Here is a 144,179-nt window from a genome sequence, read left to right as displayed (position 1 = left end):
GAAGAGGTGGGCTCCTTATCACTAGAGACGTACAAACCAGAACTGGATGACCACCTACCAAAGATGCCAGGGATCAGCCCAGATGCCTTTCAAAACTCCTTCCAATCCTGAGACCTCATCATTCTACAAGACCACAAGGAATCTCAAAATTCCTCAGTTTACAGATGAAGAAAAGGGGGTGGGAAATTGGCATGCACTGAGTACCTACTTTGTCCCAGGCACTTCAACGCACATGGCCTCATTTAAAAGGATGAGGACCAGAGAGGTTGAGTGATTCACCTAAGGCTGCACAACAATCAAGAACTGGAACCCAGATCCCTAGACTCCAAATCTAGAGCTCTCTCCATGGAGCCACCTGCCCCTATTGAATAATTAAACACATGGTTAGTGCATACCTATTGTATACCTACTCTGAATGGATGTTAGTGTTGACAATGAGAGCACGTTATATACAGGCTATTAGTAAAGTCACAGGGTCTTTGCTCTGTGGAAGGTCACTGCCTAGTGAGTAACTACCATCTCTGCATTGTTTGACTCAATGTGAATGGTGCCACCGGAGCTGTGCAGTGTGGTAGCCCTGGCTAGACCAGTAATGAAATAGAAAGCAATTTGGTAAGTACTATAATAAAATCATGCACAAGGTGTCATGGGAACACAGAAGACATGATTAATTCTACCAGGGAAGGAAATCCAGGAAAGCTGCACAGGGGAGGTGACATCTGAGCAGGGCCTTGAAAGATATGGAAAAGAACAAAGGGCAGAGGAGACTGATGTATATATTCATCCCACAAACATTTATTGAGCAGCCCCAGCTTGCCAAGGATTGATGAGTAATTCTCGGTCCAGCAGAGAAGACAAATCGCCAATAAATTGCCATGAGTGTAAGTGCAACCGTGGAAACACGCTCACAGAACAAAAGTGGTGATAACTTTCCCCTGGAATAAAGTGAGGGGTCTGGGAAAGCCCCTAGAGAAGTGATACCTGAGATTTTTGGAAGAAAAACAGAAATTTTCCAGGCTGATAATGAGGCAGTTGGGAGAGAGGGAAAAGCATTCCAAGCAAAGGGAATGGCATGTGCAAAGTTTCTGAGTCTTGAGAGATCATCCATTCTATCTTCAGGTACCCAAAGCAGTTCTGAAAGGCTTATGTGTAAAATGTTGGAGTGGTGGGCAGGCAGGCAGGAGGTGGAATTGACATTCAGGCTTTGGGGCGGGACCTACCAGGTTTCCAGATGAATGGGAAAACCTCGTTGGTGTGCATCAGGGTTTAGCAGGCTTAGCAACCTTCCCTTCAAAGCCATGCCCCAGATTGAAAGCTGGAAGAGAGAAAAGTGTGAGCCACAAATCCCCATCTCCTCCCCACCGGCTCTCCAGTCCCACCGCTGCGACCCTGGCTAATCCAGCCTCCTGGCCCATCTGACACACACTTCCACTTAACATTTTGTTAGCGACTCTATAAACGAGCTCTCCCTGACCTTCAATCCCTGGCTAATTGCTGGTTTCATGTACAAGACTAGCTTAATTTTACGTGATAATTACCTGAGAGTGGCAATACATATGGCATTGCATGTTTGAAATGTCAGGCCTGGAAAACTACCAAGTGGCCGTAGTCAGGGGCAAAGGGAGGAGGCATCTGGAGGCGGCAAGGAGAGACAGAAAGCACTCAGTGCAGACAGACCTCCAGACAACTGGGGCCCTGGCCTGCAGTAGGGCCCAGAATCCTTGATGGGCATGGTATACCCAGGGACACAGGCCAGACAAGCAGCACATGAATTTCACAGTCACGTGCACATGCACACTGCTCAGAGAAACACGGACCAGTTCAGGGGCACGGCTCATATATGTTCTTTGTTACCCTTTCAACAAATGCTCACTGAGCTCCTACTACGTGCCAGGCAGTGTGTAGGAACTTGCATGGTTTCAAACCCCCATCCTACCCAGAGAGGGCAGAAACATGTGGAGGGTAGTGTTGGGTTGTCATGGTTATTTGGGGGATGCTGTAGGCACTAAATAAGCAAGGCCCAGGAAACCTAAATGGCCTGCCAATTCCCAGCAATAAAGAATTGGCTGCCCTAATTTTTTTTTTTTTTTTTTGAGACAGAGTCTTGCTCTGTTGCCCCAGCTAGAGTACAGTGGTGTCACTATAGCTCACAACAACCTCAAACTCCTGACCTCAAGTGATCCTCCCACCTCGGCCCCCCAGAGTGCTAGGATTACAGGTGTGAGCCACCACACCCAGCCCGGCCCCCCTAAATTCCTATGGTGGCTCTGCTGTGAAACCCTCACACTAAGCCAGGGCCATGGCCTTGAAGAAGCTGAGCGGCCTCTACAGTCTTGGAGCTTACAGTGGGGGAAGGAGGGGCAATAATGGTGAGGGATTGTAATGTGTGAGAGGACAGTAATGAAAGGGGACCCGGGACATGTAGCAGGTGAACTGACAGAGTCCAGGGTTGAGAAAAGACCTCCCTTCAAAAGTGCCATTTCATTGATTTGGTATATGTGGGCAAAAAAGAAAAAGAAAAAAAAAAGTGCCATTACAGAAATAAGCAAGACACACAAAAAAACTAACACGGTATGGCTGCATCATGTGCCTAGAGCAGTCACGTTCACAGAGACAGAAGTAGCATGCTGGTTGCCAGGCCTGGGGGTAAGGCAGAGAAGAATGGGGAGTTATTGCTTAATGGGTACAGGGTTTCAGTTCGGGATGATGAGAAAGTTCTGGAAATGGACGGCAGTGATAGTTGCACAACAATACAAATGTACCTAATGCCACCTAACTGTATGCTTAAAAATGGTGAAAATGATAAATTTTATGTTACGTATATTTTACCCCAATTTTTAAAAAGTGTCATTTCTGCTGCAATCTGAGGGCTGGTCAGGACACAACCCATTCGTTCGTTCCCTACCCAATACTTGAGCAGCCCCAGTCATGCACAGGGCCGGAAGAATTTCCATCCCCGTCATCTCAGGTTGGATGCATAAGGCGAGGTCTCCGCCTCACAGTGCTGCAGCCCAGCAGGCACGAGAAGCACATCTCTCTGGCGCACAGTAGAATGAGTCCGAAGAGCGGGACCAATAACACTCAGCAGAAACATGCCAGGGAGGACTCGGGGAATGAAAACTTTGTGGAGAAGTGGCCGTGACACAATCTTGAGAGGCTGGCAGCACTTGCACAGGCAGTCTGGAAACTGCCTCTGTCCCCAAGGCAATTTGGGGGGAAAAAGAGCTGTTTACTATAGGGATGGAAGACCCATGTCTCCCCACCCCCAGCATCTCCAGGGTCTGCAACGGTGCTTGGCATGAAGATGAATGAATACAAACCAGTATCTGTGTGTGTCTACGCCACGTGCCATACACCTGGGTGCACACCTGCCCTGCAGACGGACGGCTCAGGCTCATGTTTTCCTCCTCACTCCAGGGAACAGGACAAGGCAGGCAGAGTCCAGGGCCCTCTGGAGCATAGGCAGAAAAGGAAAGGGTGTCCCTGGCCACCTGGGAGGACCTTCCATGGGAGGTGCATGTGAGCACACTCAAATGCACACAGGCCACAGGATAGGGTAAGAGGCCCAGTTAAAGGTGAGTTCTAGAAGCCCCATTAGCCCCCTCACCCATGGAATTGTGGACTCCTGAGCTGTGTTGGAGTAAATTACTTGCTTAATGAGATTTCAATTAACAAAAACAAATTAAAAATCACTTGGTAATTAAGCTGCTCTGAACCTCACCAGCAGCTCTCCCTCAGACCTCGAATTTCCATGGGGAAGGAGCTGGGAATGGGGGTCCACTTGGACTCAGGCAGCAACGTTGCTGGGGCCTCCCCTGCCCTCCCACAGCATCCTGGAGCCAAAGGTGGATGGGAGGGAGGGGCCTTTCATAGCAGGCAAAGTGGGCTCTAAACTGGAATTCAAATTGTATTTCACCCTGCCACTAGGTGCTGTGTGACCAAGGGCACGTTAATTAACCTGTCTGAGCCTCAGTTTCCTCATATGTGAAATGGGGATAATAGGAGCTACATCACTGGGTTGTGGAAAGATTGAACGAATGAATGAGAGGATTTAGAAGAGGGCCTGTCCTACAGCAAGGGCTCTTAAGTCCTTTTACCCTGTGTGGTGCTACAGGGGGACTTTTCCAGCCTTGCGATTTGCACTGTCCTGATTTCCTAAACCCTCCAGGGCAGCCCTGTTTCTCAGAGGTAGGGGAGTGAGGATCTACCGCAGAGGTTCTCTTAGTGAGGTTTTTCCAAGTTCTGTCCCACGCGGGCCCCATCTCTTTCCATCGGAGCCAGCAGGTCCAATCTGGAAGCTATAAAGCTTTCTCTTCTCCCATCTCCTGGAGAACAAACAAATACTCCTGTCCCTGGGTTGCACAATCATCCACATTTTCCCACATGACAGTCCTAGAACGTTAAGTGGCGCCAGCATCAGTGGCCCCATTCCACAGATGAGCAAATGGACTAAAGGCTCACCCGGTGGTTGAAGGAGAACAATGCCCAGTGCTGGCAGGAATCCCGAGAAGCCACGCTCTCACCCCTTGCCAGTGAAACTGTAAAAGCACAACCTTTCTGGAAGGCTCGAAACTGCGTAAGTGCGTAATACATTTAAATGATTTTTTTTTTTTAGTTTGTAAAGCCTACAGCACATACACTTTTTTTTTTTTATTTCGGCATATTATGGGGAGCACATACACTTTTGAAGTTACTAAAGCAAAAACTACACTGAGACTTCTGTGACAGTTATATACGTGTGCTTTATATATAACATATATTTTATTTATAGGTGTAGATATAGTTATATATGCACACATGCACACACACATATGTATACACACCAAATATTTTCTCTGTGGTGGTAGAAATGACAGATAGTCTTTGTGTTATATGTATTCATTCACTCATGCAACAAGTATTTTTCGTGTCCATGAAGTGCCACTGTGAACAAGACAGACTTGAACCCTGCCTTCAGGAAACTCACAGGCGGTTGATGAGGATGGACAGGGGACAGGGAGAATGAGGTGGATGTTATGGAAAGGAAGGGCCCTGGGCCTTGGAAGCTACTGCAGCAGGAGGCAATAGCAGGGGGCGGGAAGGGTCTGCAATAAACATTTATTTCTTTCGTAATTGGACGAAAGTAAAACAATTTATATATTTTTAAATGAATCCCAAGGGTCCCATTGCTAGTTAGTAACAGAACTGAACATAGACCTAAAGCCTTCTAGCTCCCAGGCAAACGATTTCTTTTTTTAAATCTGACACCAACACTCTGGGAAGTTTGAGCAGCATCCCAATCTTAAGTAAAACACAATCTCAAAATGGGCAAAGGAGGTGTCTGACGGAGGTGGTCCTACCATCTATGCGCCTCAAGTCAGATGGAGGAGGTATCCTCATTTACACACCCATGTGAGATGGAGGAGGTTTTGCTCATGCACAGGCATATGGGCACACACACACACACACACACACACACACACACACACACACACCCCATGCCAGATGGAACGGGGTCATTGGCCCATCATCTCTGGAGGAGGAGTCCCAAACACTTCTTGGTCTCAGCAGCCCCACTGTCCCCACCTGCTGACCTCTAGTTAGTGCTGTTTCCACCCACCCTGGCTCTGTCTGCCACTGGGAGCCCAGGCCAGGGGAGAACAGCTAAACACCCAGAACCTCCCACATGCTGCTCCCTCCCACCTCCTGAGAAGCCCTAATCCTGCAGGGCCCTTTGCCCAGGGAAAGGCCAAGGCAGGTGCCATCCTCTAAGCACCCAGCTTGGGTGAGGGCTTCGGCCCATGAGATGTGTTGTCTTCTCCTCCACCAGACCTCAGGTGACGTATTTTGTGCTGACTTCAGACAATCAAAAGAGGAGGACACAGAGTTGTACTTTCCAAGTAGCTGGCAACCCTTAATCAATGTTAATTGGCTCTAATTAGCATATGTTAATTAATGATATTTACTACAAATTAAAGGTATGAGTGCTCCCAGAGGGTTTCCTGTTCATCCAATTAGTGCCAATTAGTTGCAATTAACACGTGTAAATGAGATTCCATTGAACCCAAAACAAACAGCACAGAATCTCTCAGATTCCCCCTTGCACCTTTTCAGTCTGCCAGGGGAGGGCAGGGGGTGGAGCGGGAAAGGTGAGGGAGGAAGAGGAGAGAGAGAGAAAGACTCCTGGGCTGACCTTCTGGAGCAAGATGCTGACTCTCTGTGCACCAGGAATGAGAAAAGGCAAAATCAAGTCTGGCCAAGCAAGCCCCTGGGCATGTGTGGCTGCCCCTGGCTGCCCTTAGGGAGGGCTCCTTAGATAGGGCCCCTACCTTGAGGTGCCCTTGAGGGCTGGGGGCCATCTCTTGGGCATCTCAGAACCTGCCAGGGCTTAACCCAGTGCATGGCACATACTAGGTGCTCAGTAAAAATTGGCTGAATTAAAAGTTGGTTGTTTTACATAGAGGTCCAATATCTTTAAATATACAAAATTAAAGGATGCATTGATTGTTTTAAATATGGAATATTCTGTTCTCCATAAGGTCTTCCCTTCCCAAGGAGTCTACCAAGAAGCAAAACAGTATTTGCCTCTCCAGTTGAATCCAAACAGACACAAAAAAAGAAAAAGAAAACAGTATTTGCCGCTATGTCATAATTTTAATATAATCAATATATGTCTACAGAGATTTTACTTGACTTGTAGTGTCACCATTTCCTAACTCTATTTCTTTTTCTCTCAACTACTATCTGAGGCCCAAACCTCTGTCATAGGTAGAGAGTCAGCCAGAGGGGGCCATGAACCATAAATGCCACCCCAAAGCCACCACCACACAGAACCTTCTGGAAAACTGTGATGGAAGATATAGCTCCCATAATTAACGCACTTTCACTACACCAAACTTTTCCATTAAAGTTGGCTTTTGTTATTTTAAAATATTGATGGTTTGCTGTGGGCCAGGTGCTGCCCCAGGGCCTGGGGATAGGACAGTGACAAATCATCTGTGAATCTCAGCCCTCACTGGTTCCCATTCCACTGTGTACTATTACCCTCCCATTGGCATTCCGGTGTATCTAGAGTCAGAGAGACTTGGGCTCGTATCCCAGTTCTGCCTCTCAGCAGCTACATGTGAGGGTTATTTCATCTCCCTGGGCCTCAGTTTACCTGTCTGTAACATGGGTATAATAATAACTATCGTACGGTCATATTACCAGGAGGATTGAGCTCCCTCTTCCTTGGTGGGGCAGAATTTGGGGTCAAGCCACAAGGAAGGTAGGAAAGAGGGAGGGAAAAGCCAGAAGCCCACACAGGAAAGTCCGAGGAAGTCATCCTCTCCATATCTGGAGACTACCCAGGCTACCCAGGCTGGCCACAGCAGTCCCTCCCGCCTGTGCAGCACTCCACAGTCTATAAAGCTATTGCACAACCAGCGCCCCCAGCAGGTCCTCATCACCCCCCTGCACCCCTACTGTGTTTTGAGAGTGAGGCAGGGAGGAAATGGGCTTAGGAGGGGAAGTGCTTCCTGGGTCACACAGGCTTCGGACTCCTCCTGGCATGTCCTCCTTCACCCAGGTGATGAGAGATGTGACTAGGATGCAGAAAGGGTCACTCCAAGTGGCCAGAAGCAGGGACTGGCCCACTTGGGCCAAGGCTCAAGGTGGACCTCGGCCCATCAGGGTTCCAGGGAGCCTTCAGCTTGGCAAGGCTGCCTCCAGGTGACATACCTCAGCACCTGTGGCTCTTGCATCCCCTCCCTCAGCATTTCAACACAGCTCCACCCGTAGGCCCTCCTGCAGGGTGTTTGATCATTTCAAATCGCCTCAGTGTCCCCTTCTATAAAACCAAGGAGTCTGCTGAGATGGCTACTAACACCCTGTCGGACCTGATGTTCCAGGATCTTGGACGCCCGCTGCAGAGCATGGTCCCCGCGTCTACAGTACGTGCCCGAAAGCCTTGGTTTTCCACTTCCGCAGATGGATCCCTCCTGATGGGTCCCATCCACCCTCAGTCCTTTCTCTTGATCTTATGTCATCCTCCAACCGCGCGCTAACATTTTCTTGGATAGTAATGAGCCACCAGGCATGGTCCCCAAGAGACCAGGCCTTGGAAAAGTTCTCCCTCACTCTGATCAGACCAAAGTTTGATCTGGAGGCCAGCGGGAAGAATGGTGCTGATGGCGTTTCATAAGAAGAGCTTGGCTGGGTTACTTTCAGGGAGGTGATATGTGGCTGCAGGATGGATGTCTGTGCTGGGGCCTCTTGGGGGCCAGTATTTCTTCCCTACCCCTGCACCCCACCCCATGGCCAGAGAGGCATGCTAGAGGAGATCTGGAAGCAAATGGGAAAAACCCTCTTCTGACTGCCCTTCCTTCTAGCAAAAATGAAACCACTCGTGTTGGGTGCCTGCCGTGTGCCGGGCCAGCGCTAGGCCATCTACTTGCATTATTTCCATCTAGAGGCGGTGGCGTCCGCTCCACTTCGTCTCCAGGTGCTGTGGGCATCTTGAGCTGGGCCTGGCCAGCTTTGGGACTGATGATCAGCCAGTTTGGGCCGCGGAAGGTGCAGGGGGAAAGTTGCAGAAACAATGAGAAGAATGCTGCCTGCTCTGTCCCCCCACCTTCTAGCAGAAACACATGCGCGTGCACACACACATGTCCCCTCTCCTCTCTCTTGACCAGACATCTACTGGCTCCACTGGCTTGGGCAGAGGGTAGATCCAGGGAGAAGAGGCTGCCACTAAGAAAGCTAAGTGTAAAAAGCTAAAGAAGCCGGGGGACACTAAGTAGGGTGAATTCTCAGCTTTCAAGGACAGGAACATTGCCTCCAAATCAGCAATTCTGGGTGCCCGGGAAACCCTAGGATGGAGAAAAGTGACACTGGCAATGTGTCTGCTTCTTATCCCACTAATGCCTCTTGAGAAGTGATATCCCTCTAAAGCCAAAGTTCCCGAGATGAGGCTTAACATGGCCACTTTGGGGGGAAAAAAAAACACACCTCAGCTCCAGGAATGTAACAACAGAAAATAATTAAGGTCTAATAAGGTCAGCGTTCCACCTTAACACCTTTTCAGTTCCAGTTAAAACCTCTACTAATTTGCCAAGAAAAACCAGCCTCACTTGGGTCTTATTATTTGAATCACGTCCTGTCTCTTAATTTAAACGGGAGACTCACATAAGGATTTTTTTTTTTTATTTTAAATTACAATGCCGACTTTCTTCCAGTTGATTACGGTATATGACTCTCTGTTGGAAGGCCATTATTTTTTGCTATGATTTACAAAGCATTTAAAGCGAAATCAATGTAATAAATATCGAAGTATTGTAATAGATAATTCCATATATTTAACTGGAGACACAGCGCAGGCCTGGTTTGGGCAGTCAGGAGACCAGTGGGTCGAGGATGGGGCAGGGGAGCCACCTGGTATCTGCTCATTTCTTTTCTCCTCTTGTCTTTTCTTCTGCATTCATTTTTTTTTTCATTCATTTAACCAGGATTCACTGAGACCTCCCTAAGATTCTGCACCCTGAACCTGGGGCCGTGGCAGTTGTGGGGTGCTCAAGATGTGTCCTCCAGGGGACATGGACTGTTTGGAGATAGTCCCCTGCAACAGCCTGTTAGTAAGTATTGGAGGTCACCACGGGCAGGCGGCCAGCACCAGCACCTTGGAAGGCGCCATGATGGGGGAGGAAGAGTTGGGGGGGTGGGGCTGGTGCAGGTCATCAAGGTCTTCCCTAGCCTCTCCTTGCTTCTTCATCCCTTCCCTCCCTTGCTTAACTCTTTCCTTCCCTCCCTTTCCCCTCCTCTGCCCTTTCATTCCTATCTCTTCACTCCCTGGGCTGAGCTCTCCAGGCCTCTGGCTGCAGCTGGCCGAGCTCCGCTCAGGACAAACAGCCCAGCATTGGCAGCCCTGAGAGCCCACCATGAGAGGAGAGGTGTGAAGGGGGAGATGGTGTCCAGCCTCCAATCACCCTCTCGGTGGGAGCTCACCCCCAGGGGCAGACCCTGTAGCAGCATCTGCAGCACAGGTCAAACCTGACTCCCTGGGGGCAGGGGTCAGATTTCAAGCTGCCCTCCCACCTGCTCCTTGAAAAGGACTCAGGAGCAGGTTCCTTTCCAGCTACTCTATCACCTGCCGCTCCATGGGGACCCCTCCTCCCCTTCTTCCTGGCCTTAGAGTCTGTGTGTAGGGGTCACACGCATCGGCTCCCAGGCGGGTTATGCTCCCAGGTTCTTGGCTTGATTGAGAAACTCGCTCCCACCAGTGAGGGAGGCACACGTGGGCCACCGGCTGCTAACACACCTCCAGCGCAGGCAACGTGCCACTTGAGCACCGTGGAGATCTTCACAAGGGCTTCGTGGACTAGACACTGCAGGCCTGTGATGGAGCACGCACACATGTAGCAGATCCCAGAGAAGGAAGATGTATTGCCCCTTGCCTTCCCACCCCAAGCCTGAACCCGAGCCCCAAGTCCCTAGCTCTGAACAGATTTCACCATAAATTTCAGGAGGGGATGCACAGAGGGAAAGAGAGCAGAGGAAGGAGATTTACAGCGAACTTGCTTCCTGACATCTCTTTGGCCCATCCCATAAAATAACAATATCACCAGATAAATCACACAGAGCCTCAGGGGACCTTACCCTTGTCCTTGTGGGGTCTTTGGAGGGAGTCAGGGGGACATGGTCGGGGGATCCACCCAGCTGGGTTCTCCCTGACAGCATCAGTTCCAGCTGGCACGAGGGGATCTCAAATCTAATCCTCAGGATGTGTGTGGAGGGGGAGTAGGAACTGGGTAGGGCAGAAGACCATTAGCTGTCATCACCCAAGAGAGAGCATCGCATAAGTCTGCGGGCCCCAACCCCCGGGCCACGACCTGCTCCCGGTCCTAGTCCATGGCCTGTTAGGAAAGAAGCCGTGCATCACCGCCTGAGCTCTTCACCCCACCTGCCACGACACCTTCACCCCTACCCCTGGTCTATGAAAAGATTGTCTTCCATGAAACCGGTCCCTGGTGCAGAAAAGGTTGGAGACCATTGGCATAAGGGATTCAGCAGGGTCTTTGAGCAAACCCCAGCGCAAATTCCTAGCTGTGTGTCCTTGGGCAAGTTACTTCACCTCTCTGGGCCTTATTTTACTTCTCTGTAAATGCAGAGCATAGAATATCCCCAACAGGATAGATGTGAAGATTTATTGAGAGTAATGTATGCCAAAGCTGGAATATAGTAGGTATTCAGAATATGGGACCATCGTGGCCACAGCTGCCTTCCCTCCTCCAGGATACAACACACTGTGGCGGTGTTCCCGGCAGAGGGGATCGAATGCTGGGCTCACCGCAGAGACACCACACTGCCCCTCTTCCTCCTTCCTCTGTGGCTGTTGTCTCACCCTCAGCCTTCAAGGTTAGAAAGGCAGGTCTCCATCAACTCACGACGTGACTATCAGCAAGTTTATTCCCCTCTCCAGGTCTCAGTTTCCCATCTATAAATGATGGGATGGAACGTACTTGGCCTTTCAGGCCCAGTGCCCCATAACATCAAATCCAACAAGCAGGACCAATTCCCAACAGCAACCAAAGAGAGTGGGCGGGACAGAGATGTTGCCAGAGGCGAGGCCAATTGAGGCTGGTGTGGTATGTAGACCAGGGTGGGAGCTGTCACCTTCCCAAGAAGGGATGGAAGGGCTCCATCTGACCGGTCCTACAATCCCAACCACCCCAAGTGTTGATTACAGCCTGGATGGCCATCGCCATGGTCTATAGCATCATATCGATGAACCTTCACTGAGGTGGGAGCTGGGGGAGGAGGCTCCATCTAGCCTCATCCCTCACACCTGGAGCAAGCTCGGGCTTCCTTTCAGCCTGTGCGGGGAAGGCTCGGCTCCCGCTCCCGCCCCGAGGAGTGCTCCCCAGCCTCTGCCCACTCCCGCCCTTTCTCCATCCAGCCTTCCTTCCTTCCTTTCTCCTGCCATGTTTCCATCTCCTTGTACTCGATGTCTACCTCTCTCTCTTCTTCCTTCTCCATTTCCTCCTTCCCTGCCTGCTTCTCTGTTCTATTTTCTCTTCCTCTTCTCCCCTCTTCACCGTTTCTTTCTTTTCATCCTTCTCCTGGTCCTTCTGCCTGCTCTTCCACCTCCCTTGTTTTCTTCTCTCTTCATCTGATTCAGGGGAACGAGGGTGGCCCTGTTTCGGCGAGCCAGTGGTGAGTGTGAGGGCAGGGGCGGAGGGGCACGCTCTGGCCTGAGCCCCTCCGTGCTGCTCCAGCCGCAGGAGGATCAGGAGTTCACCCGCAGGGCAGCTGTCAGCGGCCGCGTGGATGGATGAGTGAAAGTGTAGGGGGTGGGGGAGGCAAAGGTGCCTGGGAGGGAGCCAGTCTTTAAATAAAAATGAAAGAAGCGGGTGGATGAAGTGATGGGGCTGCCTAATAATACACCCGCCCAAGGCACCTCTGCCAGGGGACAAGGCCTTCCCACCCACCTCCGTCCAGTCCTGGGCTGTTGTCCCCATCCCTGAAGTGTCCCCCGGCACAGAGGCCTGCTTGTTTCTCTGATCCTTTGAGCAGGCCAGACTGCAGGCGATGCCCCAGCTCCCCGGACCCCCACCCCAGCCTCCCTGTGTCCCGCTGAGGGGCGGCTGGGATTGGGACCTCAGGCAGCCTGCTCACAGAGTGATGTCTGGGCAGATTAGCGCCCCAAAGCTGGCAGGCCTATTAGGAGGCCTTTGTGGGGGAGGGGGCCAGTGGAGGAGAAGGGGATTTTCCATTCTCTGAGCAACTGGATTACACAGCCAAGGGATCAGGGAAGAACCGCTCCTTAAGCTGCCTCTGCCCTGGCTCTGCGCCTCCTGCGTGCTCAGCAGGGATCTTAGCCAGCCTTGCCTCGCCTGCTTTTGAGGTGTCTTTCTGTGATCTGAGTCCGGTCTGGGGGCCAAGCCAAGTCTCATCTCCTCCTACCCACTTGAACCGTTATACCCAAGAGGGGATCAACTTGCCACCCCCCCCCACCACCCCTCACCTTCCTGAAGACCCCAGGTCTGCAGGTGGACCTGGAAGGTGTGACTCAGAAAGATGAAGGGACTTGCTCTGAGTCACACAGCAAGTGAAAGCTGAGACTGTTACCTGGCTACAGACTGGATCTATGGGAGTATGTTCTCTGCAGAGCAGGCCAGAGCCCTCCTCCTATTTTGTCTCTCTGGCTGCAGGGAACCAGACCACAGTGCATAGTGGAGAAGAGGGAGATGGGGAGGAGGTTAGATTTAAAGAACCCAACGTCTTAAAGCCTAATCCCAGCCTGACCACTAATTTGCTGTGTGGCCTTGGACAAACCACCTCCCCTCTCTGAGCTTCAATTTTCTTATCTGCAAAATGGAGATAAAAACATCTCTTTCAGAACTGTTCTGAAGGTTAAAGAAGACAAGGTACTGGAGAGCAAGGTACTGGTGCACACCGGCTGCTCTGTGAGTGACAGTGAAGCAGACTCTCCCCCAGGACCTGTGCCCGGACCTGTGCCTGGAACAAGAGTCTCTTCTATGGGGTCAAGCAACTGGCTCTTCCCACCAGCAGGGCAAATCCATCATATTCAGCAACTATTGGCCTCCCCCGCCTGGTGTAAGGTTATTGGGGGGTCATGACCCCATACCTTATATCCACTTTCTAGAAATAGTCCCCCTAAGAGAGGCCCAAAGCCCCCCACCCTAGCCCTGTGTGGCCTCTAAAGGCCTTTTGCTGACGAAGTGGACATCTCTGACCTTCCTGATGGCCTGTGCTCCTTCCAGCCAGAAAGTGTCTATGATCCTGTGACCCCTAAAAGCCCTGCTTTGCTAATGGTTTTATGATCTTCCCCACAGAATTCTCCCTTTGCCCTCCCCACCCACCCCCAGTCCCCTTTCAGTAGGTCCTAGTCAAAATAAACAACATTTATGACCAGAGCAGGATTCAAGGTCTGCCTTGCAAACAAATGCAGAGCCCTTTGAAGGTGCCTGGGGAATCCATCACATCCTGGGGTGTGACACTCCCCAGGCTCAAGGGGGGCTGGGCTGGGAAGGGGCTCAGGCCTGGGAAGCTGAGCTCTGGGCCCTGGATCTGGGTTTGGAGTCTGAGGATCCCGTGCTGCCCCCAGGGCTCCCTCCTTGTGCTGCCCCCAGGGCTCCCTCCTCGGCACCAAGCCCAACCTCCATGCAAGAGAAGGAGGGAGGAGGGAGAAGGGGCACTGGACATGGCCCGAGGTGTCCACTGTGACCAGCAACCTCTCCTGCCTGGTGTGCAGGCCCCTTGGGGGCCAAGGCTTACCTTGGTATGGCATCAGGGAAGAAGGAGATCAAACAAAAGGGAGGTGGGGGGAATAAAGAGGTAAGCAGAGAAACAGGCAGCAAACAGGAGCTGATGAGAGGGTCTCAGGCCCCTGAGCATGAGATGCCTCTGCCTGGCTCAACCTTTTCTGGCAGGCACGGCCACGGAGCAGGTTTGTTTTCAAGGGGGACTGGCCCTGCCTGGGGGACTGTTGTTGGAGAATATTAATGTGGGATTCCCAAAGGCCCAGGTCTGAGAGCAGCTTTCTAGGACCCGCAGCACAAGGCTTTCTTCAGCCACCACACCAGCCTCCAGAACTGGGGCACGGGCCTGGGGGCTGGATTCTGACTCAGGGCTGCGGGAGGGAGAGAACGTTCCTCCTGAGGGCTGTGCCTTCTCATTTACCCTGCTAAAAATATTACGCCATCCAACAGGTGGGGGGAGGCGCTAGACAGGAAATCTGTCTCTGTAGCAGAGGCATCTATTACATTTATCAGGTACCCACTTATAGTGTTTGCATATATGGCATATAATTAATGTTTGACGAGTGAGTCAGAGAGAGAGGGATTGGAAAGGAAACAAAGAAACAGCTGGAAATGCAGGTATGAGTTTTTCCAGGATAAATGTAGTTTGTTCAAAATTATTCTTTTCCTAAATGAAGAATCATTTTAGTAACTTTTTATGACCTTTGCATGACAAGCAAATTTATAACTTTTAGCAAAGTGCCCTGGTGCTTCAGATATAAAAGGTCCTTCATAGCATATAGAGTTTTAGGGCTAGAACACTCTTGGAGATCCAATGGGTCTCAACCTTGGTTGAACTTAGAATCACCTGATGGGGGCTGGTTTAAAAAAAATGAGATGGTGGGACTCACCTCCCAGAGATCTGGTCTAATCATTCTGGGGTGGAGTCCAAGAATTATATTTCTTAAAAGCTCCCCAGAAGATTCCACTGTGCATTGAGGGTTGAGAACCATCCATCTAGGTTGAGACTTTACAGATATGAAAACTGAGGCCCAGAGAGCAGGTTGCCTAGATTCACACAACTAACTGGTAGCAGAACCAGGACCAGAGAAGCTGATCAGGTATCCTGACTCTTATCTACCTCTCTGACATGTTTGTTAAATGAGCAAATAAAAGATTGATACTCTTTTGGAGGCACTTCTGTCTGCATAGACCAGCTACCCAACCCCCTCTCCCACCCCCACATTTTCATGTTATTTTCATCAGAGGCTAGAGAGGCTGGCATCTTGACCCTGCTCTTCCAGGCTCCCCATCCTGAAGGCCTCAGGGTTCATATAGGGCAAATGCACAGAGGTCCCAGTACAAAAACTGTCCACCATGGCTATTGCTCCATGGCCATATGGAACATGCCAGTGAATGTCTATGTACTCCCCAGAGCAGGGGTGGAGGAATGTGTAAGTGTGTGTGTGCAAAAGTGCACATGTACATAGATGCACATTTAGATACACAGCAGTCTCCTGCAAGTGGGCACACATCCTTCTGGGCACATCAGCACTTGGCGGTTAGAGCACTTCCATGTGTACATGTAAATATCCACGTGCAGGATGACATGCATGTTGAATGTTAGCATCCATCTCTGCAGCAGTATACGTAATTGTGTGAGAAAATATGTGTAAATGCACCAAAGACTCTGAAATGCTGCCCAATGTATGTGCTGGTTCATGTGTCCAGAATTGTGTACATATACACAAAGCTAAATCTACATTTACAAAAGCTACGTTTATATTTACCAGCAAAGGCACGTATATGAAAATATGTACATGGCTGGCTGCCCATGAGACTAAGTGTGACTGGCAGTCTGCGTGTGTAGGGTGCAGGTTTACGTGTGAGAGAAAGGTTTCTGCTGTTTCTATCACATTTCTCCTAAGTAATCATTGGGAAATATATGTGTCGGAAAACTGTATCTTTCATGCTTAAATATATCTCGGCATATATAAATGAAACATGATATTGTGCCGACTGAGATGCTACACATTAACATTGTTTATCATTGATAGAATTAAATAACCCATGCAAGGCCCTGGCAGCATTTCTTACAATTTTATTTAACACTGTTTTGGCCAAGCAGCATTTGGCAAGCACACACATACATTGTAGACTACTACAACAAATGCACAATTTGTAGGATATAATACACAACATATGAGTAGTATAACAGAAAAGTGTCATTTAAAAACCTCAAACTGTCCCCATATTTCTTTGGGCTCACCTTCTTCTCCTTCCTTCCCCAAACCTGATTAAAACCTACCCCTTCACACTCCTCCAGGAGGTCTCTGCATGTGTAGTAAAGACAGATAAAGTGGAAGGTGAGGGTTTGGGGTAGGCGAAGAGATAACACTCCAAGACCTGGTCTCTGGAATGTGTCTGCCCCTCCCCAGTCTGTCACAGGAAGGCCCATGCCCCAGCATGTGTTAAAACAGGGAGACCAAAGGAAGCATTTTTTCATAGGTTCTGCAGACCCTCAGCGTTAACTGACAAAGTTATTCATTCAGAAAGAGGAAATGGAGCATTGCACTTATCAAATGGTAAATTCTTCATCGAAAGATTTCACAGGAATGCTCCCCTGCTTTTCTTTCTCGTAAGTGTTGAAACTATATCCTTCCTGGGGCCCAAACAACAACAACCTTGCACACATAGTGATGGGCCTGCCAGCTCACCTTCCGAAATTGTGTGCCGACCAGCGGACTAGAATGTTGGCTGACTTATGGATAGCCAGAGGGAAAAGAAAAACTAAAGAGCTGGGAAGGCTTGGTCTTCTTCTACAAGACCAAACTGGAACATGAGCGAGAAGATGGCAGAACCACAAATGAGCAACAAACAAGCTAAGAAGGCTTCCTTAGCAGCCACTGGGCAGCGATGAGACATTGCATTTATCCCCCAAAGATTATGAACAAATGGCGCTTGCAGGTCTTTCCAAACTTGCCCAAAACTTCTTCATCTCCCAAGAGTCAGGCCGCGATCCCACATGGAACCTCAAAGCTCTGCTCTCTAGGAATCTGTTTTTAACCATCTCTGGGCTTCATTTTGGCATGACAGTACCCGGATTAAGACAAGGAACCCCTCCCTATGCCTGCTTTCCTGGCTTCTAAGTTTCTCTCACTACCTTTCCTCCTACTGAGACACCTTAGACTAGGCGGTAAAGGGGGCCAAGTCCAATTTAAACAGCAATTCGACTCACCCTTCCCACCCTTGCTCCCCAAATCCTCTGCCACCAGCAATGAAGTCATCAGAACTGTCTTTTCAGGCCCCTCTCCAGGGATCAGCATGGATATCAGCCAACCTGCTTGGGGGACAGCTGAATGCCAGCACCAGAATATGTCGTAGCATCTTCACACTGCTGAAGTCAGGAAGTTGGCTCACCGGAGCCCAGTGCCGTGGGATGTCTCCTGAGTGAATACAGAAGAAAAGAGTTTCCTATGTTTGGATTTGAAGTGAGATGGGTGGAAAGCACTCATCAGTGTAAGTGCACCCCCCCAACACACACACACACACACACACACACACACACACACACACCCTGTCCACGCAGACGAAATCATGAATCATCTCCGTGGCTGAACATTTTAGCGTTCAGTAATATTCTCAGAGGCCCAAGGTTTTCAGCCAAATCCCAGGTCTGTGCACAAGGACACTGCATAAATCCCTCCCCTTATGAAAGGCCAGTCTGAGCAGATGGGACCACTCTTAAGTAAACTGTGCAGCCCTCCCCTCATCCATCTCAGAAGGAGCGGCAGGGGGCTGGCCCTACCAGCCTCCAGAGAGCAGACAGCGGCAGAAGCTGTTAATTCTTGAGGCTAATGTTCACATCCCCAACTTATCCGTCTGAGGGGAGGTGTCCATTTAACCACACACTCCTCCCCCAAGGAGAAATCAGATCTTGAAGTCAGATTGGAGGAACTGCCGCAGGACGAGTGGTGGCCGGAGGTGGGAAACGGAACATGAGTACTAGAGAGCCGCCAGGTCTAGGAGGGAGAGGCAGAAGGGCTTCTCAAACCCAGTTCTTTCCACGTTAAGTCTGGGGAAACAACCTCCCTGCAACTCCTCTTTCTGGTGACCTGCCTCATTAATATTTATTAAACAAGAGATTTAAAAAAAAAAAAAAAGGAGAAGAAAGGGCCAGATAATTAAACACTCAGCGGAGGTAGATGGCATCAGGTAGGCCACAGTCGAGGCTGAACGTGTGCCCTGTACCTTCTACCTCCCCAGCCCCTGCTGCTGTGTCAGGAAGACGCGAGGCAGGTGGATGGAGAAAGAGACAGACTCAGGCACTCCAGGTGCTCACCAGGAAATGCACGGACTGTGAAATTACACCAGGGCCGGACAACTTACCACCACACTGGAACCCTTGGGGTACTGAAATAATTAACTTGCTAATCAGCTATACCTTGCTCTTTCCTTTCTTCCTGGAAAAAAACAATTGCAAATCGCCTCCCCATCAGGTTCCCATGTCAGTCACTTGGAGACAAATGATGCTTTTGAAGAAATACGCTCTCTGTCGCCATGTAGACTGAAATGGGTCACACCAAGTCAGGCCTCCTCCTTCTCCCCCACCCCTTCCCACCAGGCCTCAGGGGGCACGCAGAGACAGAATGTTTCTGGAGATGCAGGGTTTTTTTTTTTTCCATCCACGGCACAGAGCTTTTCCATCTCTGCTAAGCTTTCCCGCTTTTGGTCCTCTTTAGCCTGCTTGCTGGCGCTAAACAGCCAAGATCCATGTGGAGAAAAGAGGATTGATTAGAATCGTAATAATAATCCCTGGCATCCGTCCGGCTTTAGCGTTCGCAAAGTGTTTTCACACATTATCTCATTCGGTCAGAGGAGGTCGGAGCTGGAAGGGACCTCAGCAATCATTTAGCCGAATCCCCTGGTGTTACAGATGGGAAAAACTGAGGCCCAGAAACGTTAAACGTCTTCCCCAAAGGCCAGAGACAGTGTGCCCGGGTCCCCACAACTCATTGTCTAGGGATCCTGCGCTGCCCTCAATCCTTTGAGACGATGGAAAAGGCACGGTCACCATTCTGTTCCACAGTAGATAGGAACCAAGACATCTAAAATTTAAAAGAGTAGGACATGAGACTGAATAAAAGCAGCTCCCGTAAGGAATGCCTTGGGGGAGTGGGAGTGGGAGAGATGGTTCCTCTACGACCTGAACAGAACATGTTAATTAACAAACTTCCCCTTTTCTTTGTCCCCCTCGCCTCACCACCTCTCTCCAGATTTAGAAATAGGAACATGATGCAGTTTGGGATCTAAGGCTTAATTCGGCTGCAGGTCCCCGGGGGTAGGGGAAGGGAGGCTTTGCTTGGATTCAAATCTGGCACCTACATTCCCAAGGGTTCACAGCGTGATGGGCCTGTGTGTGCACATGTGTGTCCACTCAAGACATTGGATTTAGCGGTGAAAAACAGGCATCTTGATCCTTTCACAGATCAGATGCTTTGCAAATTAATGGCTCTTTTCCCCCAAGGCTCTGAGGAGGTTAAAAAAGATTTCTGGTGAAGGGGGGAAAAAGGTGGAAAAATATACAACGGGGAAAGGAAGCAAAACTGACATTGGATTGTGTCAGGAGAACACTTCCCCGTGAATGGCACGTGTGTGTCTGGACGTGGGTCTCTGCATTTCCACCAGGCTGCCGTGCCCCCGATGCCCGAGCCTGTTGGAAGGTAAGCGGTTCCTTTGTGTGTTCGATTATTACTAAGCCCAACTCTTTTCCCTCTAAAACTCCTTCTTCTCCCTGTTGAGCTGACCATGCTTCTGGATTTATGAAGAGAGATGTTTTAGCAGAAATCCCCCAGAGTGTCCCATCAGCCCTAAATCCCAGGCCCGCTCACCCCCCCAAGACCCCATGACACACAGCATGCCAACACGGCTTCCTCTTGCCTATGCATTAGCCATCCATTGTGGCAACCTGACATCTCTCACACATAAAACCGTAAGAGAGAAATAAAATATCTGTCTCTTGGCGAAAATAAAGCTTTGCCTCCCTCCTGATGTATAGGATATAAAATAAAGCCGCGGCTCCAATAGTGGCTTTTCCTTATGCCGGAGTTGCCTTTGCACACACGGAGACAATGAAGACGGATGGTTTGGGACGAGGCCCAGCCTCCTGGGGCCGCCTTCACCCTCTTTTATTATAGTCTCTCCCCCCTCCCCGCCTTTTTCTTTCTTCTTTACTTTCTTTCCTTTCTGCTTTGGATTTGCCTTTTATATGCCCTTCTCTTTCTTTCCTCTAGAACTTTCTTCCTCTCGCTCACTTTCTTTCTGCAGCTTGACAGAGACAGTGAGGAAGGAGCCAAGTTTCTCACCTTCTCAAACACACCGCCATCGCCACTGCCTCCCCTCTCCGGGTCCCCAACTCTCCCTGGACCACCAGCTTCTATGACTAATTTTGCCCTGATTGCTTGGGGATTTGCTTTGGTCAAATGTACAAATGTTCCCAAGGGACAATTAAAAACATGTTTAGTTGGGGGAAGGCGGGCGGTGGATTTTTTTTTTTCTAGGGAGGTGCCCTTCCTCCCTCCTTCTACTCCCTGGGCTGGGAGGTTTATAGATCTCAGCATTTATTTATTTAGCCTCTGAGGAGGCCAACAGAGCAAAGATGCCACCTCGCAGGGGTGAGAGTTGACATTCACCTCCCAGAGCAGAGCCTCAAAGCTGCATCACCAGACAGACTGTGGGCCTTGGACCCCTTCAAGCCAACTCAGCTAGCAAGGGGCCCATGGGGTCCAACACTGTCTCCCCAGTCCTGAGAACTGAGGGTGCTGAGAACTGCTGGGGAGTCAGGGGGGCCCTCCCCACACTAACACAGACAGACCAGAGCTGTCCCTCTCATAGGCACACAGGTCGAGACTGGCCACCTCCTTGCCCTCCCACACACTCAACACAGTGTCTACCTTTTTCCTCCTTTGTCCCTGGAGGCCTCACTCTTGCCAGGTGGCAACCACTCCCTTCTGTGCTTCTGTGCCTGGGTGAGTTTGTCTCTAGAAGCCTCCCCCCACCCTCGCCCTGACCTCATCCCTCTGATGCTCTCCTTGCACCCACCCCATTCGAAGCCTTACCTGCTCTGTGGGACTGCAGGACACATCCCAGATCCCGGGAGGGGTAAGCAGTAGTTACCTGAAAGGAGGCAGGTGCAGGGCCTGGGCCCCTGGGGGAAGGACAGGGCAGTGGGAGCTTTGGTGTTGCCTGGAGGTAAGAAATGTGCAGGGGGTGGGGTTCAGCCTCTGAGACTGAGCTCCCCAAGCAGAGGCCTGAAGAAGGGCCTCAGAGTGTGTAACCAGGTCCCCCTCATCTGAAGAGATCTTTATTAATGCTGCCCAAACCTGGAGGGGCAAGGAGCAACATCTATTGAACTCTGCCCAAAAAGTGGGGGAGAGCGGGCTTAGAGCTGCCAAGTCCCAAAGAAACTCAATCCCAGTCCCAAAGGTTGTTAGCTTTGGGGTTCCCCTCTCTTCTCCCTCCCTCCCTCCACTTGATATCTCTCCAGATATCGGCAGTGACCACCGCCATTAGGTAAGGGGAGAGAGTCAATTAGCGCGAGGATTAATTACTCTGAGGCACGAGCCCCGTTTGTCTTCCTTACTGGGTGTGAATGTGTGTTCAGACAGAGGAACACGGGCACGCACCCAAATACACATTGTTGTCACGCCGTCTTAGACGTTTTATTTATTTGTTGGATTCCTGCCCAGAGCCGCTCACACGCTTTTCCACGGGCGCCGAGTCGCGCACCAAACACGCCGCCTCCTTTTCTCCCGGCTGCGAGCCCGCCCGCCACGCGCCGCACCCCCTCCGCGACCGCGCGACGCCCCCGCGGCGCCTCCCGGGTCCTCGGCTCCGCGCCTCTCCCCGCCGCCTTTTCTGTTTCGGGATGTCTTTCTGGGTCTCTTTTCCGCTTCTTTTTCTCCTCTCTTCCAAGCATTTTCCCTACACATCTTTCCTCCCTTTATCCCCGCTTGCTTTTCCACATCCCTTCTCTTCTTTCCTCGGGGTTTCTGTCCCTCTCGCCTTACTTCTGTCTCTCTCCTCTCTCTTCTCCAGCTCACCCTCTCCCTTCCGAGATTATCCACCTCCTGTCCTTGCTCGGCGACGCTGCGCTGACTTGCATCTGAGATCACCACACTGGACCTCGCTGTCCTACCCCCCGCCATGCCCAGGGTCCCTCCAGCCCTCGTGGGAAGCCAGCGTTGTTTACCCAGGCCGAGCGCACACCGTGACGCCCCAGCCGGATGCTGCCCTTTCCTGGCCCCGCAGTCCCTGCCTTTCCCACCCCCGCCCAGGCCCTCCAGGCTTGGAAAACGTGGCCAGGGGCAAAGTGCACACTGGAGCAAGGTGACGAGCCCCCGCACCTCAACTTCTCACCTTCAGTAGTGCGCTGACCGAGGGATCTCGGGCAAGCCCCTAACTTGGGCTTCTAGCCCCAGAAACGGAAACAATTACAATCCGTCTCTCCCACCCCTAATCCCCTTACTATGCGGTTCAGGGAAGATAGTGATACAAACTGTAAGGCACTGAACACAGTGGATCATGTCCACCAGAGAGCGATGGATGAGGTTAAGGCAACCTGAGTCAGAAGAGAACGAGAGGGGAAGGAGAGGGTGGGAGAGGTTGGCGATCAGATCCGAGGGACCCCCGGCCAAACAGTTCCCTGCGTCGCATTTTACTGCGTCCTCACCGAGTCTGTGCAGAGTTTGCTGGGCCTCCAGGATGGGCAGGTCCTGGGATGCTCTCGGCTCGCTCCTTCCTCTCTCCTCCTGGACGGGTGTGGCCGGGCGCGCAGTTGCCCGCGGTTCTGCACAGAGCAACCACCTAGGCCGGCTCCGCCCCAGGCGCCTCCTTTCGCGACCTAACGGCCCTTTTCTGGGGGGCGTGGGTTGGACAGAAGCGTGATGGGAGAGGAGGGAAGACGCCAGGGGCGGCCGCCACTCTCGGGATCAATAGCAGCCGCGGTGACTGGGTAGGCTCGGTCCTTGGGCCGCGCAATCCACTCGGGAACGTCGCGGCAAGGAGAGGAGGTGGGGCTCGGGACCGCGGAGGCGGCGGGAGGAAAGCGTGTGCGGGAGGGGGCGCCTTCAGATCCCCAAACTGCAGGGCAACTGGGGAGGGCTGACAGAACTCTCTCCACTCCCAGTTCGGGGACAGGCTCCCTCCTCTCAGGGTGATCCTCAAGGAGCTTCTCAGAAGAGAAAGCTAGTCCGTGCTGGCCGCTTCTGGGCCGTTTGGGGCCTTTTCCGAGGGTGCCTGGCAAAGGGGTGGAAAAGATTCTGCGGCCACTGAGCGATGCACCTGCCCTGAAGATGACCCTAAGGGCACCTCCTCCAGAGAATGTACGGTCCTGGGGCGATGTAAGTGGTTGTGGGTCAGTGTGACTTGGAGGACGTCGGGTAGGGAAGCGCTTGTGTACTTGAGGACGCAGACGCGTCGGCGAAGGTGAGGAGGGAAGGCTGGCGCTCACCGCTGGACCGGCATTGGTTTAAATAAAGAACTGAGCTGAGCGGCTTCGGAGGCCAATTTAGAAAGCTCGGTCAGTTTTCTCTCCGTGTCTCTGCGACCGATTATGTTTTAAAATAAAAGCTCAATGAAAACGAAAAACAACAACATTAGTCTAGTGTACTGTCTGCGTGGACGCGTTAAATCTGGACTTTAAACCTAGAATCAGAAGCCAAGAGGTGCACCTTGCCTTGCGCTCCCAGACGCCCTCCTAGGCGCCAGGGTTGGCGCCCATGGACCTGTTTACTGCGCCATCTGGACCCCGCAACAAGCAGAGCCCAAGCCCTAGAGCCAGAGTCCTGCCCTCGCCCCCAACTGCGCTGGCCCATCTGTGGGGAGGCACCCTCTTCCCCCCACATCTATGTCCCAAGGTCCCTGCACCCCTGAAAGGATGGAGCAACCTTCTACTGCCCACCAGAGAAAAGTGGCGGGCGGTGGGTTCGAGAAGGGCCGGCAGGCAGGTCCAGCTGTGGCCCTGTAGGTCCCCACCGACCGTCCCCTACCCCATCATGGCCCCTCTGCTTTGCATGAGAAGGAGCCCAGCTGGGGCAGGGGCGGAGGCCAGCCACCCGGGGCTGGGGCCACTATAGATTCCAGAAAGAGGCGGTTGAGCCAAGGGCGCTAGCAGCGAGAACCCGGGCAGCTGGGGTAGGGAGAGGTGAGGGCTGCTGGGCTGGACCAGCTCCTCCCTGCGGGCCTCAGCCTGCACAGCGGGCTGGGAGGCGCCTCCGGGTCCAGGTGGAGAAAGTAAGGACCCGGCGCTATGCGGCTCTTAGCGCCTGCTGGGGTGCCAGGACACTACCGGTACGGGTCGGCTTGCTCCAGGAAATGTCGGGTCCGCAGGAGGAGCGCAAAGCGCGAAGCCAAGTCCAAGCCCATGGAGCATGCCAGCTAGGTCGGAGAACCGCCTCCTCCATCCCATTCCCTGCCCTGCCCTGCCCTGCCCTGAACCCCGGACTGAGAGGGACTGGTGGCGGGGAGGGGGAGTTGGTGCACGCGAGTTAACCTCTGCGCTGCCCTGGCCAGCACCTGGGAGCCCGAGACCAGGTATGCATGTGCAGGGGAGTGAGAAGAAAGCTTTAGGGGCCCAGCGCCCAAAGGTCAGGACGGGGCGGAGCACCAAAGAGTCGCACTGCGGGCCTCGGCCGGCCGGCTTCGGTTTCCAATGAAAAGGTGACGCTGGCGGCAAGGTAGAGACTGCACGGGCGTCGGGAATGCGAGTGGAGTCAGGAAAGGGACGTTGGCAGAGCCGTAAAACTCAACAATCCCACGGGGCGCCAGACATCAAATTCGCTGTAGCGACCTCCCAGTTCGTCCGAAGAGGGTATGTCATTTCCAGAGCCGGATTCCCTGCCAGCCCAGGTTCATTGCAACTGCGTTTCCGCCGACATTTCCCCCCACTCAGCTCTCAAACCCTACGTGGAAATTCTCACCCCTGTATCGCGAGTGAGGTCAAAAAGCCAATCCAAAAACACCAGCTACTGCTAGCTGACCGCCCACCCTTCCTTCCTTCCATATTAGGGCCAGATGTGCCTTTCTAGCACCACCACCCCCCAAATAAAACAAAAATGGGGAACAAAAGTGGAACCGCCTAGCCCTGCCTTCAGACTTCACTTCGGAGAAATTCCAGTTAAGCCTAGAAATGATGCGGTTGAAACCATTTGAGGTTTGACTTGAGTGCTCCAAGGAACTAGAATAACTCTCCGAGGCAAAGCTGTCAAGACCCGGATCTGTCCACCAAGTCTGGGAGCAATCACCCAAGTGGGTGGTGGTCCCGAGTCCATACCCAGAGCGGAATTAGGGAGTTAGGGGCTCCCCAAGGAGTGAACTATGGAGGGCATGGTTTGCTGTTGTCTGGGGAAGCCGGTGCCAGCCCAAAGCCTGGAAAAGGGGAGGATAGCAGCTGAGCACACTCTGCCCGTGCACTGCACACCCCAATCTACTGCAGCCTCTTCGTGGCGCCCGGGCACCGCCGCTCCTGCCCGCTTCCCACCGTCACTATCACCACCCCCCAGCCGCCCCGGGAGCCCCGCGGCTTCCCGCGTAGTCGTTTGTTTTTGTATGTAAAAGATGTCTCCGGATCACAGTTTTCTCACAACTTCTCGCCAGGGTTGCAACTCCTCACCCGAGGCGCTCCCCACCCACTCCTTTCCCCTCCCGGGCGCCGCGCCTCCGGTCTCCCCGCCCCCACCAGGAAACCGCCCCACTGAACTTTTCGAGAGCCCGCTGCGGGAGAGGGACACCCAGATCTCCCGGAGACTCGGACCCTGTGGACTTTGGATGGATTGGGGGAGGGGACACAGAGACTGGAGGGAGATTCTGCTGCCAAGTACTCCCTCCCCCTTCAAAAACGCGCGCCGTGCGGTAGACAAACTTCCAGGTCAAGAAAGCAAGGGGGGAAAATGCCAACACCCGCTGAACTGCAAAGCCAAGTGGTGCAGTGGGGCCGCCTGGGATTCGGGACCCGGCAGCACCCCAACCTTCACCAAGGCTCGGTTTGGGATTATCCCCACTCTCCTGCAGAACTCTGGCATCCGCCTGCGCCTATTCCCGCCCTCTCTCAGTCCCTCCCACCGAAAACAACGCCTTACCGGAGCAGGAGGGGCCCAGGCACCGCGCTGCCCGCCGCCCGCGTCGCGCGGGGCCGCGGGTGCCGCCGCCACTGATCCTCTAAACGCGGTCTCCCCGCACTCTCCCTGGCCGGGGGATGCAGAATGGTTTACAGAGGGACCGCGAAGCGCTGATTGGTCACAGGCCGCCGTGACGTCGGCGGGCGCTGCATTAAGGCGAGGGGGCTTCCAGAGCTCAGCCAACAGCCAGGAGCAGTGACCGAGCCGCCGGAGCTGGGGAGAGACGCGCCGGGGCGGCGGACTGGGCCAGCAGACCAGGGACCGAGGGACGCGCGCCCGGGGAGAGCCAGCAACAAGCCGCGGCCCAGGCGGCAACAGCGGCGGCCCGCGCCGAGCTGTTCCAGCCGCCGGCCTACTGTAGCCGCTACACCAGGACATTTTCAAAAAGCTCTCCAAGCTGCCCCCCTCCTCCCCGACTCTTCCCGCTGCAAAAGACAAAAACAAAAAAGGAGGCTAGAAAGGAAACCCAGATTTTCCACCACAACGAGAAAAGGAAAAAGGGGCAAAAGGAAAGAAAGTCGAGCGACTGTGGGGTTAGACCGAGGCAGCGGAGCGTGGGCCGAGCGATGCGGGGCTGCGCGCCCAGGCGGCCGCGAGTTGTGACTGGAGCCACGATGCACGGCCAGGCGCGGTGAGGAGCCAGCCTGTATAGCCTCCCCGAAGGAGCCCAGGCACTGGGAGGGCCGCCCCGAGGACACGGAGGCCGCCGGGCCGGCCACCGGCCGAGGTGACTGGGCTGGGGCGGTGGGGAGCGAGCGAGTGCGCCTGGCTGCGTCCGCCCAGAGTTGTCCCTCTCTGTTTTCGATTGACACAAACACTTCTCCAAAAGGGGGGAAACCTAAGCAACAACAGCAGTCAACAACAAGCTCTTCCTCCCAACCCTCCCCTTCCTCCCTCCCTCCTCGGCCTGTCCCCGCCCCCTCCCCCAGGCCCAGCGCGGGCGCCCGGCGCGTCCCGACCCGCTGCGCGATGCCGGCAGTTTAGGATCCAAAGCTTCTCTACCCGTTTTGTTCTTTCCTTTTCTTTTTTAAAAAGAGGGGGGAAATCCCAGTGGTGGGCAGCCTGGCACGCACACACTCGCCCTCATACCCCGACAAAAGCAGATGCACTTTGACTTCTGACAGCTCTACCTCAAGCCCGAGAGAACTCAGAAGCGCTTTCCCCGCAACCGCAGCTCGCCGAGTCGTCGTCGTCTTCTCCGTCTCCGTTTTATTTATTTATTTCCACTCCCGCCGCCGTTCTCGGTGACCTTCACTCCTACGCGGGCTCTGGGCAGAAGGGTCGCATTCTCGCCCTCCTGAGACTCCTTTTCCTCGCCCCGGGAGCTGAGGCGGTGCCGCTCCGCCCCGGAGCCCTGGGACTCCCGGCTGCACACTTCACAGAGACGCCCCCCGTCCCCCACCAACCTCGTTTCCCCCCTTTGATTTCCTGGTGCGGGTTTTGCCTCCTCTTTTTGGAGGGGCTGGGGAGCTCGTGCCGGTCATCTTCGGGAGTCATCCCCTCGGCTCTACTTTGTCCCTCTCTCTCCGGGCCTCACCAGACCAGATCAAACCAAAGACCATGGTGCACTGTGCCGGCTGCAAAAGGCCCATCCTGGACCGCTTTCTCTTGAACGTGCTGGACAGGGCCTGGCACGTCAAGTGCGTCCAGTGCTGTGAATGTAAATGCAACCTGACGGAGAAGTGCTTCTCCCGGGAAGGCAAGCTCTACTGCAAGAACGACTTCTTCCGGTGAGTACTTCCCTCCCACGCCTCTGCTGCTCCCTCCCCGCGGGCCCTTCCCGGCCGGCTTTGGATCAGAGGTCAGCGTGGCCCGGCGGCCGAGTTAGGAGCTGCCTCTGGAGAGGGCAGCCAAGTCCTGCAAGCGCCCGCCTCTTCGCCAGCTGGCGCGCTGGGCGCTCGGTACCCTGCCCTGCTTGCGTCCTGGAAACTGTGGATCTGGTCTTGGCTGCACGTGCCTGGGAAGAAAGGGTCTGAGTCCGCCTCGGCCCAGAAGCCCTTCAAGCTTTGAAGAGACAGGGCAGCCTTGGGCATTTTAGCTTGCACTCGGGTTTTTCCCGGAGCCAAGCTCTGCAGCCTTCTCCCGGGCTCCCGGGTGGCTTGCCCTCCAGGCTGAGCTTAGATGCCGGGGTTCGCTCCCTGCCACTGCCTTTTTTGACTCTGAGAGGTCTTGGCGGGAACCGCGGAGCCTTTTGCGCGGAGTGTCCAGGCCATCTGTCGTGGCAGCGGCAGGAAAGAGCTCGGCGTCAAGGCCGATCCGGCATACCCCGGGGTCTACGCGAACCCCTGATCGGCCTTTAAGCATAGACTTGGGCAAACCGCTGCACAGCCTGCGAGCTTTTTCCTGCTTCCCCGGCTGCTGGGGCTTGGCGGGTGGTTCGGCCTGGGCCCAAAGCCGCCTCTGACTCTGAGGGGCGGGCTCTGCTCCTAGGCACTGCCAGCCACAGACCCCCACCTCCTTGCTGAAACCCAGGGAAAAACCCAGACCCCGCTTGTTGGAGCCGGAGGACTTCTCCCTAGTCCCTTCCTCCGTTTAGCATTTTAATTATAATGTCTTAAACGCACTATTTTGCCACCTCATCCACACAAACACACAAGTCAATGGAAAAGAACAGGCGCAAATGCAAATTGTAATTTCACTGTGCGGATTTGAAATCTCCCAGTTTACTCGGCTGACTTAGTCTCTGTTTCTCTCAGAGTTTGTGGTGATAGATAAAACTAGGAAACACAGAAGAGGAGGGATTGAAGCCACCCGGGCCGCTTTGCCCAGAGGGACAGGACACGCTGTCTCCAATGCCGCTCCAGGATGTGTGGCTCAGGTTTTGGGGAACCGCGGAGCAAACCTCCGTGCACCCTTGTAATGCCCAGAGGAAGCCCGGGCTGAGCCTCTGAGCCTCCGCCGCCAGCTGCGCGGGGTTTCCTCGGCAATGACTGGATCATAGCTGGAGGGCAGCGAACCGTACCCGCTGCCAGTGGGTCCCTGAGGCCTGGCTTCAGCAAAGCGGGGCAGGGCGCCTAGAGTGGGTTCATCCCCGCCGGGGCTCCCGCTTGCACCAACCTGCCAGGCTCTGGGCACGAACGTGGCGGCGGCCCAGCTACCGCTACCCGGGTTCTCCGCCGCTGTTTGTTTACCAACCGCGGATAACCTCGCCAAACCACCGCCGGCGCGCGGGTCCTTTTGAGTTAAAAGGTGGCGCTAGGAGAGAAAAGCGGCTCTCCGGATGCGTTCATACGGAGCTCTAATTCCAATCTGACTTTTCTGAATCTAATCAGAAAATAAGTGGCCCAGTCCTCCTTTCCGATCGCCCGTCTTGTCGACTTCTTCGGAGATTCTTCTTTCCTCTGGGATAACACTGGGGTTTGAGGCTGGGGTTAGAGGGCAGCTTGGGCCCCTCGCTCTAACTGTGTGTATCTCCTCCCTGACTTTTCCCTGCTGCCCCGCGCTCTCTCCTCCTGCCCCCTCACCCGTTTCATCCTTATGCTGCCTCTTTCTTTTGGCGCGCTTTCTCCCCTTCTTTTCTCCCTTCCTTCCTTCTGTCTTTCTTCTTCCACTTTCTACTTCTCTCTCTCCCGCTACCATCTTTTCCCCGGCCTCTGTCTCCCCCTGCCCCTGGCCAACCCGCCAACCCGTCCCCCCAACCCCTGCAGGTGTTTCGGTACCAAATGCGCGGGCTGCGCGCAGGGCATCTCCCCTAGCGACCTGGTGAGGAGAGCGCGAAGCAAAGTATTTCACCTGAACTGCTTCACCTGCATGATGTGTAACAAGCAGCTCTCCACCGGTGAGGAGCTCTACATCATCGACGAGAATAAGTTCGTCTGCAAAGAGGATTACCTAAGTAACAGCAGTGTCGCCAAAGAGAACAGCCTCCACTCGGGTGAGGCCCCAATTCCCGGGTCGCGAGGGGCAGGCTGGGCTCGGGGAGGAAGGCTCGCCAAGGCCCCTGCTGACCGCTCCCTTCCCTCTTCTCAGCCACCACGGGCAGTGACCCCAGTTTGTCTCCGGATTCCCAAGACCCGTCACAGGACGACGCCAAGGACTCGGAGAGCGCCAACGTGTCGGACAAGGAAGGGGGCAGTAACGAGAATGACGACCAGAACCTGGGTGCCAAGCGGCGGGGACCGCGCACCACCATCAAAGCCAAGCAGCTGGAGACGCTGAAGGCCGCCTTCGCCGCTACGCCCAAGCCCACACGCCATATCCGTGAGCAGCTGGCGCAGGAGACTGGCCTCAACATGCGAGTCATTCAGGTCAGGCCCCTGGCGAGCCACCCCGTCCCCCAGACGCCCACCTGGCCACTCTAGGCACCCAGGCTGAGCCCGGAAGAGCCCAGAGTTGAGGAGGGGAGGGAGTCCGTGGAGACTGGGGGTGGAGGGAAAGGTGCTCAGACACACACTGACCCTGCTGGACCTTTGAAACCTCTTGTGATGCTGGAGCATCTGGAGATCCTTCTTCTTCCCAGCCCAACAGACATGATAGTGGCAGCAGAGGGGGAGGGGCAGGGTGCTCAGCATGAGGCTGGAGTAGAGGCATCCTTGAACACTATGGCCAGAGTTGAGACCCCTTTTTCTGCACGCGCACTTCAGGTTAGGCAGGAAGGAAGAGGTCTCAGTGTCCACTGGAGTCAGTCAGTTCCTCTGGCTTCTGCACAACCCCAACTTTGTGGGTATCTTGCCCCAGTTCCAGATCAAGGGACTTCCCCTCCAAAGAGAGGGGGTGGTCCTGGATTGAAAGGGAGGTGGTCAGGCAAGAGTCAGCTGTGTCTCAAAGTGTCTGAATGGGATTGGGGGGGCGGCTGGGTCTGTGCTTTGGGAGGAGGCGAGATCACTTGTGTTTCCGGCCAGCCAGAGTCTCTGGCTCCATCCTAGGTGTCCGGTCCACGGTGCCTGCAGGCCGTTGGAGGCTGTGGTGGATGAGCCTGGGAGCTTCGGTGTGTAGGCGCACACGTGTGCAGGCAGCCCTGTGGGGGAGCCCTGAGGCCTAGAGGGGCTGTGCAAACCTGTGTGCACGCATGGGAGGTTGTGTCTGTGTCACTATCTGTGAGACGCTGTGGATAAGTATGTTTGGCAGTGTGAGATTGTGTGTGCGTGTGAAAAGGAGATTGTGGGTTTTGGTGTCACTATGGTTGGGAAACTGTCAACAGTGGGCTGTTTATGTGTCTTTGTCACTATTATATGGGGGAGAGCCCTTCACGAGTCCATGAAATGGAAGCTCGGTGTGTGTCTGACACTAGTTTGGAGAGGCTTAGTGTCTGTGTGTACAGCCCCCCTCCCCGGAACTTGTGACTGAGATAGTGTCTGTTGGAAAAAACGCGACTGCGCGCCCCGACTGCCTCACGTCGGACAAGGCGGCCTGTCCAGCTCTGTTTAGGAACCCGGCTCACTATCGGCTCAGGGTCCGCCCCGCGTGGTCCTACTCAGAGACCCCCCCCACTACCTACACATAGACAGACACACAGAGCCCGGAATTGGCAGCTGGGCAGTGGAAGGGTGAGAGGCTAGGCCCGGCTGGGCACCCGGGGTCGGGGGGTGGAGTCTCCGCGGCCTCACCCCGCGGCGTGTGTGCTTCAGGTTTGGTTCCAGAACCGGCGCTCCAAGGAGCGGAGGATGAAGCAGCTGAGCGCGCTGGGCGCCCGGCGCCACGCCTTCTTCCGCAGTCCGCGCCGGATGCGGCCGCTCGTGGACCGCCTGGAGCCGGGCGAGCTCATCCCCAACGGCCCCTTCTCCTTCTACGGAGGTGGGTGCGCGGCCGAGTGGCGGGGCGCGGTCAGGTCGGGGGTGGCTTCGCTGGAAGCGGGTGGCAGCGCGGGAGGCACTCCTCGCTTTCTGTAAAGAAATGGAGCGTGTGGGAGAAAAGTGCCAAGGCTGGGGAGGAAAGCAAGGGGAGGAGGTGAGACCCAGGGCAGAATTCCCGACCCTGAATGAGGGGGGCGGGCAGGTAAGGAGCAGCTCTTGGGTTTGCGCCAAGCCTCCTCGCGCTCCCAGGCCCGCTGGGGCGCGCCACAAACGCCTGCTTCCCGGAGTCGCCCTCCCCAGCCCGCTCGGGGCGCGCCTTTCCGCCCTTCGTGTCCCGCCTGACATCCTCCTCCCCGCCGCTCCGCAGATTACCAGAGCGAGTACTACGGGCCCGGGGGCAACTACGACTTCTTCCCGCAAGGACCCCCCTCCTCTCAGGCCCAGACGCCAGTGGACCTACCCTTCGTGCCGTCGTCTGGGCCGTCCGGGACGCCCCTGGGTGGCCTGGAGCACCCGCTGCCGGGCCACCACCCGTCGAGCGAGGCGCAGCGGTTCACCGACATCCTGGCGCATCCCCCTGGGGACTCTCCCAGTCCGGAGCCCAGCCTGCCCGGGCCTCTGCACTCCATGTCGGCTGAGGTCTTCGGGCCCAGCCCGCCCTTCTCGTCGCTGTCAGTCAATGGCGGGACGAGCTATGGGAACCACCTGTCCCATCCCCCCGAAATGAACGAAGCGGCCGTGTGGTAGCGGGGTCTCCCTGGGTCCGCGGAGTTCGTGGTTGTACAGAAATGAACCTTTATTTAAGAAAAATACAAAAAAGAAAAAAAAAACTCTAAAAAGCAAGCCCCACCCTCTCCTTACTGCAGCCTTGAGAACCACTCTCCGTCTGGGGAGACCGATGGGAAAGGGGCACAAGAAATGGGATCCAGATCGCCTCGAGGTGGGACTGGGATCCGCGTACTGGCTGGCAAGGTGCAGAACTGGGGCTCCCCAAGGGAAAGGCAGACCTCTCCCCACCTCGCACCTGGACCCGGATCCGCGGCCAGAGCCCGCGGGAGTGAGCGCCTGGCAGGCGGGGAGGCGGGAAGACGTCTCCGGCAGCCGCGGGCGGCGCGCAGCCCCGCGAGCAGCCTGGAGCCCTGGGGAGGAAGGCGGGGCGGCGCAGTCGGGCGAGGGAGGTGAAGCGGCCGGGGGCACTCCCGGGCCAGCCAAGAGGTTTCTAGCTCTGGGATACCCTTTCTTAGTGTTGTCTCAGAGTTCAGCAACAGTGACAACAAACTCTTATAGCTTCAGAAACGCCGACCTGCTGTGCATCAGGTGGGACTATATATATATTTTTTGTCTATCTGGGTTTTTGGTTTTTGTTTTGCCAAAATTGCAAAATTCTAAATGTAAAGCCCTCAGTATCAACTCTTCTACCTTCACAAAACTCTACACACACATACACACACACGCACACACACATGGACACTCTGGATAGGACGGTCTCCAGCTAGACCTCTCAGTAAAATGACTTGAACATCAGCTGTACAAAGAAAAGTGTTCTACCTTCACACACAGAAAGTTTTAAAAAAAAGACTATTGAACTAAAAACAGTCAACTGTTTACGTATAATGTTAAATTCAGGAGTTCAGTGTTTTACTAATATATCCTGTTTTGAAAACCTCTTGTTCAAAAACAAAATGTTTTGAGCAATCAACCAAAATTGTTCCTTTTCTTTTCCTATAGATGTTCTGACAGATTTGCAGGGCTTTCGGCTCACTGTGCTAGTATGTAAAAAGATGTTGTTTACACGAGGCAAAGAGAAAACATGATATTCAGACAGTTGCCAAATAGAATAATTATAGCACAAATACTGTAAAGGTGCCTGGCACCAGCAACCCGAGAAAGTGTTAAAAAAAAAAAAAAGTGTTACAAGGTTTAAAAAAAAAACATCTTTGCTAATTTTTAGTCCTGTTGAACATTCATGGAATTGTTAATATGACTTATATAGACCCACACAGGTTTTATTTTTGTGTCTTTAAAATAAAAGTCCAAAATATTTAAATTTTATGGTCAAATATGCAGTCAACAGCTGCTACTTTTTTCTTTATATATTAAAATTTCTCATATGTCTTTTATTGTTCTAATAAACCTAAGCTTGTGTGACCTCCAGTGCATATTAGACCATTCACTGTATGAAAGAAAACATGTTGAATAAATTTGTGAGTTTTTAATAAAAATAGAAAATCTGATGTTTAGATAATTGGTGTGTTATTCGATGTTTTCAACAACTAGAGGGGAGCCCTAATGGGGAGTGGAATGGGCCCTCAGAAGCCAGGAGGAAGGAGAGGCAGGATTGGTTTGATAGATCCGTTTTTGCTCTGGCTGTGGCTGAACCCTTTTGCTAATGCCAGCCAAGCTTCTCTCCATGGCTTCCTGCTGTTATTAACTACAGATTTGCATTCTGTGGATTTAACTGATACAGTTGAAGAGATGTTTGCTGATAAGTTAATATAGAATTTGAAATAGAAATCAAATCCATGGCTAAAAACAAGTGGTCCCGGTCTCTGATTAGACATGAGATACAAAGCATTTTTTCTCCCCATCTCCCTGCACACGTAAAACCAGGCTTGTGAATGTCAGATACTTGTAAATATATAGTTAGAGGTGGTCCTTTTCAGTTTCAATTCATTTCCCATAGATAATCCTGCTTTCTAATTTGGTGGTTTGAAAGATAACGTAAAATGAATGTGCAGTACAGTTAGAAATGAAATACTTTAATCCCTTTCACAGAACTGATATGAAATTGTTGTTTTATGGTATTTGTCACATTTGAAGTTCCCTAGAAGGAAACTATTTTGTCTGGCACAAGATACATATTAAGTTTCTCTGAAAGCTGAACAAAACTAACTAATATAGAAATCAAATATCAACTGGGAGTTGCCAATAGGTTCTGAAAAGTAGTTCAATCCTTTCCAAGCCTTCATTAAACTTGGAAAATTTTTGAATATTTTATCTACTATGAAATACTCCTATGTGGGTGTATATGAGTGTTAAAATCAGACAATACTAGAGTTCCAGAATTTCTTTTCCATATCACCTAGATTTCAGTCTGGATTATTTATTTCCTTATTTAAAAAAGCAAAAGTTTTACATTAAATGGCATGTAATTTCCAGTGCTGTTTTCATATTTTGTTAAGACACCGCCAAGTTTATCTTTCCTGCAGAGAAGGCTTTAAAATAAGCAATATTTCACTGCATCCATATGATGGCTTATCTAATGGGGGGAAACTATCAGGGAGGAATCTGGCAGTGTTCTTTCAGAAATAAAAATTTATGAAATACAAGGGAGACTTTTGAAACTCCTAGCCTCTGCATGCAGCACATTTCTTTATCTGCTTTATATGCAATCACTGGATCGGCTTGTTTTTGCCCGTTTAGCATTTATATACATTAAATCATAGCTAACTTATTTATTATAGCCACCACTCCCTACCCCTCTTTAAAGACATTCATTTAACTGAACTATGCTCATTGGGAAGCTGCATTTTCCTATCAAGGCTGCTGAATTATTTAGCAGCTTTATTGTGGAATCGGGGTGTTTGATAAAGAAGCGTTTTAGAGTTGGGCACACGGTGGTGTAGATTTAATTCTTCTAACTCCGTGGCAGCGGCGCAGTATTTCCCCTCGGCGCGGCATTCTGAATCCAAGCGAACACCCGAACAGGTGGCAACGCTCCGCAGTCAGATTTGGAGCCCAAGGCTCGGGAGGAGGACGTCTGGAAATGTCAGGGACCGTTCTCCTCCCCATCAGTGCCCCGTTGCCCACTTCTGGTCCTGAGGTGCGGGGAAGCGCCGCACCATCCCTACGCGAGCTCTGGGTCCGGCCGGCCCGGGGAGCGCAGCCTCCTCCGGGCCGGGCTTGGCAGCCTGGCTTCTCCCCGCGGCCATCTTAAAGCCGCCACCTCTGTACCTCCCGCCACCTGCCCTCAGGGTTCCAGCAGCGGGGAGCCGCCATCTGCTCCGGCGAGGGAGCCGAAGCTCACCCACCCAACTTCTCTGGGCTGGCCGAGGCTGGGGGCCTGCTTTGGGGCGAGACACAGTGGGGAAATGGAATGCATGGGGAACCCGGACGGGCATTGCCTGGGGTCTGGGACCTGGGGGTCGATGGCCTCTGAGGATAGGGGCAGATCTGACCTGGTTTTCCTAAACTCTTGAAATTCCTGGTCAAGTGAACAGACAGTTGTCTGGGACAACTAGGAGGGGCGCGTCTAAAGTCACCCCTGCCCATCCTCTGCTATTCCTACATCTGCCTGCCACCTTGCAGCCCTTCCATGGCACACCTCTGTGAACTGGGAGCCCCTCCAGCCTTCTCTGGAGAGGAGTGTTCTGTGGGGGGACTGGTCTCCCTGCTTCTCTCATCTGCTCTCATCTCTAAAGCAGTCACAGGTTGAGATTTCTTCTGGACAGGTATAGTCTTTGAAATATCCACTCCCAGAGTCCATCCTCCATCTCCATCCCTATCCTCATCAGGAAACCCTTCCCCCACCATCTCAAGACACTGGAAGGCAGGTAGGGAGGGGACCCCAGAGAGAGCATTTGAGAGTTGGCTCTACTGTCCTGCACCTCAACTTCTCTCAGTTGCATCTTAAGTCTTAGAATTCTTTCCTCTTTCCTCCACTCCCGCAGTCCTCTTCCTACCTCCAGTATGGGATTAGAAAGCAGGAGAAGCATTTTGGAGATCCTGGGATGTGTGGCAAGAGTAGTAGAGTGGTCTTGATTCCTTGCTAAAACAGCTTTCCTCCTCAGTAGGGACCAGGACAGGGAAGGGAGAATAGGTAAACAGGTCTACTGCATTTTCTGCTGTTTGCACAGCACAGCGCCCAAATTGGCCAGCAGTGTCCTGTTTGCATGACAGCTTAGAGGAAGTCTCTGCACTGCCTCACTCTCTCTCTTTCTCTTCTCTCTTCTCTTTACCTTGAAGGCCAGGTTTGTAAGCTAGTGCCTAAAACAGCAAGAGAGGGGAATTGGGGGAGGTAGTTTCCTAAATGTGGGGTGGGAGAAACACTTTTGTCCTTTGAAGCTCAGGGCAGTGGCACCTTGCGTAGACCTAAGGAGCACACTTTTGCTCTGGATGCCTGGATGCAGGCACAAGACTGCAATTATTGAGGATATGTTTAAAAACCAAAACCAAAACCTGTTCTCAGACTAACCCGAGTTCTCTTACCGATGGTAAAAAGCAGTTTTCTTCACCTGAGCCCTCTAGCTAGTCTGGCATTCTTTTCCTTCTACCTCTTAGAGGGTTTGCCCTAAGAGAGGTTCTCCTTCCCCTCTGTAGCCCTTGTCTTCATTCTTTAAGAGCCACATAGGACATAGGCCAGGCCACACTAAAGTGGTGTCCTCTCACTGCTCTTGACCCTAAGGGCATATGAAGATTGTGAAAGGGATCTTCTTTTTCCTAGGCTTCCACAGGAAACACTGGGGAGCTGAGGGTTCCCTAGTTTCTCAGCTGTAGGATCCAGCTAGTCTGGGCTGTATCCAAGAAGGGGCACTGCCACAGTCCACCACTAATGACTCTTTTCTGCATCCTTTTGAGGCAGTTTCTGTTTAGGGGATTCTGGGTCTCTACAGGTGACCTCCAGCAGATACTGGAGGGATAGATCACTTTGTACTTACACTTATCATCCCTTATTGTAGTTTCTGTTTACATGCTTGTCTGCCCCCACTAGGCTGATCACCATGGGGAAAGAATCTAACTTACTCATCTTGTATCTTATCTAGCAGTGCCTGCCACACAGTGGGCAGTCAGAGAATGTTTCATGAAGGAAAGAATGTAAAAGAATAGTTATCTTTCCATGTGCCTGAGTGCAATTAAATTTATCCTATTAAGTCTTTATATTTTGAGTCTACCCCTTTTATGGTAGGCCTGAGTTTTCCTACATTTGTGCACCAGTTTCAGGTGTCTGAGTATGCCCTCATCTCTGAACAGCAAAGATATCAACACCGAGGGGTGTGCAATAGAGTAATCCCCACCCTATCTCCCTTTACCTGCTCAGGCAAGGCCACTTTGGAGAAGCTACAGAAACGATCTTTATTTATGTGCAACCATAGCGATTCCTAAGTATTCCTATTAATAAAGACGCCCGCTGCACACTTACACATGCATATTCCTGACCTAGGATTCCCAAATCCTGGCCGCCGAAGGTCGGGGGCCGTGTGCCCGGCTCCAGACCTCTCTAATTTGTGAAATGCGAAATCTGTTTTGGGCCCCAGTCTACGAGTGCCCGAATGTGTACCCGCGGTTTGAGAAGCTTCCCCTTTACTCTTTCCTCCTTCCCAAATTAGCCGCCATGCGCCGCGGCTACATTACGCTTTGTCCCTAAACAAATCTCGCACAAATCTTGAGGCACATTTTGTGCAAAGGCATACGGGCCGCGCGCATCGCAATCTCCTAAGCCAGAGGCTGTCACGTGCCCTTGCGCGCTCCCGCGCCTCAAAGCACGCCCCTAAACGCACGCGCACGCGCGTTCGAACTGCTCTGGTCCCTAGGCTTAAGCCTTCTGCGCGCTTCCGCCTTCATCCTAGCAACGCCCGTAGTGACGCCCAGGCCCCGCCCCGTCCCGCGCGCGCCTCCCGGAAGTTGCCGGCCCGGAGCAGAACGCCGGCTTCCTCGCGGTCCCCTGCTGCGTTGCGAGTTGGTGTCGGGGCTAGTGCACCCAGCCGGGAGAGAGCGTCCGGGCCAGGGCTTGAGGAGCACATTCACGCGCGCAGCGCGGACTGAGACCTGGCGACGATGGCGGGGCCGCAGCCCCTGGCTCTGCAGCTGGAACAGTTGTTGAACCCACGACCGCGCGAGGCGGATCCCGAGGCCGACCCGGAGGAGGGTGAGGCCTGACTGGGGCAGGCCACGTGCGGAGGTGTGGGCCAGGCCTGGTGGGTCTCGGGGGCGGCGTGTGAGAGCCCGGCCGTCGCACCCCGCCGCCTGGCCTGCTGCCCTTCCCCTAGCGCAGAGGAACATTGCCGCCCGCGAGGGTTGCTCCTTGCTCGGGAGGAGGGCTTCGGCGTCTTTTGACGCGCAGTTTAAAGTTGGTGCTCGGGCGGAACAGACGGAGGACTCAGGCAAGGAGCTGATGTTCGGGTTAACTTGGTCGAGGGCTGTTGGAGGGAGCTAAAGAGTCTCGTAGCAAGTTGGAAGTTATCTTACTGGTCTTTGCTTAGAAAGGAGGCAAAGGAAGTGTCCTCTTTTTTTGTTTGTTTGTATTTCACTTTGGTTGCCCCTAAGAAGTAACTTGGAGAATGAAGGAAGAAGTAGGATTCTCTGGTGCTGTTTAGCCCTCTTTAGGTCTCAAGACACTTGCTCAGGCGCTGACGACTGGGACTGCTGTTCTGTAAGCTGATGTTCGAGGTCTAGCTGGGAGTAATCATGCTTTAGACTCGAGTCAGAGAAATGTGGGGAAGGGAGAATGAGGGATAAATGTGAGTGCTGAACCATGTCTTAGGAATATCATTTGAAGAAACTAGGGGCTGTTTAGCCAGAATAAGTTAGGAAAACTCTCTGAGGGATGGGATGGAGTGAGACAACATGATGGCTGATTTAAGATAGGGAGTGACTGTCACACATGGAAGAGGAATTAGACTACGTTTATATGATCCAAGACATAGAAATGTATACTACTAGTAGATGCAGGGAGTCAGCTGTTCAGAAACAGCAGTAAGACATTGTTCTACCATGGGAGGTAATGAGTTTCCTGTTCTTGGAAGTTGGTGGGTATTTTACAGAGGACATTAAAATATGAGTTGAAAGGGTTGAACACAGTTCACATTAAAGTTCCTTCTAACCTGCATATTCTGATTACTTTTCCCCCTCCTCCATCAGCCACTGCTGCCAGAGTGATTGACAGATTTGATGAAGGGGAAGATGGGGAAGGTGATTTCCTGGCAGTGGGTAGCATTAGAAAATTGGCTTCAGCTTCCCTCTTGGACACAGATAAAAGGTATTCTGGCAAGACCACCTCTAGAAAAGCTTGGAAGGCAGACCATTGGGAGCAGACTCTGCCAGGTTCATCTGGTAAGTAGACATATTTGTATGGAACTCTTTCTTACCTAATTTTTAGGATTAAAAAAAATTTTTTTCCTGGAGGGTATCTGCAAGGTTAGTCTCTGTGCCCTACCTATTATCTTAGAAGAGGCCATTGATTTGGTAGTAGAAAGGGCCATAGAGGTAACTTCATTTCACTTCATAAGGAATCTAAAGCCAAAGAGTGGTTAAGTTGATATATACTCCTTATATTCACCATAAAATAGAGTGAAAAAGAAGGCAATGCATAGTGGATATTGGAGAGGGCTATGTGTTAAAAAAGCATTGTGTCTGATGAGCATGCTGCTCTTGAATTTTGACCTTTTTCCTTCAGTTTTTCAGGTCTTGCATTGAATCACTGTACAATATTAGTTATTTTGTGAAACTCATTTTTTGCCATTGTAAACATAACATAATCCTTCCCTCTTTCCCTGCAAGAGAGTTAGGAGGATGTAAGCTTACAGTTTTAAAGAATTATAAGTTTCTTAGGCTGGAAGAAGAGGCCAGATATGGTGATTATTGAGAGGATGCGATTTGTTTTCCTTTAGAGAGGTCAGAGTGTCATGTTAAGAGTCCACAGATAATATAAAAGGAACTATCATTCAGGTTATGATATCTATGATTTAGTCCTTGTTGTAGTTCTGGGAGCTCCTGATAAGCTCATTTCGTGTTCTTTGCCTAGAGACTGATAAAGGAACCAATCATGAGACCAATATAATATTTATTGCGTTCTTACCATGTGTCAGGCACTGTATTTAGCTCTATAATTTAAGTTCTAAGAGCATAGGACGCGTAAGCCCCCCCCCCCAAAATGTTATCGCCATTGTCATTAACATGTATCATCTCATTTAATCCTCTTTATAGCCCAACAGGTTGGTATTACTTATCCCCATTTTACAGATAAGGAAATTGATTAAGTAACTTAATCAATTGGGCAAATTGGTTAAGTAACTTGCTCAAGGTCATATAGCTAGTAAGTGAAAGAGCCAGGATTCTAATGAATGCAGTCTGACTCCAAGATCTACATTCTTAACTACTATTCTGTATGAATGTTTCTTAATCTGAGAACTGGCACACATTGAAGAATTGAATGGATTATTTCTGTTAAATGTTTTTGTATGTAGTTTTTGTATTTATATTTTTGACAATTTTATCTGTGTCTTAAGTTTATATCTCTGTAAAGAAGTACTGAAGACCCATCATGTTTTCATAAAATCTTTATTTTATTGAAGCACGTTATTGGCAATTGATCCCTGTATCTAATAATCATGCTTGCAGTATATGGAGCTTTTATGGTCTACCATGGAATAGGTTGAATAAATAGTAAAAATCTCTAGGTATCAAGAGATATTCTAAGTGTAAGTAAAACCAGGAGCCTTAACTAGCACTCTTTTATAGGATCAAGTTGAAACTCCTTCTCTTGGAAGACAGGACCCTTCCTGATTTGGTCCCTGAGCAACTCTAGGGTCTAGGCTCACTTCCCACCACTTCCTTGTTCATTCTGCACTCCAGTGCTGTTTCCTGTTTTTCTTCCCCTGTGACTGTCTGATGAGCTGTTTCCTTATGCTTCATAAATAAGATTATAAATGGCTCCTCCACATGAAGTTATCCCTTACCTTTCCAGGAGAGTTAGGTGGTTCCTTCTCTATATACAGTGTACTAATGACATTGTATTATAATTATTGGTATGCATATCTACCACTCCCACCAGACTGTGAACTCCTCCCTGCAGGCATTAAATTCTATTTGTCTTTTCTTAGCCTGTCTCATAATGCATGCTTAATAAGTATTTAGTAAATAGGGTACATAATTGTGACAGAGATACATTTTTTCAGATGCAGGTTTGGGGAAACTGGTAGTCCCAAGCACCAGCTGAAATCTTTCTGTTAAAGGTCCAGACCAAATGTTACCTCTTCCTTATGTATAGCCTTAGTTAAATTCACTTGCCCCATAGTTAAAATATTCTGAATTATTGAAATTCGATAACCAACAGGAGGGAGAAATTTTGTCAAAGCACTTTTAATTCTTTCTTGAATTGTAGTTTTTATGAATCTGTCATTCCCACTCTAACTTTTCATTAGGGTAGGACCTATGTTCTATTCATCTTTGCTTCCTCCTTGGCATTTTAGAGACAGTAGATGTGTAATAAATATTTATTGAATTGAGTTGAATTGAATACAGTAATACATGTTTTCCCCCCTGAAAGGTGCCATAGTGCTTTAGTTGAGATGAAAGATATGGCCTGGTATTTTTCTCTAGGTAACACCCATTTTTCTCTTTCTTCCCTCCCTTCTTGTTCAGAGAAGGAAATATCTGACGAGGAAGAGTCTGGAGATGGAGATTCAGAGGGCCTGTGTCCGGAGGAATCTGACGAGGATGACCTGAGTGCTGCTGAGGAACAGGAGAGTGGTGACGATGGTGAGAGCAGTCTGGCCTGGAGGAAGAAGAGCAGAAGCTGCTCTGCGAAAACACAAGGCTTCAGTGTCCAGAGTATTAGTGACTTTGAGAAATTTACTGAGGGAATGGATGACCTTGGGAGCAGTGAGGAGGAAGAAGACGAAGAGGAGGAGAGTGGCATGGAAGAAGGGGACAGTGAGGAAGACTTGGAAGGTGAGAGTGAGGAAGACAGAGCTGGTGGAGACAAGAGCAGTGAAGACGATGGTGTAGTAATGACCTTCTCCAGTGTCAAGGTTTCTGAGGAAGTGGAGAAAGGAAGAGCTGTGAAGAACCAGATAGGTTTGTACATGATTTTGCTGACTAGCTATTCTTCAAAGTATCTGCATTCAGTCTACTTTTTGTTTGTTTTTGGCTGTTCTGTCTCTCCTGTGTCCTTTAATTAGTTTGTGACATGCCCCACTTACCCGGAGGCCTAAAGCCCCGTTCCTCTATGCTTAGCCAGCCATTTCTGCACTGAGCTGCTTAGCTAGTTCTGCTCTAGTACTTCCCACAACTGTGAGAGATTGAAGAGAAGAGTGTTTTCTCTTCTCCTTGGGTTTTAGCATTCCCACTCTCATGTAGCAAATACTCGCTTTGAAGATACTGAATTTATATCCTATAATAGAGTGTTTCCATGGCATAAAACTGATAAAGGTGTGGTGCTTAGAGACCGGTATGGTTTCCTGTCTCCACCACTCCCCACCCCTGGAAGACTTTTTAATTGAGGAATTGGATTCTTTTTTCTTTCTCAGCACTGTGGGACCAGCTCTTGGAAGGAAGGATCAAACTACAAAAAGCTCTGTTGACCACCAACCAACTTCCTCAACCAGATGTTTTCCCAGTTTTCAAGGACAGAGGTGGCCCAGAATTTGCCAGTGCCCTAAAAAATAGTAAGAGTACTTACTTATTCCATTAGAACTACTTAGATACTGCTTTTGTCAAATGAAGACAACTTTGACTGAAATGGACTGGGTGCTTGAGCTGTGTCTATTCTGCTTTCTTCTCACCTGCCCGCTCTCTCCCTTCCCCATTCCCCTTGGCTTTCTAAGTTAACTTCTTTGAAGCTCAAGGAACACACTTGAAAACCCACTGGTATAGACAAAAGGGAAAAAATGAATGACTAAATTCAGTTTATTTAAGTTGGTTTATCATGTGCTTAAAAGATGCCTTCCTTTGTTTGGGAGGTTTTTATTATAGAATAACATGTTAAGATGATCTCATTTATCTTTCTACGGGTGGCCTAGAGGGAGGAACAAGTTTTGGAAGAGAATTGCTGACAATAAGTCAAAGAATTCTAGAAGAGAAAAGACATTTAGAGATTATTTGATTCCTAGTCTCATTTTATAGACGAGAGAACTGAGGCACATGGTAACTTGTCCAAAGTTGCAAAGCTTGTTCCTGCATGGCAGAGACAAAACTCCAGCTTTTCTGCCTTATGATCTAGGAGTTTTTCTTTTGCACCACTCCCTCCTATGTACTGCTTGTGTGCCCAGTGGCACTGAAGGATTGGAGCAGAAGGGGATTTGGGATGAGTGCACTGTGGTTGGAATCACTGTTTATCCCATCCAAGTACTAACCAGGCCCATCCCTGCTTAGCTTCCAAGATCAGACGAGATCAGGTGTGTACAGGGTGGTATGGCTATAGGCCGAATCACTGTTTCTTATTTGCACATTGACTTAGTGTTTTCATTTGCTCTTTAATACTTTATAGTATCATGGAGTTAAGAATTGGAAGGGACCTAACCCAAGGAGGGCATCTAATTTGGCATTTGCTTCTAGGAAGAATCGCCTTAAACCATTCATGATAAATTAATAGGATTTCTACGGTAGGGAATTCATTGGACATTTCTTATAGGAAAATACTTGTTTTAATTAGGAATGTGACTTCCTAGATCCAATTTTTAGGTTTTGTGTCCTGTCATACTTGAAGTTTGTTTCCTGTGTGAAAAGTCTGGGGAATCCGTCCAGGAACCTTGAATAATCTGTGAGGGTGGGTTTTTTATGCTTCCTCTCCCATCTTTGCTCCCTTTCTTAAATAGACAATAGATTGATCGTTTTCAATTTTTTTTTTTTTTTTTTGAGATTTTTGGAGCACTTTGCTGCTATTTTTAATGCCCTAGTACCCCAATTCCTGATATGCCTTTGGCATGAGACCTAGACTGCTCTAGATTAAATGTCTTAAATGTTTCATGATAAAGCCTTTTCTATTTTGTTGTTTGTTACTCTTCTTGCTTGAGCCTTTTCCCTTTTTTTATTCATCTTAAAATATATTCATTTTAAGATTTAGTCAGTGTCCAGTATAATGGATACATTCTTATTCTTGGATACCGTTTAATTTCTTTAGCCATTCTAATGTTGTTTAAATTTTATTTTGTTCTGATCTTTTAAATCTTTTTGTACTTAACCAATTGTTTCTTTGCCTCATTGGTGAACTTCAGTTAATCTGACAGAGTGGATTGTGGTGGAGGAGGAGGAAGAAAGGATCATGTGATATGTTTGGTATCACATATTCAAAGATGAGAGGATAGTGAATTCTCTAATAACCAGAATTTCTGTGCATAAGAAGGATAGCTAATTTTTGTTTGTTTCAATTTTCTTTTGGCAACATGACAATATGTGGTATATACTTCCCTGTCTTGTCAAATGGAGTTTAAGAAAAATTTCTTGGCTACATTACTCTGGATGACAAATATATACTGTTCTATGTAGCTGGTGTGCGGCATAGGCTGAATTTGTATCAAGCCTAGAACAAACTATTAATAGAACTTACTGTCTTTAATTAAATCTCTTTTCAATTTGCTTGGTTTTACAGAGTAGTTAAAGTTAGACTGCCTGGGTTTAGATTTCATCTCAGCAATGGATTAGCAATGTGACCTTGGGCGAGTTACTTAACTTCCCAGTAAAATGGGGATAATATGGTTGTGAGGATTAAAGGACATAATCAATATAAAGCATTAGCACAGTGTCTGGCACACATCATGTCATAAATGTTAAGCACTGGTATCTTTTTCTGCTGAAAGAGGCTTTTGGCAATGTTCAACCATATGAACAATGAACGTTCATTTCATTGTTCCTAGTGTAACTAACCATCATCCGCACTGTCTTTAGTGGTTTTGTTGTTGTCGTCGTTGTTTTTAGCATTCAGATTCATAGAATTCATATTAACTATTTGTTCTGGAAAGTGGGTAGTGTTATAATTTAATAATTATTCAGGTTCAGCCTTTTATGACAGTATAGAAAGGTGGCTACAGATTTCCTTATTGTCAAACCCCACTACTGCCTTCCTGAAGCATTTAATCTTTCCTTGAAATACTTTTCTTTGGTTTTGGTGACACTGCATATGTTATTTGGGTTTTCCTGCAATTCCGATCTCTCCCATTCTCAGTCCCTTCTTTTATATTTTCAATATAAATTTCATTGCATTTAAAATCTTGTCCTCAGGTTGTGTTTTCTCAATATATGTATTCCCTCCTTGACACTGTCATTTGATCTCATAGCTCTAACTTCTGCCTCTAAAATAGCAGATTTCCAGCTATATTCTAGCCACAGTAAATTCCTGAGCACCATGGCTTTGTACATTCAGCACCCTAAACTCGACTTTTCAGAAACTAAATCTTCCTCCCTGCCCCTGTACACATAAACTTAGTCCCCGATCACCTCGGTGTTATATATTGGTAATTTAAACTCTTGAACCGTGAAGTGATTTCAAAGAAATCTGTTGATATTTCAGTGGCTGCATGAGTGGTAAGTCATGAAGTAACCTTAACAAAATTAAGGAATTTTCTGTGCATAAACCATTTCTATAAAGAGGTTTGCTTTTTCTCTCTTTCTTCTGAAATGCTCTACAGTGTTAGGAGATGGGCCTTTTATGTCGGTGTCAATGATATGTAAGGAAGAAAAGCAAGTTACTTAAGGAAATTTCAACATGAGTTATTTAAATTTTTTCATTATGGAATATATCAAACCTATGTAAAAGTAGAGAGAATAGTACAACAACCCTCCCCCCCCCCAATATACCTTCACCAGCTTAGGCAGTGATCAACTCATGGCCAATCTTATTTCTTTTTTTTTCTTTTTTTTTTTTTTTTTTTGAGATGGGGTCTGGCTCTGTCATGCCCAGGCTAGAGTAGAGTGGCACCATCATAGTTCAACTGCAACATCAAACTCCTGGGCTCAAGTGATGTTCCTGCCTCAGCCTCACTAGTAACTGGGACTACAGGTACAAACCACTGTGGCAGGCTATTTTCTGTTTTTTGTAGCGACTGGCTCTTGTCTTGCTCAGACTGGTCTGGAACTCCTGACCTCAAGCAATCCTCCTGCCTTGACCTCCCAAAGTGCTAGGGTTACCAACATGAACCACCATGCCTGGCTGCCAATATTCGTTATACTAACTCCTCTCCCTTCTGTTTTGAAGCAGGTAATAGACATTCTTTCATTTTATCAGTAAATCTTTCAAGATGTATGTCTAAATATAAGGATTTTTTAAAAAATCATAATAACCGATTGGGCGCAGGTGGCTCATGCCTGTAATCCTAGCACTCTGGGTGGCCAAGGCGGGTGGATTGCTCGAGGTCAGGAGTTCGAAACCAGCCTGAGCAAGAGCGAGACCCTGTCTCTACTATAAATAGAAAGAAATTAATTGGCCAACTAATAAATACAGAAAAAATTAGCCGGGCATGGTGGTACATGCCTGTAGTCCCAGCTACTTGGGAGGCTGAGGCAGTAGGAATGCTTGAGCCCAGGAGATTGAGGTTGCTGTGAGCTAGACTGATGCCACAGCACTCACTCTAGCCTGGGCAACAAAGTGAGACTCTGTCTCAAAAAAAAAAAAAAATCATAATACCATTATCCCACATAAAAAACACTAACAATTATTTCTTAATAAGCATAACTGATTTAGATGGTTGGGAGAATTGAGAGAGCATTTCTGTAACTGGACCTCTCTATTGTCTTTTTCAGAGTTTGCTCCATAACTTTAAATGAAGAGATTAAATGAAAGCTAAACTTCACCCATAATAAGTTGACCTTTTAGTGAAATGCATGTTATTAATGTATTTAATGAGATGCATTACAAACTTCAGCGAGCACCATGTTTCATTATAGGTCTAAAATGCAATATCATTAAAGACCTTTAATAGAAACTATGGTTGACATTTTGATATTTCCCATAAGCAAAACATCCAAGAACACAGTATAATGTAATATATATACAGAGGAACTATTAAAATTTTTTACTTGCCTAAAAATATAAAAAATTTCACTATTAATTAATAAATTATATTTTGTTTGCTCCCTCCATCTTCCCAGTTCTAGTTTGTATTTGTCCTCTTATGTCTTTGTGGCCTTTCCCTGAGACCCCCAAATATTTTGACTTGAATGGTATAAAACTTTTTTCTTGTTTTTTTTTTAAGATATATTCTCGCTCTGTTGTCCAGGCTGGAGTGCAGTGGCATCATCATAGCTCACTGCAACCTCAAATTCTGAGCTATGGTGCCCAGCCTAAATTTTTGTTTATTTTTAAGGAGGCAGTAAATTCACATGGTTCAGAATTCAGAAGATACTAAAGACTATACAGGAAAATCATCCTTCTCACTTCTGTACTCTTGCCACCCAGTCCCCTATCCCATAGGCAACCAATTTTATCAGTGAGATCCCCACCTTTTTAATTACTTAGTTGCCTTAGGTGACAAATCCATGAATGCCTGTTTGAGAGTTCTCTGAATTAACACTTTATGGGTTCATGGCAAAGTTCTCACAGTGATCTGTTGAACCCTGAAATATTCCTAAATCTTGAGATGGGTTTAAGTATTGCTTGGGACAGAGGCATTTGCAACCTTCTCCAGGTATGGTATTTTATAGGCTTAAGGACCCTTATTACTGTAGACTTCATCTAGCCAAGAAGATGTAAGATTGATCTTTTTGTTTCAGCCGACGGCTGTCATTTTTTAAAATAGCTTTACTGTTCTAATTATAAAGTATGTCATGCTTATTTCAGAAATTCAGAAAATACATAAAAGCATAAAGAAGAAAATAAGGATCAACTGTAATCCTACTGCCTAGAGGGTAACTATAGTTGCCATTTTGATGAATATCCTTCCATACCTTTTTTTTTTGTGCTTGTGTGTGTGCCCCCCCACACAGAGTCTTTAAAAAAATGGAATTATATAAATATGTACTATTTTTAAGCTTTTTCTCTACTTAATACATTATTTCATGTCAGTATATTTAGATGTACTTCAGCATTTTCAGTGGTTATAGAGTATTCTATTTTATATATTTACTACAATTTATTTAACCAATCTGTATTGATAGATGCTTAGGTTTGTTCTAGTTTTTCACTTTTATAAAGTATACTGTGATAAACATCCTTGTACATATATATTTGTGCAATTTGTCTGAAAGCAGCACTGTCCAATAGAAAAATAATGCAAGCTACATAGGTAATCTAAAATGTTTTAGTAACCACATTTAAAAAATAAACAGGTAAAATTAATTTTAGTAATATATTTTATTTAACCCTATATATCAAATGTATTATAATTTTAACATGTAATCAATATAAAAATGTTAATGAGACATTTTACATTCTTTTTTTTCATGTTAAGTCTTTGAAATCCAGAGTGTGTTCTATACTTACAGCTCATCTCAGTTTGGACTAGCCACATTTCAAGGACTCAGTAGCCACATGTAGCAAGTGGATACTGTATTGGACTACACAGATCTACATTCCGTGGGAATGCCATTGCTGGGACAAAGGACTTGTACTGTTTGTTTTGTTTTGTTTTGAAGGCTTTTGGAATATATTGCCAAACTAGCCCTTAGAAGAATTGTAACAATTTAAATTCTCATCTATAATAGTTGTTTTCCTACACTCCTGCCTCCACAGGGTTTTATTGATCTATTTTTCCTAAAGTGTAGGTGGGAAACGAAGGCAATCATTTCTTGATAACTTTCTATTTGTTATTTACATAATACCTGTTGACTTAGCATTGAAATAATGTTTGCTGTGTTTTGTCTATTAGAGAATGAGTTCTGTGTAGGCAGACTTTTGGTGCCTGTAGCTTTGCCCAACCTAGTTAATTAGGCATTTTATATTATGTAGAGAGTAAAGTTGGATCACAGACTAGGTGCTTTTCCAAAGTAACCAAGTGGTAGAACCAGGAGGAGAGTGTCAGATTCTTATGCAGTGATTCCACCTACCCTGAAAAGATGAAAGCTAGATCTGTCACAGAGCCATGGATGCTAAGGGTACCTTAAAAACGGCTGAAGCCCATCTAGTTGGAAAATTCATTTTTACTGTTTTGAGGTTGAGTTTCTTAGTCAGGGTTGTCCTCAGCACCAGAAACAATTCTTTTTTTTTTTTTCTTTTTGAGACAGAGTCTCACTTTGTTGCCCAGGCTAGAGTGAGTGCTGTGGCATCAGTCTAGCTCACAGCAACCTCAATCTCCTGGGCTCAAGCATTCCTACTGCCTCAGCCTCCCAAGTAGCTGGGACTACAGGCATGTACCACCATGCCCGGCTAATTTTTTCTGTATCTATTAGTTGGCCAATTAATTTCTTTCTATTTATAGTAGAGACGGGGTCTCGCTCTTGCTCAGGCTGGTTTCGAACTCCTGACCTCGAGCAATCCACCCGCCTTGGCCACCCAGAGTGCTAGGATTACAGGCGCGAGCCACTGTGCCTGGCCCAGAAACAATTCTTAATAGTGATGAGTTAGGTAAAGAAGCATCCCTAAGTTGGAATAGTAGCTGGTAGTTCCATAGTAGGGTCACTGTCCAGTATATTCATGGTGAAGTTGTGCATATCATTGCACAATGGACCCTCTTTATACATACATTTAATTAACTCAGATATAACTGTATAAAGCTGGCCGAAAGAAAATACATAAAAAGAGAAAGAAACAGTTTGTATAGTGCCAGTAATTCTGCCTGCCATTATTATTCAGCGAGCAAATGCTATAGAGTAAGCATGAGATGGGGGGGGCAGAATCTTTTATTGCCCTGGTTATTTTTTGTTCCTGGGTACCTTTCCAGTGAGCATCTCAATAAACAGAGTATGAATCTAGTGTTTAAAGTTACTGCATGCAGTCTTTGTACAGGGTGGTCTCTGGATGTAATCATCTGTGTTTAGTTGATGAAGTTATGTATGCTCTGATGTTTAAGAGGAAAAACAGGGTGTGTCAAACTTACTGAACGATAGCACAGTACCATACTTGTATGGGCAGTATAAGGGATTTTCAAAGTAGTTTTGTCAAATCTTATTTTGCTTTATGCTCAGACTTTAGAATCTAACTACTGTGTAAGATGCTACTCTATTTTTATTTATGTCTTAAAACCTATTCTTAAGTTGTTTTTTAAAGTCACACGAGGCCAGGCACAGTGGCTCACGCCTGTAATCCTAGCACTCTAGAAGGCTGAGGCGGGTGGATTGCTCGAGGTCAGGATTTTGAAACCAGCCTGAGCAAGAGTGAGACCCCATCTCTACTATAAATAGAAAGAAATTAATTGTCCAACTAATGTGTATATATAGAAAAAAAAATTAGCCAAGTATGGTGGCTCATGCCTGTAGTCCCAGCTACTTGGGAGGCTGAGGCAGTAGGATCGCTTGAGCCTAGGAGATTGAGGTTGCTGTGAGCTAGGCTGATGCCTAGCCTGGGCAACAAAGCGAGACTCTGTCTCAAAAAAAAAAAAATCACACATGAATATGATAAGTAGTATAGAAGCATTCAAGAAGACAATACTCCCTTGCCTTACATTCAGTCTCACTTCTGTTATTTTAGATAATTTGTTTATAGCTTTATTTCCTGATTTATTTATTCTTTGGTATGAAAGATGAGAATGCTGCCAACAGATGGAGATTGAGGGTTGACTGTTTAATTTAGTGACATGGTGGTTATCCTTGACCTTGGAGAGTAGTTTGGTGAAGTGGTGGGCTTACAGACTTGACTGGAATGGGTTTAAAAGAAAATAGTAAGAAAAGAATTTGAAACAGTGAATATGGACAGCTCTTTCAAGGGTTGTTGCTTTAAAGGGGAACAGAGAAGTGAGACATTAATTGGTGAAGGATATAAAGGCTAAAAAGGGGTGTTTTGTTTGTTTTCAAGCATGTTTGTATATTGATAAGAATGATCCAGCAGAGAGGGGGGAATTGGTGATGCAGGAGAGGGAGACTTCAGTCATAGAGCAGGTAAGTGGTGGTGGGCCTAGTGCAGAAGAAGGGTGGCCTTAGATACCCAGCAGTGTGGATTGCTAAACCATAGTGACAGGTGGGAAGATAGTATATAAATAGACACAGATAGGAGTCTGTGAAAATTTTCTTTTGGTTGTTTTCTTTTCATTGATTGAAATAGAAAAATTTCGAAGGTCAAAAGTTTCAAATGAGAAATAGAGAGAAGATAGTAGAAATTTTGAGAAGGTATGAAATAGTCATTCTGTCTTCTTTCCACTACAGTTTTACATTCTGTCCTGCAACTACAACCAGGGTTTCAGTGCTTTATCCATATGTGGACCCTAAGAGTTGAAACCCAACAAATTGCATTTACAGTGTATCATGTAAATAAGGTATAATATCAGAGCAGGGAAGAAACTGGAAAGTTGTGTTTTCTTTCCTGTGTGTTCAGAGTCATGGTTCCTGGATCACTCAAAGGAGAATATTCCTAGTTTATTTCAAGTTTCTAGTTCAGGTAGGTCTTTTGTTATCCTGCATCAGTTGCTTGATATCATAAGGGGTCCTTATAAGACAAAGGAAGGAACTAAACTTTATTTTAGTTTGTTACATTTGGATAATTTATTGTATTTTTTTCCTTAGTTTTCTTTTTTCCCCTTGTAGCTTGGTTTTATCATATCAGTCTTTTTTCTCCAAAAACTTTAAATCATGCCATCTCTTCTATTAAATTTTTCTAGTTTGATTTGGTGGTTCTCTGGGAGTAGTGTGAGGTTATATGCTTGGAACTTCCTGTCATTGCTCTTCTGGGATGGAGTTACTGCTTTCAGGCTTTTGAGTTCTCTTGTTGTCTGTTATCTCAGTTTACGTTGTCAGTTTGCTGCCAAACATGCATGGAAAGTAAATGATTGGAGTTCTTGTAGGTTTAAAAATACTCTGCCCATATTCTTCATTGATATATTCTTCTTTGATTGGGCATATATTTCTAGGTTGAAAATTACTTCAGAATTTTAAAGTACTGCCTATTATTAGTTTCCTATTGCTGCTGTAACAAATTACCACAAGCTTGGTGACTTAGCACAAATTTATTATCTTACAGTTTGGGAGGTTAGAAGTCTTAAAATCAAAGTGTCAGCTGGATTGTGCTCTTTCTGCAGGCTCTATGGGAGGAGAATCTGTTTCCTTTCCTTTTCCAGCTTTTATAGGCTGTGACATTCTTTGGCTCAGGGCCTTTGTCCATCTTCAAAACCAGCAATCCCATCTCTCCAATCTTTCCTTTTTTTATTTTTCAGTTTTAAGCATTATCTGTTGACTCCCCATTATGAAAGTGAAGATTTAGCTCTTGTTCCTACTATGCTTATACATACTTTCTAGTTATATTGTTAATTTGTCCCTTCATAGTTATATTGTAATTTGGTCAGATGAATGTTCAGTGTTCATAGTATGTCTGTGTAAACACTTCACAGCTGAGACATGTAATATATATACTATGATTATTTTTCCTTTCCCTGGCATCAGTTTGTTTTCTAGAGTTAATAATCGTTACATTTTTGTTTCTTTATTTTTCTGTGTAGTAATTCAAGCCCAAACTTTTCTCGAGTTACCCAAATTTCTCCTCAAGATTTCAGTTGCATCCAGTTAATATTCCTGAAGAAGTCTTTCCCAGAGCTTTTGTTCAGCTGTCATGCTGGGATCTCCCTTTACCATCATCCTGGGTATTACCTTAGTTTCTTGCTTCTGTGGATCTCCTATTCCAGGATCTTTCTTGGCTACTTCCATGTTTTGGTGAAGCACATCCTCTGATAGCTTGCTGAGAAAGGGTACATTGGAGATAAGTTTTTTAGACTTCGATTGTCTGAGAATATCTTTATTATGTCATCACGATTGATTATGTATAGACATTCTGTAGAATGTTCCATTGCCTTTCAGATTCCAAAGGTGCTATTCATAAATCAGAAGCCATCTGGTTCCAGACTTACTGTTTTCTTCTCCCTTTTTGGAAACTGAGGACTTTTCTTTGTCTACAGAATTCTGAACTTTCATAATGATGCACCATGGTGTAGATCTGTTCTCATCCATTAAATCGAGTAGTTTGGAGGGCCTTTTTAATCTAGAAACTCATAGCTTTCAGTCCTGGAAATTTTTCTTAAAATTATTTTTTTTCTGATTTTCTTCCTTCTGTTTTCCCTTCTCTCTTTCTGGAAAGCCTGTCATTTGGTATTAGATTGTTTTCTGTGATTCTCTTCTTTTTTCTCTTCAATTTTTTGCCTTTCTGTCTCTCTCTTTCTCTCCATTTTACTCTCTTAAGACATTTCCTCAGCTTTATTTTTAATCCCTTATATTGATTTTTTTTTTTTAGTTTCTATCATTTTGATTTTATTTCACTGAGGATATACAAAATGTACTTTAAGGTTTCCTCCTGTATAGTCTATTTCCTCCAATCTGCTTTTCTTTTTCTTTTGCTTTAACTCATGTATAACATGTTAGATGTTTTCCTCAGATATTTGGTAATCCTTTGTGCTGTTGATTTTTAAGAGTACGGCACCAAGATGTTGATTCGAAGCTTTGTATGTTGGTTGGGGCTTTTTGTCTATGGTTTACATTGTGAAAAGATCTACATGGGCCATTTTTGGGGAGCCTCCAATGTATCTTTAGATCTTTGCTCTTTACGATATCAAAGTTGCTAGAGGACTTCCCGTCTCCTGCCTGGCAGCCAACAGTCTAGGAGGTGAGTAGACTTAGGATCTCAGCATTCAATCTGTAAACTTCAACTTAGTCCCTTTGTTTTTATGATAATATTATACCGTTGCCCTCCACTATGTTTGGTATTTCCCTGTCCAGAGACCCTCTGTTTACCTTTCTTCAAGGATAAACCTATAAACTTCTGCCTAAGTGAGGAGAAGGGATGACATTAATTGCTTTAATTGTTTTTAGTTCTGCCTTCATCTCTTTTAGAGGTGTGGGCACTGCCATTTCCTGAATCTTCTGGGGTTCTGTCTTTGGACTATAAGTGGGATTGCTTCTCATTCTTGTTCATTGTTAACATCAGAGTCATCTTGCTCAGGTTTGCTAAATTAGTTATTGTTTGTCCATATGCTTTTTTTGCTTTTTTTAAAAAACCTGGTTATTGAGGTATAATTGACACAAAATAAACTGTCCATATATCTAGCATACAATTTCATATCTGTATACACCCATGAAACCATCACGCCAATCAAGATAATGAACGTATTCCTCATCTGCAGAAGTTTCCTCAGCCTCTTTGTAATCTTTCCTCCCTGCCCCTCTCTGTCCATCCTTAGGCAATTGCTAATCTGCTGTCTCTATAGATTAGTTTGCATTTTCTAGACTTTTATATAAATGGAGTCAGACAAAAAAAGGAATGTATCCTTCTTTTTACATACATTCCTTTATTTGTCTGGCTGTTATTCAGCATAATTATTTTAAGATTCATCCATGTTTTTGCATGTACATTGTACATTTCATAGTGCATTGCCTTTTATTGTGGAGTAGTATTTCATTGTATGGATATACCACAATTTGGTTTTTTTTCCCGATTTTTGACTATTATGAATAAAGTTGCCACAAACATTTGTGTGTACATATATATATTTCTCTTTTTTTGGTATATGTGTTTTATATGAAAATAATACTTTCATTTCTCTTGTATAACTAAGCATGGAATGATGGCTAGGTCTCATGGTAAGTATATGTTTAACTTTTAAAGAAACTGCCAAGCTGTTTTCCAAAGTGATTATACCATTTTACATCTGAACCAGCATTGTATAAGATTTTTAGTTCCTCCACGTTCTCATTAACATTGATGTGGTTAGTCTTTTAAATTTTTAGACATCCTGATAATTATGTAATCCATTGGCTTTTTTGGTTAAAAAACTGAGTTGCTGTCATCTCTCTCATTTTTTGTACTTTGTGGGTTTATTCCGTTTAAAGGTTACTAAAAAAGTTGTTACTCTAATCAGTGGAATAGAATAGAGAGTTCAGAAATAGTTCACACAAATAATGGGCAATTCACTTTTTACAAAGGTGCAAAGTCAAGTCAGTGGAGGCAGGATGGTCTTCTCAACAAATGGTGCTGTAACAATTGTGCATTCATTTGAAAAAAAATGAACTTTAACCTATGTCTCACACTTGATATAAAAATTAATGCAAACTAGTCAATTTACATTGACTTTAGTGTACATCATAAAACTATACAGTGTTTTGAAGAACACATGGGATAAAAATCCTCATGACCTTGGGTTAACCGCAAAGAGTTCTCATATACAGTGTGAAAAACACAATCCAGCCACAAATTGTGGCTCACCCCAACACTTTGGAAGTAATCCTAGCACTTTGGAAGGCCACGGTGGAGGATCGCTTGAGCCCATGAATTTGAAATTAAAGTGAGCTATGATGACACCATTGTGCCCTGGCCTGGGAGACGAGTGAGATCCTATCTGGAAAAAAAAGAAAGAAAAAAAATCCATAAAATAACAAAATAATAATTGGGCTAAATCAGAATTAAAATCTTTTGCTCTGTGAAAGACATGTTAACAGAATGAAAAGACAAGCTACAGACCCAGAGGAAATGTTTGCAAATCACATTTTGGACAAAGGACTAGTATACAGAATATGGATAAAGAACTCTCCAAACTCAACAGTAAAAAATATACCTTAAAAAAATGGTTGGGAGGCTGAGGTGGGAGGATTGCTTGAGGTCAGGAGTTTGAGACTAGCTTGAGTAAGAGTAAGACTGGTCTCTACTAAAGATAGAAAATTAAGCTGGGCATGGCAGTGTGCACCTGTAGTCCCAGCTACTCAGGAGGCTGAGACAGGAGGATCACTTGAGCCCAGGAATTTGAGGTTGCAGTGAGCTATGTGATGCCACTGTACTCTAGCCTGGGCGACAGAGAAAGACCGTGTCCCCAAAAGAAAAAAAAAGGCAAAAGATTTGAATAGACATTTTACCATAGAAGGTATATGATGGCAAATAAGCACTTGAAAAGATGTTTAGCATAATCATTAGAGTTTAGGGACATATAAATTAAAACCACAATGAGATACCTCCACAAACTTATTAGAATGGCTAAAACAGGCACACACCTGACAATACCAAGTGCTGACAAGAGTCAGAGCAACTGGAACTTTCACATATTGCTAGTGGGAATGCAAAATAGTACATCTACTTTGGAAAAACACTTTAGCAGTTTTTTATAAAGCTAAACATATTTACCATGTGTTCCTAATCTAGTAGTCCCCTTCTCAGATACTTACCCTAGAGAAATGAAAACATATGTTCACACAAAGACTTGTACATGAATGTTCATAGCTGCATTATTCATAATCACCAAAAACTGGAAACAGCCCAAATGTCCTTCACTGGGCAAATGGATAAACAAATTGTGGTACATTACTCAGCAAGAACAGGAATAAGCTATAGATACATGCAAACACTTGGATGACTGTCAAAGGTATTATACTAAGTGAAAGGCATATCCTCTAAAGGTTATATACTTTAAAATTCCATTTATGTGACATTCTGGAAAAGGTAAAAACTATTGGGGCAGAGAATAGACCAGTGGCTGCCTCGGGTTAGGGATGGGGGAAGGGTCTGACTACCGAGAGGCAGCCCAGCTTTCTTCTTTGTTTTCTGAGTTTCCATTTTCCTCTCCAGTAGCCTCCTTTCCTTGGAGTATTTCCCACCTGTTTTCCACGGTGGCTCACTGTTGAACCCTTCAGCATGGCTTGATTGTGGTACGTTTTGCTTGGATTGAAGGAGGGGGTAGAAATAGTTGTGTGCTTATTCCTAGGTAAGTCTGGGAATATTTCTTATGGTTATGGATACATTATACAGTACTTCTAGGCATAGAGGAATGGGCTGCATCAACCTATAGTGTCATTTTTGCTTGAAATATATATCTTTGGTACTAAAACCTTACCCAGAAGAGAATAATAGATTACACAGAGCTTCTAGATTTTGATGTGGGTTAGAACTGAAAAATGAGATGTCTTTAAACTCTTTTTCTTTCTTTCTTTGATAAGTGATATAATGTGGTTTGGACACTCAGAGATTCCTGAGATTCCAGGTTCTGGTTGATGATTTACTGCAAAATTGCTTATAAATTGAAGTAGAAAATGTTTTGCAGACCTGGCAGCTTTCTGGCTTCACACCCATTTGTCACCCAGCATTTCCCTTTGTGTATAGAACAAGAATTAATTAGGCTGCACTGCAGGAAAAGTTTATGGCTATAATTTATATAGGATGAATTTTTTTTTAAAGAGACAGCATTGTTTTGTTACACCTATATACATATAAGTATGTGTGTGTATATGTAAAGTGGTCCCCCCCCCCCCCTTAAAGCAGTGTCTGTAAGCTTCTGGACTAAACATTCATTTTTCTGTTTAATGCAAGATGGTGGTGGAATATATAGTTATTGCTTGCTGATTAAACTATTGGGTTTTTTTGTTTCTTGTTTTTTAATTCTTTGTGTACTGGGGAGAGCACTCAGTTTTAGCTTTGCGTTTTAGACATTGGTCAGACTTGTCTGGTTTCCAGAGCTTTGTATTCTTTTGGTCTCTTGGAAGACTTGGGATTCTGTCTCTTTTAGGGTCTTGCTCATTCAATTAATGTTTTCATAATCAATGCAAGTCAGAACTTGCAATTTGTTCCTGATTTGCACATTAAAGAGCTCCATTAATTAAGAATCCTGGTGTTTGGCATGTTCCCGCAGGATCTGTGCATTATTTACATGGTAAAAGTGCAAGATGCAAGTTTCTCAGTTGTAGGGGCAATTGCAGTTAATCCTGCTTTTTCTTTTTCTTTCTTTCTTCTTCCCTTTTTAAAAATTTTTCTTTTGCTTGTGAATAACAGCTATTTCATAACTCACTGAAACTCCTTAGGGAGACATTGTACCCAAATAGGAACAAATGATCCAAATGAGGGGGCCATGGTGAAAGAAGTAGAAAGTAAACCCTTTGTTTAAAGGAAAATATTTCCTGGAAGACATGTAGAATTTGTGTGTATGCTTTTTGTTGGCTTCTCCATTTAGTTAAATGTAAAAGGTATAATAAGGTTGAGTTGTAATTCTGTGTACTCTGAACTTGCCAATCTCCCCCTTGATAAAAGTAGATGTACTGATAAATGAAATGGGCTTTTATAACCCAAATAATCGGAGAAGTGGAGAAAAACAAAGCCCTATGCTTATGTCAAGTAAGCTGTTTCATAGTATCCCTGTTTAGTTGCTTTTTCATGAAACCACTTTTTAAGAGTATTTAGGTTCTGTTATTGTTTCTTTTGGAAGCCTTGGTCTAGGTCATTGGTGGTCTTCATCTTGATGTATAAGAAGGTGTAAAAAGCAGTTGGAAATGTAAGACCAGATCACTGGTTCATAAGTTCCTCCTTTCTAGTTTTAACCATGGTTAATGCTTACCTACTCATAATATATTTTATAATACTAGCTAGCCTTTCTCTAAAAATACCATGAGAGGCTACAAAAGCATTTTCCAAAAGAGTAGAGATATTTTTTCCCTGTATTTATGAAACTTGCTAAGAATTTTATCTGACTTAGTTTAATTTGTCCTTATACTCTTCTATTATGTTAAAATGTATATATGTGGTATTATATCTTCACTGTAAAAAGATGTAAACAGTATAGATGTGTATAAAGGAAAAAGTTAAAGTTTTCCTACTTTTCCAAATCCCCACATCTGCTTCTCAAAGAAAACATAACAATTTGGGGTATATTCTTCCAGACATTTTAATATATATATTTTTTCTTCCACTGTATGTATTCTTCTGTTAAATTTTAATAGCAATTTGACAAGGAGGGGAGATTGGTGATGGGGGAATGAGAAAAATCAAACCATAGGCCATAATGTTACTTACGAATTATCTTACAGAAAGTCTATATGTAATGATGTCTTTAAGCCATAATTATCTCTTGATTATTATTATATATTAATAATTATTATATTTATACCCTGTCCCCAAATAAGTTTGCACATATGACCTGCTTTGAAAGTTTGTCATACTTGAACATACTTGACTTTAGCTTGAGTTCTTTGGTAATTTTTAATGACTTTTATATAATATTGATTGTTTTGCTTGGTGTTCCGTCTCAGATCTACCAGTTCCTAATTTTCTTGGGACAGTGAGTAAATTTGCCTCTGGAAAAATCCAAAATGCTACTACTTTGAGAAGAGTTTTTTGTAATGGCCATTAATACTGTTTGATATGAGAAAGATTTTTATGGGTACAGAAGCTGCTCGGTCTTAAAGATTCTTACATCCTAAAGATAGTCATAATGTATGCTACACATTGGTCAACATTGGTGAGGGGGAGGGCAGAAACAAACATTCTCACTCCAGTAATTAGAAAGCATTTCTGGTGTCCTCAAGTGAAACTCATGAGATACAAGAACATGAATAAAAAGAAATCAAATATGACATTTTGAGAACAGCAATTATCAATTGACTTCCATCTTGGTATTTTTATTGTGTAGTATAATGCTAGATGCCAGTATACTCAATTCTCATACACTGAATTGGCTGTACAAATGTCTCCTGTAGTTCTTACAGCACCCTATAAAATAGGTGCTAGTAACTGTTGTACAGATGAGGAAATCAAGGCTTAAAGAGGTTTAAGGTCACACAGCTGGTTAGAGGCAAAAAGCGACACAGAAACTGAGGTCTGCCTAGCCTCACAACCATTGTTTTTGGCCACACTTGCCACTCACTGTGCATATGCTTTAACTTCACTCTTTCATCTGAGAGCTTTTAATCCTCCTCTTTTCAAAGTGGAATGAGGGAATATAGATATGGAATAAATGCCAAAGCTAAAGGAATGAAGGCAGGAGGAATATGGAGGTGAATTTGTTGAAGGACAGAAGGCTTAGAACACAAGTAGTAGTTATTTTTCTTTAGGTTTTCTAAAGATGCTGTTTCCCACATGCTATTTTAGGTGAGCTAGAAGGCCTTCAGGAGATCAGCTGATCTATCTAGTCCCTGTCTCTTATAGTCAGGTATGACTTTTTTAGGTGATAAAGAAATAAATAGGTGGGTTTTTTTTTTCTTACAAATGCAATACATATTTATTGTATAAAATTCGGAAAACAGGCCGGGCGCGGTGGCTCACGCCTGTAATCCTAGCTCTCTGGGAGGCCGAGGTGGGCGGATTGCTCGAGGTCAGGAGTTCGAAACCAGCCTGAGCAAGAGCGAGACCCCGTCTCTACTATAAATAGAAAGAAATTAATTGGCCAAATAATATATATAGAAAAAATCAGCCAGGCATGGTGGCGCATGCCTGTAGTCCCAGCCACTTGGGAGGCTGAGGCAGAAGGATTGCTTGAGCCCAGGAGTTTGAGGTTGCTGTGAGCTAGGCTGATGCCACGGCACTCATTCTAGCCTAGGCAACAAAGTGAGACTCTGTCTCAAAAAAAAAAAAAAAAAAAAATTCGGAAAACAGCGAAGCAAAATTAAGGAAATAGTTTTCCCTAATCCTAGCAGTTAAGAGTTAAGTACTTTTAATATTTTAGTATATGGATACATATCACATATCTTTTCTGAGTTTTTTTCTTGGTGGGTGTGTAGTTAGAACAAAAATGGAACAATATTGTATATTCTGTTTTGCAGTCTGATTTTCTTCTACTTAAGAGATCATGAATATTAAGAGATAATGAATATTTTTTCATGTCATTAAATATTGTTTTGTAGCATTACTTTTAATGACAACATAGACTTTCCATCATGTGGATAGTTTAACCAATTTTTTATTGTTGGACATTTGAATTGTTTCTAAATTTTCAGTTTTATAAATAATGCAGTAAACATCATTATAACTAAATCTTTACTCATATGCATGATTCCTTTGTTGCATGAAGTAAATTTCTACATGTGAAATTAGTATATTTTCTAAGAATGTGCAGAATTTTAAGACTTGATCTATAGGACCAAATTGCCCTCTAGAAAAGTTCTGTCAGTTTACATTCTCACCTTTTTTGTATGAATGTCAGTTTCGCTTATCCTTGTCAGCGTTGGGTATTATAATTTTGTTTTGTTGGGTATTATAATTTTGTTTTGTCTTTGTCACTTGGATAGATGGAAAATATTTGTTTAAGTTATATTTCTTTTAATTTACATTTCTCAATGTTTAATGAGGGTAAACATTTTTTCCCTCTTACATTTATTGGTCCTTGCTATTTCTTTTGTGAACCAAACGGAAAATTTTAAACTAGTTCCAGGGATGGATGATCTCCTTGTCAATCAACCTTATAGTCATCCTAATTCTCTTATTTTTATTTTTAGCTGTTCCTTCTTGTTTGGTTTTCTGTTGACAGGGAGAATTACATCTATCTCAGGAGACCTCTTTGTATTCTTAAAGATCTTTATTTACTCTTAATTGCCTTTTTAAAAAAATTATAAAAGTAAAATTTGTTTGTTGTGAAATGCTATTTTTTCAAACAGTACTGGGTCCACTCCTCCCTCCCTAAATAATACCGAAATATGTAACATAGATTGTGAAAGTACCTTTTCCCCTACTTTTAAGAGTGTCCTCTAGAGATAACCATTTTTAACAACTTGTTATATATCCTTCCAGATACTTTATGCAAATATAAACTTTTTTCAAAACATAAATGAGATCATGCTTTATGTCATTGACATTCCCATGTCAACACCTATAAATCTACCTTTTCTTTAAAAAAATTGCTATGTTTTCTTTTTTAAAAAAGTATTTTAAAGTAAATTACAATCATGCCATTTTGCGTGTAAATATTTCTGTATATGGCTCTAAAAATGAGGATGTTTCTTACGTGACACTATCATCTCACCTAACCAAATTAATATTCCTAATAATTATCTAAGAAGTCTACTTCATATTCAGATTGCTTCATTTATCCCAAAAAGTTTTTTATGGTTTAGTGTTTTCAAACCAAGTCTATTTGTTTGTTTCTTTTTTTTTTTTTTTAAGACAGGGTCTCACTCTTATGCCTGTTTGGTGGTGTCATCATAGGTCACTGCAACCTCAAGCTCCTGGGTTCAAGTGATCATCCTGGGTCAGCCTGCCAAATAGCTGGGACTACAGGTGCACACCACCACACCTGGCTAATTTTTCTTTTTTTTGTAGAGATGGGGGTCTCTCTTTTGCTCAGGCTAGTCTGAAACTCCTGGCCTCAAGCAATCTTCCCACCCTGGTCTCCCAAAGTGCTAGAATTATAGACGTGAGTCACCATGGCTGGCCCCAACTTCATTTTATATTTATCCTTCTCAACAGCTGCATTAAGTTATCTGATTAAACTAAAATTAATTTAAATAATGCCCTCTAAATGGGCACTTAGTATGTTTGCAGTTTATACCCTCTATAAACAACACTGAAAATAATATTTTTGTACTTAACCTCTTTGTTTGAGATTTATTTCCTTAGGTGAAATAGTAGGGTCAGGAGATATGCATGTGTAAAACTTTGATATTTTACTGGATTGCTTTCTGGTTTTTACTGGATTGCTGAAGTCTCACCAGCTGTGTACGGAGAGTGCCCCTTTCCTTCCTCACATCCTTGCCACCATCAAGCATTATCAGAAAAATATCACATCGTTTTAAGTTTTTAATCTTAAAAAAATATTTTTATTAGTGAGGCTAAATGTCTTATCTGATATTTTTGGCCATTTGAGTTTTGGAGACTGTGTTAATGTAGTTCTTAGCATTCTTTTTTTCAGATTAAGCAAGTATTGCTTTATCTTGTTTTACTGGACCTGCTTTCTATTCATATTATTTGGGCTTCCTTTAGTTTTTCCACTTTGTTTTTTCAAGTGTGGAAACCAGATTTGGACATGACATTTTAACAGAGCCTCGGTGGTGTTTTTTATTGTGTGATGGTATGGGGAGGGAAGTTTTGTCATTTTTTTTAGTAATTGAATATTTCATTACACTCTGTTGTCTGCATAGTTATGATACATAATCTAACCATCAAGGATACATTTATCTAGAAAATAAAAACTATGTTTTATTGTCTTATCTGTAAAATGGTGATATAATAATAGTATCTGTTTAAAAGGATTGTTGTGAGGATTTAAATGAGTTAATACTTATAAAAGTGCTTAAGCTAGTGCCTGGTACTTAGTAGGTCTTTACTGTTAACTATTAATCTTAATAGTGATAGTGCAGTCTTTTCAGGGTATAGCTCTTTGGCCATAATATTTGTTTTCCTCTCCTTGAAAGGGTTATGTGAATAAACACTAGTATTATACATATAGTTAGTTCTTTGAAGACTTGAAATGCACATGTAAAACATACATACCAAGAAAGATATTAAGATGTTATTTTTATTCAGTTACTTATTCAACAATACAGGGTCTACCATTTGCCAACACCAAACATACCCAGGTGAATAGTTTACAGTCCCTGCTCTCTGGGAGCTCATAGTAAGGTGTGGTTATAGGCAGACTTTTCAAAGCATTACTTAAATGTTGTTACATAATCAACCTCTCAATGTGTTTCATTTTGAGTTCGAAAATAAACAACTCTTAGTCTTACTAATGTTAAGAGAAACTTTTATTAAAACAGTCTTATTTTCTGAGCCTCAGATTATCCATTTAAATGGTGATAATTCTTCCTGAGAATGAATTGTAACATGCCTAACAAAAGTTAAGTTGGTTTTTTGTTTGTTTTGCTTTTGAGACAGGGTCTTACTCTGTTGCCTGTGCTGGAGAGCACTGGTGTCATCAGCTTCCCCAGTCCCAGGGATTACATGTGTGAGCCACCACGCCTATCTTGGGAATTTAAAGACATAAAAACAACTAACTTTTACCAGGTGCTGTGGCTCATGCCTGTAATTCCAACACTTTGGGAGGCTGAGGTGGAAGGATTGTTTGAGGTCAGGAGTTCAAGACCAGCCTGAGCAAGAGTGAGACCCTTGTCTCTGCAAAAAAATAGAAAAACTAGCCAGGCATGGTGGAGCCAGCTATTTAGGAGGCCAAGGCAGGAGAATCGCTTGAGCCCAGGAGTTCGATGTTGCAGTGAGAAATTATGATGCCGCTGCTGCAACTCCAGCCTGGGTGACAGAGTGAGAACCTGTTTCTAAAATAATTAAAAAATAATAAATTCCTAAGTCTGGTAAAATGATTTTAAGACACTAACCAGTAGCTCATGTATCTTGGTAAGGTATTTTATAATAAAGAAAATGTTAAGTTCGACTATTTTGCTTCTGTTAATAAAAGGTCAGTTTGTTGAGGGCGTATAGTTGATATTAAAGTTAGGAAATATGTAGTTCACATTTTGTTTACTTGTCAGCATTTAGTTTTGGAAACGATAGCATAATCGGATGTTCCACCATGTGATTTAGGCATCATATCTGAAATGAAGAAAACATTTGTAGAATAACTTTTATGGTCCAGGTATGATGTGTTAGATACTGGAGTGACAGGATGAAGTAGGTCCCTGCCCTGAAGCAGCTTAAATATAGTAAAATCAGACTCACAGTACAAAATGGCATGTGTTTTAACAATGATGTGAATGATCCTTAGAGAGAAATGATTAATTTTGCATGGAATCCCCATTTCAGAAAGGTATTTTATGAGTCCCCATTTTCCTCAGAGCTATTTCCAGACCCATACTATATAAAGAACTTGGGCCTTTGGTTAGGGGCAGTTTTACCACCTCAGAGGCTGTTTCTTTAAAGACTTCATAATATGAAAGAATCAGACTTTATTTGAAAAGAAACAGAGGGTTACTTAGATTGTAGTTTTAATTTTATTTTTAATAAGTTTTCTTTCTTCACAGTTTATTTTAAATTTTAATAAAATTTTAAATTATAAAAGTAATATATGTTTATAAAATATTCAAACAGTTCAAAAATGTAGCAAATAAAAAAGTATCCCTACTCTCCCTGGGTAACTACTGTTAGACAGTTTAAACAATTACAGTACTTATAAATAAACTTGGGTTTTAAGTACCTCATATTCTGAGCATTTACTCTTTCTGTTTAAAGGGGGAAAATGGGGCCGGTATGGTGGCTCACACCTGTAATCCTAGCATTTGGGGAGGTTAATTGTTTGAGGCCAGGAGTTAGAGATAAGCATGAACAACATAGTGAGATCCCATTTCTACAAAAAACAAAAATTAGCTGGGCATGGTGGCACAAGCCTGTAGTCCCAACTACTAGGGAGGCTGCAATAGGAGGATCACTTGAACCCAGGAGTTTGAGGTTGCAATGTGCTATGATGACACAATTGCACTGTAGCCTGAGTGACAGGGCAAAAAGACCCTGTCTAAAAAAAAAAAAACAAAATAAACAACAAAAAAAAAAACCCACAAAAACAAAAAAAGTTGCAATCTAAAGGGGGAAAATAAATTTTCCTTATTAGGAAAAGTGCTCAGTAGCAATGGAGGTTGTCTGGGAACCATGAAGTGGAAGGTAACTGTAGTGGATTTCAGGAAGTACATTGATCAGTTAGATTGCTGTGTCCTATAGGGCTTTTTAAGGATTTATTGACATACTTCATCAAGGTATTTGAGAGAGTATTCAGGGAAACCTAAGAAATTCTGCAGTTCTTTTCCCTTCCTTATAAATTCATGCCTGGTCAGAAATTACAGCTTTAGTGGGATGTCCCTCCACAGAACTCAAATGCACACTATCTATCATGTTACTTAGTGTGGCAGTAATGTAAAATGTTAAGGATTTTTTTCTTTTTGTTTCTTTCTGTGAGGAGGCTCACTCAACATATATTTTATCCTATGTCTCTTCATCTCTCCCTTATTTCAACCTCCACTCACTCCCCCAATTCCCCACATCATTCTCTTAAGAGGAAAAAATAAGTTTTGTCCACTGAGTCCTCTTTCTTGTTTGATTTAATATATCTTGGGTTGAATGTTTCTCACAAAAACACTTTGCATTCAGAATTAGCCTATCAAGCTGTTTCCTCCGTAGACTCCTCCATAGATTGCATACCTTCTACTCTAGTGCCCTCTGAGGTATGAAAACCCAGGTCTGCTTTTGGCTTAGCCTTCATGATTTTAGAATGTAAGTCCCCATGCTCTGCTTTGAAAAGTTATCCTTGTGGTTATTTGGTAACATTCAAAAAAATTCTTTTAGTCCACAAAACTAATTAACACACTAGGACAGAACACCTTATAGTATTCCAGTTAAAACATGGTCCTCATAGTAGTGCACACATTTATCTAAATCTCTGAATATATATGTACATGCACATACCTGTATTGTATATATACACTTGGATATATAAAAATTCTAGTTGGACGTATATTGGAAATGATAGCAAATTATCCAAATGCTTGGTGTTGAGGAATCTGTAACCTGCTGTCCTCTCCCTTACTGGTAATGCCATTCTGCTTGGGGAATATAGAACAAGCCCAAACAGCAATACTGACAGAATTTGGAATTATGATACAGTGGAGCCTTCACGCAATTCTTTGTTGAAGAAGTTAGGGCCTAAATGTTAAGGCTTATTGTTATTCTGAGTTGATAATCTCTGCCTTGCTTTAATAATTTTTCCTCATGCCTGGGTAGCCCGCGAGTTGCACAATAATCACTCACACAGCTTTGTAATCAATGCCCAAAGTAATAGGATTCCTCTGGCCACCGGCAATTAATAAATTTGTGTCTTTTTTAAAACACTAGCAAGTCGGGCCTGAAATACGACTGACTGGCTCTCCTCATTTGCATATTTATTGCAGTGGAAAAATTCTTACCAGATGATTGATGCTGAGCCTGCCTCTTGAATTCCAAGCAGCACATTATTATGAAATGAAAAATGCCGGCCATACAGTTGATTAAAGTTGAAGACAGTGGAATCGGTGTTTTTTAAGATTGTGGGAGAATTAAAGGCATATTTTAATAGATGTTGACAAGAAGTGAACTAACAAAAGCAAAGCAAAGGATTTGCTTGAAAAGATTTAATCAAACGTCTTTCTTGGGGGATTAATTGCCGGGGATGACTAGTGCAAGTGGCAGGCTTGTGTGGATTTGAATGAAAAGTATTGTTCTCAGGCCAATATATTGTGTCATTTTGACCTATAGTTTAGCTCTAGTTCTAGAGTTACTTTTGAAGGAGAAAAAAAATGCTGTTGTAATCTGTAAATTCCAGTTCAGTGTATTTATCTGGGGTAATAGGAATGTGGAAGTTTATTTGTACCTGTACATAAATAACTATGTTTGCATATTTGTTTTAAAATGACTGTATAGATATTTAAAAACTGGTAAGGTAAGCTTTGTTTTACTTTATACATTAACTCTTCCTGGTCCCCCCTCCATGCCATTGCCAGAAATTTTACTTGTTGGTTTATAATCTAATTAATAAACCGTGAGCCTGTGTCTAAACTTATTCTCTGCCTACAGTTTTATGTCAGACAGCCTAGATGAATCAGGGAAAAAAATAAAGCTGTTAGGTGAAAATGGTTTTTAGATTGGTGACATTTTATATATACAATGCTTGCATATGGATAGCATGTAAATGAATAACCAATATAGGAGTCTGTGAATACGGTCCAATCCTAGCACTGGAGATTGGTATAAGCAGAGTATAAAAGATTTTCATCATGTGAAAGAGAATTTTTTTTTTTTTTTTTGAGACAGGGTCTTACTTTATCTCCTGTGTAGAGTTTATCTCCTGTGTAGTGGCATCATCGTAGCTTGCTGCAAACTCAAACTCCTGGGCTTAAGTGATCTCCTTGCCTCAGCCTCACGAATAGCTGGGACCACAGGCGTGTGCCACCACACTCAGATAATTTTTCTATTTTTTGTAAAGACTGGGTCTCCCTATGTTGCTTAGGCTGGTAAACGATGATGATTTTTGACAGTCATATGCCTTCTATTTTTACATTTTTAATTTCCAAAATAGCTTAATATGTAATAACAGTTACTATTTTTACCTTAGTTCCATGAGATCAACAGGCAAAGGATTATATACGTTTTATAAATGAGAAAATTGAGACTCAGGTTAAATTGGTCTTCTCAGTGTAACATGACTAGTCAGTGATAGTGTCAGTTAAAATAAAGGGCTCCTAACACTCAGTAAAGTACTCTTTCCATTTATTTTTTGCTCAGAATTATTCCTAAAGCTGGTGACCAGATGCTTAGGTTGAATCTCAGTAATATGGTGAGGCATATGTCCTTCTTAATCTCCTCTTAAGGGAAAGGCCTCTGGAAATGGACCATGTAAGGCAAAATAAACATATACATCCTTGATAGTCTCCATTTGTTTTGTGGCCACGTGCCAAGAGGGAGAGAGACGAAAGTATATGCATCTTTGCTGCATTTGTTAACTTTTGACTGTAAACAATAATTGGGAGAAAAATTAGAGGTGAATTGGAAACTGTTGATTTCTTCTATTTATTATTCATAGGGCTGAACAAATAGAATTCCAGCCTATATGAATAATAAAGAGGGTTTGTTTGTTTGTTTGTTTGTTTGCTTGTTTTGACTGGGAAGAATTCTCTGTTGAATTTGAGCCTCCAGAAGAGAGTCTTTCCTCATTCTTGTCAGCTCTGGCTTTGAGGAGGCCTACTACCTTCAGCTAAGGATTACCCCATTATCTCAGGTTTTACATATCATCTAGAAGTTACAAAGTTATGTAACAGTTACAAAGAAATGAGAATTAGGTTCTGTCTTCTAAAACTCTTTATAGAAAGTTGTCCGTGTGTTGGGGGCACTGGTGACATTTGCTTTTGGTGGTTAGAAGCCCAGAATTGCAGATTTCATCTCTGGTAGGTCTCTTGACACTTTGATGCATGGTAGTGCTATCCCTGAATGGAGCCTAAATACTTCAGGGCTACTTTCTGACTGGGTGAAGGGGTGTATAAAATGAGAACATATGAGAGAGTATTAACAGAAAGGCACACTTTGATTTACTGATATTGGCTCTCCGCTTTCTTGTTGGATTGATATGCTGTCTAATATATCTGCAATGGATTTTTTTAAAACTGACTTGAACAAAATAAAAGGGCTTGTGTAGCTACTTGAAAGTGGCCCTTTAAAGTTGTAGTCTTTCATTGGATGTTTTCACAATTCTCAGTTATGTTACATGTTAGAGTCAAATTATGACTTGCTTGTTGGGGGCAAGCAGCTATAAACGTTATAGACTGCTTTGCAGCTTATTCCCTGTGTGATTCTTGATTTTATATTTTAGATCATGGACACGTGGTACCTAGAGGAAGTAAGGAACAGGCACATTGCTCTTCTTATTTATTTTACTTTTTTATTGTGGTAAAAAGTATGTAGCAAAATTTACCATCTTAAACATTTTTACGTGTACAGTTTAGTAGTGTTAAGTATATTCACATTGTTGTGCAACCAATCTGCATACCTTTTTATTTACAAAACTGAAACTCTATACCCATTAAGCAATACCTCCCATTTTCCTCTCTCTTTAGTTCCTGGTAACTACCATTCTGCTTCCTGCTCTGTGATTTGGACTTCATATAAGTGGAATCATACAGTATTTCTCTTTTTCTAATTAGCTTATTTTACTCAGCATAATAAAGTCTGAATAATATACCTTTTTTTCCCCTCTTCTTTAATAGGATGAGTTTGAAGGATTATAGATGATGTTTTTCTATACAGAGATGACTGGGATAGTAGGATTTTTTTTATTGTACTCTGGTCTTGGGATTTTTAAAAAATATTACTTTAAAATTATGGTAAAATATACATGACACAAAGCTTACCATTTTAACCATTTTAAGTGTATATAGTTCATTGTCATTAAGGACATTTACACTATTAGGTTAACCATTACCACCGTCTACCTCCAGAACTTTTTCATCATCCCAAACTGAAACTCTGTACCCATTAAACAGTAAGTTCCCATTCCCCTTCTTCCCATCCTCTGGGAACTAACCACTGTTCTACTTTCTTTGTCTATGAATTTGTTTTAACTACTTCATATATAGGTGGAATTACAGAATATTTTTCCTTCTCTAACTGGCTTATTTCACTTATCCTAATACTTTCCAGGTTCGGTATGGGAAAATTTTTAAAGCTACTTTGCAAATGTGAAATTGATCTGTGGTTCACTTTGGAAAACATAGGATCTGTCTCTTAAGATATAGCCATTTCTAGAAAAAGAAGGTAAAAACTGAGTAATACTTAACATAGAATTTGAATGAGATGAGATTTCTGTATTTTCATGGGCTCCCTTCCAGGTATTAGTGTCTTTCCTATTTTCTTGCTACAACATACACTTTCATAACCTTAGCTACTAGGGGATATCTGTTTACAATTCTCAGCTCTTTTAACAGATGATCATTTGTAGTAACAGTATCTGTAATTATCTGTATTCTTTGCTTTCCTCATTTCTTTAAAAGTTTTCCATGTGTTTACATAATTTTGCATTGTTCTACTTATACACTTAGCACATTTAGACTGAATAATTCTTGCCTTTAAAATTGTCTTTATTCTTTTTTTTTTTTTTTTTTTTTTGCTTACTTTTCATCTTAACTTAATCCATTTCCCAAAAGCTGACAGAGGAATAATTCTGTATTGACTTTTTTCTTATGAGAATACAATTTTATCTCCATATTTGGTGAAAAGTTTTGGGTTTTCTTCTTTTTCTTAAGATTGAGAGCAACAAATTGAGAACCTTGGTTTGGAACACAAGGTATTTTGTTTTTTTTCAGGTAATATTTATATATTACAAATCCTCCCGATGGCATGATATGCATTGATTATAAAAGGATTAGAGTATAGAATTTAGAAAAGATGTGATCAAGGATCTTATTTTAAATAAGGAAGTTATATTTATATAGTTTTATATAGAGATTATTTGAAAGAATGCAGAGTAGTTGTTGGATCATTGAGTTCCTTCTGACCAGTCTGAGAAGGCCTTCTCAGGTAGGTTAGTTCTTCACCTTGTATGTATTGAAATAGAACACTGTAGTATAAAATATATGGAGAACTTGTCTAACTCATGACAAGTTCTGAGTGGGTTGGTATCCCATTGATGAAACAGGTTGGGATGTAAAATAGTGAGAAGGCTGCTCATGCTGGGCAGGTGGAGGCAGAAGCAGAAAAGACAGATAAAATAAGACTTACAAAAATCATTTAACCGAAAATTTGTGTGGGCTGAAGTTTGTATGGAAGGTAAAATGAAAATGAATGTAGGGGTAGCTGAATGGAAATAGAGATGCTTGTGAGAAGATTACAGTTATGTAACGGAAAGAGGGAAGGAGTGGTAGAAGCATGGCCAGAGATAAATGGACAATTATTAGTGATACTACAATGGAAAATACAGGATTTAGCAACCATACAGATGTATAGAATAAGAGCACCAAATGTCAGTGATCTCTTGTGAAAACATATTAAACAGCAGAGAAATTCAGACAAGGGAGAAGAATTACAAAAGAAGAAAAAGTTCTGTTTCTGACATGGTATGTTTGAATTAGTGATGGAGCATCCATGTGAAGATTTTCTGGCAGTTGCTAGAAATGTGAAAGTTTGGTATTCGGAAGGTGTCTGGAGTGCTTTCAACACATAAATGGTGATTATCAGTGTCTAGTTAGCCTCTCTAATAGGATTATTCTTATAGAGAAGGTAAGAGTTCAGTTCTCAGAAGAACCAGGTTTTATTCTGAAAGTTTTTAGCCATGGACTGTATACTTAATCTTGAGCAGATATGTTATACACATGTGTGTTCTTGATGTGCAATTTTTTAAATTTTTTTTCCTTGATTTTATTTATTTATTTTTCCATTTTTTTTTTAAATTTCAGCATATTATGGTTTTTTTTTAATTTTCGTTTTTACATATGATCATTCCCAAGATGTACAAATTTTTAATATACAATTCAGGACTGCAAATAAAAAGCCATTAACGTGCGTTTTCATACGTGAACAGGAACTTTCCATAAGAATATGTGCTGAGAGATTGGGTGAACGGTGTGGCAGCTCAAACTAGAGGCAGATGAGCTCTCTTGGGAGGGGGGAGGTGTGGTGGCAAGGATCCTGGGACTCAGTTGTGCTCTTTCAGAGAAGAGGAATTGCTTAAGCAGCTGATTGATAACAGGGATAATCCAGGAGGTCAGTGGGTAACCTATAGGACAATACCCCCAAAATTTAACACCAACAGAACAAGTTAATAGTTATAAAGGAGTTTGTCACACCTAATGCATTTAAGAACTGACAATTTATTGAACTTTCACTGTTTGCACTTTTTTAAGCTCTTAAACATATGATCTTACTTGTTCCTCACAACAATCCTATGAGGTAGGCACTGTTGTTATTTCCATTTGGGAATTCCATGTTTCAGAGAGTTTTTCAGTCCCCCTGGTATCCTGCACTTCCCACTTTTATCCGCACCAGCCAGAACTGCTCAGGAGTCATGAGTTATAGACATCGCCTGCTTTAGAGAATTGTAGATAACTAATTGTCCTTTCTCTGTGCTTTATTTCCCAGGTCACAAGGCACTTAAAGCATTGTTGAGGTCATTGGTAGATCTTCAGGAAGAGTTGCTTTTCCAGTATCCAGACACTAGATATCTAGTAGATGGGACAAAGCTGCCCAAAACAGGAAGGTAAGGAGGGAATGGAACTATGGAGTTGTTTATTTCTTTTCATTTTGAATATTTTCTTAACATTTATGAAAGAGAAAGCCAAAGTTCTTCTCAGGTGGATTCCAGGCTTAATATTAGTAAAATAGAAAGAGCCCCTTATATTTAACTCATAGTCAGAATGGCACATAAATTTGGAATTAGATTTTGGATTTTTATATTTAGTTGTACCTAGTTCACTTTGTGGGCTTAGGCAAAAGACTTGGCTTCTCTTTAGATCTATTGGATTAGCAGATAAAAGCACATTTTTATGAAATTAATGTTTATGAAACACTTTGTGTCCATACCATGGAATCACTGGTCACAACCGTCTCCTTTTCAATAAGGGAAGAAGCTGTTATTTTGAAAGATGGAAAAATTTCAGAAAACAACAGCAAAATAGCTCTTTTTCTTTTCTGAAATTATTTGATAAAGGTTTTTTCTTCCCTTTGTTCGCACCTGCTGTATGTGGTACCTGCTTGCTTTTTTCCCTTGGGCTTGTCCTTTGTTTCATTTTTTTGGACTGAACTAATTGGAAGGATAAAAAGGAAGCTCACATTTATTGAGCACCTATTATGCGTTAGGAGTCAGTAATCTATTGAGTGTGATTGGCTATATAGTTGGAAGTTGTATTACATTCTCATGGCAGTTACATATACAGCATCACAGCTTAGTGCTGTTTCTTTTGCCTACCCCTTTAAGTTTTCTTCACATTCCACTTGTCTTCTGTTTGGTTCAACTAATATTATTCATCTTTCCTGAAAAGTTGGTTACAGAGAGACTGTTTCCATTATTGATTTGAGGATTAAGGTCATAGAAATATGATTATATGTTTAATTTTTAAAGACCCTCGTGTAATAGGATAGGCCTGGTTCCTATGCGTTTCTAACATCATTTATTTTTATGGCTTGCTTACCTTTTAAAAAATGTTTTGAAACCAGTTATTTTTACATTTATTTGAAAAGTTACATGAGTTTTGATTGATCTCATGAACATTCTTTTCAAACAAAAAAGAAGCCATCTTTGGTGATATTTTAAAGGTAGATAGAACAAGTAAGATGTAAACATTCTCTACTTCATGTGAACCTAATTTATTTAATGTTTATTTACACCGGACTTAGTGTTCTTACTGGTTTTCTAGTGAAGAGATTTCTAGTGAGGATGATGAGCCAGTAGAAGAGAAGCAGCGGCAGAGAAGGGTCCTGCGAAAGAGGAAGCTGGAGATGGATGAATACCCGAGCTTCATGGCAAAGCGTTTTGCTGACTTTACAGCCTACAGGAACCGCACACTTCAGAAGTGGCATGATAAAACCAAGCTGGCTTCTGGGAAACTGGGGAAGGCAAGTGTGTGTGCGTGCGTGTGTGTGTAAGAATAGGTTGTGTGGACCTAAAAGCATTGTAACTACAGCTTGTTTGTATGGGTGTTGTCACACAGTAATAGTAATCAGTCATTTGTGTAGCAAAATGTAGTGAACTTCTGCCACTGGGTTTTTTTTTTTTTTTTTTTTTCTTCCCATTTTTTTTTTTTTTATTTCGGCATGTTGTGGGGGTACAGATTTTAAGGTTTCAATAAATGCCCATTTCCCCCCCTCCCCCCAAAAGTCTGAGTCTCCATCATGACCATCCCCAGATGGTGCACATCTCACTCATTATGTATGTATATACCCGCCCCCTCCCCCCTCCCCCCTGCCCAATACCCTATTACTGTAGTACCTATGTGTCCACTTAGGTGCTACTCAGTTAATACCAGTTTGTTGGAGAATATATCTGGTGCTTGTTTCTCCATCTTGGGATACTTCACTTAGTAGTATGGGTTCCAGCTCTAACCAGGAAAATATAAGATGTGCTATATCACCATTGTTTCTTAGAGCTGAATAGTACTCCATGGTATACATATACCACATTTTATTAATCCATTCTTGGATTGATGGGCACTTGGGCTGTTTCCATACCACTGGGTTTTATATAATACCATTCAGATTTGGGATTTTAACGTTATTAGAAAGAATGTTTTATTTTTAAATTGAAGCCTTGTAGTTTTCAAATGCTGAGAATACAAAATACTTTAAAGAAATTGATTTTAAAACAATAATTATTAAAGTAGCAGAAGTTAATCTCTGGGCGTAAAAAGGTGATATGACCTGCTTGAGGCTAATTTTTTTTTCCCTGAGAACAATGATAGCCATTCACAAACTCAGTCCTTAACATAAGATCTCTTCTGAAAAGACGATTGTCTATTTCTCTGCTGACACAGAAAGATAGAGAAACCAATGTAGCTGCCTTTAGCACAAATTTTCTGCATTATCTTATACTGGTTAATGTTATCGCAGGGTTTTGGTGCCTTTGAACGCTCAATCTTGACTCAGATTGATCATATTCTAATGGACAAAGAAAGATTACTTCGAAGGACACAGACCAAACGCTCTATCTACCGAGTTCTTGGCAAACCTGAACCAGCAGCCCAGCCTGTCCCAGAAAGCTTGCCAGGAGAACCGGTAAGAACTCTGTGATGCAGGATGATTATGGGGAAAAGTTTCTATGAGGCTAATTAACTGAAAAACTTGTAGGTATTACCTGTTGGTATAAGATGTTACTGAAAGAAAGGAAAACAGCACTATTTTACTAGACTGTTGAAAAACTGAGAGTATGTGGCAGGGGGAAGTTTTTATAAATGGGGCTACTATTAACTTTTGTATGTTATCTTCTCTTAATTTTGAGTTTGATACAGGATTCTGGTAATGGAAGCATTGTGAATCTAATTTTTAAAATTAACTTTTAAAGCTATTTCTATGGAAATGTCAGTATTGAAGCAAGTATATACTTTTAGGCTTAATGTTTGCCATTTAGGTATTCTAGAAAAGGACCCAAAAGTGGAATATTCAAATTATTTTGTTTAAAGGAAACATTTGAATTTTTTAATTATAGGAGAAATGTATACTTAATACTTCTAAGTTTGTAAAAAATGAAAATGAAAAATTTCCCCCTATTCAAAAAATTCAACTCCTCAGATTTAACGCTGTTAATATTAATAGTTGTAACAAGACCAGGTACACTAGCTCACACCCATAATTCTATCCCTTTGAGAGGCTGAAGCAGGAGGATTGCTTGAGGCTAGGAGTTTGAGACCTGTGGGCAACATAGCCAGACTCCAGACTCAGGCTCTATTAAAAAAAATAAAGAATTAGATGGGTGTGGTGACATGCACCTCTAATCCCAGCTACTTGGGAGGCTGAGCGGGCAGGATCACTTGAGCCCAGGAGTTCGAGGTTACAGTGAGCTGTGATTGTATCACTACATTCCAGCCTGGGTAACAGAATGAGAACCTGTCTCTTTAAAAAAAAAAAAAATGTTGTAACAAGGTTCAAGTATTTGGGTCTTTTTTTTTCCCCCAGGAAATTATAGACATTTTGGATACATGTTATGACTTTTCCAAATCCCAACCATGATTTGAGAAGTGCCCTTCCCCCCCTACAACACTCACTGTGTCCATTAGTTTATCCATACTCCACCCTCTACCCCTAAATAATATTACTACTGTGTGAGCCCCTTAGTGTTAGTCAGTCAGTGCCAGTTTGATGGCAAGTACATGTGGTGCCTACTCTTCCATTCTTGTGATACCTCACTTTGGAGAATGGGCTCAAGCTCTACCCAGGAATATATATAAAATATAAGAGGTGCTAGATCACCGTCGTTTTTTATAATTGAGTTGTATTCCATTGTATACATATACCATATTTTATTAATCCACTCATGGATTGACAGACACTTAGGTTGTTTTCACATCCTTGCTATAGTGAATTGTGCTGCCATAAACATTCGAGTGCAGATGTCTTTATTATAGAATGACTTTTGTTCCTTTGGGTAGATGCCTAATAGTTCTATTGCTGGATCAATTGTAGTTCTACTTGTAGCTGTTTGAGGTATCTTCAAATTCTTTTCCACAGGGGTTGCGCTAACTTGCAGTCACATTTGGGTCTTTTTAATTCATATATCTATAGATACATAAATATGATTATCTTTTTACTAAATGGGATAAACATGTGTATAAATATATAAAATACTGCAACTATATATAAAAAACTCACACCTTTTATTTTTTTATTTTTATTTTTTGTTGAGATAGAGTCTTGCTCTGTTACCCTGGCTAGAGTACAGTGGTGTCATTGTAGTTCACTGCAACCTCAGACTCCTGGGATCAAGCGATCCTTCTGCCTCAGCCCCCTCGGTAGCTGGGACTGCAGGTGCATGCCGCAACATCTAGCTAAGTTTTCCATTTTTTGTAGAGACAGGGTCTACAGGGTCTTGTTCTTGCTCAGGGTGGTTTCAACTCCTGACTTCAAGCAATCCTCCTTCCTCAGCCTACCAGAGTGCTAGGATTACAAGCATGAGCCACCATTCCCAGCCAAAAAATCTCACAACTTTTAAATGTAATGTATCCTAAACACTTTTTCCATATCATTACATAGAGATCTATTTCATTTTTGGATGATATGGATATGTACTATAATTTATTCAAACAATGGATATTTATGTTTTTAGTTTTAGAAACAGTGCTACAAGTTGTGCATTTTTGTGAACATATGGATAGATTTCTTGATGTGTAAATGTTAAAGAAAATACATTAAGTCCTGATAGGTGTTGCCAGATTGCCTCTAAAAAGGCCACATTAATTTCCATTCCCTCCAGCTGTGTTCTCCAGTACTGTGTTACCAGTCTTAGAGGTGAAAAATGCTATCTTCTCATTTTAATTTGCATGTTGTGTTTTATTAGAGTTAGGTTAAACATTTTCATATGATTATTTGTGGGTTTTTGTTTTTGGGGGGCCACTGTTAACATTTTTGCCTATTTTTCTATTGGACTGTTTTGTTCTTTAATTTTAAGAGCTTTTTATATCTTAAGGAAAACAGTGCTTTGACTGTTACACGTATTATTTGCAGTAGCTATGTTTCTTTGATAACCTCATTGGGATTCTCTCTTTTCTTACTACTTGCTGATACAGGAGGTCCTTCCTCAAGCCCCTGCCAATGCTCATCTGAAGGACTTGGATGAAGAAATCTTTGATGATGATGACTTTTACCACCAGGTGTGATTTTTTTTTTTTTTTTTAATACTCTTTGTTACAAATCAGGTTTTAGTATTTTAAAACAACTGATAAAATTCTCTAAACAACAAAGGTAGCTTATTTTGGAAGGATAAGAGTCAGACAGTGAGTTAGAACTTGTACATTCAAAATTATTACTTACTGCATCATTCAGGATTTGTTGCTTTTCTTCTGTCATATGCTTTCCTTTTGAAATGAAAGCAGCTACTAGGCTACTTTGTTGGTTGTTGCTTCAGTATAAATTATCTGTAAAACAATTTCAGATTCTTTGAGTTAGGTGGTTTGTACAGCTGTTTTTGATAATGGAGGGCTTTTTGTAGGTTGTTAAGTTTCTTGTCCCATTACTATTAGAGTGGGACATGGAGCTGGAAGTCTGGAATCCCAGAGTTCTTGAATTGCACTTCTGGTTCTATTATTATTAAGCCTTTTGTTTTTAATGTCTTTTTGTGCCTCTTCAGTCAGTTAAGTATGTACTGAGAGTGTATGCTACTGTTGATTATAATAACAGTATAGTGCTTTGAAGACAGAAGGAATTGGTAGAATTTGAAATATGGTCCAGTTCTCAGTATGTCTTCACAAACATCCCCAGTTCTCTTCCTGACATTACTATCTGCTGACATGCCGCTCTTTTTAATGATGCCAGAGACTGTTAATGTAGGCTAAACATTTGGGCTATTCTAAAGAACTAAAATAACTTCCTGTATTCCTGAGTCTCTTGATAAGTTATATTTCTTAATGAAATATGCTTTAGGCTGTACCCATTCTAGCTTAGTGGTGAATCGAGGGTGCCATGCTGTTCAGCAGTGATACACCAGTTTTACATGAGCCATTGTTTATCAAGATAATGTTTTTCTCTGTAGAATTTTTTTTTTTTTTTTTTTTTTTTTGAGACAGAGTCTCACTTTTGTTGTCCAGGCTAGAGTGAGTGCCGTGGCGTCAGCCTAGCTCACAGCAACCTCAAACTCCTGGGCTCAAGCGATCCTTCTGCCTCAGCCTCCCGAGTAGCTGGGACTACAGGCATGTGCCACCATGCCCGGCTAATTTTTTTTTTATATATATATATCAGTTGGCCAATTAATTTCTTTCTATTTATAGTAGAGACGGGGTCTCGCTCTTGCTCAGGCTGGTTTTGAACTCCTGACCTTGAGCAATCCGCCCGCCTCGGCCTCCCAAGAGCTAGGATTACAGGCGTGAGCCACAGCGCCCGGCCTTCTCTGTAGAATTTTTAGTGTGTTAACTTTTGCCAAAGAATTTGCAACTGCTTGTTGAAGGATTAACAGTGATGGCTGTACTATGCCATGGATATGAAGAAAGGAACTTCTTAGTAAAATTACATGTAAAGCCAGAATAAATGATTCTATATTGGGGTTTTGCCCTAAAAAGAGAGACCTCCTATTAATTTTTTTATTCATTCTATTATGTTTGATAAAATTATTGCCATATATGAGTCTTTAAAGTAATGATTAAAAAAAAAGTAATGATGAGAGGGTATAGGAAAGAGGATTGGTGTGGTCTCAGCTGTTCCTTGTCAAAGGTCCTGATTCTTTTTTCCTTTTCTTCTCTTATTATATCCATTTGTCAGAAGAGTAGAGAACTCTGTTTTGTTCTGGAGTGTCTAAGGAAGTACCTGATGTGGGATATTAATGCTGTATAATTGTGTGAGATCATGGGAGACAATCAAAAATGTTCCAGTCCTCATTAACTGAAGTGTACATTGTTCGATGGAAAGTGTATCATAAATTAAATATGCTTAATAAAATAAACTGAAATTACTGGGAAGAAGTTATTTCTATTGGCAATTCTTAGTCTGAAAGATTTTTTTTTTCTTTTTTTTGCCTGGAGCTCTGTTTAAAAAGAAATAGCCATACTTGATTGGCCCTTCATCCCAATTAATAATTTTAACTTCGATAAATTCTGATTTCAGAGTTATGACTAGTCACATCTTAGCTTTTCCCCTTGCTGGTTAATTGGGGTGCTGGGGTTAATCTAAATTAAAACTTAAACTAATAGAGGTCAGCAAGGCAGCTGAAACACCTGAGTGAAACAAATGGGGCTGCCAGGCGCAACTTTATCTTGGCTGTTTCCCAAGAGGGAAGTGGCAGCAAATTGGAGTTGTTTCAGCCTTCTGTAAAGGTGAATGATGGGTGACACTTGTTAATGTACAGCATCTCCGGAAGCATTCCAGATTGCTTTGCTGCTGTACCAACTGCTGCCATCCATGCACAGTCAGTAGGAACTGGACCAGTTGCCAACATCTGGCAGCACAGCAAGGAATGGGTGCAAGTCCTGAAACCCCGCAGATTCTAAATATGGTGCTTAGAACTGTGCAGGCTTTAATCATTTACCCCTCTTTGGCAGCAGGCTACGACAGCTTATCCTAGCCTCGTACATCACATCCCGACATCTGCTGAGCTGCAAGGCAGCTGCACATTCATTTTCTTTTCTTGCCTTTTCTCTTTGCTTCCTATTCCCCTTCTTCTTCCTACTCCCCGCTCCCTTCAGCTTTCCTTCCCCTCCCCAGTATACTTCTTGGGAGAGATGATCTGTAAAGATTACTGCTTCATTGTGTGCAAGTAATTGTGGTGATGCCAGGCCCTTGACAGACACAAGGTAGCACCTGTTCTGCTGACCTGGTTAATTTCTTCTGTTGAGTGGGATTTGCCAGAGATTGGAGCTGAAGCCAATTCAATGATAAGGCTAAAGAAAATGGCTGTATGTTTTCTGTCACCTCCCAATTAAATTGGCTTCATAAAGTGCTTTCCTTTATTTGTCAGGGTAGTAAGCCTGAGCTAAGTGTTGCATTCAGAAGTGGTACAATGTATTACAATGGGCCTGTGAGTTTTCATTTATGTTTTTTTTTTCCTTTTTAATGTGGTCGTATGGAAGAGCTGGGTGGTGAATATAATAGATTCCCCCCTCCACCTTTTTTTAAAACCATACTTGAAGCCAGACTCTTTGGGTCCCATGTTTTGTAAGGAAGAGATTATAGCCACATTGAATTTTAATGTTTGATTGTAAGGGTTTAAAGGCTTACTTGGTTAATTCAGGTGTCTCCAGGCTGTGTAAATGCCCTAAATACTGGGAATGATATGTGGGGTCAGAACACTACACCCCACACACATACACTAATTCTCACTCTCATTCTTTGTTTCTTAATGTGTCTTAAGTTACTATAACTTTGTGTTATTTAATAAAGGTACATGTATGTATGTATGTATATTTATGTGTGTGTATACATACATATGTATGGGGACATTGAAGACTCTATCAGATATCATAAATAATTTCATCATTTTTAGAGCAGAAAAGAACCTTATGAGAAATTAAGTACCTCAGAAGTTAGGTAATTTCATGAAAGTCATATGTTAAATGGCACCACTGATATTTGATCTCAAGACCTCTTAGACAAAGCCTTGTTCTTTCCATACCTTTATTTCTTAAATATTTCATTTTTGAGCCATAAAAAGATTTCACTATACAGTTTTCAGTTTGTAAATAAATAAGCTTCATTTTCTTAGAACCAAAATAAATATTATGTGTTAGAAAGTAATATTTTTTCCTTAGAAGGCAAATGATTTATTGAACTCCTGTTACTTAACAATTCTAATGAAAAAATTAACTTTATAGTTTTGTTACTGGTTTGTTTGGAAACTGAAATTGATGAAAGCTTGAAGTATAGACAGTGGTGGAGGTTTTATGCTACAGAAAAGCATTGCAGGGTTTTACTTCCAAATGGAATTAGTTTGCATTTGGCCTATATCTTGTCAAAGCTCATTCATTCCTAAAGACAATTTTCACAAAACATGAAGGTTGTACATGACCATGAAGGATGAGCCATTTAGAAATGTTTTCAGTATCTGTTTTTCATTTTCATGATCCTATCTGCTACTTTATAACATTAAGTTCTTTTAAGATGTGTTGTCTGTATTACCATTTAAGGTTTTTCTTTTGTTTTGCTTTTTTAAGCCATCAGTTGATCTTTGACTTAATAAGCTTTCGTTCTTAAAGAACTGGGGAAGGACCAACATTTGCTGGATGCGAGTAAACGTGCCAGCTCCTGGACTAAGTTGATAGGTGCTTGACATACATCTGTATTTAATCCTCACAAGATCCTCACAAGTGATGTGACTGCACTTAGCAATAGGCTATATAAAGTGACTGGTTTTATTCTTTTCATATCCCAGACCTCAAACTAGTTTCTTGTCACTTCATGGAATATATTGTTCTGAAAGGACTAATTGAGCTTAGATGTTGACGGATCAATACCTGGATTTCTAAAGGTTCATTAGGATTTTGTATGTTGCTTCTAGTTCTGTTTAGTTTTGATCTGGTTTGTTCTGTCACTTTGAATCTAGCCAGGAGTGTATAGAGAAAGGCGTAATAGGTTTTGCTCTTTTGATGACCACTTTGATGGGTTAAATTTCTCCTTTCATTTGCCATCAGGACATGTCTATAACTGACCTTGCCACATGCTGGACTTTTGTATCTAAGACAGTTGATAATGCCATAAGCAAGTAATTACTAATTCAGTGAACTATTAAAAGTTGATAATGTTGAGAAATAGAGAAGAGGCAAGCTATCTGACAAGATGGTTTACTTTAATTAAGTTGTTGAGTGATTAATATGGACGGTTGATGTGGTGGCTTTAATCATATACATTTAGATCTTAGTGTAAATAAGAAGGGATGCCTCAAGCTACCTTATGTTAATGGCAATACAATATTCTTTCTGTTGGCATATATCTTTCCAGTGGTTCAGTTGATGGTTAATAAAATGTTTTAAAGTTTGATTTGAACTTACTGTTATTAACGAGTTATTGGAAAATAGATGTCTTCTGTTCAGTGTAGTATTTTGTTCTTAGTTTTGCTTTCAAATTGTTGCTGTTATTTGAGATCTGGATAGTGTTTCTTAAAAGGTTGATGAAACTTAATACACATAGACCTTTATGGTGACTTTAGAGAGAACATATGTACGAAGTGCATAAACTTTAAAATTGAAATTATGATTGAAGCTATTGCCTGAAATACTCAGTTCATTTTGGGGGGGTCATAGTAATGGTGTTTAAAAAAAACCCAAACCAAATGTCCAATTAAATTCCAGTTTTAATAACTACAAGATTATTTTGTGTACCATGTGTAAAGATTTTATTTGAGCTACATGGTGGTTTCTCTGCTGCCTTCTTAAGACACTTTTTGTTGGCAGTGCTACAGTTATATACTTGTCAGTGTTTAGACCCAAACATGGCATCAGTATTGGCATTTGATTGCTAGCTTGAGCTCACAATTGTGGAGGCTACACAGAACAGGAGGCCAAACGCCACATTTTATAATAAATACAAGCTCCAGACATTTTTATCAAACAATAGCGTCAGGCTAAGGCGCACATGATGGACCCTAAATTCTTGGGTTTCCTTGCTTTAAATATCATTGGAACATGATGTTAGTACTACTACTTGATTTAACAAAAGGTAAAACCTCAGCACAAAGCCTCAAAACAGTACCTTATGTGGGGCTATCTAGGAAAGAGAAAAAAATTGGCTTAGAACCATTGAAGAAACTTTCAGACACAAGTGGTACCCTGAGAGTTTATTAGGCAAACGTGGCCATAATTGCCTCTTTTTTTTGTACTAATAAGCCCAGTGTCAGCTGTCTGAGTGTTAATTTAACATAGGATCCCAGCAGTATTTCAGTAGCCCCAAGTGAAGAATTTTGCACTCCTCAAGAAATGGGGAGCACTACCTCTTCACTAAAGTAGGCGTGATGTCTTGATATTAGATCATATTTAATGTATTGTCCCTTTAAAGTAATTTATAGGGAAAATGATTTAGCAAGGGAAGGCGAAGTTAATAGGCATCTTCAAAAATGTGTGTGCATTGTGGATCTAGAATAGAACATAACTGTTTTAGAGTTGGATAATATCTTTGGCACCATCAAGTCCAAACTGTCTTTTCACAAGTGAGGAAATTGGAGCCTAGAGGAAGTACATGACTGGTATAAGATCACCCCACTTAGCGAGTTAGGACATTGAAACTCAAGTATTCTTGCTTCCAGTTTGATTTTCTTTCTAGCATATTATACTTACTGCCTTTTGATTGGTCAAGTTTGAAAATCCATTTGAGAATTTCCTTTTCAAATCTATATCTGTTTAGGGAATTTTGGAGATCTAGTGCCTATATCTATTTATGCTCTGACAATTCATATGTATCACTTTCATGCAATTATGAACTTTATTCTGTTAACATTTATTGTGTCAGATGCTAGGTTTATAACAGCTAAGAAGACAAAAATTCCTGCCCAAGGAATTTGTGTTATCTAATGAGTGAAGGTCTCTCTAATTCTGTGAAGTCACAAGATTAAGAGTGTGACTTTACTAAAACTTAGACAAAGAAAATAATTGGTCAAGAGATCAATTGGGTTATTGATATAATAACATGTATGTAGTTCTTTAGTGTTTTCTTATAACAAGTATACCTCAAGCATTCATTAGCATATGGGTTTATCCCTCAACATATACCTGATATAATTCCTAAAGTAATTTCTCTATAACTTATAAAAGGCCTTTAGAGATGGTATTGATATAAACTCTGGATATAATATAAATTCCCACTTTTCCAAGAATGTAGTCATTGTTGGAAGCCAAACTGAGATACTAGTATCTATGGAAACTTATTTCAAGTTAGAAGAGCCTTCAGGTGGGTGATGGGTACAGGAGGGTTCATTTTGCTATTGTTTACTGTTTTGGATGTTTGAAAATTTCTGTAATAAAAAGTTACAGAAAAGCCTTCAGCTTTCTTTTTTCCTTCCATTCATTCATTCAACAAATATTTGAGTTACCTACTGTATATTTATTAACTACTGTTCTAGGCTGTGCTGTCCAGTGTAGTAGCTATGTAATAACTATTTAAGTTTAAATTTTGATGAATTTAAATAGAATAAAATAAAGTTTAGCTCTTCAGTCACACAAGTCATATTTGAAGTGCTAAGTAGCCATGTGTATGAATAGCTACTATATTGGGCATTGCAAATATAGAACATTTCCATCATCACAGAAAGTTCTCTTGGGGCTCTGTTAGAGGCTAGAAGGAAACACAGTTCCTGCCCTTGTGAGCATTCATTCTGTTACCAGCCTCTGAGTGGAGGTTTTTCCAAGTTCTTGGTGTTCCTCACGGAAAAGAATTTCAGGACTCACTGCTTAAGGCAAGCAAATGAAAGCTTTAATGAAAGTGAAAGTACACTTTCAGGGAGAAGAGCAGGCAGGCTCGAAGAGAGAGTGGACAGGCCTGAAAAGAGCAGCTGCCCTGAGAGGTAGTGGTTTCAGATCTTTTGTAGTCTTCCTAATTGAGAGGAGGAATATTCAAGGCCAAGCGATTGGCTTTTGCTAAGAATTTGGGTAGTAATTCCTAAAATTGGGTTCCCTCACACTTTCATATTTTATATTGTTGTCTTGGAACTATCATGGTGATTTTAAAGACAGAGAAATTTTAAAACCATAAGGTAAATGATATTATAATTAGCTAAAGTTCATTTAAGATAGCAGAGATAGCTGACAAGCCAGTTGAAGCCTGTTCTTGCCTGTGGTTACCAGCCCTTTTATTTAAGGGTTGTTTACTTCAACACCTGCACCCAGTCTTCAAACCCCTGCATTAGGTCTCAGCCCTGTCTCCTAGTCTCCTACTCTAATAATTCTAGCTTAGGTAGGTAGGATGAAACAGGGAGATATGTTGTGACAAGCATAGTAGAGAATGGTAAAACTGGGTATGGTGAAAGCAAATGCTAGGGTAAAGAAGTGATGTTTACTGTTATTATTTAGGATGTTCAGGAGATAAGGTGATAGCAGAGAGCTGAGGAAGTGACTAACAGAGCCATGTAGAAATCTGGGGGGAGAGTGTTGGGGACAAAGGGGATTGTAAGTACAAAGGCTGTGAGGCAAAGCAGAGGCTGGCATGTTCCAGGATCATCAAAGAAGCCAGTGTCCCTCGGGATAGTAGGCAGAAAGAGTGATAGGAGAGGAGGTCAGAGGTGATGGGAGGCCACATCCTATGGTACCTTGTAGGCCACTCTATCACTTTGCTGTGACTGAGATGGGAAACCACTAGAGGGTTTTGAACAGAGGAGTAACATGATTGGATTAATGTTTTGAAAGGATCACTCTGATAGCTGTATTGGAAATAGACACTAGAGAATGAGGGGCAAGGTGGCAAAGGGAGACCAGTTAAAAGACTCTAGTGATGATCCAGGCAAGAGATTGGTTGTAGCTTGGTCTAGGGTGGTTTCAGAGGGAGAAGTGGTTAGATTCTAGGTTTATGTTGAAGGTTGAGCTGACAGGATTTGCTGGTGGATTGTATGTGGCATGTTGAATGAGAGTAGTCAAGGATGAATTTTAAGGTTTTGGCTTGAACAGTTAGAAGGAGGAAGTTGCTATTTACTGAGATAGGAAAAAACTGAGAGAAGATAGTTTGGAGGAGAAATCAGGAACTCAATTTTGGTTATATTGCCCTTTCCTACCCCATGGACCTGTGTTTGCTATAACAATTTTTATTTCAAAATAGTGATTAAGTTTGAGATACATCTGCCACATTAATGTGGAGTTGTTGGGGAGGTATTATAGTTTTGTGTGTGTGTGTATATATATATTTTGGAGTTCATGGGAAGGTCTATGCTGAAGGTATAAATTGAGAGCCATCAGCATATAGATTGTATGTAATACCATGAGACTGAATGGTATTACCTAGGAAATGAAAGTAGACAGAAAAAGAGAAGTGATTCTAAGCCTGCATCCTAGAACATTCAGACATTTATAAGCAGGGAGATAGGAAGGAGCCAGCAAAGGTGATGAAGAAGGACCAGCCAGTGATGTAAGACAGAATAAAGGACGAATGATTTTCCAGGTTTCATGTAAAAAAATGTTTGAAGAAGGAGGGAATCTAGTATCATCCTAATACCAAAACCAGACTAAAACATCACAAAGAAAGAAAATTACAGACCAATATTTCATATGAATGTTGACAGGAAATACTAACAAACTCAATCCAGCAACACATAAACAGGATTATTTACCATGACCAAGTGGGATTTAGCCAAGAATGCAAGGTTAGTTTAGCATAAAAAATCAATTAATGTAATATACCATATCAATAGAATAAGGACAAAAACCACATGATCATCTCAATAAATACAACAAAAGCATTTAACATATTTTCATGATAAAAATACTCAACAAACTAAGAATAGAAGGGAACTTCCTCATCTGGTAGAAATATCTATGAAAACCCACAAGTTAACATCATACTCAATGGCCAAAGACTGAATACTTTCCCCTAAGACTAGGAATAAGATGAGGATGTCTGCTCTTGTCATTTTTATTCAGCATTGTACTGGAGGTTCTAGTCAGGGCATTAGGCAAGAAAAAAATAAAAGACATCTAAATTGGAAAAAATTAAAACTATCTTTTATTTGCATTTGACATGATCCTATATATAGAAAATACCAAAGAAACCACCAAAACTACTAGAGCTAATAAACAAATTCAGCATACAAAATGAATACACAAAAATCAGTTGTCTTTCTGTTTACCAGCAATGATCTGAAAAGGAAATTAGGAAAATAATTCCATTTACAGTAGTATCCAAATGAAAAAATACCTAGTAATAAATTTAACCAAGGAGGTGAAAGCTTGTACAATGAAAATTATAAACATTGCTGAAAGAAATTAAAGACTAAATAAATGGAAAGCTATCCCATGTTCATGGATTAGAAGACTTAGTATTGTTAAGATGACATTATTCCCCAAATTGATCTAAAGATTCATCATAATCCCCTTCAAATCCCTGTTGCCTTTTTTGCAGACGTTGACAAGCTGATCCTAAGATTTGTTGGAAATGTAGGAGTCCAGAGTAGCCAAAACAATCTTGAAAAAAAAGAACAAAGTTGGCGGACTCACACTTTCCAATTTCAAAACTTACTACAAAGCTACAGTAATCAAGATGTGTGGTGCTGGCCTAAGGATAGGCATAGAAATTAGTGGAATACAATTGGGAGTCTAGAAGTTAACTCTTATATTTATGGTCAGTTGAATTTTGACAGGGGTTCCAAGACAATTCTGTGGCTGAAAGAACAGTCTTTTCAACAAATGGTGTTCGGACAACTGGATATACACATGCAAAAGAATAAAGAGGGAGCCTTCCCTTATACCTACACAACAATTATTATAACTCATAATTGATCGTAGACCAAAACATAAGAGCTAAAACTATTAAACTTTTAGAAAAAATATAGGAGTGAATATTCATGATCTTTGGTTAGGAAATGGTTTCTTAGATATGACACCAAAAACACAAGTGACCAAAGGAAAGAAAAGATAAGTTGGGCTTCATTGAGATTAAAAAGTTTTGTGCTACAAATGGTACCATCAAGAAAGTGAAAAGACAGCCTACAAAGTGGGAGAAAATATTTGCAAATCACATATCTGATAATGGGCTGATATGTAGAATATATAAAGAACTCTTACAACTGAATAATAAAAGATAGGCCAGTAGAAATTAGCAAATGATCTGAATAGATATTTCTTCAAAGAAGATATATAAATGACCAATAAGCCCAGGAAAAGATGTTTACTATCTTGAAGAAAATGCAAAATAAACCACAATGAATACCACTTAACTAGGATGGCTATAACCAAAAAGATAATAGCAAGTGTTGGCAAGATTTGGAGAATTTGGATCCCTCATACGTTGCTGTGGGAATATAAAGTGTTTAGCCTCTGTGGAAAAGTTTGGCAGTTCTTCAAAATGTTAAACATAGAGTTACCATATGCTCTAGCAGTTTCACTCCTAAGTATACACCCAAGAAAAATGAAAGCATATATCACACAAGAACTTGTAAATGTGGATATTAAAGTCAGTTGATTAAACACAAAAAGTAAACTTGTACATAAATGGTAACAGTATTATATTTAGTAGCCACAAGAAAACCTCCTCAAATGTCTTTCAGTTGATAAATGGATAAACAACATGTGAAGTATCTCTATAATTGAATATTATTTGCCCATAAAAAGGAATACTACACATTGTACTAATAATACACACTGCAACATGATAAATGTGAAAATCATCGTGCCAAGTGAAAGAAGACAGTCACAGAAGACCATAAACCATATGATTTCTATTTATGTGAAATGTCCAGAATGGGTGCATCTATAGTGACAAGAAGTGAATTAGTGATTGCTTAGGGTTGAGGGTGTTAGGGAAAAATGGAGAGTGACAGCTAAAGGGTAATGGGTTTCTTTTGGGGGTGATGATTATATTCTAAAATGTGATGGTTGCACAATTCTATGAATATATAAAACCATTTTTTATGGTATGTTAATTATATCTGAATAAAGCTACTATATCAAATGCTGCAGATAGATCAAATAAGATGAGGACTGAAAGGGTTGACCTTCATGGAAGTCATTGGTGACTTTGATAACTGTTTTGGTAGAGTGGGTTCAAGAGAGAATGGAAGAAGATAAATTGGAGATAGTATAGACAACTCCTGAGGAGGTTTGCTGTAAAGGGAATAGAGAAATGGGACAGCTGCTGGAAGGTTCGAGAAAGTTTTATTTTATGTTAAAATAGGAGATGTGTTTTGTATGCTGAGGGAAATGATCCAGTAGAAAAGGGGAAAATTGATGTTGTAGGAAAGAGGTAAGAATTGTTGGTGAGTATACAAGTAGAGAGGGTTGATCTGGTAGCAGGGAAGGGAGAGCATATGAGTACAGTTGCAAGTAGATAACAAGTGACAGTATGCATGTTCTCATCTGAGTGCTTCTCTTTTACTTTATTTTTTATGAATTCAGCTAAGAGGGAGAAGATGTAGGAGGACCCCATTAAGAAAAAAGAGAAGATACAGAAGAGTTACCTCAGAATAGGGGAGTGAATGGACTAGGAAAATATAGTAGACCTGTCATGTAGCACTAAAGACACATAAAGCTAGTGGTAATTATTTTATTTTTTTTATTTTCATTGAGACGAGGCCTTGCTATGTTGCCCAAGCTGGCCTCAAACTTCTAGCCTCAAGTGATCCTCCCACCTCAACCTCCCAAAGTCTTGGGATTACAAGGGTGAGCCACCATGCTCTCACCTTTAAATGGAGTGAGACCAGTTCGTAGGGTCTTTTTCATTGGCCATATTAATCCACATGGGTGCAGATACTGAAGTTTATTAATATTAATAATAACATTGGGGTTTTGCTAGGAAGTATAGGTACATAATCCCATGTCTGCAATTCAGAAAATAAAAAGTTCTGAAAATTCATGGTTTTATATTTGTTTTGGTAAGTTTGGCAAACTATTGTAGTGGCAAATACTGTACCTGAATGGTTATGAAACTATAGTCTTTATTATCCAACTTAGTGGGAATATTTATATATGTTTTTGTGCTTGAACTTAGGGTGCTGCCCCAGATTCCTCTGAGGCATTTATGGTATATGCACTATATTACCTTTCTAAAATACTAATATTCCTGAATTCCAAGATAGATGCATCCCCAAGAGAGCATGGGTCTGTGTGACAAAGGGACAGCCTGCAGGGGAGTTGAGGATGTATTAATATTTCAGGAGTGATCGTTGTGATGGACCATGGAATCACATCCACCTGGGTAAGGAGGGAAGTGAGCACATGAGGAAAGGAAGAGGGGTGCTGAAAAAGTGGCAGGATCGGTGGTTTATTGATTATGATGGGGCTGAAGAATTATCGGCATCTGAATGCTGGAGGGAGAATGCTGGAAAGATAGGGAGAGATTTGTTTCAGATGGGCTTTTGATCCTTAAGGGACATGATTACAGTTTACAAGTTAGCACTATACCCTTATGGTCTCTTACTTTGAATCTTCTCTAGTTCAGAATGACTTCCTCTTTATTCTTTTAACACACAAATGTTATATTGTATGGTGCCATTAAAAGAAACATTGCCAAAGAATGCCTAGAAATAGTCAGTAATTGAGCTGGTGTCCCAAGGGATATATAACCCCTCTCCCCACATTTATTATAAATAGAAAAAGAAAAAAGTACACATGGAGATATCCATCTAGTGACCAAGGGGCAGGATATTTGAAATGGGGACTCTTGGAAAATCTAAACAATAAAACCCTCTGGGCCGGGCGCGGTGGCTCACGCCTGTAATCCTAGCACTTTGGGAGGCCGAGGCGGGCGGATCGCTCAAGGTCAGGAGTTCGAAACCAGCCTGAGCAAGACCCCGTCTCTACCAAAAATAGAAAGAAACTAATTGACCAACTAAAAATATATATACAAAAAATTAGCTGGGCATGGTGGCGCATGCCTGTAGTCCCAGCTACTCGGGAGGCTGAGGCAGTAGGATCGCTGAGCCCAGGAGATTGAGGTTGCTGTGAGCCAGGCTGACGCCACGGCACTCACTCTAGCCTGGGCAACAAAGTGAGACTCTGTCTCAAAAAAAAAAAAAAACCCTCTGTACATTGTTACTTTGGGTATGGATTAGAAAGAATGGCTTAATATAGTTACTTAATCCTTGTAAAATTCTTTTTATTTGTAGGAAAAAGAAAGGAAAAGCAGATTCTTAAAAAGAAGTTCTTTAGCATTTGAATTGCTTCATTCTTACTCTGTCTTCACACATCAGGGCCTAATACTGATAGTGATTTATTTACACTTCTAGTTAATAATTAGACATTGGGAGACCCTATATATCATGCCTAATGGAATATATGGGGTCTGATGAGAAAGTTTTCTGTGTTGACTAATAAATTTTAACCCAAATGGCCAAGCTTAGTGAAATATTATGGCCTTTGAAATATTTTAAGACTTGTGCTAAGAAAACAGAACTACTTTATTCAGTGAATGAATTTATCATTCCTTCCAAATCACAGGACTTAGCTCTAGCTCTGGAGTGGAGACATGATGCAACGCTGAATCAAAAAGTGGAAAAGCTAATCAAATCCTTAAAGACCAAGAGCAGTGAGGCAGAGTTAGGCTGACTTTTTCATTGATGGTCTTGAGCTATATGTTCTCTTATAATAATCCAGAGAAGGTAGATTATTTGTAACTTCAGTGTTAAGATGCTTCTTGTACTTAATGCATGCATCCTCATTTCTTTCCATTCTTCCCTGTATTATTATTCTTATAAATATTGTAGTGATCTTGCAAAAGTTAGATATTTTTCATCCTTGTTCACAAAATCTAGAAGACTGTTTGCTACTTGACTTTTTTATTTTAGAAATATTATTGAATAATTACTGTATGTAACACAGTGATAGAGTTCCATGGAGTGAGGGGTGAGAATTTGAGTCAGACCTATCCCCTGCCCTCAAGAAGCTTATAGTCAAGCAGAGGAGATGATGTAAGTATAAGCAGCCAGAATGCTTGGGGAGGGTGTATTAAATAATTCAGAAGAGGGAGAAATTAATAATAGTTTGAGAGAAGCTCCAAGGAGGAGGACATGGCATTTGATCTGGGCTTTTAAAGGATAGATAGGATTGGCTGAGACTGGGGGGAGGTATTCTAGATAGAGAGATTATGTGATCAGAGGATGGTGGAGGAAGTTGTAGGTCATGGAGAGGGAACAGCAGTTAGTTCAAATAGAATAAATGATAAGAGAGAGGATCACTTTTGCTTCACTTTATTATGGCCTAGTTTGGAAAAGTCCTATAACCAATGGCATACTTTTCACGTATTGACTTACTGTGTTTTTGTGAATTTCTATGCTTTTTACATTTTTATCCTTTCACTCTGATTTTCTATCATTTCACATCTTGTCTACTTTTGAAAATTAGTAGAAAGGAAAATTGAATTATTGTATGTATTGATTATTAGCAGTTATGGTGATTTAGCTGTAAAAGGTGTTGAATTTTTTGTCACAAATGGAGTTAGGGATTATCCATTAGTATTATCTGATGTTCACAATATTTCTGTTTCTTGAATACTTAGTTTTCCCAAGTGCTTTACTTTTATCATCTTTTTAGTTCCCAAAGCAACTTTATGATGTGTAATTACATAGATGGGAAAACTGAGTTCCAGAGAGGTCAAACTTCTTTCACATTACACAGTTCGTAAGGGGCAGAGCTGGAATTCAAACCCCAGATTTATCAGACTCTGGTAGGTATTTGCAGTTACATTGAACTATGTAGCACACACTTCATATAAGTTAAAGCTCATATCTAGATGCATTAGATCTTAGAGAATGGGATCTAGAAACCTGCAACAGGTATTTGACAAACCCATTTCATAGATAAAAGATATTTAAATGAAAACTCTGTAACTGAAATTAATGCGGACATTTATTTACTAGGATGTCAGGACACCATTCTTGTGGCAAAAGGATGAACTCAAAGAGACTACAGAAAACATCATGTAGAGAAAGCACCAAAGATCTGTTCACCCTTTTCTTTTCCTGAGAAGAACCAAGTTTTTCCTTTGGAATCGATCTATATAATTTTGATAGTAAAAGAATGAGAAGTATTTTAATTGATTTGGATTAAGTAGTTTTAGGGTTCTCTCTCTCTCTCTCTCTCTCTTTTTTTTTTTTTAAAGAGATGTGGTCTTGCTCTGTTGCCCAGGCTGGAGTGCAGTGGTGTGATCATAGTTCACTGTATCCTAAAACTCTGGGCTCTAGTGATCCTCCCACTTGGGCCTCCCGAGGATCTAAGACTTATAAGAATGCGCCACCATGCCGGACTAATCTTTTACAATTTTTTTTTGTGTGTGTGGAGACAGGTCTTGCTATTTTGTTGCCCAGTCTGATCTTGAACTCTTGGCATCAAGCCATCCTCCTGCCTTGGCCTCCCAAAGTACTGGGATTACAGGCATGAGCCACCATTGCCTGGCCCTGGATTAAATAGTTTTTTAATTCAAGTATTCTAAGGATGTTATTTATTTATTTATTTATTTATTTTATTTTTTTTTTTTGCGATGGAGTCTCGCTTTGTTGCCCAGGCTAGAGTGAGTGCCATAGCGTCAGCCTAGTTCACAGCAACCTCAAACTCCTGGGCTAAGCAATCCTACTGCCTCAGTCTCCCGAGTAGCTGGGACTACAGGCATGCGCCACCATGCCTGGCTAATTTTTTCTATATATTTTTAGTTGTCCAATTAATTTCTTTCTATTTTTAGTAGAGACGAGGTCTCACTCTTGCCTCAGGCTGGTTTCGAACTCTTGACCTCGAGCAGTCCGCCTGCATCGGCCTCCCAGAGTGCTAGGATTACAGGCGTGAGCCACCGTGCCCGGCCCAGAGTCTCACTTTGTTATCCAAGCAAGAGTGCCATGGCATCAGCCTAGCTCACAGCAACCTCATACTCCTGGGCTCAAGCAATCCTTCTGCCTTAGTCTCCTGAGTAGCTGGGACTACAGGCATGCACCACCATGCCCGGCTAATTTTTCCTATATATTTTTAGTTGGCCAATTAATTTCTTTCTGTTTTTAGTAGAGTTGGGATCTCGCTCTTGCTCAGGCTGGTTTTGAACTCCTGACCTTGAGCGATCCTCCCACCTCGGCCTCCCAGAGTGCTAGGATTACAGGCATGAGCCACCATGCCAGGCCTAGGATGGTTTTTTTAAAAGGCCATTTTCACTTAAATCGTCCAGGTTTGTTATATAGGCCATCCTATATATTTGTTATTTAGGCCATCTGGCCTATGTAAGTCATGTGAGAAGAAGAGTATTGTTTGGGAAAGAAGTATTATTGATAATGACAAAAACATGTCCCCCCACCAAAAAAAAGACAAAAATAGGTAGGTTCCTCTACTGCCTAGGTGGTACCTTGGATTATTCTATATTGATTCCTTTTGTTTGAAAACAACGAAAAGGTATGGGGGTGGAGGGGTGTGAATGATAGAGCAAACAAAATTTTGGTCTTTTCCTCCAGAAATAGTTTTTCTCTCTCTGTTTATATATTTATTGAGCTCCTTCAATGGGCCCATGCAGGGGTAGAATGGTGAGCATATTCAGGTGGAGTCTCTGTTCTTGGTGAAGTGGAGTCTCTGTTCTTGGTGAAGTATACAGTCAGCTAGTGGAAGAGTTAGACCTTAATCAGGTAATTCCCAAATAAAATGTAAAGTAAGTATAACAAAGACATAGGATGTATGTGTGGAATGTGTGATTAAGAAAGGTTCCCTGAGGAAGAGATGATTAAGCCGAGATTTAACCAATGAGCAGAGAAGGAGGTAGGAAGTAAGCAGGTAAGTGGAAGCCTGTCTGGGCAGTGCTTGTGCAAAACAGGGCTCAGTGGTGGGAGTGAGCATGGGGCATTTCAGGTATAGAGTGATGCTCGATGAAACTGGAGCGCAGAGGCAGAAGGTCAGGTTAGTTTAGAAAGGTAGACAAGAGGCCTGACAGTGCCTGACAAATGTCCCACATTTGCATTTTGCAAATATTACTCTATGAGGAGGGAGAAGAGTAAATATGAGGAAATCATCATACCACCTCAGGTGAGACTGTGTCTGTTTTATTTTTCATTGTTTTCCCAGTGTACTCACGTACTTATGGAATAAATGAAGATGATAATAACCTATAATGAGGGTGGGGGCAGTGGAGACAGAGAAAAATGGACAGATTCATGAATATAAGACTTGGAGAGAGATTAGATGTTTAGTATAAGGACAGAGGAATTCTAGGGATGCCTCTCAGGTCATTGAAGCCTTGAGAGTGGCTGGCTGAATAAAACAAGAGAGATGCTTCACACAGCTGCTGAGAAAGGATTGTTTCAGGAAGATGACAGTGTTGCTTGCTTCTTTAAGAAGTAGATGTATTTTCACTAACAATTCTTGTGGGAGATAGAGGAGAAGCAGAAGGAAGAGTAAAGTCAAACTTTGTTAGTCTACTTTTATATGTCTCAGCAAGGGAGTTTGAGGAATCCCAATTCACCTACACCAGGGTAAGTTAGATAAAGGGTTGTTACTAGCCTCTTCTATCTCAAGCATCTGTACCTATGAACCATGGAAGCCTGGAAAGGAATCAATAACTCTGGGTCACAAATTCAGACAGCCAAGGAGTATGTGCCTACATAACCAAATGCTTTAAAAATTACTTGGTTTTTCAACAGTGGTGCCAAGACAGTTCAATGGTTTCTTAGGGTACAACATCAAAAATACAAATGACAAAAGAAAAAACTGGACTACCTATATAAAGAACCTTACAACTCAATAACAGAAAGATAAATAGCCTAATTTAAAAATGGGCAAAGGATCTGAATAGACTTTTCTCCATAGAAGATATACCAGGGGACAGTAAGCATAGGAAGATGCTCTACATTAGCCAGCAGAGAAATGCAAATCAAACCACAATGAGATAACATGTCACACTTACTAGGATGGCTGTAACTCAGTGTTTACATTATTATCACCAAATAAATGTTGTTCACAAGTGTCTTACTCCATTTTGTGTTGCTATAAAGGAATGCCTGAGGCTGGGTAATTTTTAAAGAAAAAAGGTTTATTTGGCTCACAGTTCTGCTGGCTAAAATATTGGGCATCTGGGGAAAGCCTCAGGATGCTTCCACTCGTGGCAGAGAGGCAAAGGGGAGCTAGGATGTGCAGAGATCACATGGCAAGAGAGGGGGATGTGCTAAGCTCTTTTTATTAATAACCAACTAATAGGAACTAATAGAATGAGAACTCCCTCACTCCTCCCCACCCACCTCAGGGGAAAGCATTAACCTATTCATGAGGGATCTACCCTTATGACCCAAATACCTCCCATTAGACCCCACCTCCAACATTGGGATCAAATTTCAACATGAGGTTTCTGGGGACAAACATCCAAACTATAGCAACAAGAAATATACTGTGATTACATTTTCTTACAAATTGTTTTTTCCTAGGGCTACTACTAATGCCTGTTTAGATTTGCTTAATTTTCTGTGTATCTATTGCTGTTTTTCCAGATACTCCAAATACCTTGAATATACAAAATAGCCTATCCTTTCCCACCTCCCTCTACTCTCAGTTCCCTGGAGACCTCACACTCCCAAGAGCTCTCTGGACTCTTCTTTTCTGGAATGGTTGCTCTCTGGGCCATGCTGCCTATATCCTGAGATGTGCCTTTGCGTCTTTCTTGAGTTAGAACTCTGTTTTCCAAAAGCTTACATCTTTTTCTTTCTTGCTGCATGAACTCATTTACTGAAGTACATCCTCCCTGTGAAAGACTGTGTAGAAAGTAAATTGTTGAGTCCTTGCATGTGTGAATATATCTTTATGTATTAATAATTCTCATTGTACTTGGTCAATAATTGGGCTACGTGTGGAATTTGAGTTTGGAAGTCATTTTCCTCAGAATTTTGATGGCTTTGCTGTCCTTTTTTATCTGCTAATGCTATTGAGATACCTAATCCCATTTAGATTTCCATTCCTTAATATGTAGGGTTATCATATAATTTATTAGCAAAACTGGGACACTTAAGGTGCTAGCCTGAAAAAATATTAGGACAAATGTAAACCAGGACTCTCTTGGGTAAACTGGGACATATGGTCACTCTCTTTATATGTGACCTAATTTTTCTCTGTTTAGGATCTTCTCTTCTGATGTTCTACATTTTGTGGTGATGTCTCTTGGGAAAGGCCCTTTTTTTAATTCATTGTACTAGGTTTTTGCAGGCTCGTCCTGTTCTTTGATTTGGGGAAATTTTCATTATTATTTCTTTTAAATTTTTTCTCTAGCCTTTGTTAGATTTTTGACTTACTAAATTGTCCTTTATTTTAATATTGTCCTATATTTTTTTCTTATCTCATAAATAAGCAAGGGGATGTTATCTTTTTCCTTTTTTTTTTGAGACAGAGTCTCACTAATGTCACCCTGGCTAGTAGAGTGCACTGGTGTCATCATAGCTCACTGCAGCCTCAACCTCTTGGCCTCAAGTGATCCTCCTGCCTCAGCCTCCTGAGTGGCTGGGACTACAGGCATACACCACCAGGCCCAGCTAATTTTTCCATTTTTGGTAGAGATGGGATCTCGCTCTTGCTCAGGCTGGTCTTGAACTCCTGACCTCAAGCAGTCCTCCTGCCTCAGCTTCTCAGAGTCTTAGGATTATAGGCATGGGCCACTGTGTGCAGCCCTCCTTTTTGTTTTGTATCTGAGAGATTTTCATACATTTATCTTCTAGTTCTTCTGTTGAATTTTTTTTTTTTAATTCTGTTTCAAGTTTAATTTCTTGTTTCAGTCTTTTCTCACAGCATCCTGTTCTTTTTTTTTTTTTTTTTTGAGACAGAGTCGTCTAGAGTGCTGTGGTGTCAGCCTAGCTCACAGCAACCTTAAACTCCTGGGCTCAGGCAATCCTCCTGCCTCAGCCTCCCATGTAGCTGGGACTACAGGCACATGCCACTGTGCCTGGCTAATTTTTGTATTTTTATTTGTTTTGCTAATTTCTTTCTATTTATAGTAGAAACAGTGTCTCGTTCTTGCTCAGGCTGGTCTTGAACTCCTGAGCTCAAGCAATCTTCCTGCCTCAGCCTCCCAGAGTGCTAGGATTAAAGCTTGAGCCACTGCACCTGCCCGGTGACAGCATCCTGTTAGCAACGTGTATCTTCTCTCACATCTCTGAGGATATTCCTTTTAAGTTTTTGCTTCCTTTCCTTTTTCAGTGTTTCTTTTGTTCTCTGTATTGCTTCACTGGGTCTCTGTTATCTGTTTGTTTGGTCTGTGCCTGAGGTTTTCTTCAGCTGTTGGTGGTTTTTAACTGTTCATATTTAAGAGCAAGGAATTAAAGTTTATTTGGAATTTCTGAAACATGAGTAGAGCCTTTTGGCTTCCTTAAGTATAATGATGCTTAACTAACCTCTTGATTAGAGTACCCTCAAATGTCAGAACTTGTATTTGTTTTGTTTTCTGTGTATCTAATTGTTTGTGCTGCTTTAAGAAAATACCACACCCTGAGTAATTTATAAAGAACAGAAATTAATTTTTTCACAGTTCTGGAGGCTGGTAAGTCCAAGAACAAGGTGCTGGCAGGTTCGATTGTCTGATTGTCTGCTGGTCTCGGCTTCCAGTGGCACTTTGATGTTAAATTCTCCTGTGGGGAGGAACATTGTATCCTCACATGGCTGAAAGTGGCAGAGCAAAAGGGACAGACTGCCTCTATGAAGGAAGCCCTTTTAGAAGAATACCTAATCTCATTCGTGAAGGTGGAGCCTACATGACTCAGTCACCTCCCAAAGGCTGTACCTCCCAGTGCTGTTGCATTATGGATTAAGTTTTCAACACATGGGTTTTGGGGACACATTCAGACCATAGCAACTTGGAAATCTTACTTTTAGGAGAGGGGAGAGCTATTCAGTTTTTCTAGAAAAGACTCCTCTGCTTTCCTCCCTAGAAAATTATACAACTGGGTGTTAACATTCCATAAGCAAGATAGCGGGAGAGGACAGAAAGTTTCAGAGATTAGCATAGAGCTTTCCCCTTGTACCTCATTCCAGCCTCTGTGCCTGATATCCCCCACTCTGGCACTTCTGTGGTTCAGTTTTTCCAAAGAATACGATTTCTTTCTTCCTATGAAAGGAGGTGGTGGTGGTGGTGAAGGTGGTTAGTCACTTGGCTGTGTGGGATAATGGAAAAGGCCCACATGGTTCTGTCCTGTCCTCCTCCCACTTTTCATGGTCACTGCCACTCAGAGAGCTGATCCTCAGGAGGATTCTGTGTGCCTGATCTACTCCACCCTCACCTATATTCCCTCTGGGCACATAGCTGGTAACTTCCTTCTACTCCTCCATCTCCTTACTGTCTTGGAAGAATTGATGAAAATATGCTTTCATTAGCTCTACCTTTCTCTTTTTTCTTGTGGATCAATACATTTATTCCTCTACTATCTTTTAGAGGGATTGAGAAGGGAGAAGAGATAAACTAATGTGTTCAGTCTGCCATTTTTAACTGATTCTGACATGCATTTTCCTAGTCAAAGTATTATAAATGTTGATTAGGTAATGAATAGTCCTATCAGTGCTGTTTCTCTTGTATGTTGTTAGGAGTTAAGTAGGTTTCTAAGGCTGACCTGAAAACCTCGCTACATCCATGGTTTTCCCCTAGAATAAGAGATACAATCAAGCCTTTCTGAATTGATTATCTGGAGGAATTATAAAGGACAAAAATATTTTATACATTTCTCCATTTTCCGACTCACAAAGAAAATGACTACAAATATTATATCATTGTTGTTGAAATAAAAAGCTCCAATAACTAACAGAAGCTTGAATTTTAGTGGAAAAGTTTGTTCATAAAGTTAAAGCTATAAAAATCGAATTCAGAAGCAGAATTAGATTCTTGAATCAATATCCTTAAAACTTCATTTTTCAACACATTTTTTGGAAGCAATTTTCCTAATTAAATTTAAACCCAGTGATAGTGATAGCCATGGAATAGTTTAATTGTATTTTTGTTGTTGTTGTTGCTTTGTTATTCTTACCTTGGATACAACAGAATTTGCTGAAATACTGGATTAAAACTAAATCTAGCCAGATAGACCAACAAAACACTCTTCCTAATCATGAAAGACTAAGAATAGCCATGCAAAAGCACATGGGTAGTGAAAACACAGCCCGGATTATATATAGTGACACAGAGTGCTTGAAAGTAAATGCTGCATCAACTTGGTGTTTGAATTGCAGAGACCACTGCAAGTTTAATAGATCCACTACAGTTGTGCAGCTCCAATTTCCAGCCTTCAGCAAGGGCACATGGGGCTCTCTTCCAGAGGATCGCCCCTGTTGTGCTGGGGCAGCCTTCCATGAGCACTTGCTCCCCAGTTGCCATGACTGCCCCCAGTCCCAAGGGGTCTGAGACGGTTAGAAAAACCAGGAATGGTGGTTGTAATCTCCTTTGTGGATGGAACAAGGTAAGGGCAATGAAATGCTGTCATTCCATTATTTTCCTTCCTTTTTTATTTTTCTCTTTCTCTTTTTTTTCTTCATTATTATTAACTTCTCCTCCCTCCCCTCTCCCCCAGCCTTGCTTTTGACAGAATATTGACTAGGAAGCAGAAGCCCATTTTTGCTTAGCCTTAAGGGCAGCTGTTTACACAGTAGCAGTGGTACATAGGTTTACTGTGTCGTATGTCTGTGTAACACTGGATTTGGATCTTGTATTTAGCTGCCAGAAGTGACTGTGATGAAGTAGGAGAGATAAACTGATAGATTGGCTGCCAGAAAGATGTTGGGAATCAATCAGATAAGCAGGGTAGAGAAATAGCTTGCTGTTTTCTAGTGATAATAAACCAGTGGCTTCTGGTCCCTGCATTTTTAAACATAATTGCTGTGGTAATAATGTCCAAAATAAGCAAATGAAGAAACATCACAGGAGGTTTTTTAATTGCGATTGAGATAGCCTTTTCCCTTTTGCAATAAAGATTCATCTTTTGAAAGTGAATATTTTTATAAATTTGTTTTACTTCTTCTAGTGCCTACTTACATAAATAAATGAAAATTAGAAAGTGAACTTTCAGAGGAATTATTCCTCCTTCTTCATCCTCCCACAGGCTTCAGCTATTTGACTTGGTGAAATATCTGTGTTGCTACTATGCTTTACCTCCAAAATAATTGCTAATTTTTGTGAAGAAACAGGCAGGGTTTAAAGTCAAACCCGTATTATGGACAGATGATTAGCATAAACTAGTTTATTCTAGCCTCTTCCCTTAGATTTCTCTCAGAAGATATTTGGAATTTTAATCTCTGTTGCTATTTCTCTGCATGTAGCACTTGTAGATTTATTATTGTTATTTCATATTCTCCTCCTTTAATGTTTTAACTTTTAAATCCATTACTTCTCTTCACCTAGGACTTTTTTTTTTTTGAGACAGAGTCTTACTTTGTTGCCCAGGCTAGAGTGAGTGCCATGGCATCAGCCTAGCTCACAGCAACCTCAAACTTCTGGGCTCAAGCAATCCTTCTGCCATAGCCTCCCGAATAGCTGGTACTAGAGGCATGCGCCACCATGCCTGGCTAATTTTTTCTATATCTATTAGTTGGCTAATTAATTTCTTTCTATTTATAGTAGAGATGGGGTCTCGCTCTTGCTCAGGCTGGTTTCCAACTCCTGACCTTGAGCAATCCGCCCGCCTAGGATTACAGGCATGGTACAGGCATGAGCCACCACGCCCGACCTCACTTACAACTTTAAGTCACAGTGCAAATTCTGTGGGGAAGGTATAGATTTAGAATTCAATTGGATGCACTAGAGTAAGGATTAAGAGGAGAATAGGAGAGTTGTTTAGAGTAATTCTGTGGAGTTAATTGTATAGGATGAGAGACTGTTCCTCTGTGTTGTATCTGTAGTATATACAAATGACTTTCTTTAGATTCCCTCTTAAAATTTTTATGGCTATGAATATGTTGGTGTCATGTGTGGCTAAATCACTTCATAACAAGCCTGGTAGAGTAGCAGCTGTGGACAGCAAGAGGATGGAGTCCACACTGTTAATTATATACCATAAAGCCTTTTGCCTGAAGAAGACCTTCCCAACTACTGGAGGTTATAGTTCAGAAGTTAACCTTATCCTTTTGGTGAGAAGCTGATGTATTTCCCTTTTTGCCACACAGCCCTTCCCACCTGACCTTTTAAAGATTCTCCATTGATATCGATAGGATGGACAAAACTAATCATAAAAACAATGAAGATTGTTGCACACTCATTGATCCCTTTGAAATGAACTGCAGTAAAATAAGTCTTCCAAATGGACTTCTGTTCTCAGCTATTACTATAGCCACCTTTTTAAAGATATATAAATATGAAAGGGTTAATGGAAATTCAGTTATGCTCTTGCCACTGGGCTGTCCCTTATCGATTGTAGTTTTAGAGCTGTCACTATGCCATTCAGAATTCTTTCTGTGCTCTTTTAAAGTCAGTTGGTATTAGGAGATGATAAATAAATCAGTTGCTTTCCTTCTTCCTCTAGCTCCTTCGAGAACTCATAGAACGAAAGACCAGCTCCTTGGATCCCAACGATCAGGTGGCCATGGGAAGGTAATTTAGATATGGCTTTCTATTCATGCAAGCAGCCTTTATAATAGTTTCTCCCCTCCAGTCCCCTTAATGCTACTTCCAAAATGCAATTGGCCCTATAATTATCAAAGTTAAGCAAGATAATAAGGGCTAGAAAGATAAAGTGACTGATTGTTTGCCCTACATTTCCTTAAGTGCAATTTGAAAAGAGATTATAAAAATACCCATGTGTTTGTTTTATGGTTTGTTTTTCAAAGTCCTTCTTATGCTCTTTGCTCTCTGGTTTGGGTTATGATTGTATCCATATCAGTTTGTTGACCAGTGCATGAAAAGCAGCCACCCAAATGTGTGCTCTCAGCTGTCAGAACATGGCTCTGCGCCCAACAGGTTCCTTGCTCGTAGTCGAATCTGCTTTGTTAGAGTCTGCCCTAATTTAGACCTCCACCCCTTCTGTAAAAGCTTCAGCACAATTAGAAATGGAATGTGGCAGCATTACCCAGATGTCAGGGTAGAATGTAAAGTAGTGAAGGAAGGCTCTTGTGTGTATGCTTCATCCTGTAGTGGGAAAATAAAAAGGGCATTTAGAGTGCTACCTAATGAATAGTGTACATTTAAATAGCCATGAGCCATAATTTGCAAAAGCATGAAAGGAAACAAAAGCTGCAAGTGCCAGAATGGGATTCTGGGCAGAGCAGCATTTTGAGGAAGCAATGAAAAATTTGTGTTGATGAAATAATTTTATTTGAATTTTAGGGTAGGATGTTGTTGATATTTCGTTTATCTCTGGAATGTTATAGAGAGCTGTTCGCTATAAATTTAATGTGATAGAGCAAATTGCATTTAAGTGGTGATTATATTGTACATTTATCTGACTTTACAATAAAATAGATTATGGTAATTAAGATTATATTAAGATTACAGTAATTGGATTTCCCTAGATTTTTTTTTTCTGATGTTTGAGTTTTAGTTGTATAAATCAGGTAAGATGACTAGCTGCTGCTGCTGCTTCTGTTTCTCCTTCTTTTTCTTTTTGTCACATTTGTTCATATGAGCAATTTATGAAGATTTTCTTAGCCTAGTATCCCTTATTGGAAAATTAATTCCTTCTTATCTAAAATGACTGCAGATTATGTGACTCTTGTTTGGATCCTGATCCAAACAAACCAACTGTAAAATTGAGACATTTGGAGAAATTTGAAGACTGATTAAATATTTGATAGTAAAAAATTTATTGTTGACTCTTTTTTTTAAGGTGTGATAATGGTATTGAGATTTTATTGAAGGGAGAGTCCTTATCTTTCAGCAACACATACTGAAATATTTATAGATGAAATGAAAATTAAATAAAATGACCGTAAAACTAGTATCAGTAGTGGATAATTAAAAAATAGTAAAAATTAGAAAGCACAAGAATAAAAGACAATTGGATATTACAAAAGGGAAAGTTGGATGTAAAGAATTCATATATTGAAACCAACCAGCAATTGCATTAGTAATGGAATATGCTACATAGCTAAAACATTAAAAGAAAACCCGAGCAGCTCTACTCGATTTGATGTGTTTTCCTGCAGACTGGTAGATTTAGTGCTTGTCACAGCAACTCCAAATACTAAGAAGCATTGTTAACCAAATTTGCTGTAGAATTTCCCAGCTGCCATTTGTTTTTTTACCATTGCACAAATCCTCTTTAATTGATTAGTTGCTTTGGCCGCAAACTAGCTTGAGAAACTTGATGTAGGTTGATAGTTTCTTTCTGCAGGGTTGTTAGTGAGAAAAATTCCAATTTGTCAATATGTATAACTGTTTCTGTTAGTGATGATGCATAACATTGCTTGTGAATTTCCCAGGCAGTGGCTTGCAATCCAGAAGTTACGAAGCAAAATCCACAAGAAAGTAGATAGGAAAGCCAGTAAAGGAAGGAAACTTCGGTGAGTTACTTTTTGGAAAAAATTTTAACATGATATGTTGTATCTCTTCTTTTGCATTTTAGCTATTATGTCATTTTTCTTTTTCTTCTGATGACTCAGTGTTTAAGGATTAGAAAAATAACTAAAATATTTGCAGGGTTAAGTCTTTTTTACTCCAAAATGGAAAGTATAGTTTCATTGACTTTTTGATTTCCTGTTGTGAATGCATGGGTGAAATATCTGTACTCTCCTAACAGAGAAATAATAAGAAAACAAAAGTAAGATAGTTAAAATTATTTTAGTTTTAAAAAATGATTTCTATAGAATAATATAAAAATGTTATTGTGTCTTATTTAGAATAGGGTTATATTGGTCCATTTTCATGATGACATACACAGTATACTTAACAGACAGAAATGAAGGATTTCTGAGAATGTTAATGGGGTGCTTAAATGAGATGAGAAATACAGTTTTTATGAGAAAATAGAGAAATTTTTGACTTTGGGAAAACCCTCCATCCTCTAAGCTCTTTAAGTGGTCTTATAAGGTTACAGACAAAAGAAATAGCAAGAGTAAGAATTGACATTGCTCTCCTTTTAGACTTGGAAACTATGTTTGTGTGTATGAAACACAATATCATTACACAAAGTCTCAGTGTCAAAGAAACTACTTATAACTTACGTGCATACAAAGAAAATCTTAAACTCCTTGTAATAGGACAGTTTTAGGCAGATAGCTAATCTCACATCCTTATTAGAGCCTGCCTGTCATTAAATTCTCTTTAGACAAATGTGTACCTGTTTGATTTTTAAAGATCTTCAGAGAAGCAGATTCCACAATTACTTTAATTAACTTGTTTTAGTATTTAACAAAACTCATCAAGAAGTGCTTATTTTTCTTTAATTTTGCAGAAGTGGCTTTTCATCAACTTTTGATTTAAGGTCACTTTTCTTAAATCCCAGGTTAAATTGTAGTAATTTGTTTATCTTTTTTCCTGTGTTGAAATTTCCAAATCTTTGTACTTCCCTAGGTTCAATTTAGTGTAATGGTTAGGAGTGTGGCTTTAAGAGGCAGGCAGACTGAGTTTGAATGCCAGCTTTGACACTGATTAGCAGTTACTTTGGGCAAAACCCTTAAACACTCTGTGCTAGTTTCTTCATCTGTAAAATGGGAGTGATAATAGTACCAGCTTTGTAGGGTTGCTGTGAGGATTAACTGAGTAGCGTGTGTGCAGCTCTTAGAATAGTACAGGTCCGTAGTAAGGACTATGTATTTGTTGTCATTACTGCTGTTATTATTGCTGTAAGTATTCCAGGGCTGGGTCAGTCCCCTGCCTACTGTTCATTTCCTTACTCACTTATGTGCCTCTTATGTACCTGTTTCACTCCATTCCTCCTCCAAGGATTTAAAGAAGAATGTTACAAATAGTACTTATAGGTGACTAGGCCGAATGGTTACCTTCTTTTGAAATTTTGGGATCGTTTTTCTCCAGTACTGTGCTTTTAAAATGATAGTTTTATGAGGTCATAAATGTTCTCTAGAGACAGGATTCGGGATTTCAAATCAAGAGACTTGGGTTCAAACCTCGGTCTGTCTGGCTCTTATGACTTTGGCTGTTCTTTATTCTCTCAACCTCACTTTTCTCCTTCGTAAGTGGAGATAGTAATCCCTGCTTTATAAATTTGGTGTGGGAATTAAATGAGATAATGTGTAAATGTCTGGAACATAGTAAGCATTCAGAAATATTAGTTTCTTTGGTTACTCTTGTGTTTATCTGTCATCATTGGTATTGCAAATATGTATTCTTCAGAAGAATTGAGAGAGGAAAAAAATGTCTTTTCTATATTGCATTTGTATGAATTTTTAAAGTATTGGGGCAGATAGCTATATTATGGGCCCTTTAAGGTCAAGATTGTACTGCTTTATCCTTTAAGACAAGTCCAACCTTTTTATTCACTATGGTGCCTTGTTGACAGTCAACCAGAAAATGTTTTGGGGTGATTATGATAGAAAAATTAAAATGTTCATCAGGTAATGAGAAATAGCTATAACTGTGAACATAGCAGATTAAGAAATCTGGATGAGTGTCAGAGGAGTAAGCACTTTTTTAGTGTGGCAGATAACTGAAGACAGCCTGAGTCTCTGGTTTCCCAAATCAGAGAAATTTATCAGGTGGAAAGAAAAAAAAAAACCAGAATTGTGTTTTAATAGCAACTGCTTTTGTTATATTAATGTATTAAACTATCCTCATTATGCTGTTCATTAGAGGTGTGCACCAACATAGCTATATACCTTTGTCTTGTAGCATTTTGATAGTGGTTGAGATCCCCACATTTCCATATGTCCAAAGACATTTAAAATCTTATTCTGGGCCGGTACACCTATAATTCCTGCACCTCGGGAGGCTAAGGCGGGAGGATAGCTTGAGGCCAGGAATGTGAGATCAGTCTGGGCAACATAGGGAGACCCTGTCTCTATAAAAAATAAAAAATTAGCTAGGTGTAGTGGCATGTGCCTGTAGTCCCAGCTACTTGGGAGTCTAAGACAGGAGGATTGCTTGAGCCCAGGTGCTTGAGGTTATAGTGAGCTATGATCGTGCCACTGCAGTCCAGCCTAGATGACAGAATAAAATACTAAAATAAAATAAATAATGAAATAAAATAATAAAAATCTTATCTGGCAACAAACAAGCAAGAGACTTCATATTTAAACGGAGCTAAACATTAAAATATAAGAAGTGAGCTGGATGTGGTGTCACCTGCCTGTAGTCCCAGTGACTTCAGAGGCTGATCCTTCAGGAGGATCATTTGAGCCCAGGAATTTGAGGCCCCAGTGAGCTATGATCATGCCACTGCACTCCAGAATGGGTGACAGAGGGAGACCCTATCTCTTTAAAAAAAAAAAGGTTTTAGTGTCCTTTACCTTCTAAGATGATGCTAATTAGCTGCTAGGTAAGCTCCAGTCTGCCTTCAGTATCAGTGGGGGATTGGTTCCCGGACATCTACTCCACCAGATTACCCGGATCCACAAATGCTCAAGTCCCTGATATAAAACGGCATAGTATTTGCATATAACGTATGCGCATCCTCCCGTATACTTTAAATCATCTCTGGATTACTTATAATGCCTAATGGTATGTAAATGGTTGTTACACTGTATTGTTTAGGGAATAATAAGAAAAGTCTGTAAATGTTCAGTACACACAAACCCATCTATTTTCTTTCCTGAATATTTTTGATCTACAGTTTGCAGTTTGTTTTTCTGTTTTTTGTTTGTTTTGTTTGCAGCTCACAGATCAAGGAGTGATCCACAGTTTGTTGAATCTGTGGATACTGAACCCATGGATAGAAACTAGTCTGGAGAGGATGGCAGACACTAGCAGACAGTGATGCTGCTATGTGGTAGATGCTACAGTAGAGATAATCCTGCCTTCCCCCCCAAGGGAATGCAGACTGCTCAGGAAGACTTTCTGTAAGATGGGACAACCACACTGAACCTTGAGAGACTAGTAAGTGTTAGTCCAGTGAAAGGCAAAAAAACCCAATTTTTGCAAAAAGGTTTGCAGACTTGAGAGAGTGTGGAGCCCACTTTGGGAATTGTAATTAATTGTTTTTAGCAGAGACTTAAAGTGAATACGAGGGAGTGGCAGGAGATGAGGCTGCATGCATAGGTGAGTGGTAGATCATGTCCATGCTAAGAATTTTGGACTTTATTCTATAGATAGTGGCTTATTGAAAGATTTTAGGCAGAGGAATGTTGTCATCACATTCGTATTTTAGAAAGATAATTGTAGGGGTTTTATAGAAAAGGACTAGAAATTTATGAGAGCAAGGGCTACAAGGAATAGGAGGTGATGGATTGAGAGGCATTTATCCAGGTGAGTAGTTTTCGAGAGTTACTGAACATGAAGAGGTAAAGAAAAGTGAGGTTAGACTGATGCCCAGAATTCCAGAGGGAACTACATAAATTTTTGTATTACTCACTGGTATGTGTGAAAGAGAGGGGCTGCAAGGAGGAAATCAATTTTTTGTTTTTTGAGGGAGCCCGTGGATTCAGTTTCTGAATATGTTGGAATTTAACACAACCTTGAGAAAGCCAAGGATTTTTTTTTTTTGTCAAGCTAAGGATGTAGATATTTATTAGTTGATAGTTTATAAACAATTTAATTGCTATTTTCCAAGGAGGGTATAGTGTGACAAGAATATGGTGACAAGGCTGGGCATGGTGGCTCACACCTGTAATCCCAGCACTTTGGGAGGCTGAGATGGGGGTAGGATCCCTTGAGCCCAGGAGTTCAAGGTTGCAGTGTGCTATGACGGAGCCACTACATTCCAGCCTGGGGGACAGAGTAAGACCTCGTCTCTTAAAAAATAAATAGAGTGACAAGAATAGAACCCTGAAGAATGTCAACATACATTAGATATAGAGCAAGCTCATAAAGAATGCTGAGGAAGAGTGGTCATTGAGGGAGGAGTATAGGAGAGAGTGAGGGAAAGCAGTGAGTATAGGATAATATTTAATAACAGGTTAGGAGTATGTGATGCCTCAGGGACATCAAGGATGGCAGAGTCATTTCATTTGTGATCACATTTCTCCATGTGAGGCACTGTTGGTTGCCATGGAAGTCCAGAAACCACAAACTAAAGGACTTTCTGTACTTGAAAGACCTATAGAATTTCTGCATAAACTTTTACAATCTTGATTGGTTTGTTTCATAGAAGGCTTTTGGAATCCATCAGATGCCATCAAAAGGTCATGCATGATTCCAGTTATTAAATGTAGAGGGAATGAAAGACATAGAAAATAACAGCTAGGCAAATACCACAGTAAACTTTTTTTGCAGGCGAGATCCATCAATAGATGCTAAAATCAATAGGCAAAAGTTTCAGGTGAAACAGTATATTTGCATGGTCTCAAATATCCCAAAATATTTATCAGTTACAAAAGGAAACATAGTAACTTTACAGTGGAGAAATCCAGCAGATGCCATCATAACCAAGTGTTCAAGATTAATAATAGCACCAGTAGTAAGACATACCTACATTCCTCTGTCTTTGGTTGAAGGACACATCATCATTTATGTGGTATTCTTGCCAAAAATGCCAAACTTCAGTCTCATAAAGCATCATACAAATCCAAATTGTGAGACACTGTGCAGAATGACTGGCCAGTACTTGTGAAGTATCATGGTAACAAAAAAACGAGGAAGACTGAGGAACTGTCATAGATTGGAGAAGACTAAGGAGACAGCACAACTGGGTGCAATATGAGGTCTTAGAAGTCTAAAATTATTGCAAAGTTAAAAGGAGAGTCATAAATAAGGTCATGTGTGTTGAATTGTTTTTGGCTTTGTCATTTGTACTCACCTGGCTCTCCTTGTGACCATAAATGTGAGAATCAGAAAGTAATGTTTACTCATAGCAATAGTGATGACAATTAACATTTATAGAACTTTCACATCAGGCAATGCTAAGTAATTTACATGCAGAGGCAGAAAGAGCTGCCTACGTCTGAAATCTGCTTTTTCCATTTACTGGTCTTGAGACCTTGGACAGTTTATTTTACATCGCTGCACTTCTGTTTCCTCATCTGTGAAAGGAGTATAATAATAGAAGTCACATCTCATAGGGTTGTTATGTAGACTAAATGAGCTAATTCATGTAAAGTACATAACTTTCTTTTTTTTTTTTTTTTTTTTTGAGGCAGGGTCTCACTTTGTTGCCCAGGCTAGAGTGAGTGCCGTGGCGTCAGCCTAGCTCACAGCAACCTCAAACTCCTGGGCTCAAGCAATCCTACTGCCTCAGCCTCCTGAGTAGCTGGGACTACAGGCATGCACCACCATGCCTGGCTAATTTTTTCTCTATATATTAGTTGTCCAATTAATTTCTTTCTGTTTATAGTAGAGATGGGGTCTTGCTTTTGCTCAGGCTGGTTTCGAACTCCTGACCTCGAGCAATCCGCCCGCCTCGGCCTCCCAGAGTGCTAGCATAACTTATTTCTTCAAGAAGAACAAGTAGGGTGTACCAGCTGTCATTGCTGATACCATGTGCCACGATTGAACAATTTTTGCTCTTTGTTTGTGATAAGGCTGTAAAGATAAGATTTACAGAAATGTAGCAGAGATTAACATTACTTTGTAGAAACAGTTTAAATAATAACAGGTCATTAGTTTAAATGATAGCCTAGTCAGACTGGGCATGGCAACTTGCTAATTGGGTGCTAGAAAGTAATTTATATCCTGGATCTGGTTTGGTGTCTTTAAACAAAAAAGAAAGAAAGAAAAAAGTATTTATTTAAAAAATAAATATTTTGGTTTTTGGAAATACAGTAATTATAATTATTGATTATCAGTATTTCACTTAGCATTATCTATAAGTGAGTTTATAATTATGATTTAATCAGAAATCATAATGTAAGTGGATTGAACTCTCAGGTCTTTTAATAATGAGATGTCTTACTGTGTAGGTCTGTTCTTTTTTTTTTTTTTTTTTTTTTTTTTTTTTTTTTGAGACAGAGTCTCACTTTGTTGTCCAGGCTAGAGTGAGTGCCGTGGCGTCAGCCTAGCTCACAGCAACCTCAAACTCCTGGGCTCAAGTGATCCTTCTGCCTCAGCCTCCCGGGTAGCTGGGACTACAGGCATGCGCCACCATGCCCGGCTAATTTTTATATATATATCAGTTGGCCAATTAATTTCTTTCTATTTATAGTAGAGACGGGGTCTCGCTCTTGCTCAGGCTGGTTTTGAACTCCTGACCTTGAGCAATCCGCCCGCCTCGGCCTCCCAAGAGCTAGGATTACAGGCGTGAGCCACAGCGCCCGGCCGTGTAGGTCTGTTCTTCTACAACAAAATTACATTTATCTTTTCTTAGTATGAGTGGTAAAAGATGTAATATTAAAACATGCACCTATTTTCAGTGGCATGGAGAGTAGATGAATGCATTGCATTAAGTAGATATTACCAAATTGTCTTTAGTCTGATTACTTCTTAAGGCTTGTCTTTCACCATGTAGTTAATAGTTATTGAATATATTGTTTTAAAGTGTAAAGGTATTCTAGAGAGTGGTACCATCCAATAAAAATATGTATCATGTGTGTCATTTTAAATGTTCTAGTAGCCACATTAAAAAAGTAAAAAGAAACAGATGAACTTAATTTTAATAATATATTTCATTTAATCATCCCAATATATCAATTTTTATGTCAATAATTTATTATTTTAAAAATTATTGATGACATATATTACATTCTTTTCTTATTCCAAGCCTTCAAAATCTGGTATGTATCTTATAATTCTAGCACTTCTCAATTCAGACTAGCCACATTTCAAATAGTGGCTACTGTATAGGACAAAACAGCTGTAGGGTATATAGTTCATAGTTTTTGTCTAGAAAGTGAATTAAACCTGTCTTGGGACACAGCCAAGAATAATGTTCAAATTTTCAGATGTGCAATGAAAGTTAGTGAAACCTAAAAAACATTAAAATTTATTTAACAGTGCTTATGCTTTATATTTAAATAAAAAAGGTCACATAACTATTTACGCTCTCATACATTGACACAACCTTTGGGAGGGCATGTTGGCTTAGGCTTTCAATTTTACATATGCATATCTTTCAATCCAGCAATTTCACATCTCAAAACTTATCTCATAGAAATATGTGAATAAACATTCAATAATTTAGGTGTAACAATCTTCGCTTTGGCATTAATATGTTTTTAAAGAGGGGAGGCTATTTAAATGCTCACCAATAGGAGAGTAAATAAAGTATAACACACTGACACGATGGAATACTCCGAAACTGTGAAAAACTATAGCATATGATATATGGTCCAATGGAATAAAGCATAATGCAGAATATTAAGTATATTATCCCATTTTTATGCTAAAATATATTAAGTTTGTATTTGGAAAGTACTATAAAAAAACTTAACAGTTTTAATTAATAGTGATTATTATTAGGGGGTGGGACTACAGGGGACTTTTCAGTTTTCTATACATTTCTGTATTTGGATTCTTATATGAATTATATATTAACTTTTTGGCAGTTACCAGATTCTAGGAAAGGTAGAGAGTGGAGAGAGGGACCAAGAGAGGTTGGTTAGTGGGTACAAAGGGGATAGAAAGAATAAGTTCTGGTGTTCATTAGCACAGTGAGATTATTGTAGTTATCAATAATTTATTATATATTTCAAAATAGCTAGAAGAGAAGATTTGGAATGTTCTTAACACAAAGAAATGATAAATGTTTGAGGTGATGGATATCCCAATGATTCTGATCATTACACATTGTATACGTATATCAAAATACTATGTGTACACCATAAATATGTACAATTATGTTATCAATAAACTAAAAGGAATTATATATTAATTTTTATAATTAGAGGATAATAAGCAGACATTTTAAAAATGTATGATGTATAGAGGTTTTTTTATTGCATAAAAAATGAAGAATTAGAGGCAATATAGATGTTCAAAAACATGAAAATATATTATGGTACTTCTGCTGGAATTATATGTAGACATTTAGATATTGCCTATGGGATAGTGCTTACAATGCCAAGTGAAAAAAAAAAGATATAAAATTGTGTAAATATTTTAAAGGCATATTCATGTTGTAAAATTTTTTTTTAATTGTATAAAGGGGCACTATGTAAAACAAATATAACAGTTGTTTATAGGTACACGAACTGTGCATTTCTTGTGTATGTTTTGTTTGTTTTCCAAATTTTCTGTAGTGAATTTATACCTTTTCTATTACTTTTATAATGGAGGAAATGTCATCACTATTTTTGTAAAATTCATTTGTTGAGAAAAAGAAAATATGGGAGGCTTAGCTGTGGGTGGTACAATAAAGAATCAAATTAGGCCTGGCGTGGTGGCTCACGCCTGTAGTCCTAGCACTCCAGGAGGCCAAGGCGGGAGTTCGAGACCAGGTTGAGCAAGAGCATGACCCATTCTCTACTAAAAATAGAAAGAAATTAGCTGGACAATTAAAAATATATAGAAAAAAAAAATTGGCCTGGCATGGTGGCTACTCAGGAGGCTGAGACAGGAGGATTGCTTAAGTCCAGGAGTTTGAGGTTGCTGTGAGCTAGGCTGATACCATGACACTCTAGTCCAGGCAACAGAGTGAGACTCTGTCTCAAAAAAAGAAGAATTAAGTTATTCGGTGTGTGTAACAATGTTTCTAAAACTGTAAAGTATTATGCCCATGAAAATATTAATCATATTTTTATTTGTGGATATTAATTTTGTTGAAGTAGAATCTTTTTAGTTAGAATTTTATTTTACATAAATATATATATATAGAGAGAGAAGGGGGAGAGAATGTCATACATATCCTCTTCCATTACAATGAATAGAAAGGGATACTCCTTTGAATTCCCTTTGGTATAATTTGGTCGTATAGGGTCTGAGTATGGTTGTCCTCTTTCACTAGGGAATCTCAAAGCACTTTATGGAAAAAAACTTTTTTTGTATTGGTGAGATATGTAGGTGGTGTATCTTAAATTTCCATAGTACCTCAACTGAAGGTCTAGGAATCAAGCTTGTTATGAATTCAGTTGTGCCCCTTCATTTAAAGATGGGAGAAGGGAAAGACCCAGTGAAGCTAGCTCATGGAGATGATGTGGAATTAGGCCTTTTCTGACTCTGGGAACCAGTGCTAGTGAGTGATGGTGGTGGTGAAGTTTTTCATTCAGATGTTATTCCACTACCTGTGCTACTGCCAGTAGATAGCTTTAATAACACTGAAAGATGAATTAAGATGTTCAGACAGGAGGAAAGTGAGATAGTCAAATCCTCATTGTTTTTAGTCTGATATAATGTTTTAATTTAAGGGTTTGTATATTACTCAAAGGCACAAGTGTATCTATTTTGGGGGGGGTGTAATATAATGTGCATGTGCATATAATGTGCATGTGCTACTATGGGATTTTTCTTCTGTAATGTTAAGGAAAAAGGGAAAAATATACAGTCAGCCTTCTTATCCAGGGGTTCTGCATCTGTGGATTCAACCAATCTTGGATCAGGATATTCAGGGGTTGGCCGGGCGCCGTGGCTCACTCCTGTAATCCTAGCACTCTGGGAGGCTGAGGCAGGAGGATTGATTGAGGTCAGGACTTGAGACCAGCCTGAGCAAGAGCGAGACTCCTGTCTCTACTACAAATAGAAAAAATCAGCTGGATACAGTGGCTCGTGCCTATAGCCCCAGCTACTCAGGGGCTGGGACAGAATGATCACTTGAGCCTAGGAGTTTGAGGTTGCAGTGAGCTATGATGATGCCACTGCACTCTAGCATGGGTGACAAAACAAGACTCTCCCTCAAAAAAAAAAAAAAAGAAAGGACGGTTGTATCTGTCTGTACTTAACATGTACAGACCTTTTTCTTGTCATTATTCCCTAAACAATACAATATAATATAACAACTATTTATATAGCATTTACTTTTTTTTAAGAGACAGGGTCTGGCTCTGTCTCCCAATCTGGAGTGCAGTGGCACAGTCAACACTTACCGCAGTGATCATAGCTCACTGCAGCCTCAAACTCCTAGCCTCAAGTGATCCTCCTGCCTCTCAAGTATCTAGGACTACAGGCACATGCTCCCACACCCAGCTAATTTTTTGATTTTATTTTTTGTAGACACAAGGTTACACTGTGTTGCCCCTGTTTGAGACCAGGCTGGTCTCAAACTCCTAGCCTCAAATAGTCCTCCTGCCTTGGCCTCCCAAAGTGCTAGGATTATAAGCATGAGCCACTGAGTCTGGCCTACATAGCATTTACCTTGTATTAGGTATTATAAGTAATCTAGAGATAATTTAAAGAATACAAGAGGATGTGTGTAGTTATATGCAAATACTATATATACAATTTTATATAAGGAACCAGGAGCATCCCTGGATTTTGATATCTGTGGGGAGTCCTGGAACCAATCTGCCACAGATACCAAGGGACAACTGTGGTTGTAAATGGTTAAGTGTCTATGTTTTTCCCTTTTGCACTCTGGAACCAGATATTCCTGTGATCACTTCTGGGGTTTGTTAACATACAGAATGCGTTTCTTCTTATGGACTAATAGTTACTAATGCTGCTGCCTGTTTACTTCCTGCTTTATTTAGGTTTCATGTCCTTAGCAAGCTACTGAGCTTCATGGCACCTATTGACCATACTACAATGAATGATGATGCCAGGTGAGTAATAGATTAATTATATGTCTCAAATGGCTTCCTGACAGCCTGATATTGACCTGTTCTACAGCCTGTCACCCTCTCCATTTCTTCTTATCAGTTAACCATTTGTCATTGGCATCATAGCAAGGGTCACATCTCTTCACTCCCATAATTACTATAAAACCAAATCAGAAAATTCTATAAATCTCAGTGCTACCTCATGGTTTGCTTTTGCTGTTTAGTTTTGTTTTTAACTTTAGCCCACCTGCCAAGGACATCTGAGCCTCCTCTCCAAGGTGGAGAATCAGTATGACACATGTGCTTGGTGTATGTGTTGGGGGTTCTGTGCATATGCTTTTCTTTTTAAAGTGGCTTTAGAGATGTGTGCATGTTTGTTGAGGATTATGAGTGTTTTTACAAAAGAAATATATGTTTATTTTGTAAAGCTGAAAAAGAAATAGTTACAGAAAAAGATATATGCTCATTATATTACAATTCAGAGATAACTATTTTTTAAGAGTAATTTATACTGATTAGTTGGCATTCTCTTTAAATGAAGAGCTTCCCCTCCTTCCTCATTTATTATCTGTTCATTTATATCGTTATAGACTCATGCTTTGCTGTTTTATTCAATGAGGTATATTTACTTTGATGTTAAAATTGTCCCCATTATTGAAGGTGCCTTCAAATGAGTATGTATCCTTTTGAGTTGTCTCCAGTAATTCTTTGAGTACTTCCTTGCTAACACAGCAAGGTGTTCGAGGCTCATCCTATCCTCGCCTGTTCCAACCCTGGAATCAGTCTTTCTTGAAGGAGCGCTGGTTCTTTTTAGTGGATAATGGTATTTAGAAACCAAGATCTGGGTACTAGGGGTGCTCATTGTTACTTCATATTGTTATTGCAAGGCCCTGTTGGCTAATGGAGCTAGGAATGTATGTGTATCCATATACAAACACACAAAAAACAACCTCTTTTAACATCTCAGAGTATTTCAGTTTTATGAGTTCCCTTTCAGTATGTTCTTGTTTATCTTTTTTTTTTTTTTTTTTTTTTTTTTTGAGACAGAGTCTCACTTGTTGCCCAGGCTATAGTGAGTGCCGTGGCGTCAGCCTAGCTCACAGCAACCTCAAACTCCTGGGCTCAAGCAATCCTCCTGCCTCAGCCTCCCGAGTAGCTGGGACTACAGGCATGCGCCACCATGCCCGGCTAATTGTTTTTTCTATATATATTAGTTGGCCAATTAATTTCTTTCTATTTATAGTAGAGACGAGGTCTCGCTCTTACTCAGGCTGGTTTCAAACTCCTGACCTTGAGCAATCCACCCGTCTCGGCCTCCTAGAGAGCTAGGATTACAGGCGTGAGCCACTGCGCCCGGCCCTTGTTTATCTTTTTTATATGATTGAAATTATATTCTATAAATGTTTCATATGTGTATTTTCATGTCACTAAAATAATCCAAAAATTTTAAATGACTGTGTAATATTTTTATAATGTTATTTATTTAGCCATTCAGTGATCATTGGACATTCAGATTGCTTTTAATTGTCTTTGTTAATGCTGTGTGGGCATTTTTAAACATAAATATTTAACAACAGAAATTATTGGTCATAATGTAGGCACAGGTGGTTTTTGCTAGCTTTATTCCTCGAGCTACATAGAACCTTTTTATTTTAGAGTATTTTTAATAGTTTGCTACCAAACTCCATCAGTTCTCCCCTGCCCCCCAACCCACCTGAGAAGTGGATCTATAGTTTTAGGTGAATACTATTATTTTTTTTTTCTTTTCTTAGTGCTTTTAAGTATAAAACATCTTATGAATGATTCTGAGTACATTTATATCTGTCTTTGTGACCTCATCTGCTCTCCTGTGCTTTGCAAGTGAATGCCTAGGTATGGCTGTGTTTTAATTCATTTCTAAATCTAGTTTGTTTAAAAATTGCAGAGTATAGTTAGTGCATCTTAGATTTCCTGTCAGGATGATGTGAAAAAATTACATCAATAAGAAAGGAAAATTAGATGTTTGGAATTAAACTAAGCCCTTTAAGGTTATATTTTTATCCCAGGCATCAAATGAAACCTGGTTTAAATATTAATGGTATCTTTTGAATACAGTACTACTAAATCATTTAGAAATCACCTTTCATTCTTCGTTGGGATTTTTCTTGTGTCACTTAATACCTGAGGGGCACTTGTTTTTCCAGAATCTTATCTATATTCACTCGTAATTTCTGAGGGTCTCCTGTATGCTAGACATAAACATTATTTGAAAATGAGTGACCGTGTTAGTATTAATTTGGGTTTGATCTTTAAGAAACTTAAAACCTGACTACAGAGACATAAGCAAGTGGAAGTTTATTTTTTCTGACAGGATATTCTATGGATGGTGAGCATTCTTTGGCAATGGTTTTCACTTCTCAGTGATGTTAGGACCAACATCTCTTGGTCTTTCCTCTATAGCATGATGGCTGCTGCAGCTTAAGCCATCAAACATGCATTCAAGGCAGGAAGAAGAGAATTTGGGTTTTGTTAATCAGAAAAGTAAAACATCCCCTTCAGCAAGCTTTTTCTTATATTTCATTGGCCATAACTGTGTTACATTGCCACCTCAGGTAGAGCAGGCCAAGGGAAAAGAGGTTGTGAATGTGTTTGTTGAGAAACAATCCATGTGGCATTTAGGGAAAAAAAAGGCTGTCCCTTGTGGACTGATTGCTAATGATTAGCATTGTTCTCCAGCTGGTTTAGCCACTTAACAGGGAATTTAATAATAGTTTTGTAGCTGGAGAACTGAGCATTTGTTTTCACCAGAGTACAATCTAGTCCTGTTGTGTTTCTTAAAGGAAGAGAGGCACACATCTGTATTACTGCTCTTGCTTTAGAATTTGAATAGGCCAGATTAACTATGGGGACAATAACTGGATATTAGCCACTCTTCTAGTAGTATCAAAACTTCCAAGGCCAGTAGGTATTGTTACTTTATCTTAAGTAAGAAGGAAACAGTAGTAGTTTGTCCTTTGTTTTTCTTTAGTGGAAAAATGAAAGTAGAAGCAATCCAGTACTGTGAAAATAATCTAGTACCTTTCTATTCTGTGTACCATTCGTATACCACAGATGGAAGCTTTCATAATTGTTAGACTATAACTATCACTGCATACTACTTTGTCTAGTGTGATTAGTTTTGGTTTTGCTAAGTTACAGATATATCATTCTTGGTGTACGTGTTTGAATAGAGTTTCTTTTTGTTTTTTGTTTTAATGATTTTGAGGTAGAGAAGTGCTTTATAAGCATGACAACAGAGCCAGAAACCATAAGGGAAAGTGTTAATAGACCTGACTAAGTAAAAGTCACATTGAAGGCTGGGTGTGGTGGCTCACGCCTGTGTAATCCTAGCACTCTGGAAGGCTGAGGCAGGTGGATCGCTCAAGGTCAGGAGTTCAAAACCAGCCTGAGCAAGAGTGAGACCACGTCTCTACTATAAATAGAAAGAAATTAATTGGACAACTAAAAATATATAGAAAAAATTAGTCAGGCATGGTGGTGCATGCCTGTAGTCCCAGCTACTCAGGAGGCTGAGGCAGAAGGATTGCTTGAGCCCAGGAGTTTGAGGTTGCTGTAAGCTAGGCTGATGCCACAGCACTCACTCTAGTCTGAGCAACAAAGTGAGACTCTCTGTCTCAAAAAAAAAAGTCACATTGAAGAAGGAATCAGAAGCTAATAGGTAAAGATAAAGTGTAAAAAAAATTTTTTTTTCTAGATGAGTATTTCTTTACCATGTAAAGAGTTTTTACAAACCTCTAAGAATATTTCAGTAAGAATGATGGGCAAAGCATGTCAACAAACAGACTTAAAAATCATAAAAGAAATATCTCAAATCCAGAAAACATAAAGACATTCAACCTCATTAATCAAAGAAATGCAAATTAAAATGAGATTTTGGCAAGGCCCGTTGGCTCACACACCTGTATCCCAGCACTTTGGGAGGCTGAGGCAGGAGGATGGCTTGAGGCCAGGAGTTCAAGGTCAGCCAGAGCAACATAGCAAGACCCCCATTTCTACAAAAAAATTTTTAAAAATTAGCTGGTTATGGTGGTATGTACCTGTAGTCCTAGCTACCCACAGGATGCTGAAACAGGTGGATCACTTAAGCCCAGGAGTTCAAGGTTGCTGTGATCATGCCACTGCACTGCAGCCTGGGTGGTAGAGGGAGACCCTATCTGTAAAAATAAAAGATTTCATTTTTCCCTTATTCAGTTGGAAAACATTAAAAGGATTGGTAACCTCCAGTGTTGATGATGTAAAGAAACAAGCACTTTCATCTGGTTTTGGGGAATGTAATTGGCAAAACATTTTTGGAGGGCTATTTGATAATGTGTTTCCAAATTTTAAATGTATATGTATCTCTTAACCGAGAAAAATCTGCTAGGAGTTGACCTAAGGAAATATCTAGTTGTCAAATGTATTTGTATCAAGGATCTTCATTGCAACATTGTTTATAGTGGAGAAAAATAAGAAACTAATGTCCATCAATAGGGAATTATTAATGGTTTAATAAATCACAGTAAAATCATTCAATGAAATTATAAGCAACTGTTAAAGGATGGAGTAGAGCTGTATGTGTTAACAATGTTAAGTGGAAAAAGTAAGCTACAAAATCCTATCTCTATGACAATTCCATTTTTGAGTTTGTATATGATAGAAATAAAAAGGAGCGCCTTTAAAAATAATACTATACTGTCATGGAAAAAGCTCTAGGTTATTTTGTCACCTTGAAAAAGAAACACTGTAATATCCATTTAAAAAAAATATATATATATATATTTATTTTACAGTGCTTAGGAAAATGTCCAGAAAGTCCGTATATCATAATATTAAGAATATTTACTTGTGAGGAAGGGATTGGGATGACGAAAGGAGTGAAGGAAGACTTTCAGTTTTATTTTTTATACTTCTGTTTGGCTCTAATCTTTTGCTGTGAGGATGTATTCATATTAGTTGTCATTAAAAAGAAGCTCTGTAACAATGTACACCAAACTTCATGTTTATTGTTGGGTAGGGTGAAGTAGGAGACACATTTTACTTTCCATTGTGTGTATTTTTGTTTTAATTTTTTTTTTAACAGTAAGCTTATATTGTTTTATATCAACAGAAAAAGAGATGTTTTCATTTTGAAAATTACATATATAAAATAGAGACAGTGGGAAGGTCCTGATTATTTCTCTATTGGAGTATATAAAGGAAACATCTTCTCCCTCATGGTTTTGATCCTAAACTGGCTTTTTAATACCTGGCCAGCTTCTTTTCCAGCACCCACTTCCCTCCTTTCACCTTTTAAATTGTGGTAAAATACACATAACATAAAATTTCTTGTCGTTTTGCTTTCTTGTTTTGAGAGGCAGCTCCACTTGTGATTCTTAGCTTACCCAGGGCTGGAGAGAGAAGCCTTCCTCTTTTCCTTAGTTGTTCTTTGGTTCTAGTTTATTTTTCCACACAAATGCCTAAACCAGATTAATGCCCAGTGGTTGGGTGGGGGTGTGGTCCAAGTGCTCATCCCTGAATCTCCTCATATCCCTTGTCCAGTGTGAGCTCAATAAATTTGCACTTGGTTGAATTGAATTGAAAGTGGAACATAGCTTCTCATTACCAGGGGGATGAGGGGTGGGGGGAGAGATCTTTAACACAGGGCATTAAAATATCCTAGTGGAGAAAGAAGTGCTATCTTTAAAAGGGTAGTGGCATCTTCATTTCATTCCTATTGTGTGGTCTGTGTAGTGCTATCTATTTAGTTAATTTCTGCTGATACAGATTCTTTTCTCATGCCAGGAATTTTTCTCTTCAAGTGATCTATTTAAAAAAAAAACCTTTTTAAATGCAAAGTAGCCCAGTTGTGTCCCTGTGTTACCAAATTTCCCTTTGGGGCATTTCTTTCTAGGTATACTTTGGATACTGGTTTAAGCGCTTTCAGGTCTCCTTTGTTAGTGAAAGTCTCTTGTAACCACTGATGCTTTATATGTGCTGGTTCAGTAGATCTTTACTCTTCTCCGTTATGAGGTAGACAGGTGGTTTGTATTGCATGCCTGATGAACATTCCCAGCATTGAGAGAAGACAAAAGAAATCCCACTTGCCCACGTGTTATGTGTTTGCATGCAAGAGGGGAGGTTATCATGTGCCTAAAAATGATCACTGGCTTTACTAAATCCTTGATACTCTTGGTATAGGGCAGCTCAGCTCCCAGGACAACACTGCTTGCCCTTGAGTCATCTTGTTAAGAGGCAAAAGGATTGTGTGATTCTGTAGAGACAGAGTTATCAGTGGGCTAAGTAGGAGAAAAGGCTTGACATCTCATTGGTAGAGAATCTCTCTAGGCATATTGTCATCACCAAGAGCTAGTCAGTACTTTACTTGCATGATTTGCAAGGTGGTTGTTTACTTCTCTTTTGAAGTTATTCTAAGCTTATCAAGGACCTTTTAGAAACAGAGCTTAAGTTACATGGTGTGAAATCCTGCCCTTCCCACCATCCAAATGCTGTTAGACCAGAGGGAGTGTAATGTGATCATTATCTATGCATGCATTAAAATATCACATGTACCCCCAAAATATGTACAAATATTATGTATCAATAGGAAAAAGAAAAACCAATATTGGATGTGTCCCCAAAGTAAATGAATGAATACAGGTGATCTCTTGCTATGGTTCTAACAAAGTGAAAAATTGGGGAGTATGGAAATAATCCACTGCTTTTTGCCTGTGTTGTTGAGAGACCCTCTGAGGCAGACTTAAAAAAGTTAATTCTTTTTTATTTGTTGTGTTGGTAAGCCAGATAGTAAAACACTGGTGTGACAAGTAGGAGAAGCAAATGCTGAGCAAGCCCTCTGAGACACGTAGAGACTTGTTCCCCAAAACTGGTCGCCGACTCAGACTTGGGAAGGGAAATCCATGTGAACTGCTTATTCTGCTCGCATGAGTTTTGGCTGTCAGGATGGAAAAGGTCTGAGTGACAATTATCAGCTTGGTGTATGCCAGAGAAAATTGCTGTTTGCCTTGCCGTGACTGCTGCTTCAAGGAAGGGTTATTAGATAAACTTGGTTCTGGTACTGTCTGTTAAAAGTGGAAGTTATTGTATTTTCCTAAGTAGCTTTCTTTTCCCCTTATCCTGAAAATGGTAGCAATATTAACATTTTATAGGTGCTCCATTTCTTTGCAAAGAACTTAAATTCTCAATAGGAACAGCAAGAATTTCAATTTTAGCCCCCATCCTACCCCAAAAATAAAAACCACCTTTCCCACTCCTTTTATAAAGTTGCTGGCATTTAAAAAGAACAAGGAGAGGATCCTTTAATGATAAGTACTAAACACAAAATACATTATTGTTTTACATCTGGAGTTTTAGAAAAGAAATGTACAAATGTAATCCAGCCTTGTAAAGTGCTTTGTCAACATCACTGCCATGTTGTTCTTCAGGTGCCTTGGTATAATAGAATTTGTACAGGCAATTTATCTTCAGCTTGCCATTTTTGTGTATGGGTCTGCACCCTAAATATGGGCATGTTTCTACCACTGTACTTGATGCTACTCTTTTCCCCCAGTTAGTAACCGAGAGGTTACTTAAACCATTTTTTACTCCCCCTTGCCTTCTTTACCCCTTTATTTAATAGGAATATTCATTGAATTATGGAGAACTATTCTGGTGTAACTTGCTCAGCATTTGAGAACACATCAGCTAATAACCCCAGAAATGCTCTCCGTAGAGCATTTTCTGTTGGTTAAAAACTTGCAGGCAAGAATGACTAAGATACAGATGTTTTCTCTGAGGCTTCTTATCTCCTAAAAAGACACAGGTTATTCTGACAGGTGAAACAAGTCCGGGCAAATATGCAACATTGATCTAATCAGCAGGAACAAGAGCAATATTTTAACTGGTGCTACCTTTTACCAGCATCATTAAAGGCTCCCATTACTCTTTTATTAGAGGTTCCCTCTCTCCCTTATCAGATTACGGAATGAACATAACTCATGGCAGTGATTTGATCTCTTGTTAAAGAGGATTACAGCTTTGCATTAACTCGGATTGACACAGTTTATAATTCGCTTGTTGATACTCAGGCGGGTGGCATCACATGTTTGACCCCCAGCAGTGCTGAGGGGAAAGGACCCGCATATATCATCATTAAAGATGGCGTCCAGCACAGAGATAGGAGCACAGGGCCTTCCTCCTCCAGGAATGTCAGAAAGGACAAAGGGAACATTCTCAAGTTCAAACCTGAGACTTGGGCCAGAGTTTTAAAACTGGATTAAAAAGAAAGCACTGCTGTTACTTCTTCTATTTTTCCTGATTTGCTGCTGTTCAGTCTCTTATTCTAGAGTATTTGCATTGTCAAATTGAAGCCTTGGTTCCAAGCAGGAGGTAGAGTGATAAAAGCACATCTTCTAGAAAGAGGTTTGTAGATGCTGAATAGATAAATCCTTCCTCAAAATGGGGCTTTTTAACTGTAGTTCTCATTTCTGCAGTTACATTCACATCATTTCTTCAAAGGGTTGTAAATCCTCTTTTTTCCCAAAGGTGTATTTCACATTGTTTAAAGTGTGTATAAATGTTTCTCTTAATGACTTGCTTTAAAATTATTTTATTATTGTTGGCTTTCTAAATATATTACAATATAGATATTGTATTAATCACAACTAAGTAACTTGCAAGTTACTTGCAAGTGGGTAGTCAATAGCTAAGTTTTTCACCATAATTTAGATTAGTCGTTAGCACTTATTATTAATATGTTTTCTACAATGATCACTGAGCCGACATTAGATTGCTACGGTATGTAGACCATTTCTGTTTCTAAATACAGTCATCTTTTGCTCTGATTTATCCACCCTAAGTCTGCCACCCTGTGTCTGGTTGGCAATGAAATGACAGAATAATATCATATTCCACTTATTGAGCATTTACTACATGCCATACACTGCACTAAGCCCTTAATGTACATTTTCATTCAATCCTTATAAGAAACCAGTGAAGTGGTTGACAATATCTGCATTTTATGATAAGAATACTAAGAGCAATTAAGTAACTTGCCTAAGTTAAACAGCAAGTAAGTAGTAGAACTGGTACATGCATCTAAGAGTGTGGCTCGGCTGGGTGTGGTGGCTCATGCCCATAATCCTAGCACTCTGGGAGGCTGAGGCCGGCGGATTGCTCAAGGTCAGTAGTAGTTCAGAACCAGCCTGAGCAAAAGCAAGACCCTGGCTCTACTAAAAAATAGAAAGAAATTAATTGGACAACTAGAAATATATAGAAAAAATTAGCCAGGCATGGTGGTGCATGCCTGTAGTCCCAGCTACTTGGGAAGCTGAGGCAGGAGGATCACTTGAGCTCGGGAGTTTGAGGTTGCTGTGAGCTAGGCTGATGCCACGGCACTCTAGCCAGGGCAACAGAGTGAGAATGTGTCTTAAAAAAGAAAGAGTGTCGCTTATAACTCCTGCTATTGTTTCTAAGAAACCAGCAAGCTTTTAGAAATATGTGCCAAAAGGAAACTTCTTCCTCCCCCATGCCACCCCTCCCCCCACCCCACACACTCTTCTCAGTTAAAAACTTCTTTGGAAAAAATTTTTGAAAACTTATTTGGATTAAAATGCTTTTTTCGGCCAGGTGTGGTGGCTCACACCTGTAATCCTAGCTCTCTGGGAGGCCGAGGCGGGCGGATTGCTAGAGGTTAGGAGTTCGAGACCAACCTGAGCAAGAGTGAGACCCCGTCTCTACTATAAATAGAAAGAAATTAATTGGCCAACTAATATATTTAGAAAAAATTAGCCGGGCATGGTGGCGCATATCTGTAGTCCCAGCTACTCAAGAGGCTGAGGCAGGAGGATTGCTTGAGCCCAGGAGTTTGAGGTTGCTGTGAGCTAGGCTGATGCCAAGGCACTCACTGTAGCCTGGGCAACAAAGCAAGACTCTGTCTCAAAAAAAAAAAAAAAAAATGCTTTTTTCTTTTCTTTCTTATGTAAGAGAAATTCTATGTGGAAAGGTTTTGCCTAACAGTCATTCACATTTTAGTATGAATCACTGAATTTCCCAAACCTACTCTTGTGGTTATACCATTTTTCTGGTAACAGAGAAGCTAGACCTCATAATCCAGTTTGAATCATGATCCAGTATATTTAGTCAGTTTATTCTTATAATTCTACCTCTGCCATCCTCACCTCAGGCACCTGTCACCTACTTTCCTTTGGGACAATATCTTTTTTAAAAATTTTTAATTATTATGGGTACATAATAGTTGTATTTTTTTTATAGAGTACATGTGATATTTTCATACAGGTATACAATGTGAATTAAGTCAGGATAATTGGATACGTTTTCTTGCAGGATTTTTTGTGTTTGTATTTAATACAAATGTGTACCTATATGTTTGAATCTTTTTTCCAGTTAACTTTATTATAAGCATTTAAATGCCATTAATTATTTTTAAAAGCACTTTAATAACATTATTATGGAATATTAGTGTTGAACATTCAGGTCGCTTGTGGTTGTTTCTTTCTCTTTAATGTTGCAGTGAACTTTTTTTTATAGAAATCTATGTTCTAGGTTTTGCTTGTGTCTTTAAAATAGGTTCTGAAAAGGGTAATTCCTGGGTCAAATTTGAAACCTTTCTAATGATTCTTGATGGGTTGTACTACATGCTCCCTTTCCCCCAGTTGAGGCTATGTCATTTTATCCTTGCTAATAGGGAGAGTTACCTTTTAAAAAATATTTTCCATTTTGATATGCTAAAAGTTATTTATTCTTGTTTATAAGTCCATAACAAATGACACCTTATTGAGGACCTACGATGTGCTAGGCACTGGTCTATTATCTAATGTTTATTTTTTTATTTAATAGTAAACTTGAAGAGTATATATTTTTTTAATCATTTATTTGTATCATGTATGGTTCTTTGTCCATTTTTCTAGATTTTTCCCATTTTGTTTACCTTTTGATATTAATGATTTTTATTGGTCACATGTAAACTTTACTTTTTAATCTAATTAAATATATAAAAACCTTTTCTTTTGGATATTTTTCATTGCTTTAATGTGTAGGCAATCCCTCCTGTATCCCAGGATCATGTTATTCACCTTTATTTTCTCCTAGTTTCATCTGATTTCTTTTCTTACTTTTAGTCTACTTGGAACTTTATTTTAATATATTTAGTGATCACTTTTCTTTTCCACTGCTGCTTTTTTGAGTCCAGGTCTTCCCTTCCCCACTTCCCAGATAGACTATTACACTAACAGCCCATTAACCACCAGTCTCTGATCTAATCAGCTCTGTGTAACATTGCCAGATTCACCTTTCCAAGCTATCTCTTAGAGCATGCTACTTCTCTTTATAGAATAAAACCCATACTTTTGAGCCAGCCACTCAAGGCGTTCAGTGATTTGTTGCCTTGCCACCTTTCTCTCCTTGTCACCTGCTTTGCCCTTTGTGCTATTCAGGGTAGACCCCTCCAGTCCCCGAACACACTCCCTATTCCTCCCACGGTGTCTCTTCATTCTACTCACTGAACCTGGAGCATCTCCCACCTCCACCCCACTCTTGTTGTTTCCTGTTGAAATGTTCTTTTCCAGAGAGATGTATGATTTTCTGCCTCCCCCACAGTGGGTAGCTCTTTCTCCTTTGAGCTTCTATTTTATTTGTTCCTCTCTAACAGTATTTATTACAGTTCCCAAAAGTGCTTATTAGGAGTTTTTTTTCTTGCTAAGAATTTTAACTTATAAGTTAAGTCAAAGAAGTATGCATATGTTTACTATAGTCTTGCATTTGGTATTAAGATTTTATGCTCATATATTTGGAATAATATATTTTCATTTCATTTGTAGCTTGCCATATTATATAGCATTTCTGTAGCACAAGTATTATCTGCAGAACAATTTATTTAAGGTCTTTTTCCACTTGATGTCAGCCTTCTCTAAGCTATAGAACTGATTCAGGATTCTTGCACACTTGGGCCTGGCATGCATATGTGGTCCTTTCCCCTCCACCACCCCAGAAGTCTTTCTTATGGCTTTCTTTTCTTCCTTTCCTTTCCTTTCCCTTTTTTTTTTTTTTTTTTTTTTTTTTTTTTGTGAGACAGAGTCTCACTCTGTTGCCCAGGCTGGAGTGCAGTGGTGTGATCTCAGCTCACTGTAACTTCCGTCTTCCAGGCTCAAGTGATCCTCTTGCCTCAGCCTCCTGCATAGCTGGGACTACAAGTGTGTGCCACCAAACTCAGCTCCTTTTTTAATTTTAATTTTTTGTAGAGACAGGGTGTCTTTGTGTTGCCCAGGCTAGTCTTGAACTCGTGGGTCAAGCAATCCTCCTGCCTAGGCTTCCCAGAGTGCTAGGATTACAGGCATGAGCCACTGTGCTGGGCAGTTTCTTTCCTTATAAAGTGAAAATAGTCATCTTTTTCACTAGATTCTTGAGAATGAAATTTTCTTTTTAATTTTTTGTTTCTGAGAAGGAAGGATTATTTTAAATGTAATCTGTACAGATAAGTATTCAAACAAATAAAATTGTGTTTTCATATGTCTGTATACTATTCCATTGTTCGTTTGCCTGTAACAGATATACCCATTTCTGTATAAATTTAAGAAAAGTTAGTTATAGGCTTCCTGTCTGAAATGCCTTTAAAGGCCTTCCGTTTATAAGTCTACTTACAATTTGCTGGTAAGATCATTTTTGCAAACACTCCTATGAGATGGACAAAGAGGAGTTTCTTGTCTCTTTTACTGAAATCTCTCCAAATCATCTAAGTCCTTTAATATACTTCCCTCTGCTTCCAATGGCACTTTGCCCTGTCCATATTACATGTAGCATTCACTACTAGGTTCTTCCTAATTTGTGAGTTATGTCTCCATTATGAAACATTGCACTGCTTGAGGCCAGCTCCTTATTTTGTTCTGAGCTCATTCCCATGTTGGAAAAGCCCAGAAATGAAAGGTGCAGCTCTCGGACTTCTCATTCTTAACCCTTTGCTTAGAGGGTTTTTGAGGTCATACTTATTTAGGATGAACCTTGGGAGAAGATCTTTCAAGAAATTCTTATATTTTCATCACTTTTAAGAGAACACACCCTAAATTTTGTGTATACTATAGGTTTTATCCTGTCCATCTTGGCTGCGATACTTAAACCAACTTTGGTTTCTGGTTGCTCTCCTAGAAATAATTGCATGTTGAATGTCCCTTATCCAAAATGCTTGGGACCAGAAGTATTAATATTTCATACTTTAGGGGTTTTTTTTGATTTTGGAATATTTGCATTATACCAGTGCAGCATGTTTCACCTGGAAACCTGAAATCTGAAATGCTCCAATGAGCATTTCCTTAGAGCATCATGTTGATGCTCAACAAGTTTCAGATTTTGGATATTTGGAATTGGGATACTCAACATATAGTAACTATGGAAACACAGAGAATACCAACGAGGCTCTGTGATGATAGCTTTAGGTCAGTTTTTTTGGACGGCCTTTTAGGATTTGTTTTGTTTAAGAAGAAAACAGTTCTGGAATGGGTTGTGTAAGTGTATTAACAAGGCATAAAGGTCTGGTTACCTTTTTTTATTTTTAGTGTTGGTAGTAAGTGTCAAACCAAAAAAGGATATTTAGATAAAGGGCATTGCTTCATTGTACTTTGAGTTCTACTTGCTGGGAAGCACCTCATAATGGGAAGCTATTACCAACCACCCTGGGAAATGAGGTCTTGAATGAGCCATATCCACACCTTGTGTTTTATCCATTGTCTCCCTCTGGGGAGCAGAGCACTTTATAAACATTAACTCCTTTACCCTCTGGGCACCTCCACTTAAAAGGTAAATAAGACTGAAGGCTCTTTCTTCTCCAATATAGATGAGGAAACATCAGCCCAGAGAGGGAAATTACTTGATCAGAGACAGGTGTGCATTCGTGGGCCCCAGGGTGTTTGGAGTCCCAGTAGCAGACCTGCAACAGTCCTCGTGGCTGACACCCAGGAGACACAATCCTGTTCCATTCCCCTTTCTACTTCTCCGAGGGTAGTGGGGGTTGGGCCTTTTGTCTCGTGTGGAATGTGAAATGCTGCAAAGAAGAGCAATTGTTCTTCAATGCTTTGTGCTCCTTTATAAGAAAGAAGAAATCAATACACATTTTCTCATACACACACTTGGCAGCACTCCGCCTCCTCTTCCACAGCTCGATCCTGCAGGAGGAGGCACAGCTATGCAGCAAAACAGACTCTCCAGCTTTCAGGGGGAGAAATGCAAACGACTCATTTTGCACTTAGCAGTCAGGCTTTTTAAAGCCAGTCGTATAACTGGCTGAGGTCATCAGCTCTGACTTTCAGGGACTAGTGGTGAAACTGGAGTGGGAGAGATGGCCCTGTTGCAGACCTTCAGAAGCTAAGGGGTCCTGCTCAGTACTGCTGGGGAAAGTTTACCTGGCAGGTGTCTGGAACAAACCTTCCTGTTTTCTAAATTTCTCTCTGATTTACAGAGGAGGAGAAGAAGTTCTTTGAAGGATACTATTAAAAACCAAAAAAGATGGACAGATCAAGGGTGGCAGTTTGTAGTTTATCAATTAATATAAATTGTCCAAACAAGAACCTTATCTCAGGTTGGATTTTATTTTTTCATTAGAAAATATGGTATCTGTAACTTTGTCTGATAGCTCACTGCCATTAAACAGTTAAGTGTGAGATGTGAGTAACAAAGAATTTGCTGCCATTATTAACAGAAATGGTAGTTTAGGTGGCAGTGGCTCAGTGCTGGGGGCAGGGGGACCTAGGAGAAGGAAGATGAAAAGGACAAGGAAGGTGGAGGAGATCCAGGGGAGCAGACACAAGCCCACTGAGCCCTAGGAGAGAGTTTCAGGGCAGAGTGGCTGGTCGGCAGTTAGAAGTGCTTGCTCCTGAGGGTGCTGCGGTGCCTTTATGTCTATGCAGGCCGAGCTAAGCCCCTGCATGACGCAGTATTGCAGAGTTGGTGCTGTGTTTGTTTACTCAGTAGTTGTTTCTTTTATGTTTGCATTGGTACTGGCTTTCAAAGCAAAATAGTCCTCCAGCTTACTTCCAGAGGTAATAGCACAGTGCCTTGCTGAAACTCTGTGGGCTGACAAGGAAATACTCTCACTAATTTCTGCGTGTTGTGACCCCCTAAAAGTTGAAGTTAAACTGGAGCTGAGAGATGCATCCTGTGCTGCTCCCAGGCTCTGGGTCGCTGGGCAGCATTCCTGATAGGGATACAAATGTAACTGGAGTGTCAGTCCCACCTTCCGTGCTGTTGGAGGAAGTGATTCACGTCTATGCAGTGAAGCATCCCCTGGCTTTTAACAGGAGCTGTTAGAGGGGCTGCTGTTTGAACAAGGAGCTTCATCTTCCTGAAGCCAGCAGTCACAAAACCGTAAACACAACACCGGCCAACTCTATTGCCAGGATCGTGGTGGCTTGACGTTAATATTAAACATCTCCAGCAAGGCAGAGAGCTCTGCAACCCAGCTACAGAATAAAAATAAATAAAAATAAAGAGAAAACCCTGCTAAAAGCAGTGAGATGATTTGTCGTCTTTCCTTCGTGAGGCCATTTGTCTTCTCTCGCATCAAATCTGTTATAAAACAGTCAAACTGTGAAAGTGGAAATCATCCCAGGAATATGGAATATTAATGCACAGGAAAGGAGCGACGTCCCTTTTGTCTGAAGAGTGGTTCCTGCCCCCCCCCCCTTTTTTTTTTTGCAAGTTCACTAAGGTAGATTATTTTTCTTTAAAAGAATGTGAAAGACTTGGAGCTAATGGTAGGGATGGTGGAAGTTTCTAGTATTTTTCATCCTTTGTTAATTAAAGCGGAATGAATTTGTAACTGACTTGAATAAGGAGGAGAAAACCTTTACAAATGTAACCCTAGGTCCCTTTTTACGTCTCCATCCTTTTTCCCTCTCCTTCTTTCCCCTATCCTTTCAGTTCCTTTGTTTGGGGCCTGAACCTGCTTCTTTGAACATTTATCAATCTTGAGTCTTTCTGATCTTTAGGGGACAGGCCAGAGGCCACATGTCACCATCTGTAATTTAAAGCTGCAGGGCTAAAAGCATTTGCAGAGGTTTGAAGGACCTAGTTCTGACCCGACCAAAAGAGCGAATTGGAACAGACCTTCTAGAGTCTCCTTCAAGTGCTGGGGAGGATGGTGATGAGAGAAGACACACTGGGTAATTTATGGGTTCGGTGTGCTCGGAGCCTCACTAGTCGCCTGGTCCACGTAGAAATGAGTCGTGTACTGCCACCTTGTGGCAGGATTGGGCAGCTGCAGTTTGGCTGTTTTGGAACATTTGGAAGAGTTCAGCTAGTGTCTGATTGGAGACGATTTGCCTTGTGTCTAGATTTGGGTAATTAGTGATAGGTGAGAGGATTCTCAGTCCCTGCCTATTACTTCGCTGACTTGATTCTGTTAAGAAATAAGTTATAGATGAGAGAAGTTTGCTTTGTTTTCCTTTTACCTCCTGTGTTTTGTGTATGTGTTTGGTTCGGCTTTGGTTTGGGTTTTTTTGGTGTGGAATTGTGATGAGATTTCGGGAAAGAAGACTGTGATCCACTTTTTGTTGTTGGAGGATATCGGGAAAAGAGTGAGGGTGAGTTAAGTACTGGCATTTTAGCTACATTCAGGAATCCTGAGTTTCCTGCTCTCACTATTCTTGTCATTCTGTCCTTAGAAGAGCTGCGTCTGTCTCTTCACTTGGATTGCTCTCCCAGCAGTCCAGCCTTGAGTTCCAATGGGTGTCACCTGCCTCTGTTCCCATTCCTCTGACAGACATTGCCTTACCCCTACCACACAGCCCCCAAAAGGAGCACCGGGCAGTTGCTTGCCATTCAGATCAGTATGTTTCCCCTTTTAGGCCTTAGAGACATTTCTTAAACATCTTTCTCTCACTTGTAAAGTCACTCATACAGAGTAGATGGATGGGGGGGTCGGGGGAAGCAGAAAGTGTGAAAGATTAAAGGAAGGTGCCATTTTGTCTCCAGTGTTAGTTGGGAGCAGATGGTAACACATTCGGTTAGGTCCTTTGCACGTCCCACAGGCTCTGGCATACTGGCTGCCATGTCTTATTCTGTTTTTCAGGATCATAGATGACAATGCTATTTATACAACAGGGGCTTTGCTTAGTGTTCTCTTAATGAAAACAGTATGTTTAAGGAAGATTGGTTACCTACTGTCCTGCCGATAAGGAAGCTGGAGTTCAGGGGCTGAGTCATTTACCTAAGATCATAGACCTCGTGAGGATCTGAGCCAGAATCAGAACCAGCTCTGACACCACATTGCAGCTCCTCTGCATTTATTATGCCACACTGTATGCCCCAAAAGGGTGATTTGCTTTTTTAGGTAACTGTTACTACTATAAGACTTCTCTTAAACTTGCTTTTCTCTTTAAGTATATAAGAAAAGAAAGCTGTTATCCCATGATCTTCAGGCATCTCTCAGAGAAAGATGGAGCAGGTAGGCTTTGCTCTTTGGCCCACTTTGGTGTCTGACAGTTAGAATGGAAGCACGTGTTTTATTGGAGGAAGATCCTTTTGGTGCCATTGGTCTGTGCCAGGTAACAATTGGCAAGTCGTCTTTTTCAGTGGATATTTGGAATGCCCCGGGCTTATTGGTAGACAGAACAAAAGAGAGTAGAAGCTGTGTGAAAGCAGAGAGAAGTATGTGTTGGGAATGTAGGCGGAGATGGAGTCCTACATCACTCTGTCTTTGGCCTAACTGGACTGTACCAGGAATGCCGGGATTGGCTCAGAGGTTCCTAGGGCCTTGCTGTCGGAGCTTTGGCAAGCCGGGGGGCTCAGAGGAGTGCAGTCAGGGTGGCAAGAAGACTGTCACAGGAAGAATGGAGAAAGGGGAGCCCAGTTAACCCAGAAAAGAACAGATTTAGTTAGAGGAAGACATCAAATGGTTGAAGTGCTGCCACAGGGAATAGCATCAGCTTTATTCCTCTGCTGGCTCTAGAAGGACAAAGGCCCATGGGTGTGAGTCACGGACGTGAGAGTTGGGTCCAGTGTAGGAAGAACATTCACGTGTCTCTCCTAATGGAGTGGGTTGTCCTGGACAGATTTACTGCATACGTTACCTTCCCAGTCTGGCTTCTCTTGTGCCTTTCATGTCTTTGTAATCCTCCACAAAATCTAACAAAATTCAAATAAGCATTTAAATCTTAAAAACACAAGTATGGGGAAAAGGCAGCATCAGTAACATCACCTGTAATTTTTAAAAGCACATGTCTGTCATCAGTGACTGTGCCGGTGGGCACAGAGCCAGAGCTCGTGTGAACTTCTGCACCCACCGCATCTGAACAGGGCTTCACATCTGATCCAGCCCTGCCAGGCATGAGCTCTGTTAGAATTGGAAGCCTTAGTCCGACTTGCCCTTCGTGTGCTTTGTTACTTTCCCCTGATTCTTAAAGGTACATATATGTGGTGTTGAGTTACAACAGAAACAAATGCTGTGCCACTCTGTGCAGCTCAGGGTCCTCCGGCGTGCAGGAGAGGTGAGGATTAGAAAGGAAAGAGGGCCCAGGATGCGTTCTGGGAGGCGTCCTTTATATTTAGGGAGACCCCCTTACATGGCCATGAAGCAATGAATGAATAATTTCAAATTATTCAAGGGGAAATTACATGTATAATTTTAACCAGGAAGGCAGCAATATTGTCTCCGCTGGAAGATTAACATGTGATACTTGCTCAGAGACTATGATGTACTCGTGGAGGCTGTACAGGTTTCTTTAGGGAGTGGTAGAATGGGTGTTTTCTTTCCCCTAGCCACCTGCCTTTGGACACAGGAGCGAGTATGTACAGCGCAGGGGGACGTTTTGGAGGCTGGGGGGTTCCAGGCCAGAGTAGGAGGAGTGCAGTCTTCCAAAGAGCAGACGGTACGATTCCTTCCGAATCCCGATGCTGCAAGCTACTGACCTAGCAAATTGAAAGCCCCACACAGATCATTTGCAGGTTTAATATGCTCCTTTGTACTGTTTGCCCAAATAATATCATGAAAGACAATGATCTGTGTTGCAGTCCGGTGAGGAGAGCACATGTGGAACTGAAGGGAGTGTACTTGGGTCCACATGTCAGGCTGGGGGCTGCATTATTATACACAGACACCCCATTTCATTGAGAGCTGTTTGAAACCTTACCTGCCACTAATGTGACTGCATTTCACAGCCAGCTAGACTGTGCATACTCTGTCTTTTCAAAAGAATCACATAATAAATAAGCCAAATCCTAACACACACACACACATATACACGCAGACACACGCATTCCATCTTTATGGAAAATGGCTGCTAATCCATGATCATTTTTTTTCCAGAAACAGGTTTTATGATAATATAGTAAAAATATTAAATTAGAAAATGCCTCACTAAGGGTTATAAAACCTTACTACACTAGAGATAGGTAATTATCCCCTCTGCAGCCTAAATGACAGTTTAAAAGAAATAAAAATGTTAGTGCTCATTACTTGCTTTTGTAGGTTGCAATAAAGGGTAAGTTAAATTTTAATTCAAGGAAGAGCCCCTGCTATCGACCTTCTACCTCAGGTCCAAGTCCTGTTAATTACTCTGTAGGTTATTCTCCTGCATGATACCAACATTAATACATTTTCTGCAGTGGACATTCCCACTGGCCACGGAGACAAGAGTGTGAAGTAGGGGGTGGGGAGGCATTTCAGATCAGTGATTCAAATCTTGATTCTTAATGTGATAGGGAGCAGGAATTATGTATTTAAAAAAAAACCCAAGTTCATTATGCATAGCCTTAAGGGGACCTCGAGTATTAAACTATACACTTACCCTGGAGAATCAGATGGAGACAAGGTTAACCTGAAGGATTGATAGTTTAGCTTCTCTGCACGGCTAAATCCCGGCCAGGAAAGAAGCTGTGGGGGAAACGTTCGTGCAGGAGAAGGCAGCTGGCCCTCGGTCCCATGGTGGCTGTTTGTTGCCTAGTTTTTAGTTTTAGTTTTGTTTCTCTTGGGACGGGGTAAGGGATAGGGACATGTTTTGTTTCTTTTCAGGTGCTTTTTACCTTTCCCTAAGCATCAACACAGATCTAGCACCTGTCTGGGTCTGGGGGAAAGCCCAGTGCTCCCTGCACCGCAGTTTTCGTACCAAGGTGCAGAGACTTCCCAAAGAGAAGTGGACACGCATAGTTTTAAGGAGTCATCCCCAGACTTACGCTCTTTCCTAGAATCGGCCTGCCCCAGACAAGGCCTGTGCTGGAGGGGCGGGTTCTCCTTTGCCTCACCTTTCACCTGGTGAGAAGCCCATCCATAACTCAACAAGGACCTCAGGCTGGAGTGGGAAAACCTCCAGGGCACCAGACGCAAGGATAGTTGGAAATAGGGATGCAGGGAGTGAGAAAGGAAATGCCGAAGGACTGCCTACCAGATCCCCGAAGGTCAGACGTCTCTGGTCTTTATTGTTAACAGTATTGCAAGAGAACATGAGTCGAGTTGTCAGTTTATAAATAATTAGAACTAATTTTGGGTGATGGATTACTATGTGATTTTTTTACCCCATATAATTCAGAAGGAATTAAAAGAATTAAGTGACATTGCTATGACAAAACTCTCTCATTCCTAGCTACTTGTTTATGTAACAAGCTTTCTCAGTACTTACATCTACAAAAACAAAAAAGGGAGAGAATTAAAGCAGAACCCTCTTTCATTCTAGCAGTAAAGAATCAAAGCTGGGCATGGTGGCTCACGCCTGTAATCCTAGCACTCTGGGAGGCCGAGGCGATCGGATTGCTAGAGGTTAGGAGTTCGAAACCAGCCTGAGCAAGAGCGAGACCCCGTCTCTACTACAAATACAAAGAAATTAATTGGCCAACTAATATATATATAGAAAAAATTAGCCAGGCATGGTGGTGCATGCCTGTAGTCCCAGCTACTCAGGAGGCTGAGGCAGTAGGATTGCTTGAGCCCAGCAGTCTGAGATTGCTGTGAGCTAGGCTGATGCCATGGCACTCACTCTAGCCAGGGCAACAAAGTGAGACTCTGTCTGAAAAAAAAAAAAAAAGAATCATACTCATCCTTGGGGATCCATGAACAAATGGAAGGAGAAGCTTTGTCATTATCATGAAAGGATGCATTTCCAGTAATATTTTACATATTTATATATATTAAGTTTCTACTAAAATTATAATACATTGTATTATATATCAATTGTTTCCTAATAATAATGATAGCCCAATCCAGAAGAAAATTTTTTGACCACTTAAGAGTCTTACTGTATCAAAAAATTAAAATATTTTCATTTCCATTTTTTGAACTTCAAAAATTTCAAAGGTGTTTCTAGTTACATACTTTATTGATACAGTGCTCAATAAAAGATTTCAAAGTAAAGATACAATTATATTAGGACAAAAATTTATAGGGAAAAGTCAGATGAAAATACACAAGTTTAAGAAGAAAAAGATGCTGTAAATTTTCCAAGTTTAAAGAGTGTTTGTGTTATTTGAACGTATCATGACAATATCAAAGCAGTATGACATATAGATTCTGTTGGGTGCATTACAAAAGGGATGTAAGGGCTTTATTTTAAAAGTTAATATTCACAACATTCTGGTAATTCTATCTTTTGTGAGTATTTAAATTTATGAAAAACATACGGCAACTTAAAATGGTGAGAGCGATGAGGCAAGCCTGAGAAGGTCAGCGGGGCGACCTCAGGGCGTCTGGGGGCCTTGGGGCGGGTCTCCTTTGCCTGCCTCACAGCTGGGGCTGAGGGGAACAGCGAGAGCAGGAGAAGGGAGCGTAGCGGAAGAGGCACCAGCAGATTGTCACCATGTCCTTGTGAGAGGTGGCGAGATGTGAATAGTGAGGTCCAGGGAGGGCACCTGGGTTTGAGATGCTGCGAAGGTGGAAACGGCCCCTGGTTAGGGGTGGACAGTGAGGGTGGGGGAGAGCAAAGTTGAAATTGCTTGGGGGTTTTTAGATTGAAATAATCCCTTATTCATATTCTCTCTCTCTGTAGAAATGTTTTAAGAACCCAGACCACTCAGCTCTCCAAGTTGCTTTGCCATGAACAGTCGCATATGTTTGTCAGCTTTGCCCACCTGAGTGTGAAATGATGTTCTATCAAAACATGGGTTTCAGCATTTCACTGTCTGCTCCTGACATGTGAACCCTGCTGTGGACAGTAACCGCGCCGCGGCCCGGGCGCCACCGCTACCGCGCGGAGTGGAGCATCTGCTCGTGGTAATGATGGGGCTGGCGCAGGCGGCAGGGCGAGCTGGAAGGCTGTGATTGCGAAGGGCTAAATAGGCTGCCGCTGCATTTGCCTCTCCTCGGACCTCGTCCTCTTAAAGTCACACTGTCCTTTTTGTAGTGGCAACTCGCCTCTTCATGCCATACAGTTGTTTTGTGGAAATGGCTAGAGAGACTCGTCGTTCCTGGCACGTAGGTGCCGTAGTGTGATGAAGTAAAGGCAGGACACGCTGCTGTTAGGCGCCACAGCTGGTGACCTGGAGGCCGCCTGTGCCCATTTGCATGTGGTCTGAGGCTGCCTCTCACCTTTTCCCACCTTTGCAGGGCTTGCCCGGGCTGGTTGAGGGCTGGTTACACAGATGTACACAGCAAAGGAACAAAAGGCAGAGGAGCTCGTGGTGAAACTGCATCCTTTGTCTGTAGTTCAGGGTGAGGGTATCAGCAAATTCTTGCCATAAAATTTCTGTAATAAAATCCGAGACCCGTTGTTTTCTGGCCTGCAGCTTCATTGTCTCTCTGTCCTGTGGTCCCCAACGTGAAAAGGCCGGCTTCCATTTTTGGCTTCTGTGGTTTTTTCTTTAAGATTTTTTCTTTTTACCTTTTTAAAGCTTTGATCTGCTATTCCTATTGCTGGGTTTTCTAATTATAGTACTTCTATTCCTATCCACACTACAGTAGACTGACTTGAGAAAAAGACTGGTAAGTTTTTGTGTTGAAGTCTTTGCTGAACCGAGATGGCTGTTTGAAGGGCGGGTTTTTGTTTTGTTTTTGTTTCTAAAGTCAGATTTACTGATGATGACCCTCGGATACTGAGAGCACTTTTCAAAGCCTGTTTTCTTATCAAGGGTGGCAGAGCATATTTGTGGTTAGATCTTGAAAATGCCAGAGCACGTGTAGCTTTCTGCCGGGGATGTAGATGCTCCAGCTTGTGGCCTTAGCTCGTGGGGGCTACCCTCCCTCCATGAGGTTGGTGGCTGCAGAGTACAGGCAGGGATTGCCTATCTCAGTGAGCTGTGTCCTCCACGAGGCCCCTGCCTGGTGTCAGGGACATTCTCACGTGGGTCCGACCTGCTTGGAACCTGGTGGCTTCTCACATCTCCGCGGGGAGGATCTGCTCTATATCCACAGGGGAGAAGTTCTGGAGCTTTCGTCACAAGGATAGGAAAGATCCTCACTCCCTCCCCCTTTTAGATTTTCTAGGCCTTGGCAGATGGCTTTGGCCAGATGTTTGTTGTATCTGTTGCATTTAATAGCAGGAACAGAGGTTGGAAGTGATCATTCACTGTATTTTCAGGGACCCAAGACCCTGGCATGTTACAAATTTTTTTACATCAAAATTTTTTTAACATCAAAATTCAACTCTAGAAATAAATTAGCCAATCATATTAGTTATTAGACTGAGAATAATAAAAAGGGGGTTGGGAAGTGGGGAAGAACCTTAGTTCTACTCCTGAACAGCTGCACATATGATAGTAATTGGAATCTTGTTGCCGGGTCATTTTCATTGTTTTTCAAGTACTGCCAAGTCCCAGAAAATGTATGAAAACTAAATTATATCCCCCTGCATCCTGTGTCTGATTGAATCCTCCTCATTGCGTGGCCGTCTCATACATCCTATTAAAATATTCAATCTTGTTTTCTTACTTGAAGAGCCTGTCTGTAAAGGGCAAACTTATAGAAAACTCATTCCCTAGAGACAGGGTATCCAGCCTCACTGGACTATTTACATATTTTACTATTTGACTGGCTGCTTCTGGGTCTCTTCCTTCCACCGTGTTTATGAATAAGAGCTATGGGATGCATTTTTAATTATACCACTGTGTTTTCAACTGAAAAAATAGGTTGGGGTATTGCCCAGCTTCTTAGTTTCTTTTTAACCTTGAAAAGTGAACCTGCATGTTAACCAATTTGTTCTGTTTGTCTCCTAGGACAGAGCTGTATCGCTCTCTCTTTGGCCAGCTCCACCCTTCTGGCGGAGGCCACGGGGATTGACATCGCTCGTGTCCCTGGCTGCGGACCTGAGGCACGGCCTCCCCACGCCCAGCGGTGCCCTGGCCGGTTGGCCGCTCGTCAGGTGGAGAAAACCAGTGACTTTATGGGGTTGAGCTAGTAGGGAAGTCCCTGGGAGGGCGCTGTGTTTAGAACGAACGCCTGGTGCATGCGAGGGCACTGCCCGCCGTGTCCTTTGACTGCCACAAATAAAGAGCACTGTTACGGCCACCATCGCCGCGTGTGACTTCTTACGCATCTCAGAGTGAGTCTGATTTAGAACTCCAGCAGGATGACACATTTGTCAGGAGGATTTTCTCCTTTCCTTTCCTCTTTCCTCTTTCCTTTTCCTTTCCCTTTCTTCCTTCCTCCCTTTCCCTCCCTCCCTCCCTCCCTTCCTTCCTTTTTTTTTTGTCAAATGGCCTCCTCATCAAATATAAACTTTACCTTTTTGTTTTCTTTTCACCCCCAGCACACACTTAGCTTGCTTCCCTATCATGGCTACTGTCAGTAATGCTTCAATGAACATGGGAGTGCTGATATCCCTTCAAACTGATTTCACTTTCTTTGGATATGTGCCCAGAAGTGGGATTGCTGAATCATATGGTACTTCTGTTCTTAGTGTTTGAGCAACTCCATACAGTTCCCATAATGCTGTACTGGTTTACACTCCCGCCCAGAGTGCACAGGACCCGCCGCCTTCCTCTGCATCCTCACCAGCGCTTGTTACCTTTCATCTCTTTCACAATAGCCATCCTAACAGGTGTGAGGTGAGATTTCATCATGGTTTTAACTTGCATTTCCTTAATGATTAGTGATGCTGGGCATTTTTTAAATGAATCTGTTGGCCATTTATATGTCTTTTCTTTTCTTTTCTTTTTTTTTTGTTTTTGTTTTGAGACAGAGACTCGCTCTGTCTCTCTGGGTAGAGTGCAGTGGTGTCACTGTAGCTCACAGCAACCTCAAACTCCTGGGCTCAAGCAATCCTCCTGCCTTTTAGCCTTCTGAGTAGCTGGGACTACAGGCACATGCCACCATGCCTGGCTAATTTTTCTATTTTTAGTAGAGACGAGTCTTGCTCTTGTACAGGCTGGTCTCGAACTCCTAACCTCAAGCAATCCTCCTGTCTCGGCCTCCCAGAGTGGTAGGATTACAAGTGTGACCCACCACGCATGGCCTATATGTCTTCTTTTGAGAAATATCTGTTCAGGTCCTTTGCCCATTTTTTAAATGGGTTATTTGTTTTCTTGTTATTGAATTGTTTGAGTTTCTTACACAGATGAATGGATAAAAGAAAATGTGGTGGGTGGGTGTATATATATAATAAAATACTACACAGCCTTAAAAAAGAAGGAAATTCTGGGTTTTTTGACACTGTGGTTGAACCTGGAAGACATTATGCTAATTGAAATAAACCAAGCATAGAAGGACAGATATCACATGATTCTGATTATATGTGAAATCTAAAAAAGACAAACTCATAGAAGTAAGAAGAGTAGAATGGTGATTACCAGAGGCTGGGGCTGGGGGTAGGGCATGGGGAAATGTTGGTCAAAGGGTACAAAGTTTCAGGAGGAGTGAGTTTTAAGATCTGTTGTATAGCAAGGTGACTATAGTCAATGATAATGTATTTTTCAGAACCACTTAGTAAATGTCAAGTCTCTCATCACAAAAAATGATAAAACAAATGAGGTGAATGGATATATTAGTTTTATTTAATCGTTTCCACGTTGTATGTTTTTATCAAAACATCATACCTCATGAAATGTATACAATTATGATTTGTTGATTTAAAATAATATTAATTTTTTAAAACTTCACAGAAGGAATAATTGTGGGGCAGGATGCTGCTTTCTGAGTGGATAATGTTTAGTGCTTTGTCATGTGAGGAACATGGAATCCCCAAAACCTGTGAGCTGTGCTGTGCCCAGGAGACTTTGTAACTTGGAGATATTTGCCTATTTGTCATTAAAAACAGACCTGTATGCCGGGGGTGGTGGCTCACGCCTGTAATCCTAGCACTCCAGAAGGCCAAGGCGGGCGGATTGTTCAAGGTCAGGAGTTCAAAACCAACCTGAGCAAGAGCGAGACCCCATCTCTACTATAAATAGAAAGAAATTAATTGGCCAACTAATATATATAGAAAAAATTAGCTGGGCATTGTGGTCACATGAGACCCTGTCTCAAAAAAAAACCAGACTAAGTTTCTTTCAGAGTCTTTCCATTCTCACCATTCCTAAATCACCTTATTGAGATCAGCTCTGGTGTAAATCTAGCAAGAAGAGATGATTCACTTGTTTTCCATCCAAAGGTCAAAAGCTGGAAATTAAATCCTCATAAGGGGGATTTATTGGCTTGCTGTGGTCAATATGCAATGAAGATTATCTTGCGTAAGTAATGTGTGCGTGTGAGTCCACTGGCACACACGGCTCACCATCTCATGGGTCATTCAGCCAAATCTTTATATAGAGCTATAGAATTTGAAAGGCAATGTGGAATCCAGGCTACTGAGTACAGTTGTAAACAACTAGTCATTGTTTTTAAAGTTGTATTTTGACATTATTTTATTTTATTTTGAGACAGAGTCTCGCTTTGTTTCCCGGGCTAGACTGAGTACCCCGTGGCAGTCAGTCTAGCCCACAGCAACCTCAAACCTCTGGGCTCAAGCAGTCCTTCTGCCTCAGTGTCCCTAGTAGCTGGGACTACAGGCATGTGCCACCATACCCGGCTAATTTTTTCTATATATATTAGTTGGCCAATTAATTTCTTTCTATTTATAGTAGAGACGGGGTCTCAATCTTGCTCAGGTTGGTTTTGAACTCCTGACCTTGAGCAATCCGCCTGCCTCAGCCTCCCAGAGTGCTAGGATTACAGACGTGAGCCACCGCGCCCAGCCTTGACATTATTTTAAAATGCCAAAAGCGAATGACAGATTGTTGTGCCCAGGAAGTCTGCATATTCCTGCCTGGGTGTCTGGGGGCGGCTGCATAGCACCCAAAGGCTGGATTCCCATAAAGCCAGTCCTGACGCAATCATCGCGGTTTAGTTTTCGCATAGACTCTGAGCTTGGGAGGAGGGTTTTTCCATCTCATATTAATTGGACCTCAGTACGTAGTGATTTGTTTTTCTTGTCTCAGCAGTTACCTCTTGGGCTCGGCTGTCAGGGAAATGTTTAATTTCTGTGTGTCTCCAGTTACCCAAAAGATCAATTCACCACATTCACCCTGTTCAAAATGATCACTTTTTAAAATACAGAACCATCCAGTGCTGTCCACCAAGCCTGAGGGTTCTGAAAAATGCACAGTAGAACAGCAAGGAAGCGAGCTCTTCATATGGCGCTTTCTGTGAGCCTGACGCTGACACCAACCCACGTCTCCTCAGCAGATAGGACCTTTGTCATCCTCAAGCTATCTGATGAAGAAAAAGATTTAAACAGGTACTTCAAAATATTTGGAGTCTAGCAAGTTTAACTAAAATGAGTGAAAAACAGGAGAGAGATGAGAAGGAAGGAACTGACAGAATTTTCACTAAAGGGAGGCTTGCATTTTAAAATTCAGAAGAC

The 144,179-nt window shown here is 42.1% G+C and overlaps 2 protein-coding genes across 3 annotated transcripts; both read left to right on the top strand.

Moving 5' to 3' along the window:
• The first annotated feature begins 26,592 nt into the window (after nucleotides 1–26,592).
• LHX1 (LIM homeobox 1) lies at nucleotides 26,593–34,862 on the top strand. The gene is made up of 5 exons (XM_075994393.1): nucleotides 26,593–28,122; nucleotides 30,040–30,266; nucleotides 30,362–30,639; nucleotides 31,960–32,125; nucleotides 32,492–34,862. Exons 1-5 carry the CDS (start codon nucleotides 27,953–27,955, stop codon nucleotides 32,869–32,871), a joined length of 1,221 nt encoding a protein of 406 aa, XP_075850508.1. The 5' UTR covers nucleotides 26,593–27,952; the 3' UTR covers nucleotides 32,872–34,862.
• Nucleotides 34,863–38,729: 3,867 nt separating this feature from the next.
• AATF (apoptosis antagonizing transcription factor) lies at nucleotides 38,730–140,851 on the top strand. 2 transcript variants are annotated; one of them, XM_012780217.2, is made up of 12 exons: nucleotides 38,730–38,989; nucleotides 39,982–40,173; nucleotides 42,484–42,918; nucleotides 43,371–43,508; nucleotides 73,178–73,295; nucleotides 74,452–74,650; nucleotides 75,641–75,805; nucleotides 78,310–78,393; nucleotides 103,281–103,348; nucleotides 105,175–105,255; nucleotides 116,356–116,427; nucleotides 140,557–140,851. In XM_012780217.2, the coding sequence occupies exons 1-12, from the start codon at nucleotides 38,899–38,901 to the stop codon at nucleotides 140,618–140,620; spliced, it is 1,707 nt and encodes a 568-aa protein (XP_012635671.2). In that variant the 5' UTR covers nucleotides 38,730–38,898; the 3' UTR covers nucleotides 140,621–140,851. The 2 variants fall into 2 exon arrangements, with proteins under 2 accessions (XP_012635671.2, XP_012635730.2); XM_012780276.3 differs by lacking the exons at nucleotides 103,281–103,348; nucleotides 105,175–105,255; nucleotides 116,356–116,427; nucleotides 140,557–140,851 and adding an exon at nucleotides 79,994–91,656.
• Nucleotides 140,852–144,179: the final 3,328 nt, after the last annotated feature.

Source organism: Microcebus murinus, chromosome 18, assembly GCF_040939455.1.
Source record: "Microcebus murinus isolate Inina chromosome 18, M.murinus_Inina_mat1.0, whole genome shotgun sequence".
In the NCBI taxonomy this organism is placed as follows: Eukaryota; Metazoa; Chordata; class Mammalia; order Primates; family Cheirogaleidae; genus Microcebus; species Microcebus murinus.
Note: the sequence above shows the minus strand (reverse complement) of the source record. Positions and strands in the feature narration are given on the sequence as shown.

What these genes read in the sequence shown, in the direction of transcription:
- LHX1 (XM_075994393.1), top strand. Translation starts at nt 27,953, where the DNA reads ATGGTGCACTGTGCCGGCTGCAAAAGGCCCATCCTGGACCGCTTTCTC. An exon ending in AGAGAACAGCCTCCACTCGG is followed by an intron (nt 30,267 to 30,361) that starts GTGAGGCCCCAA and finishes CCCTCTTCTCAG; the next exon opens with CCACCACGGGCAGTGACCCC. An exon ending in TCAACATGCGAGTCATTCAG is followed by an intron (nt 30,640 to 31,959) that starts GTCAGGCCCCTG and finishes TGTGTGCTTCAG; the next exon opens with GTTTGGTTCCAGAACCGGCG.
- AATF (XM_012780217.2), top strand. Translation starts at nt 38,899, where the DNA reads ATGGCGGGGCCGCAGCCCCTGGCTCTGCAGCTGGAACAGTTGTTGAAC. An exon ending in TGCCAGTGCCCTAAAAAATA is followed by an intron (nt 43,509 to 73,177) that starts GTAAGAGTACTT and finishes TTTATTTCCCAG; the next exon opens with GTCACAAGGCACTTAAAGCA. An exon ending in AAGCTGCCCAAAACAGGAAG is followed by an intron (nt 73,296 to 74,451) that starts GTAAGGAGGGAA and finishes CTGGTTTTCTAG; the next exon opens with TGAAGAGATTTCTAGTGAGG.